The 112,842-nt window shown below is 33.7% G+C and overlaps 5 protein-coding genes and 1 long non-coding RNA gene across 11 annotated transcripts; 2 read left to right on the forward strand and 4 right to left on the reverse strand.

Moving 5' to 3' along the window:
- LOC109720988 (protein ODORANT1-like) lies at nt 2,490-11,855 on the reverse strand. The gene is made up of 3 exons (XM_020248367.1): nt 11,590-11,855; nt 8,719-8,848; nt 2,490-3,111 (listed from the first exon to the last, which is right to left on the reverse strand). The coding sequence occupies exons 1-3, from the start codon at nt 11,720-11,722 to the stop codon at nt 2,535-2,537; spliced, it is 840 nt and encodes a 279-aa protein (XP_020103956.1). The 5' UTR covers nt 11,723-11,855; the 3' UTR covers nt 2,490-2,534.
- On the reverse strand, nt 46,596-57,439 carry LOC109721412. Its single transcript, XM_020249041.1, has 14 exons — nt 57,301-57,439; nt 55,048-55,225; nt 54,602-54,978; nt 53,123-53,213; nt 52,743-53,033; nt 52,340-52,655; nt 52,185-52,233; nt 50,248-51,251; nt 50,115-50,163; nt 49,926-50,051; nt 48,217-48,321; nt 48,012-48,103; nt 47,755-47,908; nt 46,596-47,098 (listed from the first exon to the last, which is right to left on the reverse strand). The coding sequence occupies exons 1-14, from the start codon at nt 57,328-57,330 to the stop codon at nt 46,823-46,825; spliced, it is 3,138 nt and encodes a 1,045-aa protein (XP_020104630.1). The 5' UTR covers nt 57,331-57,439; the 3' UTR covers nt 46,596-46,822.
- On the forward strand, nt 59,651-63,421 carry LOC109721002. 3 transcript variants are annotated; one of them, XM_020248389.1, is made up of 3 exons: nt 59,651-59,817; nt 61,212-61,332; nt 62,302-63,421. In XM_020248389.1, the coding sequence occupies exons 2-3, from the start codon at nt 61,230-61,232 to the stop codon at nt 63,339-63,341; spliced, it is 1,143 nt and encodes a 380-aa protein (XP_020103978.1). In that variant the 5' UTR covers nt 59,651-59,817; nt 61,212-61,229; the 3' UTR covers nt 63,342-63,421. The 3 variants fall into 3 exon arrangements, with proteins under 3 accessions (XP_020103978.1, XP_020103979.1, XP_020103980.1); XM_020248390.1 differs by lacking the exon at nt 61,212-61,332 and adding an exon at nt 61,565-61,632; XM_020248391.1 differs by lacking the exon at nt 61,212-61,332.
- Nucleotides 66,595-67,059, reverse strand: LOC109721076. The gene has a single exon (XM_020248495.1). The coding sequence runs from the start codon at nt 67,057-67,059 to the stop codon at nt 66,595-66,597; it is 465 nt and encodes a 154-aa protein (XP_020104084.1).
- LOC109721416 lies at nt 74,586-77,928 on the forward strand. Its single transcript, XR_002219217.1, has 2 exons — nt 74,586-74,789; nt 76,103-77,928. It is a non-coding gene; the product is annotated as an uncharacterized LOC109721416 (long non-coding RNA).
- LOC109721764 (rho GTPase-activating protein REN1-like) lies at nt 81,093-101,354 on the reverse strand. 4 transcript variants are annotated; one of them, XM_020249541.1, is made up of 25 exons: nt 101,206-101,354; nt 99,489-99,623; nt 97,968-98,004; nt 97,459-97,535; nt 96,861-96,931; nt 96,669-96,747; nt 96,415-96,574; nt 94,612-94,731; nt 91,700-91,777; nt 91,440-91,495; nt 91,282-91,351; nt 90,278-90,362; nt 89,274-89,517; nt 88,849-89,073; nt 86,780-87,154; nt 86,656-86,705; nt 86,363-86,423; nt 86,185-86,268; nt 85,104-85,220; nt 84,850-85,016; nt 84,009-84,078; nt 82,933-83,127; nt 82,646-82,837; nt 82,147-82,533; nt 81,093-81,725 (listed from the first exon to the last, which is right to left on the reverse strand). In XM_020249541.1, exons 1-25 carry the CDS (start codon nt 101,242-101,244, stop codon nt 81,567-81,569), a joined length of 3,333 nt encoding a protein of 1,110 aa, XP_020105130.1. In that variant the 5' UTR covers nt 101,245-101,354; the 3' UTR covers nt 81,093-81,566. The 4 variants fall into 4 exon arrangements, with proteins under 4 accessions (XP_020105130.1, XP_020105128.1, XP_020105127.1 ...); XM_020249539.1 differs by having other exon boundaries at nt 99,468-99,623; XM_020249538.1 differs by having other exon boundaries at nt 94,612-94,734; nt 99,468-99,623.

Below are 112,842 nucleotides of genomic sequence, written 5' to 3' on the forward strand. Positions count from 1 at the left end.
CTTGAATCATCCACGAAAGTCTTCTTACGCTGTAAATCCGCGGTAAATTAAGCTACGAACGAGCTAAATCTATAATCCACCGTTCAAGGCCCTCTAGAAACAATAGATTAATGATGGATGTGGTTTTTCTCACTCACAAGATGGTGCACAAATTTATTACAATTTTTTGAGTATTTTTTTATTTTTTCTTGTTCTTTTTTTATAAGAGAATCGCCTGTATATTTATAAGTAGGGGTGGAACTGGGCCCGGGCCTAAACAAGGCCTGGCCCGATGGGCCATGTTTGGGCCGGGCATTGGGTATTAAAAATACAACTTTGGGTTCGGGCCGGGTTTAAAAATTTAGGCCCGAAAAAATTTTGGGCCTATTTGGGCATGTCCAAGCCCGACCCGAGCCCGACCTAAAAGCCCGATATATTAATTATCAAAATAAAATATTTAATTATATATATTATTTATCTATAGTATATCATATATAGTATATATTGTTATTAATGATATGTACTTATATATATAAGGATATATTATATATTAACAAAATATTTAGTTCTATTTTATGATATATTTGATGTTAGATATTAATTTCTTTGATGTGATAAAACTAAAAACAGGTATTTTATTTTAATTTTATACAAATAAAAGTATTTATGTATTATATGATAAATGCATAAAATGGGCCTCCACAAAGCCCGATGGGTATTGGGCATTGGGCTTGGGCTTGGGCCGGGCCTTAATTTAAAAAAAATTGGATAACAGCCCGACCCGAAGCCCAACATTTTTTTTTTGGGCCGGGCTTGGGCATAGTAATACTCGACCCAAGCCCGGCCCAGTTCCACCCCTATTTATAAGGGATCCTAACAGCCTAATAGGTAAGTAGATGATTAGACTGAATCGGTTTATGATTGCTATCCTAATATAGCTAAAATATATCTCTAATTAGATTTTCAAATTACAAACGAGATTAAATCTAGTCTAATTAGACGACATAATAACTATCAGATCGAGCCCAATCATGGACGCATCTGACTCGGTTTGACCTAATGGGAACATGCTGCATGGAATGGTTTTTGTCTACAAGAAATATAAAGCGAGAACAAACTATACGTACGTTCCAAAATGGAAAAGGTATGTACCTGGTGAGAGGGAGAGAAAGAAAAAGGTAGTTAGCTACCTACTTCCTTCGTTAAGAGAAACAAAGCAACAGGAGAGAAACACTTCCAAAGGGGGAAAAGGTTGGAAAAGAGAACAAAAAGAAGAAAGAGAAAGGGTGTAAAAAGAAAAGAATGAAGGAAAAGAGGAGTCTCGATTGCAACAGTTAGCGAGAGTGTTCGGCCCACAAATTTAACAATCCATGAATACCTTAATTTTAGAACCTGTAATGGATTCTTCATGTTATAATCCAGTTGTTCTACACTTGTTATAGAGATAGAAATTGGTTTCATGCGTTATAACAGCCAAGTCCAGTTTCAACCTACATATACGATTTCATACCTGCAAGATTGATCATTTGCAAGTATTGATGTGATTGGTCGCATATTTGAAGAGTTGTTACATATTTCAAACACAATAGTAATAGATAAGAAAAGTGGGAAAAAAAACATTTCGGAATTTTTTAAAAAACAGTTGGAAGAACAAAGATGTTAAAAGCAAATGCTTTCAATTAGCTAGGAAAACAAATTATTTCTGCAATTCGACCTTTAATATTTTCTACAGAGTACTATATAATTCTTATATGTATACACTCACAAACAGTTTTAAGGAATCATAAATGGCAACCATCATTGAATCTCTTTTTTCTTTTCTATTCGTTTTCCATTGAATATACACTTATCATAGAGTTAGAGTAGTCCTACGATAGATGATTATCTGAAAAATGGGGCGTCACAATTGGTGGTGTTAAGCCTAATTACCAGCTGAAAGTATGAGATAAGTTTTGGCTAAGCCAAAGTTATGCAGCGGGCAGAATGAGACTCTCCGACTGATGATTGTTATGGGTGGAGCGCGGCTCTCCATAAGATCGGCTAAGACTAGCGAGACGAGTCTCACATTGTCTGATACTTGTGAGTGTGCCTGAGCTTGACGAGAACGTTAGAACATAAAAAGGAAGAAAATGTGACACCCTTGAATTTAGAATAATTCTATATATAAGGTATGATACGATTATATCTCCTAATCCGGTTATAGTATTTTGAGTGGCGGCTAGACCCAAGAGATTAAGAAAGTCAAGCATCCTAAGGCTAGAGTAGCACTAGGATGGATAACCTCATGAGAAGTGGGATATCACATTCAATTGAAATGAGGAAATTAAAACCCTAGTTATTGAACTAAAACCGTACAACATCTAAAATGAGAGAGAGAGAGAGAGAGAGAGAGAGAGAGAGAGAGAGCACTTAGATAGCTCTCCATGCAAACTGAGTGTCATTCAACGGCTCATATATATATATATATATATACACATATATGTACACCTGTAATTGTCCTATAAAATGCGTTTTACTTAGAACTTTGGCGCATTATATATAAAAAAAAGAAAACATCAATTCAAGATTAAAGTGTCTAGATCAAGTAATCCATCTCCATCATTAAACATCAAATTCCAATCAGTGAAGTCAGTGTCCATGTCCCAGAAGGACATGGATGATTCTGCCCACTCCATGCATTGAAGCTGCTGCTGCTGTTTCATCTCCTTAGCCTTATTATTTTCTAATATAGAATTTGAGGAAGCCACTGATGCTGAGCTAGAAGATGTTGAGTAACTGCAGGAAGAGGCAGCAGAAGCAGTACCGCAAGGGATGATGATCTCATGGGGTTCCATCATGGGCACTTCATCTGTGCAAAAATCATGAGCTGCTTTGCCGTCGACGAGTTCGCCGACATCCGCGGCGAGATCGAGCTGATCACCGCTTTCGTCCTTCCGGTCAGTTGCCGAAACCCTAACCGGTGGTTGCTGTTGGTGATCGTTGTGCACTCCTTCGCCACTCGAAGGAACTATAGGCTTGTGAGTGAGGGGGTCAATCCCCATTTTTCTCAGCTTTTTCTTGATGTGCGTGTTCCAGTGGTTCTTGATCTCGTTGTCGGTTCTACCCGGTAGGTAAGACGTTATTTTAGACCATCTGCAAGAGAAAGAGCAAGATTTGTAAGCATATAATCCTGCCTATTCAGCTCGAATTTTATAGGTCCCGTCAAGTCCCGTTTAGTCCGTATCAAAAGATTGGACCAGGACCACGAATATACACATATGTCAAATAATGCGAAATAATCATTTTTCTAAAAGCTTAAGCTAGTAGGCTGTGTTTGGTTCGGATATAAGTAAGAACCGCTTGTTCCAGTGATAGATACAAATTCAGGTATAAGGAGAAACTAGATCAATTTTACGTTTGGATGAAAATTGGGTTATTTCTAGGAATAAGGTAAATAGCGTTTGGATTGTTAGATTGGAACAAAAGGAATAAGAGTTATAATTTGATATTAAAATTATTTTATCTAATTAATTAACATCAAAATATTACTTAAAAATAAATAATAAATAAATTATTACTTGTGAGATCCCAGATAGTCCTATATATGAGATATAATATGGCTAAACTCTTAACCCGGCTTAAGCATTTTGGGTGGTGGCAAGACCCAAGAGGTTAAGAGAGTTAAGCGTGCTAGGACGGGAGTAGTCCTAGGATGGGTGACCCCCTGGAAAGTTGGAGCGTCACATTACTAATTAATTATAAATAATAAATTAATAATAATATCTATTATCTAATTATTAATTATTAATTATTAATAATATCGATTATCTAATTATTAATAATAATTATTAATAAATAATAATAATTATTAAAAATTACTAATAATTAATTATAAATAATAAATTAATATTATTAATAACATATTATAAATAATAAATTAATATTATTAATAAGATATTATAAATAATAAATTAATAATAATATTGATTATCTAATTATTAAAAATAATAATTATTAAAAATTATTAATAATTAAGTATAAATAATAAATTAATTTAACTAATTTATTATTTAAGTAATAAATAAATATTTAAATATGTTAATTAGATTAATTAAGGAAAAACTTCAAAAACCTCCCCTATGGTTTCACACTTTTTCATTTTAATACCATGTGGTTTAAAATGTATCAAGTTAGTACCCTGTGGTTTCTCACTTTATCATTTTAGTACCCTGTGGTTTAAAGTTTATCAAGTTAGTACCCTGTGGTTTTGCATTTTATCACTTTAGTACCCTGTGGTTTCACACGTTATCACTTTAGTATCCTGTGATTTAAAAAACCACAGGGTACTAAAGTGATAAAGTACAAAACCATAGGGTACTAACTTGATACACTTTAAACCACGGGGTACTAAAGTGATAAAGTGAGAAACCACAGGGTACTAACTTGATACATTTTAAACCACAGGGTACTAAAGTGAAAAAAATTGAAACCACAAGGGGGGTTTTTGAAGTTTTCCCATTAATTAACGATTCACTATTAGTAAAATTAAATTTAGATTTTAATTAACCTTGTTCTTATATATCCTGGAACAAGTTTGTTCTAGAAAAAGGGTGGAACAACAATTCTAGCCTTATGGCAGCTTATTCCATGAATCCGGAAATTACTATTTCCGGAAACCAAACACGACGTTTGGGAACAATGGGGGAAACAAGGGCTTATTCCCCCGCTTGTTTCTGAACCAAACGCTACCGTAAAGAATGATGTTTGCTAAATTAAATGAAACAATCGTTATACTTTAAAGTTTAAGCTGATAGTGAACGCTGTTATATAAAACACTTTCCGTCACGTCTGGACTTGAGACTTTGCAAGATTCATTATGCGGTCTTGATTTAAATGGAAGAAAATATTGTGTTTTGGAGACAATTTTTTTAGCACAAAGGTCATCGTTAAAAGCGAATAATAATTAGGGACTAAGCTTATTGTTTGTGGAACTTCGTTTTCAAGGGAACACTTTGTACCACGCCCTTAAAACCAAGTCGTTCAATCTTTTTCTCTAGTAAAGATCAAAACACTTCATTTTCAAGGGGTGCTCAATAGTCTAAAGTATTTCACTTTTGGTTCGCCGAAAATGAAGCATAAAAAATGGCACTTATAGAAAGCGACGTTTTATAGATTGTTTGGTTTGTGAAAATAAATATGTAAGTTATTTTACGAAAGTGGATTGATAAATAAGTTCTAACTAAATTTTACTTTTTTTACTTCGACTCAAAAAATTTGAAAGTCACCGAAAGTGGAGAGCTAAGTTAAGAAGTTATATTTCATCTTAAATTTAATATTTGAATTTATTTTTAAAGTTGAAATTCACTTTAAATTTGAATTAAAACGATGATCACATTCTGAATTTTATTTGTAATTAATTCAACATAAAATTTTAAATTCAAATTTATGACTTTATATTTAAATTTTATTTTTTATTTTTATTTAAATTTGAATTCTAGAATTTAAATTAATATTTAAATTTAAATTTTAAAATTTAAATTTTAATCAAATTATTTTTATCTAAGAACGTCAATTTGAACTTTGAATTCAAATTGTTCCAACTATAAATTCAAATTATTGGTTGAAATTTGAATTTAAAATTTAAACTTTTAGGTTCAAATTCAAATTCAAATTTAAATATACTATTTACACTACAACAGAATTAGGTTATAGGGACACATGTTTGGGACACTTTTGAGTAAGTGTCCCATTTATGCTAAAACTTAAAAAAATATCTACTTATGCCTAAATATAAAGCCCAATCCAACCAAAAATAAAAGATTACTCTACTCAACCCACCACACCCAGTCCATTTGACCCGATTACAAACATAAAAGAAAAAAAAAGAAAAATCAATTACAATCTTTTCTTCTCTCTTCACTCAATCCACTGAAATTCTAGACGAAGAGCCTTTCCTGTCGTCCTCTTCCGCCACCGCAGCCAACGAGATAGAGTTTCGGTGGTTGCTAAATGCTTAAATAAGTGTTGGTAAATTAGCAGCACTCTTTTAGGTTATAGCGACACTCTTTAACTGTCACTATATACCTAGCGACCCCATATATAGCAACACTTTTTAAAAGTGTCGGTAATTTTAGCTAGCAGCACTTTTTTGACATGTACCCACATTTAAAAGTGTCGCTATAGACCATTTTTGTTGTAGTGAATTACATTTAATTTCAATAACGAGTTTCAATTTGAATTTGAATTCGAATAATGAATTCAAATGTTCGATTCGAATTGTGATTTAAATTCAAATTTAAATTTAAATTTAAATATTAATTTAAATTGAGAATCCATATTTGAATTTAGAGTTTAAAATCAAATTGAAACTCGGATTTAAGTTTAAATTTAAATTTTAAAATATAATTTTGAATTCTAAATATAAATTTAAATTGAAAATTATATTTTAAACTGTGAGTATAAGTCCCTTGTTTATATTTTCATATCTTTATGTATAATTTAATAATTAAAATTACAAAATATTCTTTAATTTTTCACTTTATAATCAATCAAACAATCGAACTCGAAAGTCATTTTTATAAAAGTGACTTTTTTCACTTCATTTACTTTTGAGCAACCAAATATGCCCTTAGTGGGGGCTAGAATTATATGAGGAGTATTATTGTGTTATTAATTACTAATAAAAATTTGATGTTAGAGTACTAATTAATATGTACCTTAATTAGTATTTATAACATAATTTAGCAATTTAAAATATATAACGAGAAATCATTACGGTTTTAACGCTATAGAGGTAAAAAGAGTTGGACCATTGTTTGTGCGGCCTAAAAACTTATAGGGTCAATTGCATACAGGTCCCTACAAATATAGTGAAGGGACCTACAGTTTAAAGTTCAAAACTTCTGGTACAATTTATTATGTTCAACAGTGCTGATCGTCGATTCGAAGGTTTTATCATCGAAAATAAATCGATAGCAACAGAGCTCGTTTGCTACGTGTGCGTGGATATATCAAATGAGCTCCGTTGCTATCGATTTATTTTTTATGATAAAGCCTCTGAATCCAGGATCAACATTGTTGGATATGATTTAGAAGATTTAAAGTGTTTAGAAATCAAATTTTATATTTTTTTGACATTGTTCTCTTGTACATTAATTAGGTGAATGTAAATATGAAACAGCTAAAATGAATATCCTTCAAAAATTAATAATAGAATTTTTGTATTAAAGATCAAGGATATAAATATTGTTTTAAATAGTTTAAAAAAGTTTCTAACAAAAATTCAATTGATTTCAATTTTTTACACTGTAGCGATCATTAAAATTATAGAATTTTGTGATCCGTCCTGTGATCATTAGGACAATGGTGTCGAAAATACAAAAAATTTAATTTCTTGTTACTTTAAGTAGTCTAGATCATATTCAATAGTATCGATCATTGATTTGAAAGCTCTATCATAAAAAATAAATCAGTAGTAACGAAATTCGTTTGCTATCGGCAGCATTCCAGCTCAACTCTCTCTCTATACATTTATAACGTTAAAATTTCGAATTGAAAAGTTCAAGTCGTATTTGGCTTTTATTTATTAAACGAGCGATCTATTTTGAGCTCATTCCAGGCCAAACTCACAAACAGCAAGTTGGCAATTACTTTATAATGCATGCATTGTATATAGGAATGTCACTAGGTTGGATTCGGGGCGAATTCTTAATTAAAAACCCGAACCTCAATCCGACTACAAAATCTGAAACCCAAACCCAAAAATTCGAACCCCAAACAAGGCTGAAATACTATTAATAGCACCAATGACTTGGTGCTATTAAGTTTTCCGCCCTTGGATTTAAAAATGTGCGGTTAGGATGATGTGAACCCCCTAGGATTGAGTGGGTGGTTGGTTGAATAGTATAATCTAACGGGTAAAAATAATCAAAGGGATTAATCTAACGGCAGAAAACTTGATAGCACTAACTACTTGGTGCTATCGATAGCATAGCAGTCGGACTCTATAGAACTAGGCTGAAATACTATTAATAGCACCAATGACTTGGTGCTATTAAATTTTCCGCCCTTGGATTAAAAAATGTGCGGTTAGGATGATGTGGACCCTCTAGGGTTGAGTGGGTGGTTGGTTGAATAATATAATTTAACAGATAAAAATAATCAAAGGGGTTAATCTAACGGCAGAAAACTGCAGAAAACTTGATAGCACTAACTACTTGGTGCTATCGATAGCATAGCAATTGGACACTCTCTCTCTCTCTCTCTCTCTCTCTCTCTCTCTATATATATATATATATATAATTTTTGGTTTGGGTCGGGTTTGGGTTGGGTTTGGGTTGGGTTCAGATTCGTACCAGATACAATCAAAATTCATACCCAAAATCACATCTGTCTGATTTATGCTTTTGATATCTATATCCGAATATATATTTACTATCGGGTAAATCTTGTCGGATCGTTGGCACTAACGATTAATCTCAAAAGCTCGAACTGTTAAAAATACACAATCAATTCACTTAAAGCTTATAGATACAACGCCCACGGGTCTCGATTGCGACTCAGCCTAACCAACCTCACGCAATTTTGAACATGACTCGGTCCAACATGGTCCCCCGCCACAAAATAGAATACTGATCCATTTAAGCAAACAAATCCACTCCATTCGAATTCGAATTTTGATAAAATTTCAGGTATCCATGTCCCCTGCCATATTTCTGTACATAGGTACAACATGTGTGTAGAGATCTAGGAAGAGAGTACCTGTTCCCGAGACGAGAATGGAGATCAATAACCAACTTTTCTTCGGAGTCAGACAGCAAACCCCTCTTTATATCTGGCCTCAGATAATTCGTCCATCTTAGCCTGCAGCTCTTTCCGCACCTCAACAAACCTACACCATGCATGCAACATATATATCTCCGATAAACGAAAAAAGCACTACAAAAACATTAATATTTAAGGATATTTTTTTTATTTAATAATACTTAAAAGTGTTTTAAAATAGTCTAGCGTCGTATACGAAAGCGTCGGTTAAAGCGTGGCACATAATATATATATATTTAAGAGGCAATTTCATGACTACTATTGTAAAATTTAAAAATATCATAGATACCCTTCAAAATTTTGAAATATTATCCATACCCTGTCAAACTTCATAAACTATCATGAATACCCTTCCATCACCCTCTATTTGTTTTTGTAAATTTTTATAAGATAAAATGACTTTTCTACCCCTAATTGTTGGTGAGTAAAAGTGTGTGGAGACCCCTCACCTATTCTATTTTAAAATAGACCCTTTCAACTTTTTTTTTTATTAAGGCCTCTTAAGCTTTTAGTTTTTTTATTAGGTTTTTGCATGTAGTAAACTTTCTTAGCCGAGATATCTCATTCATTAATTTACTAATTTTTTTTAAAAAAAATTGGCTAATAAAAATCACTCAATTGTAAAAAGAAAATAAAATTGAGAAGGTGTAAATAAAAAAAATTAAAATTAAAGGGATTGTTCAAATGGCCTATAGGTGAAAGAAATTTTACGCACTTTTATTTTATTGTAGAAAATACATTTTATATGAATGTCAATTGATACTATCAAGAATTTTGGCTATCTAATTTTTTTTTTGTGTAATGTTTGTAAATTATTATATTTAAATAGAATTAATAAATAATTAACTCTTGAGGTAACATGAATATTAATATTGACAGTTATATATTATGATAAACTATATAATTTCATAGCGAAAAAATTAAAAAGGAGCATTTTATATTTAGTAAATTATAAATATTTTATTAAAAATTTTAAAAAGTAAAATTTAGTTAATATACAGTTCAAAATTTAGAACCAATCATTTAAATAACTTTAAATTTTTATACTTTGTTAAATTAATATTAAGGGCAAAAATGTCATTTAAAAAATAATGGATGATGTTTTTCATGGATTTTTTACCTAAAGGGCATTCATGAGTATTTTCAATATTTAGAGGGGTATTGATGATATTTTCAATTTTAGAGGGGCATCTATAATATAATGACCTCCAAGAAGGGTACTGGTGAAATTTTCCCTATATTTAAAGAGTCGCCACGCATATATAAGTGGCGGTAAAATATATTCTGATGGTTTAAAGCGTCAGGATTTTTCAAAACTTTTTAAAATTCTGACGCTTCAAAGCGTCAAAAATTAAAAATAATAATAAAATTTATCATTTAATAAATTGGTTTGAACAATAGATGACTTATATGATGACGTTTTTTAAAGCGTCGGTATTTGCGCCATTTGCTATAATATTATAGAGAAGCTTGGGAACGCTTTCGTCAAGCGTCGTTTAAAATACATTCTTATATTGATATTTTCTTATACTGTAGTATGAAAAAAAAAAAAAATCAGTTTTTTAGAATTTTTTTCAAATTTTATGAAAAACTAGTGTTTTTGTTTTTAAAAAAAAGAAAGTGAAACCAAAAACTCTCGTTTTTCGGGAAATCTGGGAAAAAAAAAACAGATTTTTCTAAAAAAAAAACTATTTTTTTTAAAAAACAAACGAGCAGAAATGAATAAATTATTAAATTATAAGTTAATTTATTAATTAAATGTACATTATAGAGAGTAAAAAAAAAAAGAAAAGAAAAGAAAAGAAAAAAGTCCTTAGTTTTTCCATCCATTCGTTGTGTTATTGTCACCATTTTCTCACCTTTTCTCCATTAGCAAAAACATTCACAATAAGATAAAAAAATTTTAAAAAAAAAAACTAAAAGTCTACGAACTTTTTGCCTAAGCACTGTAACAAAAACTAAAAAAGTTTATTAACTTAAAACTTCATTTCAACCTTATATATCTCGGGTAAACAGAAAAAAAAAAAAAAAAGAAAGACGAAATTACAAAGAAATGATAATTGATAACTTTTAAAGAAAAAAAAATTTTTGCCATGAAGAATAATATTTTTACTAACTAGTGTGCTTAAATGAAAGATTTATCAATCAAAGGCCATGCAGAACATATATAGAAATAGCACAGGAATTATATATATACAGAGTCCGACTGCTATACTGAGTATGATCGCCTTTGTACCATAAATCGTTTTCGATGATAGTACTTTCGAATCAACAATCAATATCATTAAATATGATTTAGAATATTTCAAACTCCTATAGAAAGAGAGAGAGAGAGAGAGAGTTCACTTGGAGAAGTTCTTTAGTGCTGCTAAATTTTTCACCGTTAAATTTACTCTTTTGACTATTTTTTAGCTTATCATCTACTTAATCTTAGAAAATCACTATCATCGTAACCTCACATTCTTTCATTCAAGAGCCAAAAACTTAATAGCATCACTGACTTTGTGCTGTTAGAAACATTCCGGCCTAATATCCATGTCTCTTACCCTTGATTATATGCAACTCCTACATCTCTCTCTCTCTCTCTCTCTCTCTCTCTCTCTCTCTCTCTCTCTTCTGCAATGAGAGGGAAAATCCTCTTAGCTTGAAGTGATGAACAACAAACTAATAATGGTGGTGGGGAATTGAAACAGGAAAAGTAATTAAGTTGAATCATATATATATATATATATATATATATATATATATCTGTGTGTGTGTGTGTGTGGGTATGTAATGATATATATATATATATATAAATATATATACCTGCTAGCTTGGGAACAGCTCTCCAAGAAGAGGGAGCATGTGTGAGCATGAAGTGGACCAACTTCTTGTCCTCTTCAAGTGTCCATGGCCCCTTCTTCAACCCCACCTTCTCACAACATGGTCTCCTTCCCATTAATTCTCTTTTATACTTTCCTCCTACATATATATATCTCTTTCTTTCTCTCTCCTCCACTCAAATTAACTCAAAATCTAGAGAGAGAGAGATCTAGAGAGAGAGAGAGAGAGAGAGAGAAAGAGAGAGAGGGGTGTGGGGGACTAGGTTGCAATAGGAACACAACCCACCAACCTTTATAACAAGCTTCAAGCCACAAATAGATGTGGTCATGGGGACAACTTACCAACCAACTTGCTCTAAAGAAGCCCCTTTAATTTGGTGGAGAGATTCCTTTTCTTTCTTTCTTTTTTCTTTTGTCTGAATTTTGTTAAATTATATAAAACAATCATTATTCTCTAATAATTTAAAGCGTTAAAAACTTATATTTATTTTATGTTTTTTTATATTTGTTACTTCCCCCTCCAATCTGAAGAGATAATATAGGATGCAAATGGATCCAGATTGGTGGAGCTTTTGCCTTGATCCGGCCGTTCCGAGTGAGCTAGTAAATAGGGGCCAAAAATAAAATAAAAAATAATATATCTTGATCTGCTTAAAAAAATAAAGTGAGAGATGATAGATTTCTTTCTTTCTTTGATTTACTCTGATACGCCAAAAAACACATACATCTCGATCCATCTCGAATAAAGTAACAAGTAGGAGCAAAAAATAGAATAAAAATAAATATGACTGGTTAAGAAAATAGGACGAATGATGAGATACGCATCTCACCTAGATTCACCGCGTTTACATCCCTATAAGGGAGTTGCGTTGTCTTTTCAATGTATGAATATATTTCAAAAAAGTCAAAAGAATGCAAATTTATAATATTTTTTCCTAAGTATGTGAAAATATATTTTTTAATAAAAAGTACTTTACATTTGAAAAACTCTGCTTTCTCAGTTTGAAAATCAATTTTCCAACCAATTTTGCTTACAACCAAGTATTTGTCACTTTGCATTACAATCCCTATTTTAATCATCAGTCACTTATTTTGTTGCAATCTTTTTCAAAATTTAAAATAATTTTATTTAAACGTAATGGAGAAATGATGGCATGACAAGTTTGTAATTTTTTTTTTACTTTTTATAGAGAAATAAATAATTTCAGGACTGATTTTCCGCACCGACAATAAAAAGTCTTCTTTGTAACAATTATTCCATATTAAGATAATAATATTTAATTAAACTTTACCTTCTATATATAGATGTTTAAAAATTTATGATCGATTAATGCCAATTCTATATAATATTTTAAAATCTGGGTCTACGAGCGATCCATAAAGGTTACTGGATCAAGGATCACTGGTGTAACAACTTAGTCGAGCACCTAGTGAGGTCGACATGACTTCATAAATATTTAATAATTATTTTTTAATTTTATTGTATAAAAAATATACCAATTTTATTATTCTAATTTTTTACTTAATTATAAAATGCTACTTTTTAAACCAAATTAAGTAGGAGTTTTCAAGTTTTATTTTATTTAAGACTAATTTGTGCTAATTGAAAATAAAATCAGCTAAATTGATTTTAAGAAAACGGATATTTTAATATGACTTTATAAAAAAAACCCGATTAGTTTAGTTAAAATAGGAAAGGTTCACTAGCTAATTCGATGGTTGAACCGCCGGTTTCACTACAACAGAATTAGATTATAGGGACACATGTTTGGGACACTTTTGTGTAAGTGTCTCATTTATGCGAAAACTTTTAAAAAAATCCACTAAAGTCTAAATATAAAGTCTAATACAACAAAAAATAAAAAGTTACTCTACTCAACCCACCCCACCCAGCCCATTCAGCCCAATTACAAATAGAAAGGAAAAAGAAAAGAAAAATCGATTACGATTTCCCCTTCTCCCCTCATTCAATCGATTGAAATTCTAGACGAAAATCCCTTTCTCTCGTCCTCCTCCGCCACCGCAGCCAACGAGATAGAGTTCCAGCGGTTGCTAAATGACTAAATAAATATTGGTAAATTAGCAGCACTTTTTTAGGTTATAGCGACACTCTTTAACTGTCACTATATACCTAGCGACCCCACATATAGCAACACTTTTTAAAAGTGTCGGTTATTTAGCCAGCAACATTTTTTTTGGCCTGTACCGACATTTAAAAGTATCGCTATAGACCGTTTTTGTTGTAGTGTTTGAATGGTTCAAACCGCTTTTTCTGACTTATCCGGCTCAAAAAAGTTAAACTCAATAGTACCAAGAATTTGATACAATCGATAATATAGTAGCCGGCCGGACTCTATATGAATTATACTATTATACTATTAACAATACCAAACGCTTCGTATAAATAAATAAATAAATAAATATATATATATATATATATAATAGTTTTTTATTAATCTTTTTTTTTTTGAATCAAACAAGTGTAGCCGAAAAAATATTTTTCTTTTTTTACAAACCAAACAAAAAAAAGAGCATAAAAAACTATTATATATATATATATATATATTTATTTATTATTAATCTTTTGTATATGAAATCAAACAAGTGTAGCCGAAAAAATATTTTTCTTTTTTTACAAACCAAACAAAAAAAAGAGCATAAAATCTTTTTCCCTCGAAAACTCCTTTCTAAACAATTAATCCCTTAGCTCTTTTGTAAACAGGCAAATAGACCTTCAATTTTTACAATTTGATTTCATATACTTTATTAAATAATTCAAAGTTATTAATTACACAGACGTTAGATTAAATGTCATGTACATAATAATTTTATAAGACTTCAAAATATAAGGAAAAAAAAACTTAATTTATTTTCCTTCTAGTTTTGATAGTTGAGTATGAGGATTGAAAAATAAAGTAAACTAACTTCGATTTTTCTTTAATTCTTTTTACCTGTTATTATTATAATTTTTTTTTTTCTGTATGTATCAATGTTTTAAAAATATGATCCAATAACAACCCGGAAATATTGCTGAGCCAAAGTTACTGGCTCAATCATTGGGTCAACAAATATGGTTAAACCAATGACATCAACATGATGTCATAAATAGATAATTATGTTTCCATTTTATTATATATAAAAAATGTATCCATATATTATTATTATTCTAATATTATACTTAATTATAGAATATTATTATTCTAGTATTATACTTAATTAAGTGATTTTAAATCGTTAGATTTTAATAGAATTGAACTCGATTAAAATCAATCCGGTTCACTGGTTTGGTAACTAAATTGTCGTTTGGAACGGTACAAAGTGACTTTTTGAGTTATCTAGCTCAAAAAATTGAACTGAATTATTTTATAGATTGGATTATGATCGGACCAATCGAATCAATCTGTTCAATCTGATTTTTAAATTATTGGTAATATATATATATATATATATAGAGTCCGACTATGATACTTGTAAAAATACCAAGCACTTGGTACTTGTAAATTTTTTACCGTTAGATCTACGCCTTTGATCATTTTAACCCATTAGATTATACTATTCAACCAACCACCCACTCAACCCTAAGGGGTCTATATCATCCTAACCGCATATTCCTTAATTCAGGAGCCGAAAACTTACAAGTATCAATGACTTAATACTTTTAAAAATATAAAAACTCAATCCTCACTACAACAAAAACGGTCTATAGCAACACTTTTAAATGTAGATATATGTCAAAAAAGTGCTGCTAGCTAAAATTACCGACACTTTTAAAAAGTGTTGCTATATGTGGGGTCGCTAGGTATATAGTGACAGTTAAAGAGTGTCGCTATAACCTAAAAGAGTGCTACTAATTTACCAACAATTTATTTAAGCATTTAGCAACCGCCGAAACTCTATCTCGTTGGTTGCGGTGGCCGAGGAGGACGACAGGAATGGCTCTTCGTCTAGAATTTCAGTGGATTGAGTGAAGAGAGAAGAAAATATGGTAATTAATTTTTCTTTTTTTTTTCCTTTCTGTTTGTAATCGGGCCAAATGGACTGGGTGTGGTGGGTTGAGTAGAGTAATCTTTTATTTTTGGTTGAATTGGGCTTTATATTTAGTCATTAGTAGATGTTTCTTTAAGTTTTAGCATAAATAGGACACTTACTAAAAAGTGTCCCAAACATGTGTCCCTATAACCTAATTCTATTGTAGTGCCTATATATAGAGTCCGACTATGATACTTATAAAAGTATCAAGCACGTGGTACTTCTAAATTTTTTACGTGGTTGACAAGTATATATATATTCTCCATTTAGAGCCAGTGTGCGGGGCCCTTTCTTTGTTCTTATCGTATCACAAACGTGACGACACGTGTAAAGTAGGGAATGGATTTGGTGGTACGTGGCAAGTGGGACCCACGATAGTGCCACCTCATCTTCTCCCTTGTACAGTTCGCTACACAATCAAAAGTTATGAAATATTTTTAAACATATTTTTAAATTTATTAAATATTATTTTTGCATTATAAATAAATAAATTATATTAAAAGTACCTTTCATCATATTTCTAATTATAAATAGTTGTATAGTATTATTTGGGATTTAATACTTTTATTTCTCACGACAAAAAAAAGAAAACTCGATTTTTGTTTATAATATTTTATGAATGTCTTTTCGTGTATTTAAGTTTATTATTTTTTTTAGTTCAATATTTAATGTTACAGTACCCTTTTTTGAATCTATAGCTGTTATCTTTTTTGTCTAAATTAGTATAACTTTTTTTTGTGTACTATTTGTATTGTCTATTTGTTTTAATTAATTAGTTTTAATTTGGTATATATTTATTTGTATTTTAATATTTTCAAGTAAAATATCTTTAAGTTTATTAAAATAAAAGTAAAGATAATAGATGCTGGGTAAAATAAAAATTTTATCTAATTCTTAAATGTATTGTTGTCAATATGAATATTTATAATAATTTTTCTGAATTGAAAGAATATATTTAATTTATATTGATATATTTATAGTCGTTTCTATTTAATTAAGGGTTATAGGAATGATACATATGAAATTAATCCTAAAAATTATTTAATCTCTAAAATGTAAGTGAGGATCGAATGGCAAATTAGGAAGGAGGGTGTAAGGATCGATCATCAATTTTTTTACAAAAAATTAAATGCATTAAATTCGTCCAAAATTTTTTTTTTTACAGATAATTATCTAATCTTTAAAAATTTCGTAACTATCATTTGTACAAGACTAGATTGCACTTTTGGTCCTCAACTATAAGGCACGTGGTACTTTGATCTTCAAACTTTAATTTGTTGTAATTCTTAGGTTAAAATTTTGGATATTGTTGCAGTAAAATTCTAAGTCTAATTTAGATGACTCAATTGTATTCCCAATACGGTAATGATGTAACATGTTACTTATTACTATGCCACCAATTATAACACCTACATCATTACCATCTTAGCAACACATCAGCATTTAATCAACTAAATTGGATACCATAGGACTTAATTATAATAATTTTAAAAGTTCGAGCTAAAAATTAGAGTAAATTAAAATTTGGGGACCAAAGTCATTTTCGTAGTTTGAGGACCAAAAGTGTAACATTTGATGGTTAACCACCTAGGTTTACATTTTATGATTAACTTAAATTGACTAATGTTAGGTAAATAGTCAAAAGGTAATAAAGGACACATGTCAGTGATATAAATGAGTTTTCTTAACATGGAAAATTAGCCAAAACAAACTATAATATGCAAGCTAGGCATATATATATTTATATATAGTTTGACTATGGTACTTCGGGAAATATAAAAGAGTTAGTGCTTCTAACTTTTTTAATCCTTTGATCATTAATTTCTAGTCTTCAAACTAATATTAATTCTCTCCGAAGACCACTAAACTCTACGGGGACCACTAAACTCTAGAAGGACCACTATTATTCCAATTTTACAATACTTTAATTTAAGGGCCAAAAAGTTGAAAATACGGATTCTTTTATATTTTTGAAAGCATAACTTGTGCTGTCGAAAGTAAAGAGCTGGTAAGTCCCAGCATCGAAAACGACAATAGGACTTCTGTGCTATTAAGAGCAAGGAGGCCTCCGTGCTCCTAAATCGTTTTTAATGATTAAACTTTCGAATCGATGATCTGTTCCGTTAGATTAGATCTAGCGTATTTGAAATACCTAAATCATAAATTTTGTGATTTGTCGATATCATTTACCCAATGATCGAAAGAGTTCAAAAATAATAATTTTTAATAGTTGATGTGTACCGTTTGCAAGTTTAATGGTGTAAAAGTATATATTGTACATTTCCTACGCTTTTGAAAATAGGGAGGCATCCGTACTTGTAAGTTGTTTTTGATGATAAAACATCCGATTCGACGATCGATTTCGTTAGGCATGATTTACGCTATTAGAACTATCTAGAAACCAAATTTCATAATATTTCAACATCATTTAAAGAGTAATCAAAGGGTCTCAAAAATAATTATTTTAACAGCAGATGTTGCAAGTTTTTTAAGTTCAATGGTGTAGAAGAATTCAAATTACATAAAATATTAATAGAAAATTCTAGTAAATATCAATAGCAAGATTAATACTTTCGATTTGAAATTTGAGTCTTTTATTATTATTTTTATGAGATTTTTTTTTATTTTCAACAGTTCATTTCGAAGCTATTCGTTCACTATGCAAACGAAGTCAAAAATTTTGAAATTTGGTTTCTAGATAATTTCAATAGTGTTGATCATGTCTAATGGAAGCAATTGCCGAATTGGATATTTTATCATCGAAAACAACTTACAAGCACGAAAACTTTCGTACTTTCGAAAGTATAGAAGTCTAGCTCTCTTTTTCTCTCCATATATATAGAGAGAGTAGGGCTACTATACTTAAGTACAAAGCCCTTCGTACTTATAAGTTATTTTCGAATATAGAGATTTCGAATCAACAATCCATATCATTAAATATGATATAGAACATATGAAACTTCTATAAAATAAAGTTCGTAATTAAGGTAAATAATGCTGAAAAATTATAAATTTTGGTTTTTAGAAGTTTCAAAATGCTATAAATCATGTTTAACGGTATGGTTATCGATTTGAAAACCCTATCTCAAAAATGACTTATGACTACAAAGGCGATTGTACTCGTAAGAGTATAGTAGCCAGACTCTCTCTTTCTCTCTCTCTATATATATATAGAGTTGAGCCGGAATGCTACTAATAGTATTTGAGCTCTCTTGCTATCGATTTTTTAGCCGTTAAATCTACACTTTAATTAATTATGCCCTCTAAATCATACTATTCAACCAGCCACCCACTCAACCCTAGGGAGACCACCAGTAAACTCTGGAGGACCACTATTATCCTAACCCTATAATTTTCCATCCAATGATTAAAAACTCGATAGGAAAAAAGCCTAAATACTATTAACCGCGTTTTGTAGCAGGTAGAAACTATATGAGTAATTAATAATAAGAGAACATCAAACATTCTCTTGTATATTTTACTTCCCACAGTCACTAAAGGTCCCTTACTATTAGTGACCGGAATGGGACCGACGACACTTTCTCTAGCGATGGTGATAGTGAAGATGACAACGATCCCTTCGGCCGCAGCAGAGAGGGGAGATGGGTGCACATTAGTGATAGAGGGAAGGAGGGAGACAACGGTGTATAGAGAAAGATGAGGAAGCCAGAGAAAATTGATGAATTAATTGGAGATGAAGAGGTGTGGATTGGAGAAGGCAACGGATAATTTAGATCCATTAATTAGAAGCCTGGTGGAGGAAAGGGGAAGGATCATAATGAATTAATTAGAGAGAGAGAGGTGAGAATTGTAGATGGTAGTAGAATTATTTAGTTGCATTAATTGGAAGTTTGATAGTGGAACCGTTTAGATGCATTAATAATTGAAAGTTTGACGAAAAGAATGGAGAGGGTCACACGCTAGCTAGTGATGGTGAAGGACAACTTGTCATAGGGAATAGAAAGGATCACACAATAGTAAGGGTAAAGAACAACTTGTCACGTGGTAAAAAATATTAGAAATTTATATAGGTTAATAGATAGTATTCCGGCCCAATTATATATATATGGCTAAATTACATAAAACATTCCTATTAATACCCACTTTTTTACTTTTCCCTCCGTCATTTAAAAACCTACATTTTGCCCCCTTGTAAAATAAAAAATGTTCACAGGAGAGTACAGTGTGAACTGTGATGACAAAATGATCAATTTGCCCCTTACCACTTTCATCTCCTCCCTCATCTTGCTCATCGCCACCTCGATCGGTCGTGGTTCTCTCCCATTTCTTCTCCACCTGCTCCCCTTCTCCGCCTGCACCCTCGGTGCCCCTCCATTTCGGCAACAATAGGAAGGAAATCGAGGTGGGCGTGGATGGAGAGGTGGGCAAGGGCAATGAGGGCGTAGGCGAGGCGGTGGAGGAGGGGAGAGGGTGTTTATAGGCGCAGACGGAGATATGGGCGAGGGCGAGGCAGCGGAGGAGGGCGAGGCGGCGAGGCGGAGAAGGGCGAGGCGACAGGAGAGGAGGCTAAGGATATTTTTCGTATTAAAAATATATAATAATATTTTATAAACGGAACCTTAATGGGACACTTACGGTAAGAGGTGAAGTGAATATTTTTTATTTTATAAAAAGGTAAAGTGTAGATTTTTAAATAACAAGGAATAACAATAAGCGGCTATTCAAAGGTGGATTTCTATAATTTAGCCTATATATGTGTGTGTGTTGAGGATGATTTTCTAATCTTTACCTTTAATTTATTATTACTTTTTTCTTTTTTCTTTTTTTTTTTTGGTTCAAACACTTTGTTCAAAGGAATCCAACCAGTTAGAAGATACCAAATTGGTATGTCCAGTACATCCCTGTTATTGCCGTGCATCGCACGGCTACAATTAATTTGATTGCTGTAAGTAGTGAAAATTGCCTTTTGACAAATTTCCATACAACAGTATTCCACTTTAGACATGCATCTTCCTGGATGGCGCTCACATTATTCCACATTCAATCGCTTTCTGGACTCGAGATATTTTGATCGAGTCTAAATTTTAATATAAATTAAATTGAGAAAAAATAAATGAGACTCGATCGAAATCTCCTATGCAGATGCCATATAAAAATAATTATTTGTTTCTAAAAACTTAAATATGACATTTAGTATTAAGAACACGAACATGATCAGCTTTAGGGTCTTGTGCAACCAAAATGACTTGTTCATTTTACTCTAATATTTTCATGTGATTTAACTCTAATTAATAGATAAAAAAAATAGGGTGTCTATTTATCATCAACATGTAACGCTTGAAGAAAAATGTTAAGCGATTGTTTGGTTTATCGCAAAAGTACAATTGTTTTTTCCAAAAAAAAAAAAAGTTCTCCATGAAAAATCTCTTTTGCAATTATTCGTCCATTTGGTTAATTTCAAAAAAAAAGAAATTCTTTTGAAAAAAAAAATCTAAATTTAATGAAAAACTAGTACGAGAGTATTAGATTTTTACAAATCTGAAAAATATTTTTCTAAAATAAATAGATTTTTCTTAAAACAAATGGACGAAAAACTGAAAAAGAAAGTTTTTTATAAAGGAATATTTTCCTAAAAGAATTATATTTTTCACATTTTTCTGTGCGTACACTTGAAAGTAGGTATAAATTAACCTGGAGCGTATAAATATAGAGCCCTTCATACTCATAAGTTGTTTTCGATAATGGAGATTCTGAATCAATAATCCACTCCGTTAAATTTGAAACTTTTAAAAACTAAATTTTATAGTTTTTTTGAAATCCTAATAAAGTTCATTAAGTGGGTATAAAATGAACGGTCAAAATTGAACGACGTCCTAAAAATGGATGATCGAATCATTCAATTTAAGATCAGAGTTATTGATCTTTATATAGGTAGTGAATAGAATTTTTTATCAAAACTTCAACCGATTCCGATTATTTTACACCGTTAAACTAGCAAGTATTCCATACCGACCGTTAAAAATTGTCAATTTTGAAACATTTTGATCGTAATACAAATGATGTAAAAAAATTATAAAATTTGATTTTTAAAAATTTTAAATGCTCTAAATAATATTTAACGTTATGGATGATCGATTCGAAAGCTTTATCATCGAAAATAATTTATGAGTACGACGACGATCGTACTCGTAAGAATATAATAACCGGACTCATAAATCTGAAAAATAATATATAAAATTTAGGGAAAACTTCAAAAACCCCCTTTGTGGTTTCATAGTTTCTCACTTTGCCCCCCTGTGGTTTAAAATGTATCAAAGTGCCCCCCCCTGTGGTTTCATTTTTATCTTTTCGGTAGCTTTTTCGTTAATATTTAATTAAATTATATACAAAAAACTTCTGATACCCATCTAGATTTATTAAATATTCACTTTAGTACTCTTTAATTTTAACTTTATCACTGATTTAAGAAAAAAAAAATAATGAAATTGATAAAAAAAAAAGAGAAAAAAGAAATCACAGGGAGACAAATTGATACATTTTAAACCACAGGGGGGCACAGTGAGAAACTACGAAACCACATGGGGTTGTTTTAAGTTTTCCCTAAAATTTATATCACTTTTGGACGTAGACGTAGCATTAGTGAAACTTAAATTCCACTACAAAATTGTCAAAAAAGCTACTACTTTATACGAGCAGTTTTCATGAGAGACATGAGTACTTGTCAAGAAGCTCATCTTCTTTTTTTTGGCTACAAATTGAAGTCAAAGTTGAGAGACTTTGAAGAGTAAAAAGTTGAAGAATATAAATATGGAGAGATCATTTTTGTTCCTTTCACTATTCGCTGACCTTTTTATTTCCTTGAAGGGTCTTTAATTTCCATCATTCATTGTCTTTCTCATTTACTTTCTTTTGTTCACACAGCATCAATCTGTCCATATCATGTATATATATTAGATTACCACAAGGTAAGTTGTGTCACAAATATCTAAACTTTTGTCTCTTTTTTAATAACAATCTAATTAACTTATAAAAATTTTGGACCTTCCTCAATCACCGGATGAATAATATCAAAAAATTACGAAATTTATTTTCTAAATACTCAAATACATACTCCGAATCAAATCTACTGTAGCTGATCGTCGATTCGAAACTCCTGGCGTTAAAAGCACTTGGTGTTAACAACTTTTTCACTATTAGATCTACTTTTGACTATTTCTACCTCTTGGATCATACTATTTCATCAACCACCACTAAACACTAAGAGGACCATTACCATCCTAATCCGATAATCCTTCATCCAAGAGCCTAAAACCCACAAGTACTAATGACTTAGTGTTATTAAAAACATTTTAGTCTAGTTCTATATATAAATAAAGTTAAGCTAGAATACTATCTGTAGTAAACGAGCATATTGCTACCAATTTATTTTCTATAGTAGAGTTTTCAAATCATTAACGATCGGTGCTATTTGTTTTATATATATATATATATATATCTTATTTCTTTCCAATGTTGGAAGAGGAATATTCGTAAGCACGACTCATATTAAGTATCTCTTTTTCTTTTTAACTCATGGGACTAATACGTCCTTTCTTTAATTTAATTAACAGCTTAAGTATTTAGAGACAAACTAAAGATTTTTTTTTTTTCTAATGACAAATCATTTAACAGTAGTTATATATGGTTTTGTTTAAGTAAGCTTGAAGTTCTAACTAGAGAAACCTCTAGAAAAAAATTAACATTTAAGAACGTTTTTTTTTTTTTTTTGGTATTTAACGATACTTAAAAGCATTCCAAAATAATTTATCATCGCACTTGAAAGCGTAGGCAAATATGATGGCGCTTATTCCAAGTGTCGATAAAACATATTTTAACACTTTAAAGCGTCAGAATTTTTTGAAATCTTAATATTTTCAAGCATTGAAAAATTAAAAATAATAGTGAAGTTTATCATTTAATAAATTAGTTTGATAAAACAGATGGTTTATATAACAATGCTAGCTTTTTGAAGTGTCGGTATTTATTTGCTATATTGTGAGGATGCTAATTGGGGATGCTTTTTCAAAGCATTATTCAAAAAGCGTCCTTATAATGAGTATTTTTTGTAGTGTTATAATTAACATATATACATGGAGCTTTTCTTAAACCTTAATAAGTGAAATAATTAATGAGAATTAACTTTTTGTGAACATGAAATTAATGACCTGTAGGATAGGTGGCATAACCCCATTCTAATTAGTTAAAATAATAAAAAAATAATATATAAAAAAATAATAATTTACACAAACTATATATACTAAGCTAAATTATATATAGAAGATTAATTGGTCATTTACATCATGAAGCAATCAAGTACATATACAAAGAAATCAAAAAGAAGGGTTTGAGATTAAACTAAAACAAAATAAAAAAAAGGAAAAAAGGAAAAAAAAAAAATTTTTATAAAATGTGCATATATGGTAGGTAGAGATTGAGAAAGCAACTAGACATTCATTTTCCTTTTAATTTACTTCTTAACTTTAATCTAATTGCTAACTACCGTAACTATTCGATTGCGATCGATATGTATGTATAATAAACAAAATAAAAGTCAAATATTCATACACATTCATCATATGCTCTCACCATTACTAGTTTTTTTTTAATTATTTAATGTGGACATTAATAGAGAATATATATATATATATATATATAATAGGGTTGACATTTTAAGATCATTTTTCTAATGGATAATAATGGATGTTTCAACTTGCTTATCCCAAAAATTCAGCATAAATCATGTAAAACACAAACACACACAAACACAAAAAAAAAAAAAAAAAAAAAAAAAAAAANAAAAAAAAAAAAAAAGAGAAAATCTCTGACACTATTGTAATGTCTAATCCGTACATAAAATAGTACTGTGGGATTTTTTATTTTTTTATTTTCTATTATTATTATTATTATTATTATTATTATTTCTAATTGACCCCTTGAGCTGTAGGTTTAGCAGTCACTTCATATAGTTAGGTAAGAATGAAAATTAGGTAGGATATTATTTGAAAAAAGGGAAAACTTCAAAATCCCCCCCTGTGGTTTCGTGCATTCTCACTTTAGTACCCTGTGGTGTAAAACGTATCAATTTGCCCCCGTGTGGTTTCATTTTTATCTTTTCGGAAGCTTTTTCGTTAATATTTCGTTAAATTATATACAAAAAACTTCAGATAACCATCTATGTTTATCAAATATTCACTTTAGTATCCTTTAATTTTAATTTTGTCACTGATTTAAGAAAAAAAATTAATAAAATTGATAACAAAAAGAGAAAAACGAAATCACTGGGGGGCAAATTGATACATTTTAAACCACAGGGTACTAAAGTGAGAAAGTGCGAAACCACAAGGGGGGTTTTTGAAGTTTTCCCTTGAAAATATTTTGCATCCATATCTGATATTATTCGGATTTAGTTGAGTATGAATAATTTAGAGAGTGGAAATTATCCGAATAATGGAAAAAAAATGAACATATATGGATATGGATATCTAATTTTTTAATAGCATTATGTTTTATATTAATATTAATTAAATTAAATTATTATATTAATTCTCAATATCTCATTTTCATGGTCCATGAACCCAATATCCCAATTTTTTATTTTTCCTGTTTCAATTTTATTATTTCAAGTTTTCAAATATCTATGTTAAAAAAGAATTAGTTTAAATTATTTAATTATTAATATGTGTGGGAAACCAAAGAGGGATCAACTTAATTGCTATTTATGGAGAGATAAGGAGTTTAATTACTTTTTGTCGAAAGATAATCTATGTTTATGGGGAAATAAGATGATTCTTTTTGTGCTTTTCATTTATTTTATTATGAATTGCATATAAAATTTGCATTCATATCTATTAAATCTTAAAATTTATTCCATTAGATATAGATATATAAAAATTTTGAACATGAATGTAAAACTTTTGTTGCACTGTTCCTAATACTAGTTTATATTTAAATATGCATATTAGTGTATATTATTGCCCCTCCGTTCACTAGGCAAATGATATCGAAAAACCACATAATTTATTTTATAGGTACTTCAAATACTCTAGATTAAGTTTAAAGGAGCCGATCGACGATTCGAAAGTCGCAACATGGAAAATGACCTGGAAGCACGGAAGGCTCCGTGCTTCTAGAAGCATAGTAGCCTCACTCTATATATATAGCGTAGAGCTACTATGCTATCGGAAGTGTAAGGGAAGTGAATTCTCGAAATCCGAGGATTAGACTTCGTCTGGAACCGACTGATTGTCGAGGATATAAGCTCCGGAAAGTCCGAAGATGATTAAATGCACGAATTGCATTAAGGAAGAGTCCGCAAGAGCATCAGTGCAAAACCTGCACTGGAGCAGATTTGCTCTCGGGGACCGGTCCCTGGCAGGGAAGGACCGGTCCCATCAGGCTGGGTTAGCAAGGATCCCTGAGGCAACCGGTCTCTGGCAAGGAGGGACCGGTTCCTGAACGTTAACCCAGCGAGATAAACCAAAATTTGGCTAAGTTCCGAAAATACTACTCTCCGGAACCGGTCTCTCAAGCAAGGACCGGTCTCCCGGGGACCGGTCTCTCAGGCAGGGACCGGTTCCCGAACGCGAAATCCCCTCTGCCCGAATGGGAGGCTTTCAGGGACCGGTCTCCCTGAGCCGGGACCGGTCCCTTACTGCGAAAATGCCCAGTGAGGGCTGGTTCAGAGGATAAGAAGTTGAGGGGGCTAATTGCAAAATGGCCTTTAATAGAGGTGGGGGACCCCTCTTTCCCTCTTAGTTGCTCTCTCCCTCTCTCTCCCTCTTTCCCACTCTCTCTCTAGAAAGAAAAAGAAGGAGAAGAAAAAGGAGAGGAAGAAGAGGAAGGAAAAGAAGAGAAGAAAGAAGAAGAAAGAGAAAGAGAAGACTAAGAAGAAGAAGAAGGCATCTTCTTCTCTCTCTCCCTCAAGCTTGGAGCTTGTGTAGAGGTAAGCTCTAAACCCTCTAATAGTATATTTAGGGTTTGGGGTTTTTATGGTTTAGGGATGGTTCGAATGAAACCTATTGAAGCTAAAGAAATGGTTTGAGCTCGAATTTGAAGCTCGCACCACGGATTTCCTCACCGTTGCCAACCTAGGGCACGAATTTGGGATTTTTGGAAATTTAGGGTTTTGATTTAATTTGATGGGTCGCAAATCTAATTGTTAGGTCCCTAAACGCGCCGGCGAAGACGGTTTGTCGATCCGTCGAGTGGGTGCGAAGTTATCGTCAAGGGAGACCCTCGGAGCTTCGTTCCCGCCTAGAAGGCCAACGAGGCGTCGCAAAGTCGGCGAATCGCATTCGTAGAGTCGCGACATCGCCACAAGGTGGGGGAGTGCCATCTCGAAGCAGTCGAGCTACTTTCTATGTCTGGGTTATTATGTCGATCAATTTCATATCGTAATATAGCATTATAGGGTGTTAAATGTAATTGTGCATATCCTTGCATGCTAGTGATAGTTTGGGTTGTGGATACAATGGATGGGAACCTAGTATGCATGAGTTGAACACTATGAGATAGCTAACCCTATATGTGATGAATATGTCTAGTGTAATGAAAACGAGTGGCATCTAGTTAACAATGAACCAAGAACGAGTGGCATCTAGTTGACATTGAACTCGAGAACTTTAGTGTAGTTGAGGCACTATGAGATTGAGCAGATGAACACCTGATTCTACAGTGACACCAATCCTAGTTCGTTAGAGTGTTCCCAGTTCATGAGATTGGATCGAGCTCACTTAGCCTGTCTGCACCTGTGGTGGTAGCGCCTCACAGGTAGTGCACTCCGGAGTTTGGCACGTGAGAGGGCCAGTGTAGTGCCCTTGGACCAGTGTAGTGTCCGCAGGCGGTCTCAAGGTAGGTGATTGCTAGCCTCCTCCCCTATGAGATTTATACACGTGAGACTATGAGCGAGCCTTGTGTTCGCCGAGAGATTGGGTAATCAGATGAATGACTCAGTTGTTGAACATAGTAGTTGATAGCTGGACATCTTACTATGAGTTCCATGCATACATTACCTTGGATTGAGGCATTGATAGATTCTAGTTCATAGAGGTTATTATTGATAATGCTTTCAATTCTATATATCTATCTATCTGCATATCTATCTGTACCTGCTTAGACCTAGTGGAGAGATCGGCGGAGTCGGCGGCCGAACCCACTGGGAACTATTCGTAGTTCTCACTCCACCATGTTACAGGTCCGAGCACGAGCGCCCCCGGTGAGGATCGCGGCAAGGGCGTAGCGCCCTAGTGATATTAGCAGAGGTTTACTTCCTTTTATGCATTAGTTACACCCTTTACCTATTTTGAGAGTAGATTGATGTACAGGATGAGGTTTTGAGAGGATTGTATACATTGTACATGTATCTTGGAAGAATGTAAAAGATGAATAGTTGTACAAAGTGAATGAGTTAATAATCAAGTACATCTCTCTTTTACCACTTGTATGCTTTACTTGTGTAGCTTGCTCTTGTTTGTTTGGAACTGTTTGTGCCCTCGCTATCATTGTTTGATCATGTATGTAAACGAGTGCATTTCTGACTCGACAATCGATTCCATTAGACTTGATCTACCATATTTGAATGATATAGAAAATAAATTTTATAATTTTTTGATATTATTTATCTAGAGAATGAAAGAGTTCAAAATCAACAATTTTTGTCACGCCCAAGATTACTCGTTTCCCCGGGCACGCTAACAGACCTGCCATATACATAGGAATTTTTCTTATATACGAAGCGAAGCTGTACCTGTATCTGTAATCAAACAACACTACAACCAGTAGTATAGAACTGCTAAAATAAAAGCATATAGACTAACAAAGGTTCACTACACATACATAATATCCTGGTAAACAAAAACACTCGCTCCAGCAAGATACAACCATCAGTATGTATAAGAACCAAAAACTACAACTACCTGTAGCTGGTGCTCCTTTAGCCCTGCAACTCGTCGGGAAGGGCTCTAACTCGCAACACCGTTTCCACAATCAGTAGCAGCAGTAGCAGCAGCCTCAACCGAAGCTCTGCAAATTATCCACAACTGGGCGTGAGAACTACTGCAAAAAGAAGTAGTCCTCAGTGGGTACCGCTACCGACCTCAACGGCTCACCCACTAAGTCTACAGATATATGCTTAATGATAGTAAATGAACTGAAAACAATCTACAGCTACATGCCACTATACTAACATGATCCAATACTAACTATCTGTAGAATGAAGCAGTCTCTGATCTAATCTCACTAGGGACTGTGAATACACCCGTCCCGCCTGTCGAAGCTACACAGCTACCTCCACGCTAGGCCAACCGTGGAGAGCAAGTCCAATCAGAACACAACGACACCAACGCAAATGCACAAAGCCCTACTCCGGAGTGGCACTCGTGGGCGCTACCCAACCAAGTATGCAAGCGTATCTCTGTCGAGCTCAATCAGGCTCTCACAAGTTATAGCCAAGTTAACAGGGTCTAACAACCAAACTAACGTGCCCTCGGCACAATCCGATGCAAAAACAGCAATCTAGGTCCACCGTCAACCTCAACGGCACCCGACAGTCCAGAACAGCCTAAACACTGCTGTAAAAATAAGCTCGGCATCGTAGTACGTACGTAAATATATTCTACATTATCCTAGGTATCCATCGTCAACAAACTGGGCGATACAAACAAACTACAGCTCCTAAGCTATACGCGTATGAAATGCGCACTAACAGCGTGGATACGAACCGCAACATCTTCAGAAGCTATCCGAGTATCAAATGCGCACTAACAACGTGGATACGAACGCAACAGCTTCAGAAGCTATCTGAGTATCAAATGCGCGCTAACAGCGTGGATACGAAGTGCAACAGCTTAAGGAGCTATCTGATAGTTTTTAGAAACGACAGTGTAGAACTTACAGTTGAAGATTACTCGAGCACGGCATTCCAACACGAGCTTAAATGCATTCGACACTAATCTGAGTATCCACCGCCCATAACTGCGGTGATACAAATAAACTACGGCTCCTAGAGCTAAATCTGATAGTTTAACATATGACAGTGTAGAATCGCCAGTTTTCTCCTAAGTCAATTCTAAATCCAACATATATATTTAACTAACATTTTAAACTCCAAATTCAGATTTCAATAAGCATGCAAATCCACTAATTTGAGCTAATTAACACGATAAACAATGATCAACATACATGCCGACAACAACTAAACTTAGGAGGAAATCCGAAAATTTTGGTAGCTTAATCATCAACCCACCTCTAGCGCGAGTCCGACAGGCTAGAAGTCGCGAAGTCACTGGGAGCCTCAGCCGAAATCACCCACCACCAGCAACAATACTACTCCAAGGCTCTAAATACCAAAAACATCAAAATCCATTACTCTACTAAAATTCAGCACTTAAGCTTAATTTTCTCTCAATTTCAATATCAATTTTACCTTCCAACCTCCAATTCAGGTGAGGAAAGTTCTCAAAACCAGTGAAGTGTGATGGTGTAATCTCCTCAGGTCCAAAATCCAGCTTTCTCTCAAGTTTGACCTAAGAAAACACAATAAATCCCAAATTCAGCTCAAAACCACCAACAGCTCAGAAAAATACTAAATTGATCATGCTAACCTCAATCAAATGCTGTCAAAATAGGCTCCACGAAATCTTCAGGAAGTCTTCTAACCAACAAACCAAATTTCGTTGCAATCGGAGCTCCCTACGTCGCACATGAGCCAAAACGCCTGAAGGCCGCTGCTGGAATCTGCTGAAACTGCAGCTCTCAAGTGAACTTGTGAAAATTTGGAGGATTTGACGGGCTAAAATGCAAAAATTGGGTTTCTCTGTGAAGAAGGGTGAAAAAGCTTCTCAGGGAATCGCACCCAAGCTTTTATAGAGAGGTGAAATGGTCTGATAAGCCCAAGGAACAAGAAGCACTAACCTGCTGTCCCTGCAGAACTCTGCACTTTCGGGCGCCCGAAACACTCTTCTGGGCGTCCGAAACCTCCAGGCCATACAACCACTCCTCTTCGGTTCCTCCGCCTACGGTTTGCTATGCCCCTAATGTGGTCCGACGGAACTCACCTACCACATACATGTGTCAACACAGGCGATATTCACAAAGTGAATTGTCGGACCCGCTTCCGGGCGCCCGAAACCAGAATCCGAATTGACTTCCAATTCTGCTCAGTTCAGCACTCAAGTTCTGAGTGACCCAAATCCAGTTCTGGGAGCCCGAAACTAGCAAACTCAAGTTTTGCCTATTTGAGTGCGCCAAGTCCATTTTTGCATCCATTTCGTGCAGAAACGACTCCGACTCAGTCCAACACTCTCCAGATGTGTCGACCAGTCACTAGTACTGCAGTCAAACCTATCCAAAACTCCGGAACACTACAATTTTATTGACAGTGGTAAGCCGTTTATAATTTTAACGGTGTAGAAATATCCAAATCATATAAAATTTTGACTGAAAATTTTTTATCCATACTATATATAAAAACAAATAGAAATTCTTAAAATAACAGACGAAATCAAAAAAGAAATGAAAAAAATATTTCCTACGAATGATGATAATCAATTTATTAAAATATATCTTAAATAAAAATAAACGGTTATAATCAATATGTTAAAAAATAACATTTTTATCCATCTATAAATCTAATCCTATGAACGGTTATGATCAATTTATTAAAAAATATTTCAAATAAAAATGAATGATTTTGATCAATCTGTTAAAAAAAAATAGCATTCCTATTCATTTATTTTACATTAAAATTAAAACTTGAGTTTAAATCGTGAATCAAATTTAATTTTTGAAATCAAATTTGAATTAATAAATAAAAAAATTAATTACAGTGGAAAAAAATTAAATTTTAAATTTTAAAGTAAATGTTAATTAAATTTTGATACTTTTAATGTAAAACACATTTAAATTTTAGATTCATCAGAAATTAAAAAATATATAAAAATATTCAATATATATAAAAAAAGAATAATATAGTATATTATAGATATTTTCTAATAAAATATAACATATAAATTTGTATGATATTATTTTATTTTAAATTTTTGAATAAATATGATGTACAAATTTTTATTGATTTGAAATAAATTAAACTAATTATTATATGCATTTGCACATACACTCAATTAGTACTATATAAAACAATATATATCACTATTTTATATATCTAAAATTTTAATGTCATATTTTTTACTCTTTGTGATATTTTTATTTCCATCCATTGATTTGCAGCCCTTCGATCACTAGATTAACGATATCAAAAAAATCGCTAAATTTATTTTCTGGTAACTTTAAATACTCTAGATTAAATCTAACGAAGCGAATCGTCAATTCGGAAATCCCAGCGTTAAAAACAACTGATAGCACAGAAGCCTCTGCGCTTCTTAAAGTACATAAGCCAAACTTATACATACACGTTATTGTGGTGAGACTAAGTCAAGATTGTTTGAGTCATCTTTCCTACCAACCATAGACACCAAGTCGACACCAAAATAAAGAGGTTAGACTTTAAACTCCTATGCTTGTCCTCTTTTTATTAGTTCAAGTCTTTGAACTAAGTCAATGAGTTTTACAGGTGACCTGAAAATAACTTACCGACCATTTCTAGAGCAAGTGGCAAAGCGCTTGGTTCAGCCACGTGCGTATGTCCACGAGCAAAAATGACGTGAAGTGTTAGGACTGCTCCCGTTCTAACACGCTTAACTCTCTTAACCTTTTGAATCTACCCACCCCCCCAAAATGGTTAAGCTAAGAGTTTTAACTATATTATATCTTATATATAAAACTATCTGAGGTCTGACATGAAGATTTTTATTATAATCAAATTGGAGTACAAAATATATTTTTCTCACAAATTCATAGCCCCAAAATATATCTCATACTACCTCTTATCTATCACATCAAATTTATGGAATAAATGGTATATTTATAATATTGACTAAACCCTAATTATATTAGGTATATACGAATATACAAAGTTTAAGAATAATCTCAATAAAATTAAGAAATCTTACGGTTTTCAATATTCGAGACATACGTAACAACAACTTTACCTACATTACTAAGCCAAAAGTACTAAACCTAGCTAAGACATCGAAGGGCTAAAAAATAGATCGAAAACATTGTGCAAGTTACATAAATTTTTAGAGAAGTGTAAATTTAAATCTAAGCAACCCAAAATTAAGATATAAGTCACTAAATGTGATCAAGAATATTAAAATACATACTTATAAAATTTACGTTCCAAAAATTGATTTTCCATGCATCAAGTGATGTTAAATTAATAATACGAATTTTTCAAGAAAGAAAAATATTGAAAACTCAAAATATAGACCACCAAAACTATGAATTTTTTTATGTATCCTTTTTATAAGGATACATGAAAAAAAAATATTTCTATATATTTTCGTTAGCTCTAACTCTTTTTTAATTAACGCAAAAACATATAGAACTTATATGAACTATAGACCATTTTGAATTAACTATTCGACCTTTTGAAATTTTAGTTTTACTACTCGACCTTTCAATTTGTTTGATTTGAATCAATCAACAGGATTTTGACTTCAAAATTTAAATACATCGTTTATCTTTATAAATTTAATTAGTATACATCATAAAATTTTCGCAACTATAAATGCAATAAAAGTAAATAATTAACTTAAATTTTCAAACCAATGGGTCGCAAACTGACTTAAATCAAACAAATTGAAAGATTAGATAGTTGATTCAAAATAATTCATAGTTTAGATAAGTTTTATATATTTTTACCTTTAATTATTAGCGTCAGGTTGCTATCAATATCTAAATTCACCTACCTAGCTAATTAATTACAAGTAACAAAGTGATGCCAAATGGCTTACGCATAAGCATCACAANTGAAATTTGACGGGTACACTTATAATTATATTACACACAAGAACATCATCAAACAAAAGGGTTTAATCAATAAATCAAAAATCTCAGTTATTACAGAAGCGCTGTGGTGGGTGACCAGATTAGGTCGAGTCATGTTTGAAATGACGACTGGTCGACAAGTTGGATCGAATCATGTTCAAAGTAGTGCGAGGCCTGTTTGGCCTGATCACATTCATGACTCGTGCGCACCATGTATATACGCCAATCAGTGAATTGATTGCGTATTTCTAATAGCTTCAACTTTTGGGATTAATGGTTAGCCCCAATGATCCAAATAAAAATTACATCAAAGAGTTAGAAAACAACTATTTTTTTCCTTGTCACTTTACAACTGTATGCAACATAGTTAAGTAAAAAGTGTTATTTCATTTATAAGAGGTGAAAACTAGATAATCATGCATCATTTGACTCTAATAAATCGGCCCAGTATAATAATTATCAACTTTGACCAAAGGTGTGTGTGTGTGATCTGAGTTATTCAACATTAGAATCTCTAAACTTAATTATAGCATTTTTAACATTCCATCATGCTATCTAACTAACTCACAATGACCATAAGATTCTACTTAGAGAAAGATTAATTTAATTAATGAGGGAAAGAAATAGGACTTTTTGTTTTTCCTTTTCTACAAAACAAAATAATTAATTACTGGGATTAATAATGATAGTCCCTACAATTTTAAATCTTACAAAGAATAATCTACATGGTTTAAAATAAACTACATATTTTAAAATAGACCCGGCCCTCAATTATATTTTTTAGGTAAAAATATAGAAAACTTACCTAAATTATGAACCATTTTGAATCAGCTATCTAATTTTTCAAAATTTTGATTTTACTATCCAATATTTCAATTTGTTTAATTTTAATCAATCAACGGTATTTTGACCTAAAAATTTAAGTTAATTATTTAGTTTAATTAATTGATATATAGTTGCGAGAATTATATGAAGTATACTGACTAAATATGTAAAGATAAATAATACATTTAAATTTTGAAATCAAAGTGCCTACTGATTCAAATCAAACAAATTGCAAGATAAGATAATAAATCAAAATTTTGAAAGGCTGAATAACTAAATTAAAAACGATTCAGAGTTCATATAAGTTCTTTAGGTTTTACCTATTTTTAAACACGGACACATTTCTAAATTTATTGTGTTATTCCCCTCCTAAATCTAATTGAGGATTTGTTAAAACTAACATGTTCATTAACTAGATCATAGATGAGATGCACAATTATTTTTGCTTTTGGTTCATACGATTGTACATGACGCATAATTTTTTTTTTTCCTTTTTTCCCCTCCTTTTTTTTCTCCTTTGTTTAATTACTACTAATTGTTTCCTCATAAATATATATGTATATAAGTGATTTATTAGTATGTCTTAAGTCTTATAGTACAAAAAGAATATTGGTATTGGTATTTAAAATAGTAAAAAGCTATAGTAAACGGATCACTAGCTTACCCGAGTTTTAGTTGTTTAAAGTTACTGGCATCACTCGGCAAACGTTCAAAATATATCATATTTCTTAAAAGATAGTTTTAAAGTGCACTAAACGTATAAAGATGTAGCAATTTGAACGTTTGCAGAGTGATGCCGGTAACTTTAAATAACTAAAACTCGGGTAAGCTAGTGATCCGTTTACTATAGCTTTTTATTATTTTAAATAAAAGATCCATAAGGTTTATGAGATCTAGTTCAAATTGCCTCGGCTAGCTGCTAAGCTTTCAGCGTTGTAGTTTTTGCTCGACTTTCGTGCCTTCCGAGGCATGAAGGCTATCGTATCATCGGAGTGAGAGAGGGATATATATATATATATATATATATAATAACACGATGTATAAATATATGAAAGCTAGAGCTTATTTATTAATTCAATATTTATCTCTCTTACTTATGCGCATGCATCACGTAAAAGGTTATGGTTGNAACTTGTGGATGCATGATCTTCTTGATCTGTTATCCAACTGGCATTTGTATAGCCTTCCAATACTGCTGGATATCCACTACAGAAAATTTCATAGTCCATTGTCTTTTTCAAATGTTTCAAAATTCTGTAAATAGCATGCCAATGTACATTACCCGGATTGCTAGTAAATCTACTTAATTTACCAACAGCAAATGCAATATCAGGCCTAGTACAAGACATAGCATACATCAAACTTCCAATAATCTTAGAATATTCTAACTGATTAATTGATCTACCAGTATTGCGAACTAATTTTAAATTAGGATCAAAGGGAGTGGATACTAGAGTACAGTCAAAATAACCAAATTTTCTAAGAATCTTTTCGATATAATGAGACTGCTTTAAAAATAGGGAAAACTTCAAAAACCCCCTGTAGTTTCACACTTTTTCATTATAGTACTCTGTGGTTTAAAGTGTATCAAGTTAGTACCATGTGGTTTCTCACGTTATCACTTTAGTACCCTGTGATTTAAAGTGTATCAAGTTAGTACCCTGTGGTTTTGCACTTTATCACTTTAGTACCCTGTGGTTTCACACTTTATCACTTTAGTACCCTGTGATTTAAAAAACCACAGGGTACTAACTTGATACAAATTAAAACCACAGGGTACTAAAGTGATAAAGTACAAAACCACAGGGTACTAACTTGATACACTTTAAACCACAGGGTACTAAAGTGATAAAGTGAGAAACCACAGGGTACTAACTTGATACATTTTAAACCACAGGGTACTAAAGTGAAAAAAATTGAAACCACAAGGGGGGATTTTGAAGTTTTCCCTTTAAATTATTACGTAACGCATCTTTTCGGTGGTTGAGGGGTCTTGGCAAGTTAATGTACGGGCCAGTACGAAAAGAGAGCTCAAGAGAAAAAGTATTATATATTGGCATGTAGGCGAAAGGGAAACATATAAATAAAAAGATTATAAAGAAAAATATCAACTTGGATGATATATAAATTTTGAGAGAGAGAAAGTAGAGTTATTATAATTTCGAAAATATTTTTGTTGATTGATATTATGGGCCTGTTTAAATGCATAGTATCTGACTCAGTATACTTCATATATTTACTCAAGTTTTAATAGAAGTAAATTGATTTTAAAAAGACATGGTATATTCATTCAAGTTGAGTTCTCAGAATATAATATAGGGCTTTTTTTGCAAATAGCCTCCTTACAAAAAATTTTTTTAAATTTGGCCCTGTCAAAAATTTATTTGCAAAAATGGCCCTGGCCCCGCCACGCAAGCGCCACGTCAGCGCCACGCGGGCGGGGCTGGGACAGATGGTTAAGTTGAACACGGTGAACCATTCACCGTGTTCAATACAAAATAGCTATTTGTATTGGACACGGTGAACCATTTACCGTGTCCAATACAAATAATTAGACACGGTGAATGGTTCACCGTGCCTAATACAAATACCTCCAACTTAGCTATTATTGGGGTATTTGTATTGGACACGGTGAACCATTCGCCGTGTCCAATACAAAAATCTCGTATTGAACACGGTGAATGGTTCACCGTGTTCAACTTAAACATTTGGACCCGCCCTGCCCGCGTGGCGCTAACGTGGCGCTGGCGTGGCAGGGGTAGGGCCATTTTTGCAAATAATTTTTGGACGGGGCTATTTTTGTAAATAAAATTTGTCAGGGGGCTATTTGCAAAAAAAAGCCCTATAATATATTACTTTTTAATTGAACTACATTATCCTATCTATATCTATATAAAATCGCACAAAAGATAGGGGACAAAAAAAAAAAAAACTTCAGAGTAAATACATGAAGTATTACCGAGTAACATACTAGGACATCTAAACAGGCCCATAATATCAATCAACAAAAATATTTTCGAAATTCATAATAACTCTACGGTAGCAATAGCAAAAGTTAGAATATATCATCCAAGTTGCATATATTTTGAATTTCTTAATTAGGAACTTAGGTTGGGACATAGCTAGATTATTTCCCTTTCGCATACATACAAATATATATATACTATATATATAGAGATATATATACATACTGGCCCATACATATAACTTGCCAAGACCCCTCAACCACCGAAAAGATGCGTTACGTAATAATTTAAAAGGACAAACTTCAAAATCCCCCCTGGTGCTTGTAAATTTTTTTCACTTTAGTACCATGTGGATTAAAAGATGTGCGGTTAGGATGATGTGAGCCCCCTAGGATTGAATGGGTGGTTGGTTGAATAGTATAATCTAACGTAATCTAACGGTTGAAAATGATCCGAGGAGTAGATCTAACGGTAAAAAACTTACAAGCACCAAGTGCTTGGTACTTTTACAAGCACCATAGCTAGACTATATATATATATATATATATGATATATATATTAATATTATATATATATATATATATATTGAAAAAAAAGGACCGATTTTATGGCTTCAAAAAAGTTATATATATATTAAATACTTTTAAAACTAAGTAATTTAGTTCCAAGGCCCTTAATGCTCTTTATTAGCTTTGTTTAAGGTCTAATTACATTCATTTGCTAGATCAATTGGTAAGAATGGAAGAAACACGGTAAAAACTTGTGTTTTTGTTCTTTTCAAGTAATTGATCGAATCGGGTTGGGCCGATAATGGGCTTGATTTGGCCCATCTAGAACTTCGGGCCGAGTCCAACTTGGCGCAGGCAGCGAAATATGTTAGAGTAATTTTTGGGTTATGAAATGTATGGAGACTAGGGATGTCAACGAATACGGATTATCCAAAATTTTATCTGAACTCGAATCTAAACCGAACGGAAATATCTGATGTTAAATGGATATAGTTTCGAATAAGAACATAAAAGACGAAAGCCGAATGGATTTAGATTCGAGTATGAATTTTGTCCGTACCCGGTCCTAATCCGAACTAGATCCGAACTCAAATTGATTTTACATTACATAATTCTCTCTCTCTCTCTCTCTCTCTCTCTCTCTCTCTCTCTCTCTCTATATATATATATATATATATATATATATATATATATATATGTGTGTGTTTGTGAAGAAGAAATGCATCTAATGTTCTTTNCTTTTAAATAATTTATTATTTTTAATATTCTTGAAGCAGCCTATATATGAGCATCTATGCTATTATAGAAAGTGTTTGGAGGAAAAAAAAAAAAAAAAAAAAAAAAAAAGAAAACCACTGAATCCAACAAAATTCTTCATGGATTTTCATAGCTAAACGTTTTAGGGAGTGTTTGGTTCCTTAAAAAATATTCCAGAAAATAATTTTTTCGTTAGAAAAGTACTTTTAGTTCTTTTATTTGTTTCTAGAAAGAGTAGTTTTTTTAAAAAAGTAATTTTTCACACTCTATAAAAAAGAACTTTTCATTTTTAAATTTTTATCTGGAAAATAAAAGCTATGGAAAAGATGTTTTTCATGAAAAACTGTTTTGGTTCTGAAAGCTAGTTTTCTATGATTTTCCAAAGAAAAAACCAAATAGCCCCTTATTTTTTGAAAAAAAAAATTCTTTAAGAAAATGCTATCAAATATTTATATATGGTAATAAAAAAAGGTTAAAATATATAGTATGTGATTGTTATCATTTGGATTCTATTATGGCAGTTAAGTTGTCCAAGATATTACAAGGTCTACAATATTGTCATTTTTCATTAAATGACCAAAGTTTTTTTTTGGCTAAAATACAGATAGCCCCTCTCAATATATGCATGTTTCACTTCCCTCCCAAAATATAAAAAATATGTACTTAACCACCCTAGAAGTCAGCGAGAAATGTGAAGTACTAACAACATAAGTTAATTTTTAGAGAGAGAGTAAGTGCAAGCTTTGTTATTCAATGGATTAAATGTAATATGTAACATATTGAAGCGATACATTTTAGCTTTTTTTCGTTTGATGGAAATAAAGTCAGCGAGAAATGTGAAGCAAATAGGCTACAAACTTAGAAACTCGGATACGAACCATCAAGCTTTTAGGAGTTGATTGATTTTTCAGAACAATGTGAAACAAAGTTTTTCAAGTTCTAATTGTTCCCGTGTTTGATTTTAAGGAAAACAAGTAATTTTAAAAATCTTTTTTCCCATATTTCATAAAAAAAAACTAATACTCATTTTTCGAATTTTATTTTAGGAAAAGAAAAACAACTAATTTTTCATAAAATATGAAAAAAAAAAAAAGGTTTTTCATAAAAGTTCATTTTTTTAGAATTAAATGGATGAAAAACTGAAAAAAAAAAATTAAAAATATATTTTTTTAATTTTTCGATGAATCAAACATCACAGTATCAGTATCAACGTGAATACCGGTTTCAAGTTTCAACACACTACACATAAATGCAGAGGTACACTTTTTTGCCTTTTTTTTTTTTTTTTTTCCAACNTTTTTCATTTCAATGGATTAAGTGTAATATGTAACATATTGAAGCGATACGTTTTAGCCATTCACCAAAAGAAACAACTATTAGAAACATCTTATCTAATCTTGCCAATTTAGGATAGAACATGTTAGACCTTAACTAAATTATAATGCATTTTTAAATTGATGAATGAAGTTTAAAGGTTTTTATTTCATGACATATTCTCATGTTTCTTTAGTCAGAATTTAATGATTTATGCCAAAACAAGTATAGAACATTAATTGAATCAAATAATAGAATATTTAGATTGCAAAAATACACCACAAAATAGCTAAAAATACTGTTGAAATCATCTGATAGGAATATAATTAAATCAAATTTAGTATAGGGTTAAGCAATAAAATTCAAAAATTTAGAAGTTCAAATTTTTGTCTCAAAATGTACTATAGTTCGATCTAGTAGATTTAATCCATAATTTTTTACATATCTTATCAATTTTCCGAATTTCAATCAATTATTCGCTGCATGATTCCCTTTCTTCGGTGTTTATATGAATTTAATTACAACATTAATTGTACACTGTGTGTTCAAAAAGTTGTGAGAAGTGACAAAATAGATTACAAAACTACATGCGAGGCTTCAATATTTGGAATAGTCCTATATACAAAGTATTACAAGACTAAAATCTCTTAAAGCCAGGCTATAACATTTTGGACGGTAGCTAGACCGAAAAGGTTAAAAGAGTTAAGCATACTTGGGCTAAAGCACTCCTAAAATGAGTGACCCCCTGCGATGTGGGGCGTCACAGTTGGCATCGACGCTAATTACCAATCGCAAGTGTAAGATGAGTCTCAATTAATGCAGAATTATTCAGCAGATATAACGAGACTCTCTATGACTGTTGTGGGTGGAACGTGGCTGGCTACCCACAAGATTGGGTAAAGCTAGTGAGACTAATCTTAAATCGCTCGATACTTGCGAGTGTGTCTAAGTCTGAAAAAAAAAACGTCCGGCTTAAAGAGAGAGAATGTGAAACCCTAGTATTTGGAACAAATCTATATATATATATAAAATATAATATGACTAAAACCTCTTAAAATCAAACTATAGCATTTTGGGTAGTGCCTAGATCCAAGAGGTTAAAAGAGTTAAAGCTGCTAGGACTAGAGTAATCCTAGTATGGGTGATCCCTTGCAAAATGGGGCGTCGTGATATATTATAATATTTTTGTACTGAAAAATATTTATTAGTATTTCTATCGCCAATATACCTGAGAAAAGTTTAAAATACTATTGACGTAGTATAATAATACAAATAGATCAAATATATTATAATGTTTGGTACTAAAATAAAAAATTAAAAGTTTAAATGAACGTATCAAAAGATACTATAGTATGATCCATGCTTTTTTACATTTGTAAGCAACTTTCTGAACTTATTTTGGTGGTTGGTTGTGTGGTTATTTTTTTTCAGTGCTTACGTGTCTTTACCGTTTTATTCTTCTACATATTTAAGTAGTTGAGAATAACGACAAAATTAATTTATGAAATTACATAATAATCCTCCACCAATTTCTATTTCTAAATTTCTCATTTTTGTCAACTTTTACATTTTTTTCCTTTCCTTATTATTTTGTATTTTTCAAATGATAGCAAAAAGCTAAAAAAAGAAAATTAAGTAACATTATTTTGTTAAAGGAGAAACAACTCATTAGCGGCATAATATTTTGTTGTTAAATCTAGTACTTAAATAGATTTAGAATAATTCTCTTCTAAATATGATAATTTTTAATGGAAGGATATTTTGGTCATTTCACTCATTAAAGGGCTTCTGCGGTCTAACATGGGACTAGAAGCATCCAAATACATCGATGATATCGCCCATCTACACGCTTGACGCTTGTCTACCATGTATAGGCTCTCAACTTCTACAAAAACCTTGTAGGTGCATCAAACATCACCAACCACACCACTCTTTAGAAGAAATGTTATACCCATTTTCGAGAGCAAATGGGAGTAAAAATCAAAAGATTTGTAAAAAATGACGGAGTAATGTGTCTTCCACACTGTCCAAAGAAAATAATTTTTTCCGTCGAGATTCTACTTCCATCTATTTTTAGGGGCGGATAAGGGGAAAAGCCTTCCATGGGAAGCTCGGCAACGATGACTCGTTAAGAAGCACTGATCCATCACTATATATCATTTTTATATCTATCCGAAGGTTATAATTCTTCTCTTTAGGGATTAATTTTTTTTTTTAGATTTTAGCATTAAAAAACACCTGATAAATTATTTGATGGAAACAAAACTAACATGTAACAGCAGACCAGAGATTTAGCATTGAGGTGTCGTTGGAAAGATCTCCACTAAAGTTTTATCCAGGGTAAAGTAGTGTTACTACTACTCTGTCTTTCTCTTTCTCTCTCTCTCTGCATTGCGGCATTGGCACGGTTCAATCCCACCATCTTGCTGGAAAACGATCAGTCTGATGGTCCGATTGAGCCGCGCCAATATCGTATGTCAGAATTCATCTTCATCATGTATGTTTAAATATCTTTTAAATAATTTATTATTTTTAATATTCTTGAAGCAGCCTATATATGAGCATCTATGCTATTATAGAAAGTGTTTGGAGGAAAAAAAAAAAAACAAAAGGGGGAAGAATCTGATCATCTATTTTTAGAATGTCGTTAGATTTTAACCGTTCATTTTATAACTGTTTGATAAACTTTATTACGATTTTGGATAATTATGAAATATAATTTTTAAAAGTTTCAAATACTTTAGATCACATATTAATGGAGTGGATCGTCGAATCGGAAGCTCCATCATCGAAAGTGAATTAATTCAGCCGATTTTGAATTGTATCGAAGGAGAGCCTCTCAATTATTGCTCATTCTGAAATAGCCCTAAAATTGCTTGTTTTTTTATTGTTATTTCTAACAAATTAACCAAAAGTTAAGAGGGAGTTAATAAGAAATAAAGTTGAGGGTGCTATTTGAGAATGGAATGTACTTAAGAGGGTCTTCATCCATTTTCACCACAAAAGAATCAAATTATTTTTATATGTATTTTCCCAAATTTCAAGCTCCATTGTCAATTAATCTACTTACCTTTTCTAATAGGAAATTGCTTTTAATTGGTCCTCCAATACTTCTTTATGAGCCATTATTGTGTTTGGCTACCTCATGCCTTATTTTTTTTGTTTTTTCTTTTATTTTTTTATTTTTTTATCTTTTTTTCTGTATACCCATTAATCTAAAATTTGCTTTCTGAATAATTATTTATTAACTTTAAGTTGTAATAACAAAGCCCTAAATTCAAGTAAATATAAAATCTTAAAAGGAGCTAGGCTGGTATACTATCGGTAGCACGGAGGCCTCCGTGCTACCAAGTTATTTTCAATGATGTCACTTCTAAATCGCTGATCGGTTCCGTTAGACTTGATCTACACTATTAAAAGTATTTGAAAACTAAATTTCATAATTTTTTGGTATCATTTACCTATCAAAGGAGTAGTCTAAAAATGAACGGCTGAAAATAAAAATCTCATAAAAAATGATGATAAAAGACTTAAATTTAAGATCAGAGGTACTGATCTTACTCTAAATAGTAAAAAAAAATATCTATAAAAATTTTATCTGATTTGGATTGTTTTACACCGTTAAATTAACAAATGCATCACATCTACTATTAAAATTGTCATTTTTGAGATATTTTGATCACTAGCCAAATGATGTCGAAAAATTCTGAAATTTAGTTTTCAAATATTTTTAACAGTGTAGATCAAGTCTAATAGAACCAATCGTCGATTTGGAAACGGCATCATTGAAAATAACTTAGTAGCACGGAGGCCTCCGTGCTACCGACAGTATACCAGCATAGCTCAAATCTTAAGTATGCATATTGACATTATGGTCAGAATTGAGTACCTCAACATTAAACTATTATTAGTGGTTTATTTTGTTGACTACTTTATGCACCGCCGCTATAAATTGCATGTATGATTCAGTTAAAACTCTTATATTATATTTACAGAGTCCGGCTATGATACTCTTATGAGTACGATCGTTTTCGTATTCATAAGTTATTTTCGATGATCGAGCTTTCGAGTTGACGATCCATACCATTAACGTTATTTAAAATATTTAAAATTTTTAAAAATTAAATTTTATAATTTTTTGACATTATTTATCTTATGATCAAAAGATCTCAAAATTGATAATTTTTAATAGCCGGTATGGGATAGTTGCTAGTTTAACAATGTAAAAGAATCAGAATTGATTGAATTTTTGATAAAAAATTTTATTTATTATCTAAATAAAGATCAATAACTCTGATCTTAAATTGAAGGATCCGACCATCTATTTTTAGAACATCGTTAGATTTTGACTGTTCATTTTATGCCCGTTTGATGGACTTTATTATGATTTCGGAAAATTATGAAATTTATTTTTTAGAAGTTTCAAATACTTTAGATCGCATTTAATCGAGTGGATCGTCGATTCGAAAGCTCCATCATCAAAAGCGAATTAATTCAGTTTAGTTCAGTTTGGCAATCAATTTTTAAATTTTCTATTTTTCTTAGGAATTAATTTATAATTTAAGATTCAAAATTGAGTCATTATGAAATCTCATACAAAAAGTTTAATTTTGAAAAAATAGAGTTTTGAAATGTGTTTATATATATAATCAAGATTTGGTCATCAATATAAAATGTTAATAAATAGTTTAGAATAAAAGTGTCAAAAGTATTATTATTCGATTTAAGGTTCAGTTCGGCTCGATTAAGAAATGCGTAAAAAGTTAATTTTTGAATAATTTTAATTTTAAATTCAAATTTATTTAAATTTAAATTTAAATTATGAATTTCTATTTTATTTTGAGTTTAGATTTGGCATTATCGAGTGAAATAAGTGGTTTCAAATTTGCATTTAAAATTCAAATTCAAATTTTAATTTTGATTTTAAACTTAAATATTTTAATTAAATCTGAAATAAAGAACTGCGTTAGAATAATATCAATAGTAAACAGGCTCCGTTGCTACCAACTTATTTTCAATGTTGGAGCTTCTGAATAGACAATCGACGCCGTTAAAAAAGTGAATGAAGTTGACACAAAAATGGACGCTAAAAGTAAATATTGTTCAAAAAGTGATTGTAGGATTCTTATAATCGAGATCAAGACTATACATCTTGTTTTAAATAGTTAAAAAAATTAACCAAATTCAATTGATTTAGATTTCTTTACACCGTTAAACGAGCAAACTCCTCGTCACGATTATTAAAATACAAATTTTGCAATCCTTTGATCATTATGTCGATGATGTCGAAAACAATTGAAATTTAATTTCTACATATTTCAAGTAGTATAGATCATATCCAACGATGTCGATCGTCGATTCAAAAGCTCCAATATTGAAAATAAATTAGTAGTAACGGAGCTCGTTTGCTATCGATAGAATTCTAAGCCAACTCGAGAAATAAATATTAAATTTAATATCTATTTAAATTTAAGGCAACTAGGATATGGAGGGTTAATTTTATAATTTCGCATAAGTTGCAACATAACTCGCAATTAATTGCAGCATTACCAATCAGATTACTTGTGGGATGAATCAAATACAGTAATATAAAAAGATATATAACTACAAGATATTCTTCGTTAGATAACACTAACCGATTATTAGCTGCGGATGAACCAACTAGATTACCTGCGGGATGAACCAAATACAGTAATATGAAAAAATAACTACAAGATATTCTTCGTTAGATAACACTAACCAAACACGGCCAAGATCTTTGGAATTCATTTTTACCTCTCAAGGGTTAGCTTGCTTTGACTTTGGCGCATTTCATTTTACAGATTTGTATGATCCTAGAATATGAATATCCGACCCTCGTGGACTAACCGAAAAAGTACAATATGTAAATCCAGTGTGGGATTTTGATCCTCATCCTATAGCAGAGGTTGCGGTGATCCTTTAATTCAACTATTTCTATTAATAGACAGGTAAAATTTTCATGCATCCAAGCAGAGCCCAACACGCCAAAAGGATTATGTTGTCGCCGTACAAAACAATTTATTAGGACTTTTTTTGAAACTGACCCTATAGAATTTTATATTTGGGAAAATAACCCTCTGAAAATTTTATTTGCAAAACTAACCCTCCTTTCTCCACGTCAGCGCCACGTCGGTATTTGCTCGTAAAGACGGTGAACCGTTCACCGTCTATAGTATAAACTCAAGAAGACGGTAAATGGTTTACCGTCTTCATGAGACGGTGAACTATTCACCGTCTCTTGACTGACCAGGCACATTATCCGCCCACACCCCCCAACTCACCCCCCAACTTTGGCCAAGTCCTGGAGATATAAAACACATAGGTCAAGAAGACGGTAGATAGTTTACCGTCTTCATGAGACGGTGAACTATTCACCGTCTCTTTTCCTGGAGATATAAAACATAGATAAGACGGTGAATAGTTCACCGCCTCTTGACTGACCAGGCACATTATCCGCCCACACCCCCCAACTCACCCCCCAACTTTGGCCAAGTCCTGGAGATATAAAACACATAGCTCAAGAAGACGGTAGATAGTTTACCGTCTNCTCTGTGCATTTTTCTGTAAGACTTTTACTATTCATATAGTAAAAAGTTAAAAAAAAAAAAAAAAAAAAAAAAAAAAAAAAAAGAAAACCTTTTTGATAAACCTAAAAGCATTTCTTTTCATGAATTATGTATAACACATACAACACTTTCACTACTCTAGCCAACAATATCTGCTTAAATTTGTACATAGCTGAATGACATAATATCCAATATGCCCTTCAAAACCTCAAAAATATCTTATTTACCCCCCGGATGACCAAAATACCCTTATTGATTTCAAAAAATCCCTTCAAATATCCCTTTTTTCTTCTAGGGTTTACTAATGGGATTGGGGGCGGTCTTCTAAGCAAAAGCCCTAATATCTACAACTGATCCTCCAACTTAATCTCGGGACTTTGATCTACCGTGAACTTATTAACGACTTTACTCGGTAGTTCGGTTAGTACGATCCGGCCGCCTTCGTAGCCGTTCATTAGCAGCCGCCCAATCTTGGCCCTCCAATCCGAGCTGTACCGTTCGTTTCTCTTATCGTGCACCACCCGGTCGCAGTAGTTGAGCATCGTCCCCAGCCCGCTGTTGCGAACCCAGCCGTATTCTTCCAGTACGCGAGCCTCCCCCTCCGTCAAATCTTCTCCGACCTTAATGAAAGAAAATTGAAGTTATAGCTTCTCATCACGCATTTATCAGATCGAGCAAACCGATGCTTAGAACCAAGTAATGGTGGGTAACAAGTAGCTATGTTGCCAAATGGAGGACCAACAGAAGGTGGTAAAGTGAAAACATCTAGAAAATCGGAGAGGCAATATATAGGTTTTAAAAGTTCAGGGAAGTAAAGTAAAAGCTAAAAATACAGAAAATCTTCTTGTAAATACTCTTATTTTACTTTCCTTCCCTGACTTGCAAAAGCCTATACTTTTACCCCCTCAAAATTTCAAATTGATGCACTTAACCCCCCGTCACTATTTCATCTTATTTCTTACACAATTTATAATTAGATATACCGAAAAAACCCTTAAAAAAGATAAGTAAAAATTAAAAAATTAATTTTTCCTCTAGAACAAGGGCAGTTTGGTCATTTTGCCCTCTCCATTAACGTCATAATCCTCTGAAAATATTTTTGAAATTTTAAGCAAAATGTAGTCTCTGAAAGTCATGGAGAAAAAGTAAACACAAGTATTTACAAGAGGTTTTCCGTATTTTATCCAAAGGAAAAATAATAATAATAATAATAAGTTCTACGTCGGATGTTTTCGTATTTCAATGAAGAAAGAAAACATGATCAGACATGACTTACCAGCAGCGGTTTGTTCTCAATAAGGGTTGTCCTACTGCAGCTAGTTAGCTTCATTGCAATCACTAGTCTCTTAATCTGCCAATCTATTGGCAAAGATTCCACAATCTCAAAGAAATATGTGGCATAACCGTATTCAGGGCGCTCTAAAACAATCCTGCATTAACAAAAAATCAAAACGAAGGAAACATATGTAATCCAATCTAATTAACAAGTAAAATAAATGTTTAGCCTCAGAGCGACCAAGAATACTTAGTTACCTGTTATGACTTTTAAAAACGAAAATAAAAGACTGGAGATCCCTGCACCATCCCCATTCAACTGGACTGTTACGGAATCGCAGATAACGAGTCTACAAGACAACACAATAATAGCATTATCAAATTATGATTCATAAGCAAATAGGAATCCCCGCTGTAGCAACTTGATATTTAGTTCAAGGTTTAGATAAATATGAAGTTTGACCTGTTCAATTAGAGAAATTAAACAAGCTAAACAGTAAACAGCTTTTGATCCCTTCGTGTGCCTTGCTGTAGAGAACTTTAATAGAGATTCTCTGGCCGAAAATAACTGCAAAGGAAAAGTACAAATAAATGAGAAAGAATACTTTAAATGACATGCGAAGGAACAGTAATTAGTTTCACTAGAGGTCTATCTAAAGAATCTGGATGGATTCAAGAAATTTTTACGCCGAAACTGTAACAGCATAAAGTAACACCTAGATTGTCGTCCAAATAAGAATTTTAGAAATAGTAAATAGCCTAAATACTAATGACAACATCAGAAAAAAATTGGAGGCAAAAAAGTAGCATAAGCCATATCTTCAAAGATGTACATCATAAAAGAAGAAAAATTAATGACAACTAATGTAAGTAATTAACATAAATCCTGTAGCAGACCAAGGTAATACCAAGATTTAGAATCTGATTCATCATTCAATCAAAGTACCGGAGAATACCAATGGGCAACAGGTATGAGGGGGACCTACTTCCCTTAAAGATCTAATGCTCTACAAAGAGCAAACTATATCACTTCTACTTTCTCCTCCTCTCAGTAAATATAGGCTCCAGAAGTAGCTTCATAAAGCCAATCCAAATTGTTAGGCATCAAGAAGGCTTGATTTTGACAATTATATCTTGTATAACTAACAAGGCAAAGTCAAAACATGCATTTAATTTGCTACACAAGATTCTTCCTACCTAGTAAATAGCAACTAACAGTTGTCATAATACGTAAATCATCATAAACATCTAATATTTTAGCCAAGAAGATGGGTCATCCTGAAAATATTCATGGATTGTTGTTGTCGGCTCAATGCGAGTATTCAGTATAAAATAGGATTACTCATACTAACGCTACATCTGACGGATTGACCGACTCTAATGCCATTTAAAAAGTTAAAAGTCCTTGTTAAAATTCTAAAAGTACTACAGAAAAGAAATATATATATATATATATACAAGATTAAGGCCTCAGTATTCATTGCAGATATGCTAGTGATCCTAGATTTCAGATCTCAAAATAACATAGCAGAACTGCGAAAATTCTTTCTGCCTTCCAAAGAGAATGGAACGATAAGAAAATCCATGTTCAATGCAATTACTCATTGCATCATTAGAGAACATTATCCACAAGTTCCATGGATGTTAGACTATACAATCTTCAATACTTTTTTGAATGTTTGCTCTCATAACACGTCAATCATCTGCTTTTAATTGTACTCTCCCATAAAATCCCAAGAGGGTCAATGGCAACCGTAAATCAGATCTAAATTCCAGTCAACCAACAACTTACTATGTCGGATTCCATTTTCTAGGCGTAGCAACACAAGCGACAGGCAACTAAACTGTAATCAACCACCATCATTGAAATCAAGCAACACAGTGATTATCATTCTTAATTCAAACATATATAGTCCTCAAATTCATTTGATAAAATAAAATTTCTAGCAGCCGTGCAACATACAGGATAATCATGTCACTTCCTAATGTGGTCAGAGCTGCTTTGTCATTGTGTGGTAAGAAAAGCTTGAAATATGCTCAGGTAACACAACAAGCCTACCATCAAGCAAAAAGATAATAGAGAAACCATCACTAGTATTCTCTCCACGTTACCCAAAATAGAAAAATCATCAATAGACATCAGATCAAGTAACACTAGATAAATGTACCCACCTTAGTAATAACAGTTTCAAGCTCTTCAAAGTCACTTTCAGAGGAAGAGATCTCCAGAAGATCATCATCTTCCGCATCACCATAAAGTTTAATTTCCTCAACTGTTATCCCTCTTTCAATTAAAACCTATAAAAATGATTACTTTAACGTGATTGTCCAATAAAATAAAACCATATTGCAAGACAGTACCTTCAGGAGCCCAGGAGCATCTTCCTCAAGTGCTGTTTCTAACGAATCCCTGCACAGAAGTCATTTATTAAAAGAGAGAATGATTGAAAAAGGCACATATATAGTTCAAAAATAAAAGTGGGTGGCAATTTACGTTGCAGTCCTCTTTCTTTTCCTCCTATAAGAATGGCTAGCATTCGTGTACACAGTGTCATTCAAATCAATTGCAGCTTTTGGCAATGATTGGTGATTCATATTCTTCCCATTCTCTGAGTCAAGAAAATCTACTGAGTGTATATGGCCAGTCAAATCCTCATCAGAGTTTTCACTCTTGACGACAGCTCCTGCTGAATCTGATTCTGAAATGTTTATTGGAATTTTCTTACTGATTTCAGATAATTCACTTTCCACAGGTTCGGACTTTACTTTCAGTTCTAATATTTTATCATTAGCATCAGTAGATACTATCTCAGGAACAAATGCTGTAGGAATTGCAAGGCTGTCATCCGAGGGAATTATGGATCTCTCTCCATTTGAAGCATTTATATTGAGGAATACATCTTCAGAACCAGCCAACGATTTTGATGAATGACCATTTAGTAAAGAGAGCCGACAATTCCCCTCATTTCTCATAGTATCGATGTTTTCACCTTCTGAAAGAGGTTCAGACTTTACATCAACAGGAAACATTGCTAATGCACTAACAGAAATTTGACCTTTTTCATTCTGGACAGACACTTTGTGGCTTAAGCTCGATGGCTTAGCATTGGGAGTATAAGCCTGATTTTGACATTCATCATTTCTCGCTTCTTCCTGGCTTTCGGTAATTTCAGACCCTTTGCTTGCATCATCAAATTTGAAATTCACAACCTCAGTAGATAAATGTTGAAAAGGACTGTTTTTTGATGAAGTATTGTTTTGGCAGTTTGCAGGATTAGGGGAAAATTGATCAACTATAGAATTATTCCCAGTGATCACACTGTTAGGAGAACTAAGGATCAAATTTTTCGCAGAGTTTGCAGCCTCGCTTTCATTAACGCAATCAGACAACCATTCTCTTGACGATAGTTCTCTCTCTGGCAGGTGATCTACATCCTGTATGTTTTCAAGGCAGCACTCACCAATGTTGTCAACAATAGGAGGACCAGACACAATATCCTGTACAGCATAAATAGCTTAAACAGGGATGTCAGAAATAGGATTCTTAACAAGGACAGATTTACTAAAAGTTAGAATACTTCTAGAAGTAAATAGGTTGTTTAAACCATTTCCGGCATTAGGGCATCCAAATCGACGGTCAACTCTGTTAAACATGATGTAAGTTATTTGAACTTCATAGAAACCAAATGTCACGATTTTATGACATCATTTGCCTAAGTGACCTCAAATTCGCCTTATATTAGGCATTAAAATTGTCAATTTCGGAACCACTTAAACACTATGCAAATGATATCGAAAAAAATATTAAATTTGGTTCCTAGAAAGATCAACTAGCCTAAATCATGTTTAATAATGCCGATTATCGACTTGCATGGCCCATCGCCGAAAATGACACAGAAGCAAACAGTCGTGTTTACTTTTCAAAGAATTATAGCTGTACTCATTTACTAATATCTAGCTTATTATAAAAGATTCAGTAAAGTTTGACTGAGTGACCTGGTTGAAACAACAAATTGATGCATCAATCACAATGAATTGAAGTTCAGCACATAATTAAAATTCTGCAATAAGTTCTTTGACTAGTGTTTTACCCTAAATGAAAGTGCAAAGCACAAGAAATGTTTAGAGGTGGATCTCTATAAAATATTCAACTCATGTAGTTCAACTTGACAGAAACAGGTTTAAAATTGAATTAAGTGATGATACAAAAATTCATAGTTAGTTGTCAATCTATTTGTTCATTTAATATTAGAGGCAATGATCCATGTTTTCTTTGCATACCAGTAAATTATAAGAGATCAATCATATGATCATATTTAAGAAAAATGCAAATAAGACAAAATGGGCACCTAGGATCTAGTTGCCAAAGCTTAGATGCAGCATGGTAATATCTGTTACATGCCATAGAATTTGCAAGATCATTATTTTCACCTGCATTAAATCAAAAATATCTTGTCCACTTTCTGCTTTCATATGGTTCCTGGAATCAATAAACAAACAAAAAGAATGAAAAAAAAACAAAGTTAGATAGAAATTAACAATATATGATTATATGCAAACATGACAACTTGAGAATCATTACATACATTCCATAACTCTCACTTCTAGGAATTGATCCACAAGCTTCACCATCCAATATTTCGAGAGGACTATCCTTCGGAGCACGAAGATCACAATCCTCAACACATCTCGAAGTGCCGAGATCATTAGAGCAAGAAGTTCTGCTAGATACCAGCATATTATACCGCTGTTGTAGGGATATGTGATCGAGATCATTAATTACAGGTTCACTCGCCAATTCTCTTGCATGATCTACAGGTATGCAATTTAAACCTTCTCCCTGAGGACTTATTTCTTCATAATCACAAGGATTGTTGATTGACTTGTGACATTCTTGAGCAACTGTACCATAAGATTATTGTCATAAAGGATTGACTCAAATTGAGAAAACAATAGAGCTGCTAAGACAGGAAGTAATTAAAATTATACCTTGAGATATGTTTTGTTCAGCAGTCACATCAGCATGACCAACTTCGGAGGGCCCTGTAGCCATTATATCACAACGACTCCAACCATCGAGGTTTTTAGAGCATAAATTTCTGCTTGATACCAGCATATTATACCGGTCTAGTAGATTTATAGAATCTAGATCATCAGTTGCAGGTTCACTTCTTAATGCTCCAGCATGATCTAACTGAATACTGTTTAAAACATGGTTATGAGAACTTTTTTGTTCATAATCACAATCATTGTCCTTTGACTTCCCGCCCTCTTGAGCAACTGTACCACAGAGAGATTATTGTAGAAAAGGATTGTGAAAAAGAGAACATAAGAATGACCCTAACCAGAAAAAACTTGAGTTTAAAAACCTTGAAGAATGTTTCCTTCAGAAACCACATTAGCATGATAGATTACCAAAGGCCCTGTAGCTGTTACATCACTATGACTCGTAGAGACCTCCTGCATGAAAAGAGAAACTAACATGAATCCAAACACGGATATGAAAAGAGATGATAACGACTACATCGATACTTATGTGAATTCTTTTAAGACTTGTTTCTAGAATGGTGTTTCACAAATAAACAACTTGCGTAATAACAGATGGCAAATGGCGAATGGCGAATGAAGCATTGGATGGTTCATCAATCAGGATCTAGTTTTCTTATTATCTTAGGTGACCTTCACTTATTATTTGTAAAATTGCAAGATCTCATCTACCTCTGTTAGCAAAAGCCACCACTAGGAGAGGGGGGGTGGGCGGGTGTGGCGGAAGGTGCGGGAATAAGCCAACTTCTTTGCTGGTTCAGAGGAAATTTCTTTGCAAATGTGAAACATGACAAGAAGCTTTTCTATGTCCAGTTTGCTGCTAGAATCCGTTCACATGCACTCTAGCCAGATGTTCATTTCCAAGAAAAGGGAAGGGGTTTTGACTACTCTCAAATTTCAACTCTAAACTAAAATATCTATTCCCCACAATTTCAATATGTATAGATCTAAGCATGCAAACAAGCAAAACAAGCGAAACGATAGAAAAATCTACAAAATTTTTGGTTGCTTTTACCTATTCATTTTAAGAAGATTGATTTAGATTAGTTTTCATGCAGTGGTTCTTCAGTATCATGCATATAATTACCTAACTGATTTATGACTTTATATATGATGATAGACTCTAGACCTTGCACTGTTCATTCATTCCATTTTAACATAACTCTTATCATTCTGATTCATCAATTAGAATTATTAGGTTTCAGTTAATTAAAAAAAAAAAAGGGAAGTATCATGGAAATATAATAATTCATGAAGTTAAACTAATAATAAAGTAGAATAAAGCTGATAACGCTATTTGTCATACTAATAGTAGTTCACATTCTAAATCATTGTTACAAACTGGAAATGAACATATGCTAAGATTACCGCAATATTTGATATTAATTTTCTATCATGCAAATTAACAATATTTAAGGATAGATGCTAAGATAAAAATATGTGTGAATTCGGACACTAGGGACATATTCGTTTGGGCAAATCAGTGGGCAATGGAATAATAAACTCCCATTGCAACTGTTTGGTCCAAAGGAATCCCATCCATTTCCATTCTAAGGTGGAAATGGACTTGTCTAATCCTCCTATTTTCAATATAGCCCTGAAGATGTTTCTTTTTTGTAATAAATAACTTATAAATCTGGATAAGACTGCAACTCATTAGGCAGTTAGGATTTAAAGCAGAGATAGCAAGGAGAGTAGATCAACCAAGGGTGTACAAATTACATGGTGGACAAAGTGAAGGCAATAATTTCTCTATACCAAACAGTTGAGCTTAAAAGAACATAAAATAGAGAAATAGACACCTGAGCTAACATCTCAATAGTCTTCTGCCGCAATCTATCCTTACGCTTACCGCCTTTTGTGGATCTTCTACAATAGAATAATTTAGAAACAACGAATTCCCCTTCATCCTCTTCTATAGTTCCAAGGTGATATTGATGCATCATCCAATTGGTCTTTTCAGGTTTCTCACCCTTTGCTGTGCTTATATACAGAACAAATACCTTCCTGAAGCCTTCGTGACTCCCATCCATAATCACTGGCTCAGTCCTGCCAATCTTACACCACATTACATCCATAGCATCCTCACAATGAATCCTCAAAAGCTTTTGACAATCAGTATTATGTGATTTCATTGTTCTATGAAAGTAGTAAGAAGCGCTTCCATCGTGCTTAATACCTGACAAACGACCACAGCTTGTAAAAAATATCAAAACAAGAACTGCGACTAAGGTTACCAAATAATTACCTGGCAACTTTTGAGGATGCATATAACCGAATCCTTCCTCTTTATCGAGGGACTTAATAAAGTCACCAATAAATGGATGAGGACAAGCCTTCCCATTACCAACTTTCGCAAGTAGATGCCACAGTAGGTCATCATCGGATGGATCAAATTTTACGCCTCTTGGTAAACCCGGCCACTCCTATGTTAAAAAATATATATATAAAAATATTAAGTTACAAACATATACAAGTAACTCAAATTTTCACAACTAGCATGCCATCTCTTATCAGAAGAGCTAAAAGCAAAATCAGAATAATTAGAGATTTAGCCTAGTTATACAGATGTTATTCTAACAATCAGTTCAGGATGGGAAAGATTCTCAGCCAAACAGAGTCCCAAAATGTCTTTTACTATTAATTGCTCAGCCTTAATTTTAATTTCCCCCTCCCTTCCATGCCTTCCTTGCTTGAATAACATAACTCCTAACTGGTGCACCAGGTACACGTCCTTGCACATCTCTTCACTACTATAATATAAGTTACAATCTTCCCCTTCCTGCCGTGCCACCTTTACTTGAATAAACTAATTCCTAACCAGTGCACCAGGTGGTTTTCATCTTCCGGTGCAATTCTCTGAAACATCTATATCAATTTCAAAACAATTTATCTTTTACTGTTGCTAGACCTAACTTGCACTTGATGATCTGAACCATCTCCCACTTACAAGACCTAAAGATTCTCAACCCGATCAACCAAATGTCACTCTTCGTTTGAATCTCTTGTTTGTTGGCTGACCAACAATATGATTCATCAAGCATATAGCTGGTCCTATACCAATTACACAAACTTGCCTCTTTTCTCAGAAAATATATGTCAATCAAATAGTACAGTAGAAATATTAGTACATTTTATCCATTTTAACCATCTTGCTATGACTCAAAACACCATTCCCAATCAAACTCGGTTTCTTATTGAACTATAAATCCAACATTACAAAAGCACTCTCTAGGAATTTCATATCCACCAAGAAATAGTTCTTGCTTCATCTTGATACCTCGATTAACTGAAATTCTCTCAATATACTCAGTTTTAGGCCTACATATTCAGAAGAATTCAGATTTTAATTTTTTTTCCCCCATATAGCACTCAACTCTACCACAAAGTTTAGATCCATGAGCTGAAACAATAAAATCAGCAAATGATAGGAAAACAAGACGGTAGCTAAGGGGTTGTTTGGTTCCTCAGAAAAGTATGGAAAAAAGTTTTCCAAGAAAGGAGTTTTCCACAGAAAAGCCCTCTTGTAATTTTCCGCCCATTTGGTTCCAAGAAAACTAGATATTTGGAAAAACATTTTTTCCATATTTTATGGAAAACTAGTGTTTCCATTTTCCACAAAAAAAATCCAGAAAACGAAAACACTAATTTTCCATGAAATCTGGGGGAAAAAAATCAAGAAAGCTAGTTTTCCTTGGAACCAAATGGGCGGAAAACTGGAAGAGCGGTTTTCCATGGAAAACTTTTTGCCCAGAAAACTTTTGCCCATCTTCAGACAGTTAACAAGTAAAGGCTAAATGCCAAACCTTAATGCAACCTTATCACTATCTGAAATTCATTCAGTTCTCCAGTGTTACATTGTTAATCTTAAAGCGTGTAGTTTTCGGCGGATTTGGGGCATAGAATGGAAATCGTAATGAGTGATCCCCATTCTTAATACTTTGGTGAGATATTCTTATTCATATTACCAAACCTAAGGAGTCAAATCTCCCCAACTGAATCCTATATCAGAATCAATGTTTTAAAACAGGGAATGGTAGCACTGTACAAAACACAGTTTCTCGCAGTTCATATAACACATCTCCTATTTACCTTTACCGACGTAAAGCTTCATATTAAAAAAAAAGTAAAAAAGGAAAACAATACACATTGTTAACAATTAGCATTTAGCAATCTAAAAAATATCACAAATAAATACAGAAAACGCTCAATTAACTAATAACAATTCAACAATCAACATAGATTATACGTAAACCTACACAAACTACTAATTACCAGTTCAGATAAAAGGAAAAAGAAAATCAACAGTAACACAATCACCAAACAACAATTAATACAGTCAAACTGTTAAACTACCAATTCAAATAACTACCAAGTGTCAACTTTTACAAATCCCTCTCTCTCTATCACTCTATCTCCTATCCCCTTCCTCTATTGGGTGTGTGGAGAGAGAGAGAGAGAGAGAGAGAGAGAGAGAGAGAGAGAGAGAGAGGCAACATACCCCGCCGCACGTGGGCCGCACATCGCCCATTGCCCTCGCCCGCCACCGTCGCTCGCCGTCCGATGATCGCCGGCGCAGCTCGTCGCCGGAGAGGTGGGGAGGGGAAGGAGCCCTAGTTTTTCTTTAAAACTTTTTTTTTTTTTTTGAACTAAGGAAGCTCTCTCTCTAGTTTCTTTTTTTGGGTTCGAGGAGAAAGGGTTAACGGAGCCGAACGAACGTTTTTGCGATACCCGAACCCGGAATCGAGTCCGAACCCTAATTGATCCGCTTGGTCCACATAGGGCCCAATAGGCGGTGCCCCGCATAATCCTGCCCCTTGTATGGTATATTGGTTTTTTGGTTTGTTGGGAGCAATCCAGCTCGCTGTTCACAGAATCAGTTCGTGTTCGGCCTCGAAAATGAGCTCGAGATCAAATCGCTCATTTAGTAAAACGAGCCGAACACGAGCTGGGGTCAGCTCGCTCGTACTCGGCTCAATAACAACTCGAATACAAATATATTTATATTTATATAATTTATTTATTTATATTTTATATATATAAATAATTATACATAATATATATTTTATATATTAATTTTAACAAAATAAAAATATAAATGCAGCTAATTATAAAAAGAATCATTTATATATAAAGTTTCAACTATTAATCAAAGTCTAATGAATAAGATTTTATAATTTATTTTATATATATATTCAATTTAATCTTTTTAACTTATTGTTCGTTGACCAGCTCATGAGCCAGCTCGTGTTTGGCTCGTTTATTAACGAGCCGAACACGAGCTAAATTTTTCGGCTCGATACTTTAAAGAGCCAGCTCATGTTCGGCTCGTTATTAAATGAGCCAGCTCATGTTCGGCTCGTTATTAAACGAGCCGAACACGATGTTGGCCCTAAGCTCGCTCGTGTTCGGCTCGTTTACATCCCTAGTGGTATATATTTTAGAATACACATAAATGTATCATTATATTTTTAATATTGGAAAAACTTCAAATACCACCCATGTGGTTTCGCACTTCTCATTTTAGTACTCTGCGCTTTAAAGTGTATCACTTTCGTACTTTGTGGTTTTATTTTTCTCTTTTTGTTATCCTCTCTACTAATTTTTTTCGTTAAATCAGCGGCAAAGTTAAAACTAAAAGGTACTAAAGTGAATATTTGATAAATTAAAGGTGGGGTATCTTAAGTTTTTTGTATATAATTTAACGAAAAGTTAATGGAGGGGCTGACGAAAAGGAAAAAAAATAAAATTACAGGATACTAAATTGATACACTTTAAATCATAGGGTACTAAAGTAAGAAAATGCCAAACCACAAAGGTGATATTTGAAGTTTATCCTTTTATATTTATTAGTTTAATACAGAAACTACCAAATTATATTAATAAAATAAAATTATCATAATATGTTTTTAGAGAAACTAATATTATAAAAATCTCACTTTACACTATAATTATTTTAAGTATTTATAAATTTAATGGATTTATAGTTGTATTCATCTCTTGTACTCAATTTAAATTTTTAGGATGATATCAAATTTGTACAAGAATATTTTAGTTCCTTTAAATTAAAATTTTTTTTTTAAAAAAAAGAATTACGAAGGAAGGAGATAGGTTTCTAAATCCCTCATTCTAAGGGATTATATGATTCCACAAAAAAAAATTTATTCATGCTTGCATCAAATTTCTATAATAAAATAAATATAGGATTTTATTATGCTGACATCTCATTTCTGAATATCTTAAAAATATTGTGAACCAAACCCTAAATGGCGATCACTCAACTTTTTATTTTAATATAAAAATAAATATAAATAAAAATAGTGTAAAATACTATTTTTATTGGACTTATAGAAGTAAAATATAAATTGGAAATGACTTATACTGAAATTGAAATGGAAACAGAAAATTTAGAATTTCTTGTAAGAAGCGGGGCTGATATTTTAGTAGAAAATTCACAGTGTCAGAAAATTATGAAAATTAGAGAATATGTCGGAATTATTTTTATGATGCGAGATTTAAAGTTTCATGTCATTCCGACACCCGAAAAGTGAAAAATAAAATCTGACTGCTATCTGCTAGAGATTCAGGTCGGTAGAGTTTTCGGGGACCAAAAATAGTCCAAACTGAAAAGTTAAGATATCGTTCTTCTTATTAATTTTAATCGAGCCCGATTGTCAAATTTGAGAGCAAACGGACATTTAGAAGAGCTCCGGCGAAAAGTATCAGATTATGAACTGTTAAACTGAAAACTAGAAAGGTAATTACAGCCATGTGGTGGGGTTTAGTTGCAATTTTTTCTGATCTTATCTACAGTAGCTTAGCCCCAGCTGCTACGTGTTGAGAATCCTCCCTTCTTTCTTCTCTTTTCATTTTCTTTCTTTCCCTCTCTCTCTCTCTCTAAACCGTCGGAATTGGTGGAGTTGTGAGGGAAAAGGTTGGTGGAGGGTTGTTCCTGATGCTTTGAGCTGGGAGGAAGCTATTGAGCAAGGAACCCGGTTGAGGAAGCTTCCAATTTGAGGTAAGGTTGCTGAAATTCCTGATTTGAGTTATGTTAGCTACTCTAAAAAGGGTCTAAGATGTAAACTATGGTTGCTAAAGTTCTAGATGCCATGGAAAATAGACCTAGAGCAAATTAGTTGTTGTGTGAAGTTATATGAAGCATGAAACCTGAAGTAGAGTGGCTGTTATGGTGTTAGGGTTTATGTTACTTATCCTAAGAAGGATTTAAATTGAGGTTCGTAGCTTCTAGAGCTTGAGGCTGCCATGAGAAACCTAGAGAACAAGCCNACTCTATATATATATATATATATATATATATATATATAGAGTTGAGCTATGATACTTTTACAAGTATCACCATCATGGTGCTATTAGGTTTTAAGTCATTGGATCTACTTTTTGATTATTAATAGCCCTTAGATTAAACACTATTCCATCTACCACCACCTACCACCATTATCTCAACCTCACATCTCTCCATCCAAGGGCTAAAAACACACAAGTATCACCCCCATGATACTTTTACAAGTATTCTAGCCCTACTCTATATATATATATATAGAGAGAGAGAGAGAGTAAACATAGGAATGGTTATTAGAAATGAAATCTGAGCGAAGTTAACCATAATTCCTGGTTATGGTTTATGGTATTTAACCTAGAGAAAAGGTTTAGCTTGAGGTTTTGAATTCTAAAACTTGTATGTGCTATAAAAACCTAGTGGAAAGTTGAATATATATAACATATGTACGTGAATTGCGGTTTGTATATGAAGTTGTAGAAAGATGGATAAAATTTGAGTTTAATCTCTTTTATTCCTCAATGAAGGAAAGTTCGACGTGTTCGGAAGCTTAAATTGATATTCCGACGAACTTACGGCGCGCTAATTAAGAAAAACCTCGTTTTGCTTTCGTTTGCGGTGGGTCAATAGGAATTGGTGCTTGTAAATTCCGAAGCTCTAGTTCTAGCATTTTGGCATCCCTACGAGGTTGGTGGTGCGCACCACCAACCTCGTAGGGATGCCAAAATGCTATCCGAAATCTTCAAATCCCTCTTTATGTCTATGTCGCCATATTGAGCATACATATATATGAATTGTATTGTATTCATGCATTATAGGAAAAATGTTATTATGTAAATATGAATTAAGCAATTGAGCAATTGAGCATGTTCGATGTAGAGAACTTGTGGACCATAGATTATGAACATAGAAACCCTATGAATGTGTGAATTTATTGTGGACTATGACAATAGTAAACTTGGTGACATTATGATTAGAAATGGTTAGCATCGAGATTTGGAACTGTTAAACCTAGAATAAAGAACTAGTTAAAGTTTAAAGTGTGGCATTGTCATTCATTAGATCCTCTAAGTGAGGATTAAATCATACTCACATTAGTCTAATGCTCGAGGAAGGTCGCTCCTCCTTGGACGATGAGCTCCGGAGTAGTCATCAACTGGGTTCATCGTAAAAGCCTTCCTAGTGGACGGTCCCGTCGGGAGGTAGCTGAGGGCCCGACAAAAAAGGATTTAGTTGGTGAGTTGTGGTTAACCAGATTAATTGGGTAAAGGTTATTAGTAGCTTGCATGCATATATTATTCTTTTCAGCTTTGTACAAGCATTGTAGTAGATACATGATATAGTTGGTTACTATATGTTCTCTTTTCTTGCCTACATATGCCTGAGTAGACCTAGTGGGTGAGTCGGCGGGGTCGGCAACCGTACCCATTGGGAACTTTTATTAGTACTCACACCACTAACCATGCAGATCCTAGCGCGAGCGGAGTGGTCGATGATCGCGGCAAGAGCCCTGCATCCTAGCTAGTGGACTCCCGAGTATAGCTGTGTACTTTTTTTGGTTTCATGATGTATATATTTGATCAAAGAAATTATGTAAAAATGATGTATAAATGAACATGTAAATGTTGCAAATAACTGGATGTAGTAAACTTTCCAGCTTTATATTTTGTTTAAAGTTTTTAAGATACAATGAATGCATGTTTAGCTAGTTTACATTCACTTGTGCTTATTGCTTGCCCTCGTACAAGCCATATATATTGAAATGTTATCATGGGTTTATTCCTTTCTTTATACATGTATTCGTTGTTGTTGAGCCTTGGACGGACAGGGGAGGTGCTGTCCGTTCGGCATCTGTGTACGGGCCCGAATCGACCAAATTGGCGATAGCGGAACATAACAGATTAAATGGTATCAGAGCAAGCGACAAGTGAAAGTTTAGGATGGACCTAGGGACTTTAGGATTGGAAACCTAAGGAACTAGGAATGCAAGTGACGTGAATCAAATGATAGCGAAAGCTAAATGAATTGGGTTAGTTGTCCGTATGTCTCTAATGTTCATTAGGGGCTGATCTAAGTAATTATTTGTACACAACTTGAGGAGTTATGTTGGTGGCCAACAACATAGAGCCTAGGGATGAGTACAAATACACTTGATTGCTTTCGCCTGATTAGTTTTGTTTAACTAACTTGAATGTTACGTTCCAGGAGTAATGGCACCACGGCGTTCCACGAGATCTACTCAAGCATCGCCTCCTAGGATGCCTGAGCAGTCTGGATTTGATGAGGTTCGAGAGCTGCGTGCTCAAGTGACCGCGTTAGCTCGGTCAATGCAGCGGCAGGAGGAGCGAATAGAGAGGCTGCAGGATTTGGTGTCGCGGCAGGCGACAGCGGCTGCACCTGTGAGTCAGGATATGCCTGCACCTGCGGCGTCGGCGACAGCATCTCCTGTTCCGGCGACTACTCCTCCAGTGGCTGCTGGCCCTTCATTTCCCGATAAAGCCGCGTTAGAGGCCGAGCAGGAGCGATCGCTTACAGTGTTGACAGCGTTCATGAAGTTTAATCCTCTTATGTTTGACGGAGACGTGAAAGACCCTTGGGCGATGGAGTCGTGGCTTACTTCTATGGAAGTGTTATTTGAGGATATTTATACTTTGGAGCAGGACAAAGTTTATTTAGCCGCGCATTGTTTTGAGAGATCAGCTCAGGTTTGGTGGAAAAGGGTCAAGAAAAATCGATCTCCAAATCTTCCACCGATTACTTGGAATGAATTTCGCGACCTACTGTTTATGGAGCACTTTCCAGATAGTGATAAAAGGAAGATGAAAGAAGATTTTTGCAAGTTGAGACAAGAAAATCGTTCAGTGCGAGAGTATGAATGGGAGTTTTCACACTTGGTGAACTGTGTTCTGAGTATGATTCATGGGGATCGAGATCGGGCAGAATGTTTTGAGAGGGGGTTGCGACCCGAGATATTCGAGGTGATACATGCCTTCAAGTTAAAGACTTTTGAGGAAGTTTTGGAGCGAGGTAATGCGATTGCGCGTGATGAACGCGATTCGTTTGAAAGGGAAAAGGAAAGGGAAAAAGGAAAGAAGCGGACCACAAGTGGTTCCGGGGGACAGTCAAGTTCTAAACGGCCTCCTCGGTATCCACAAGCACAGTCGAAGTATCAGGGACCTTCCATATGTGTTATTTGTGGCGGGAATTATCGACCATCGACCTGTTCACAGCGTAAGGGGAGGTGATATAGGTGCAACCAGCCTGGACACATGATTCGGGAGTGCCCGAGTGGAGCATCGCCTGCCCCGTCAGCCGCATCAGTTCAGTCGACCCCGAGACAGCGTGCGCGTCTTCCACCCGCTATGTCTGTTGGACGCTCATTTGTGCGGCGTCAGCCTGAGGGATCCCGACCTGCACCGAGTGGTTGTGTTTTTGCTGCTCAGGTAGAGGAGCCTGCCGTGGTAGACGATGTCGTGGCAGGTATTGTTTTAATTAAAGGCACTAGATCTCGAGCATTATTTGATACAGGTGCATCGAACTCATTCATTACTAGATCATTTGCTAAAACACATGATATCAGATTTCAGATAGTACGGATGCTTGGTGGGTTTATGCTCCTGAGCACACTTTTAGTGTCGACGAAGAATGTGCGGCTTGTCCGGTTCAGGTTGGTGATTGGATTATGCCGGCAGATTTGCTAGTGCTGAGCCGTATGAAGGGCTTCAACTTAATCCTTGGAATGGATTGGCTCTCGAAATACTACGCTACTATTGATTGTGAGAGTAAAGTGATAATTTTTTGTGAGCCGGGTCAGAAGGAGGTTGTGTATCGTGCGTGTAAGAGTTCGCTCTTTGCTTTGACAGTGTCGACGTCGAGGGCGAGAAAGTTAATCAATAGTGGTTGCATAGCTTATTTGGCAATGATTGTGGAGACTAAGAAGGAACTTCCGGCAATTGGGGATATTCCAATAGTTCGAGAGTTTCCGGATGTATTTCCTGCGGAGTTACCAGGATTGCCACCGAACTGGGAGATTGAGTTCGTCATTGACTTAGTTCCCAGGACGGCGCTAATTTCGAAGGCTTCGTACAGAATGGCACCGGCTGAATTAAGGGAGTTGAAAGCGCAATTGCAGGATTTGCTAGACAAGGGCTTTGTAAAGCCTAGTGTGTCACCTTGGAGAGCTCCAGTGTTATTTGTAAAGAAGAAGGACAGAACACTTTGGCTTTGCGTTAACTATCGCGAGCTGAACAAGGTTACAATTAAGAATAAGTATCCATTGCCCCAAATTGATGATTTGTTCGATCAGTTGCAAGGGTCGCGGGTATATTCAAATATTGATCTTCAGTCAGGTTATCACCAATTGAAGATCAAGCCAAAGGACGTGCACAAAACAGCGTTTCGCACTCGTTATGGTCACTACGAGTTCACGGTGATGCCATTTGGGCTTACTAATGCCCCTGCAGCATTCATGGATCTAATGAATCGGATCTTTAAGCCGTTGTTTGATCGATATGTCGTAGTGTTCATAGACGACAGTGTGCGGCTTAAAGATGACATCGATGTGTCGTAGTGTTCATAGACGACATATCGATCCAACAACGGCTTAAAGATCCGATTCATTAGATCCATGAATGCTGCAGGGGCATTAGTAAGCCCAAACGGCATTACCGTGAACTCATAATGACCATACCGCGTACGGTACGCCGTTTTGTGCACATCTTTCGATTTAATCTTTAGTTGATGATACCCCGACTGGAGATCAATATTTGAATATACCCGCGACCCTTGCAACTGATCGAACAAATCATCAATTCGAGGCAACGAATACTTATTCTTAATTGTAACCTTGTTCAGCTCACGATAGTCAACGCAAAGCCGAAGCGTTCCGTCCTTCTTCTTTACAAATAACACTGGAGCTCCCAAAGGTGACACACTAGGCTTTACAAAGCCCTTGTCCAGCAAATCCTGTAACTGCGCTTTCAACTCCCTTAATTAGCCGGTGCCATTCTGTACAGAGCCTTTGAAATTGGCGCCGTCCTGGGAAATAAGTCAATGACGAACTCAATCTCCCGATCCGGTGGCAATCCCGGTAACTCCACAAAAAATACATCAGGAAACTCTCGAACTGTTGGAATATCCCCAATTGCCGAAAGTTCCTTCTTAGTCTCCACAATCGTTGCCAAATAAACTATGCATCCACTATTGATTAACTTTCTCGCCCTCGACGTCGACACTGTCAAAGCAAAAAGCGAACTCTTACACGCACAATACACAACCTCCTTCTGACCCGGCACACGAAAAGTTATCACTTTACTCTCACAATCAATAGTAGCGTAGTATTTCGAGAGCCAATCCATTCCAAGGATTAAGTCGAAGCCCTTCATATGGCTCAGTACTAGCAAATCTGCCGGCATAATCCAATCACCAACCTGTACCGAACAAGCCGCACACTCCTCGTCGACACTAAAAGTGTGCTCAGGAGCATAAACTCACCAAGCATCCGTACTATCCGAAATCTCGATATCATGTGTTTTAGCAAACGATCTACTAATGAATGAGTTCGATGCACTTGTATCAAATAATGCTTGAGATCTAATGCTTTAATTAAAACAATACCTGCCACGACATCGTCTACCATGGCAGGCTCCTCTACCTGAGCAGCAAAAACACAACCACTCGGTGCAGGTCGGGATCCCTCAGGCTGACGCCGCACAAATGAGCGTCCAACAGACATAGCTGGTGGAAGACCCGCACGCTGTCTCGGAGTCGACTGAACTGATGCGGCTAACGGGGCAGGTGATGCTCCACTCCGGCACTCCCGAATCATGTGTCTAGGTTGGCCCTACCTATAACACCTCCCCTCACGCTGTGAACAGGTCGACAGTCAATGATTCCCGCCACAAATAACACATCTGGAAGCTCCCTGATACTTCGACTATGCTTGTGGATACCGAGGGGGCCATTTAGAACTTGACTGTCCCCCGGAACCACTTGTGGTCCGCTTCTTTCCTTTTTCCCTTTCCTTTTTCCTTTCAAACGATTCGCGTTCATCATTGTAAGGACTGAGATTTTTGCAGTGTAGCTAAACTCTCAGTTGACGATGTTTTTGTGTGTAATTTAATTACAAAAGCACTCGTCAAGTTTCGGGCGAAAATGAGTTAAAACGGAAATTCTATGCGATTTCCAAGTTTCACTTAAAGTGAATAGTAACTCGATTTTTCGNAGGTTGAAAAAAAAAAAAAAAAATGGCACGTTTTCCGCAACTCTGTTTTCAAAATGGCTTTTAAAATCGGCCCCGGGGCGTGACAATCATGCGCAATCGCATTACCTCACTCCACCCAAAGAGCACGATCCAAAACTTCCTCAAAAGTCTTCAACTTGAAGGCATGTATCACCTTGAATATCTCCGGTCGCAACCCCCTCTCAAAACATTCTGCCCGATCTCGATCCCCATGAATCATACACGGAACACAGTTCACCAAGTGTGAAAACTCCCATTCATACTCTTGCACTAAACGATTTTCTTGTCTCAACTTGCGAAAATCTTCTTTCATCATCCTTTTTATCACTATTAGGAAAGTACTCCATGAACAGTAGGTCGCGAAATTCATTCCAAGTACTCGGTGGAAGATTTGGAGATCGATTTTTCTTGACCCTTCTCCACCAAACTTGAGCTGATCTCTCAAAACAATGTGCGACTAAATGAACTTTGTCCTGCTCCAAAGTATAAATATCCTCAAATAACGCTTCCATAGAAGTAAGCCACGACTCCATCGCCCAAGGGTCTTTCACGTCTCCGTCAAACATAGGAGGATTAAATGTCATGAACGCTGTCAACACTATAAGCGATCGCTCCTGCTCGGCCTTTAACGCGGCTCTATCGGGAACTGAAGGGCCAGCAGCCACTGGAGGAGTAGTTGCCAGAACAGGAGATGCTGTTGCCGACGCCGCAGGTGTAGGCATATCCTGACTCACAGGTGCAGCCGCTGTCGCCTACCACGACACCAAATCCTACAGCCTCTCCATTCGCTCTAACTTTCTCTCTCTAACTCCCTCGCTTCTATCTCTCGCTCTACCTGGAGGCACATGGGCGAGCGCTGGCACGGGCGGGAGCTGAGGGGCGGAGGTGCGGGACTCAAGCGCCGACGCGGGCGTGCGGCGGGCACAGGTGCGGGCCGGCTAGGACGTGGGCACGAGGCGAGCTGGCGCGGACACGGGCGCGGGTCGCGGGCGGGCGGGGGCGCCAGCTAGCACGGGCTCTCGCGCGTAGGTTGGCCCAGTGTGGGTGGAGCCCAGCTGGGGGAGAGAGGAGGGTGTTTTTTCTTTTTTTTAAACTTCAATTTTTACTCTCTTTATATATGGAAAAAAAATTTATAATCTTTTTTTAAGTCCAATTTTATTTTTTATTTGTTATTATAAAAATTTTAAATATATAAATAATTTTTCAATAGTTTAAACTATTTGTATTAAATATAAATTTTTATTTTATAATATTTGGTATCTAGATTAGATTATAGATTAAAAAATAAAAAAATATTGATGGAGTTTAAACTAATTTTATATTTTACGAAATTTAATTTTGAGCATCTAAGTGATACATTCATATTTTTATATTTTTGTTAAAAAAGTTATTTATTGAACAGTTTTTAAAACTATTAAATTTGATTACTTTTTAAATAAAATTGTTAGAATACTATAATTATTCAAAATTAAGAAAATATTAATAAAATTTATTTTTTGTAATGTACTAAATAACTTTTTTTATTGTAAAATTTTAATAATTATATATTTTAATTGACTATTCGCTGCGAAGTGCGGCCCTGCACTAGTAAACTTCAAATGGCACTTTGCATTCCCTACGGTTTAACTTTTATTTCATCAAAAAATTTTATATCAAATAAGATGGCAAAGTAAAAAAAAAAAAAAAAAAAAAAAAATTGAAAAATCACATAGCGGCAAAGTGAAAAATATGCTACACTATAGGATAGCTAAATGTAATTTTTTAAACCATAAGATGACAAGGTAAAAATGAGCTAAACCATAGGAGACAAATTACAACCTTTTGAATCAAGGAGAGAGGGGCAAAGTGAAAATGCACCATACTATATGGGGTAATTTAAAGTTCGCCCTATAATTTTATTGGTAAAAATGTACAAAACATAAATTTAGTAAAATAGTCAAAGGGTAAAAATGTACGAAGCATAAATTTAGGAAAATAGTCATAGGGTTGAGTAAGTTTGTCACACCCCAATAATTTCACATCGGATAGGAATGGGAATGTGATTGGGTATATAAGAGACTTAGACAATAGTAATAATAACTGAGTTTAAGCATTTTAGACCGGTGGTTGGGCCCAACGAGTTATTATTGCTAGTAGGTTGGATCGTTACATTTGGTATCAGAGCCAATCACCAGCCGGAAATGTGTGACGAGTTTCGGCTGAACCAGGGTCTGAAAGACAAGATGATAGGCTATGTCGGAGTCTGTATGATAAGGTGACCGGCTATGTCAGGGTCTGGATGACAAGGCTAGTGAGACGAGTCTCACATCGCCTAGTGATCTTGGGCTGTGTGTGTAATTGGACTGAGGAAGACGTCAGGGCCTTAATGGGGGGAATCTGTCACACCCCAATAATCCCACATCGGATAGAAATGGGGATGTGATTGGGTTTATAAGAGATTTAGACACTAGCAATAATAATTTGGCTTAAGCATTTTAGGCCGGTAGTTGGGCCCAACGAGTTATTATTGCCAGTGGGTTGGGTCGTTACAACGTTGTTCATTGAATAGTATAATCTAATGCATGAAAATAGTCAAAGGGTTAAATATAACGGTGAAAAATTCGGTAGCACCAAGCGCTTGATGTTATCGATAGTATCTCAGCCGGACTCTATATAGAACTAGGCTAGAATACTACCAATAGCACCAAGTTATCGATGCTATCAGGTTTTCAGCCTTTGGACGAAAGAATGTACGGTTAGGATGATGTTGGCCCCCTAGGGTTGAGTAAGCTGTTGGTTGAATAATATAATCTAACGAGTGAAAACATCAAAGGGTTAAATCTAACGGTGGAAAACACGGTAGCACCAAGCGCTCGGTGCTATCGATAGTTATCCCAGCCGGACTATATATATATATATATATATATATATATATATATATATATATATATATATATAGAGTGAGGCTCTATCATGATCGAAGCACGAGCCTTCCGTGCTTCCAGCTCGTTTTTTATGTGCGACTTTCGAATCGTCGATCGTCCGTTAAACTTGATCTAGGTATTTGAATACCTAGAAAATAAATTTTAATTTTCGATATCATTTGCCTAGTGATCGAATGGGCTCAAAATCAACGAATTTCAATGCCGTAGTGAGCCGTTTGCCAAGTTTAACGGTTAAAATATTCAAATCACGTGAAATTTTGATAGAAAATTCTTTATACATATAAAACAAGATCAATATCTTTAATTTAAAATTTTAATGTCATATTTATATTTTGTAAGATTTTTATTTTCACGTTGATTTTGAGCCCCTTCGTTCACTAGGCAAATGATATCGAAAAATATAAAATTTATTTTCTAGGTACTCAAAATACTCTAAGACAAGTTAACGGAGTCGATCGACGATTCGAAAGTCGGCAATATCGAAAACGAGCTGGAAGCACGGAACTCTCCATGCTTCGATAGCATATAGGCCTCACTCTAATACATAATAATATATATATAATATATATATTAATATATATATAATATATAATATATAGTCCGCCTACTATGCTATCGGTAGGCACGGGCCTCCCGTGCTACAAGTTGTTTCCAATGATGCGGCTTCCAAATCGACGATTGGTTCCTTAAGCTTGATCTACACTATTAAAAGTATTTGGAAACTAAATTTTATAATTTTTCATATCATTTACCATCAAACAAAATAGTCTAAAATGAACCGGCTGAAATAAAAAATTCATAAAAAATGATGATAAAATATTAAATTCAAGATCAGATATAATGATTACTCTAAATATGAAAAGAATTTTCTATAAAATTTCATCGGATTTAGATTGTTTTACACCGTTAAACTCACAAACAGGCCACACGCCATTAAAAGGTCAATTTTGAGATTTTTTGAGCACTTAGTCAAATGATGTCGAAAATTATGAAATTTAGTTCAAATACTTTAATATGTAGATAAGTCTAACGGAACCGACTATCGAATTGAAGCCGCATCATCGAAACAACTTGGTAGCACGGGAGGTCGCGTGTATCCCGATAATATAGCAGCTGAGCCTAATAAATCATATATATAATATATATATATATATATATATATATATATAAGAGAGAGAGAGAGAGAGAGAGTTGGACCTGTCTACTATTAGTAGCCAAAAATCTGCATTATTCTACTCCAGTTTTTAGACTTTGGATAACTTCTTTCATTATTTCTAACTCATTGGATAAATACTATAACCCAGTGGGGACACTCAACCCAGAGGGAGCGCACTCAACTCTAACAACTAATATCGATCCTGACCTATAATTTTTATCCAAGGGTTAAAAACTATGATAGCAAAGACGAGCAATTTACTACTTAATACTATTCGCGCATAATCTATATATATATATATAAAATATATATATAATATATATATATATAATATAAATATATATAGAACTAGGCTACTATGCTATTAATAGCACCAAGTCATTGGTGCTACCAAGTTTTTGGCCATTGATTTAAGAGATGTGTGGTTAGGATGATGTGGACCCCCTAGGATTAAGTGGGTGGTTGGTTGGTTGAATAGTATAATCTAACGAGTGAAAATAATCAAAAGGGTAGATCTAACGGCGGAAAACTTGGTAGCACCAAGTGCTTCGTGCTATTAATAGCATAGTAGCAGATCTCTCTCTCTCTCTCTCTCTCTCTCTCTCTCTCTCTATATATATATATATATATATATATATATAGTCCGGTTACTATTATGAGTACGAACGCCCTCGTACTCATAAGTCGTTTTCAATGATAGAGCTTCCGAATCAACGATCTATACTGCTAAACATTATTTAGAACATTTAAAATTTTTAGAAATCAAATTTCACAATTTTTCGGCATCATTTACCTTACTATTAAAAGGTCACAAAATTGACAATTTTTAACTGCTGATATGAAATATTTGTTAATTTAACTGTGTAAAAGAATTGAAATATGTTAAATTTTTAATAGAAAATTCTATTCACTAACTAAATAAAGATCAATAACTCCGATAATAAATTGAAGGATCCGATCATCCGATGTCGTTCGATTTTGACCGTTCATTTTATGCCCACTTGATGGATTTTATTATGATTTCAAAAAATTATAAAATTTATTTTTTAGAAGTTTCAAATACTCTATATTATATTTAACGGAGTGGATTGTCGATTCGGAAGCTCCAATATTAAAAACAACTTATGAGTACGAAGGACTTTATACTCATAAGAGTATAATAACTCTACTCATCTATATATATATATAGAGAGAGAGAGAGAGAGAGAGAGAGATGAGCTAGAATACTATCGATAGCAAACGGGCTCCGTTGCCACCCATTTGTTTTCGATGATGGAGCCTCCAAATTGACGATCGGCACCATTGAACAGGATCTATACCACTTGAAGTGTTTAGAAATCAAATTTCATACAATTTCAACATTGTTCTCTTATCCATCGAGTGGACACAAAAATAAAAGGCTAAAAATGAATATTCTTTAAAAAATGATGATAGGAGTCTTGTAATCAAGATCAAGAGTATAGACCTTGTTTTAAATAGTTTAAAGAATTTTATAATAAAAATTTAATTGATTTGGATATCTTTACGCCGTTAAACGAGAAAACGCCTCATATCGACCATTAAAATTACAAAATTTGAAACCTTTTGATCATTAGGCAAATAATGTCGAAAAGATTTCAAATTTGATTTCTAAACATTTCAAGTGGTATAGATCATGTTCAACGGTGTCAATCGTCGATTTGAGGCACTCCATCACGAAAACAATGGTGCAGCGGAGCCCGTTTGGGCTATCGAATAGTATCTGCTCAACTTTATATAATATTATAATATATATATATTATGGCCTGGTACTATCCTATTATGAGTATATGGAGCCCTCGTACTCTAAGTTGTTTTCCGATTTGATGGAGCTTCGAATCGACGTGACCACTCCGTTAAATATGGATCTAAGTATTTTGAAACTTCTAGAAAATAAATTTCGTAATTTTCGAAATCATAATAAAGTCCATCAAGCGGGCATAAAATGAACAGTCAAAAATCGAACGACATCCTAAAAAAGATGATCGGATCCTTCATTCGAGATCGGAGTTATTGATCTTATCTAGGTGTGAATAGAATTTTCTATCAAAAATTCAACAAATTTCGATTCTTTTACACCGCTAAACTAGCAAGTATCCCATACCGGCCGTTAAAAATTGTCAATTTTGTGAGCTTTTGATCGTAAGGTAAATAATATCAAAAAATTATAAAATTTGATTTCTAGAAGTTTTAAATACTGTAAATAACATTTAACGATATGAATCGTCGATTCGAAAGCTATATCATCGAAAACAATTTATGAGTACAAGAGCGATCGTACTCATAATAGTATAGCAGCCGAACCCTCTCTCTCTCTCTCTCTCTCTCTCTCTATATATATATATATATATATATATATATATATATATATATATACACACACACTCCTTAAGGTGTGTTTGGTTCAGATTATCTTGTTAGGATTAGAGGTAATCCTATCAAAATTGCTATGTTCGGTTCATTCAGTCTTTAACTTTTTGGGTAGTGTAAAATTACTCCAAAAATAATATCATGTAAAGAATGGGTATCTCGTATTACTAATGGCTGAGTTATCTTGCATGTTATGTAAAATTATAAGTCTATCCATCCAATGTCCCCAAACACTTTCAACAACATCATTTATCTCTCTTTCTCCCTCTGTTTCTATCCTCCCACCAACAAAAAGAAATATTTAATTTTTTTTAAAATTAAAAATAGCAATTTGATCTATAGTTAGTTAATTCAGATTCGGTAAAAATTCGATAAAGATATAATACAAATAAAATTTATATCCTAATTTTTAAATTTGTTGAAAAATATAGCTTAAAAAACGGTCCGCGAATTATTTGGGTACACGATATATACAGAAATGATATGTTCATCAATTAAAAATTCGGGATAAAAAATTCGGCTACTAAATTAAACTTTTTCTTTCTAAATTTATGCTACTAGCATAAAAAGTTATAATTCTTAAAATTATAAGAATAGAGCTATGAAATAAAGTAAATTAAGTTAAAAAAAAAAGAAAAACCTTGGAATACCACCCTTGTGGACCTGTGGTTTCGAGCTTTCTTATTTTAGTATTCTATGAATTAAAATGTATCACTTTAGTACTCTGTGGTTTCGTTTTTTTTCTTTCTGTTATCCCCTCTGTTAATTTTTTCCGTTATATTAATGATAAAGTTAAAACCATGCACAAGGTACTAAAATAAAAATTCGGTAAATCACAGGGTGCTAGAGTGAATATTCAATAAATTATAAATGGGTATTTAAAATTTTTTGCATATGATTTAATAGAGAGTTAATGGAGGTGCTGACATAAAGAGAAAAATAGAACTACAAGGTACTAAATTGATACATTTTAAACTATATGCTACTAAAATAAAAAAATATGAAACCACAAGGGTAATATTTGAAGTTTATCCTATAAAATAATAGCATACTATATTATACACTACGGTATATAAATAATCAAGAAAAAAATAAATTAAAATAATCTATAATTAAACATAAAATATATAATTTTTTTAGGAGGTGCGAACAGAGAATTCATACTTAAACATAAAATATAAATTAAATCTATTCTTAAACATAAAAAATATAAAATATTTATTTAAATTTTTAATAATTTACGAATCATTCGCAAATAATTCGCGAATTAATTGATCTTCCAAAAATAAATAAAATATTTTTGATATTTTATTAAGGGTAAACTTCAAACACTACCCCCGTGGGTTCACACTTTCTTACTTTATTACCATGTGGTTTAAAGTGTATCAAGTTAGTGTCCTACGATTTCATTTTTATTTTTTATCAGTTTCTCCATTAATATTTCGTTAAATTATATACAAAAAAACTTTAGATACCCAATCTAGATTTATCGAATATTCATTTTAATATTTTTTAGTTTTAACTTTGTCACTAATTTAACGAAAAAAATTAGTGAAATTGATAATAAAAAGATAAAAATAAAATCACATGTAACTAAATTGATACCTTTTAAACTATAGAGTAAAGTGAGAAAGTGTGAAACTAAAGGGTGGTATTTGAAATTTTCCTTTTATTAAAGTACAAGGGGTAAACTAGTAATTTGGTAGATCAAAGGGAGCCCTAATTTCCCCCTCTATAAATACCCGCCGAACTATGCGCATAGCATCTTCGTCGTCGCCACTGCTACACTCCTACTTATCTTCCAGATTTTTTTTTATTTTTTTATTAGGGTTCTACGCACTCTCCTCTCCAAATCACATGCTCGGATCGCCTTTTCGATCGATCCGAAGCTACTACACGAGGGGTGCGAGATCGATCGATCTCAGTGGCGCCTCTGGACGTGCGGTTTCCCCGATCTCGATCTCGTGGATCCTCGCATTTTCTCGTAGGTTCTACATCTCCAATTTTTCCTTCTATTTTTTTGTTTTTTTTTTTTTGGGGTAAATCAGGGTTAGATGTTGATGATTTTTCCAATTCTCTTCTTGAAGTGGATGAACGTGTTTGCGCGATCCATTTTCTCTTAGGCTATGCATCTCCAATTTTCGTATTTTTCCTGGTTTTTTTGGTAAATTAGGGTTCGATGATGATGATTTTTTTGCTTTAACCACACCGAATTCGAAGACCTAAATGGGAGATTTCTCAATTTCATCTCTTTTTTTTTTTTCAAATGCTCTTTTTGCTTGGTTTCATCTTGTGATCTCGCTTCCTCTTCCCGAAGAAGATGAGGATATTTGCGTCTTCGTCTTCTTCGTGGAGAGGAGGGGAGTGAGGGCGAGATTAAGCTTGGAGAGCATGAGATGGGATGAGATGATCTCCTCTTTGTGGAGCTTTGCTATGAGGAAAACCATGGCCATGATACTGAGAACCCCTTTTTTTTTTGCGGGGGGGGCGGNTGAGAACCCCTTTTTTTTTGCGGGGGCGGGATAAAATTCACGCACACAAATCCAATTATATATGTGTGATTTGTAAAGGTACGCTTCTGAACTTTATTTATTTATTTATTTTATTATTTATTCGGATTTGTAATTGCACTGCTTGATTTGAAGGATTCTATATGCTTATTAAGTAATCTTATTTAATTTTATTTTAGAATGTTATGTAAATTCATAGAATGTTTCGTAATTGTTTATGGAAATCATTAATAAGGAGCTTCACAGTTTCGATATCGTCAAATGTTGGTACATTTATCTTTCCTACTTGAAGCTCTAGTTTTTTTATTTTTCATGTAAAAAATGAATGTAGACATTAACTCTAAGGGCTTGTTTGGTTGGTTCACCTATTTCAGATTATGTAATCGGAATGAGATTAATTGATTTCGATAGTTATTGTTTGTTTTACAAAGGTTGTATTCCGATTTTCTTTCCACTTTGGAATGGGAATCGCCCAATCCATTTATGACCCAGTCCGGCTTTGAATCCTAGATTGGAGCAAACCACTTAAAAGGCCTCTCTAAAAATTCTACATGTCTCAATTGTCCAGTCCGATTTTCATTTCAATAATGAATCAAATATTTTTAGATAATTTGTCATTCTATTTTCCACTCCAATGCAATCCAATTTCATTTCTCATTTCCATTCCAATCATGAACTAAGCATGCCCTAATAAGTGATTTTGAAATAGTTCCCTTAACTGTTTTCAATTGAAACCTTTTCGCCTTTTTTTCTTATTGCAATTAATTGTTGCTTTTTTACGAATTAGGGTTCAATGATGATGATTTGCTTTAACCACACCGAATTCGAAGGCCTAAAGGGGAGATTTCTCAATTTCATCTTTTTTTTTTTAGTGCTCTGCTTGCTTGGTTTCATCTTGTGACCTCGCTTCCTCTTCTTGAAGAAGATGAACATATTTACGTCTTCGTCTTCTTCATTTAGAGGAGGGGAGTGAGGGTGAGACTAAGCTTGGAGAGCATGAGATGGGATGGGATGATCTCTTCTTGTGGAGCTTTGTTGTGAGGAAAACTATGGCCCATAATACTGAGAACCCTAATTATGCTTTGGCGAAAATGTATCAAAATTATCTGAATTATAATCATTTTGATTCAAAACTATCTAGTTTTTAATTGTTTTGTTTGTTGCTTAACCTTTCAACTCTTTTTCATATGAACTATGTGATGGTTCCTTTCTTTCTAAGTTTGAGCTTTATTGTATTTTTTTTTTAATGAAACTATAGCTATTTGCATGGTTATAATCAAAGAAAGTGAAAAATTAGGTGTTTTAGTTTGGCATTTTTGTAAAAATTTTACTTCAATTTATTATTTTATTGAGATAATTTTTTTTTCCTTAGATTTTAATATCTTATTTAGTCAATAACCATTAGCTATATTAATTTTATTTGCTAAAATGATCGGAAGGTATTAATGAAATCTCTTATTTAACTAGTTAAAATAACTTAATTTTTTGATCAAATCCCCTTCTTGCAATTCTTCCTTTTTAATATTTATATATTAAAAAAAAACTAAGGGTATGCTAACAAAAAAAATATTGAGAGGCGATTTGAAATGGCATATAATAAAGGGTATTCGAATTTAGAAAGTATTGTAGTGTCAAATTTTACAGAGACTTAGAAGGAAAACAATTATACCTCCAATTATACGTTGTTTGGACACAACTGTTAAAAGAGTAACACTATTTATTTTTATTTTTTTTTACAAAAATTTTGAACCTAAAAAAATGTATTAAGGGGCTCTACTTCATTATGAACCACAAGATATGATGTTCTTGAGTGCCGTGTTTATTATGTGTGGTCAAAATGTTGCTGATGATAAGAGTTGTTTTTTGTTCTGTGAATTTAAATTCAGTTATCTTAATATATATAGATTTACTATGATAAGGAGCATTCATTACAAGAATCAAATATTTTTGTTACGAATATGCAAAAGTCAAAGAGCAAAGCCGGGCAGTGACCCAGAGAAAACCCTAGGCATGGGGTATCTCAATGTCTGATCTGGATTTAGTAGTTTACTGTCGTTCTTCGGGGTGGACATTCTGGAGCTGTATCAGATTAGTAGATAGCTGGTTTTAACTGGGAGGTAAGTTGAGGCAATGGTGAGTTTACTTGTTTGTTGCTGCATGCGGCGAAGTTTTTAGCCGTGCCGCAGGTAAAGCTACGCATTGAAGTTGCGGGCGGCTCATTTCTATTATCACTCAGCAGTGAAGCTGCGGTGTTTCCAACGTCGATAAGGGTGTGGCAGAGTAAGTTTATAGCTCGAGTTGCTGGGGTTTGTTGCATTGCAGATAGTACCGAGCCCCGCTACTCAGCAGTGTATTTTTGTTACAACAATCTAAGTTAGGGGTGTTTCTATTTTTAGCAAGGGCTGCAACTTTCTAGTGTCCAGTTGAATGAGGTGCTGCAGTGAATAGTTAGAATCAAAAGTGGTCTGAATCATCACCCACCTGCTTCTTGATTGCCTGCTTATCGCCTGCTAAAAGTGTGCATTGTAAAACAGCTGCTCTGTTTCAAGGAGGAGGAATTTATACTAAGATACTGTAGGATTCCAACTGCAGATATTTAAGTCGCTTTTTTAATGAACATGCCTTCGTAATGGGGAACTACTATCATTCTAACTGCACATTCGTGGCTAAAAATTTTATTAGTACAAAGGGGTCTAGTAGTCTTACTCTCCCTATGTCTAGTAGTCCTACTCTCTCTCTCTCTCTCTCTCTCTCTCTCTCTCTCTCTATATATATATATATATATACACTAGTCATATGNGCAATGCACGTGAGATTTATTTGAAAATATCAAATAATTTTTTTCTAAAATATATATTCATTTAAAGTTATTAATGAAATTGAAATATAGACTAAATATACTACTATTTTTCAATTATTACTGTTCAAATTAATTGGACTTAATTTGGACAAAGATTTTAATATTTTTTACGCTCTCAAAAGTATATATATATATACAAATTGATTTGAAAAAGATTATAAAAATATTGATACAATTTTAAAAGAATTTTGAATCCTATTGCTCATATTTTGAAAAGTTTTTGCATGTTTTATACATTATATATACTTTATATTTGATAAACGTATATGTAAAAATAAAAAAAATACCAAAAAAAATGCTAAAATAGTATAAATGTACATTAAAAAAATAAAAAATTATCAGGTGAGATCAAAATGCCTTTTTAACTATGACGAAGGTGGTGAAAGTGACAATGTGCAGTCGACATGTACTGGTGCTAGCGATGTGCTAGTGATGGGGACATATTACTAAAAAAACTATTTGAGAAAAATATAGGTGAAAATAAAAAATATATTACTAAAAAAATATCTTCAAAAAAATATATTCTGTGTGTGAATAAATATTATGATGAGATAAAGATTAGATAGTGTAGATATTATATGCAAAGATATGTAGATATTATTTGCGAGTGCATTAAGATATGTTTTATATTTGAAAAACGCATAAGATATTTTGGCGGGTATTACTTTTGAATATTTTACTAAAAAAAATTTAAAAATATAAAATTATATTTAATTAACAATTTAGTTTTGCTTAGGTAGGTATTAAATCTTTTTAGTAATATTTTACGTGATTGGCGCAAGTATTACGTGTGAAAAAGAAAATATTTGATAAGCACGTAAATAGAAAATAACGGATATTTTAATTTATGACGTGTTAATTTATGACACGTTTGAGAAAACGTGTGTGAGAAATAAAATATTTAAGGAACCCCGAAAATATGATATAACGGATATTTTAAGTTATGATGGGAATTACGTTTGAGAAAATACGTAGATATTTGTAAAATACGTAGATAGGAGATAACGAATATTGAGAGTATTTTTGTCAAGAAAAGTGACAGATACTTTTATTTTTAATCGTTGGATGAGATCCAATGGTAAAAATTTAAGATCTATATATATATATATATATATATATATATATATATATATATATATATATATATATATATATATATAATTAATTTTATTAAAATTTAATTTGATAAATGCGATCTAAACTTATTAAAAATGTGAGTCAATTAGCATTCAAACTTGTATTTTGGATACTAAAGTCCTTTGCTTTTGTGCTAGAGACTTTGGCTTTTGCGCTAGGGACGGTTGGTATTTTTCTTTTTCTTGTTGGTGATTTATTTACATTATTTTAATAGATTCGTCTCAACTTTTTTTTTCACATAATTTTTTTATAAAATAATTTAATAACCAATAAGTAGTTATATATATATTTATGTTGCACATATACCAATTTTAATTATTTTTATTTAATAAACTTAATTATTAAATTATTTTATATAACTTTATTTAATTAAATAATTAGACTAATAAAATAATAGAAAAATATAAAAATATAAAATAAATTTTATTATTATAATATTTTTATATTTGCAGTATTGTGTGGGTTTTTCACTAGTACAGTGTGAATCTTGTCTAGGGATGCAAATAAATCCAGTTTGGTGGAGCTCCCGTCACGATCCGTCTCGAATGGGACGATAAGTAGGAACAAAAATATAAAAAAAATATAAATCATTCCAAATTCATCCCGATTCGCCAAGTAAATGAAATGGGAGGCGGGGAGGCTCTTTTCTTTTTTCAGTCCTGGTCCGTCAAAAATTTGTCAAAAATTTATTCCTATCCCAATCTGCCCCAGATAGGACGGTAAGTGAGAGCCAAAAATAAAATGAAAACTAATGCGTCCTGAATCCGTCCCGTCCTAATAAAAAGCCCTTGATAAAAAATGGAGCAGGGGGTGGGAGAATCCTCCCATCCCCCTCCCTAATCCTGACTAACTCCGCCAATTCCTAGACATTTGCATTCTTCTCTCCGTATATTATTAGGGTTTGGAAAAGTGTTGGTGCAGTAGTAATGATCTGAGAATGAAAAAGTGGATATTAATCACTATTCTACTTGGTATCTCTCTCTCTCTCTCTCTCTCTCTCTCTCTCTCTCTATATATATATATATAGTATGTCTTGTGTGCTGTTAAGAGCACGAAGGTCTCTGTAATTCTAAGCCGTTTTTGATGATGAGATTTTTGAATCGACGATCGGTTTCGTTAGACTTGATCTAGCGCATTTGAACTATCTAGAAAATAAATTTTATGATTTTTTAATATCATTACCTAATGATCGAAAGGACTCAAAATCAATGGTTGAAAATAAAAATCTCATAAAAAGTTACGATGTAGCACTAAAATTTTAGATATTGGTCTTGTTATAGATAGTATAAAGAATTTTTTATCAAAATTTAATCTGATTTGAATACTTCTACACCGTTAAACTTGTAAACGACATATATCAATTATTAAAAATGGTTGATTTTGAATCCTTTCTATCACTAGGTAAATGATATCGAAAATTTGCAAAAATTATTTTCTAAATAGTTCAAATACGCTAGATCAAATTTAACGAAGCCGATCACCGATTCGAAAGTCCTATTATCGAAAACGACTTATCAACACGGACTCCTAATAGCACACAAGTCCCTCCATGCTCATTTGTTTCTTTCCTAAATGCCAGCTATGTTATCCACATCTAGATCTAATATGGATCAAAAAATAGGGTTGATACACAAATGTCTAGATCGAGCACACAGCAATCCAAACTAGAACTGGATTTACTGAAGTTATTGAGAGAGCTGAAGTTGATGCGACACAGAATCTATCTGTCTAGCATGAAAACAAAGCATAAGACGATATAATCTTTAAAAAGAGAAAAAGGAAAAAGTAAAGAACGGTGCCTGAATTCAAATATATTCATTGAACACAGAGTGTCAGAATCTCTAAGGGCAACAAGCGTACATTTTCTCAAAAGAAAAAAAAAGAAGAATAAAAGAAAAGGATGAAAAAAAAAAGGAAAAGAAAAATCAAAGCAACAAGCCAATCTTATGATACAAACAGCTCACACAACAATTTACATGAACAGATCAGGCGTTGCCTCCAAATAGTAGTCATTCACATAATAACCAAATCATTCCAAAACACGCTACAAATTCGGCTCTAAACACACATAAAACCAATTATCTCTATCCACCTTCCTACATTCAGCGGCAGGTAATCGTGTTAAAAAGACCATCAGAAAACCCCACACCTTGTAGAAGAGATTCCAGTGTCACTCAAAATCACGGTTTTGTTTTCAAATCCAATATCTTTGAAATGAGAGTAGTACGTTTTTCCTCTTTGAGCAAATGGTTGATCATCTGGAATTGGTTCTTGGAGGGGGACCGGTTGGACCGAGTGTGCGGTTCGAGTCTAGGTTCTGCAGCTCATTCACGAGCTGGGCCCGCCGTTCTTTCAAAAAGTTGAGCCGGTTCGTCAGCTTTGCCAGTGCAGATGATGACGATAAACCTACTTCCTGTAATAGGGCAAAATTATTCGGTTGATTTTAAACTTCGCTAATCAAGAAGTTCTAAATAGCCAGGGTTGTTAGATGAGATGCAAAAATTATTATAAAAGATTGTGCTGAAGCACCGATTTTTGGTGCATTTTTTTCTTGGCTTCTAGAAAAACTTTTTTCTTCCTTAGCTTCTAGAAAAACTACACAGCAGAAAGCAGTTATAATCTGGAGCTTTTGCTGTCGCAATAATCTTAAAGGAGCTTTTGAGCCCTAAAAAGCAGCTCTTTGGAACTTCTACTGCTGCTGTTGCGTCATGATGTAGACGAGATTTTAATGAAAAAGCTATGAATGGTTCTTCGAACACCTCTAACCAAACAACACTTTTGCAGTAAGTTTCGACCAAGCCAAATTAGCATTTTAGTATGAAATACAGGATTACCTCGGCCCTAGAAGAGATCTTCTTCGAAGCTAAAACTCGATCAACTGCGGCCAGCTCTTCGGGAGACGTAACACTACTAGATCCTTGAGGCTTCATAGTGGAGAATTGATGCTTCTCAGAAGGTTGCCTTTTTGGAAAAGAAGATGACAAATCATGGGCTTCCTTCTTCACATTTTCACCTCTTGGAAGGTGCTTCTTCGAAACGGAGTTCTGTCCGCCAGCCATCAGCTGCTCATTGGATGCAATGCTAGTGGGACTTGAAGATTTTGCGCTACTAAGATTAGTTGTGCTCGTCTGTTGCTTCTCTATATGCTTCTTATCTGACGAAGATACTGAATCTTTCTTATGAACTTTCACACTCTCACTATCTGCGGCATGCATGGCATTCTGTATACAAAAGAGATCAGGCATTTGCTCCTAGATCGAGAAGAATGACTTATGTGGACAGCAAAAGGTAAAGGAAAGGAAAAAAAGGGGGGTTTAGAATAGATTAGCCTACCTCACCACTCGACGTGCTCTGAGTATCATCCTGGGAAGCAATTGTTGGCTCCTCAGCGATTGGGTTAATGCTACAGCTTGAAATTGGCTTGTTGCTTTGATGCGGAGCATTTGGCTTCTGCTTCTGAAGAGGCTTCCCGCTTTTGAGAGAAAATGACTCCTGAGCTTCTGCCTTCAGCTCTTCACGGTTAGCCTGAAAGTTAAATGTAAATAGTAAAACACTAAAACTTAGGCAACAGAAAAGAGAACCCAAAACTCCATGTGGAAACAAACAATGAGCATTCTCACCTCATTGTTCTCTGCAGAAACCTTCTTGGATTGGGCGGTGGCTCCAGTTGAAGATGAGGAGCAACTAACATTTGATGGTAGTGTATCGTTTTGACTTGTCGATTCAGAATTATGATTTTGTGAATGATCGGAGCTTGTCGAAGGTAAACCTTGTGTTTGCAATTGGAGTTTCTCATGTGCTTCGTCCAAAATGTCCTGCTTGGAGGACAGTTAACACTAATTTTTAGAATGTGTTAACAATGTGAGAACATTACACATGTCATATCGGAATATCAACATGAAATAAGAACAAAATTGTAATGCCTCATAATAAATGTTATCATATTACAATGTTGTTCTAGTTTTTTTTTTTTTTTAATAAAAAATAATGAAATTTCATTTAGTTTGTCTGTTTCAATAATCTACTAGCTTTCATGTCCTCTAAACAATTATTTCTAGAGATGGTAAACCATTCGCTGCCCAAATGTTCATAAGGAACTGCAATGAGTGAGATCTTACACCGCAAATATTATCGGTAGTGGATCCAAGAGATTTAGACATTGGCATTAAAACAAGTTTCTGGAGTTTCTGGTTATTTGTCTGCATTGCAAATCACTACATGAGTAACTAAAGCTACAGTTGGCATAGATGTTCTATAGAAACATTGTCTGGCTGATGCAGAGATGTGCTCAGCGAAACAAAGTGATCATGCATGTCACTCGGCTAGTCATGCTTTCAGCTTGAATATGGAACTAATCTTTCATCATTACTACTGATACCTATGAATTCAAGGGCTTCTTCGAGTAAAATATTTGACACTTGCAAGGCCTTTTAACATCTGATAATGGCATATCATGTCGTTAGCTCTTCCTGCATTTAAACATCTGATAATGGCTTATCATGTTGCAAGGCCTTTTAACATAATTCAGTTCGGAAAACTAGAAACCTTGTTGGTATAAAGAGAAGTTTTCTAAGACACTCAGAAATGTATTGAGCTAACAGGTTACTCTATAGCACCTTGATGTCAATGCAAATTAAACGGATAAAGAGGACTAGGAATACACAAACATATACAAGAGGAGAGATGAAGATCTTACATCGCATTTTGAAAAGGTGCCATTTTGTTTTACTAAAATGGTACTGTCGACACCTTCCTGTTGACCTTTCCTGTATTTTGTGACATTCACGATTAAGAATGATCAAATGTGTCAGTGTTTGATGACTAAATAGCATCATCCATATACATACAAGTTACGGTTATTAGAAAAGAAAACATAAATGCTGTAAATAGTGTAGGTGTCATCCACTAATCTTATAGGATCATTGACAAATTGAACAAATTTTTGAATTTCTCTTCTATTATTCTTCACAATATAAGTTAACTTTTGAAGGATCCAACTGCTAAATCAATGTCTGATAAAACAGTGAGTACTCTATTTGAAGTTCAGAATAAACTTGAGACCAACCAAGAGACTGCAATATGACCTCTCATTGCTGTACAATGAAAAGGAGTATGAACCTAATTTAAGATTTTGAGCCCTTCGACATGTAGAAGACTGAAAGACACCACAATCCCATGTTGTATCAGTTGCTTCCAAACAATATTAGAAGTAGAATAAGAAAATGTTGCTAAGACCACAAATCAGTGGAAAGACTAAAGACTGAAGCGCAGTAAAACAGAAGATCAAAGAAACAGTAACAAACTACTCTGGAAATTTGCACGTTTCCAATATCAAGGCTGTTTCAGAGAGGAACCGGTGTCAGATAGGTGGATTCATGCTACTACAATATGAGGTAACATTTCTTCCGCATATATATTTATAATAAATCTGACAGCTATAAGGAAAAAAATAGAATTAGAAAATAGCAGTAAAATGCTAGTAGATATAGAAAAGATGAATCATAAAGTTCAGAAAAATAAAAAGTAGAGTATCTTACATGACTGGTGAATCCAAATTTGAGAGGCGTTTGTTGCATGATTCGCATAATGTAGTATAGCTTTCTTGTAGTTGATTATTGAGTTGCCCACGAAGATCACCAATTTTTTGCTTTAAACTGAAAATATCTGCTTCAGCGAGAGCAACTTCCTCGAGATCTGCCCTAGTCTTTATCACAAACATAAAAAGTATGACTCTTGATGTTATTTCTAATTATGTGTAATTTGGAAATGCTAATTCATAATGAACACAAACCTTGCTATCTATTGCGGATGCGTATGATACTTGCCCTCGTCGCATATTCATAAGTCCGGACTCCAACGAAGCCCTCAAATTTCTCTCCTTTTGTAGCTGTTCTCTCAATCTTTCCACCTGCAGTAACAAAAATATGACTTGATTAGTAAATACGGACGAGCATAAAATCTTCTTGTTGTCATAATTAATTAATAATTAATAACAATATTTTGGCCCAAAAATAAAAGAGAATTTCACTGATGGCACAACCCTATAGAGATGTCAAATAAGTGCTAGCAGTAGCTAAATGAAAAATTACCATTGGAAAGCAAGAAATGCTACTGAATTATGACATTTATGAAGAGACATAAGAGCACAACTAGTAGACTATGATTGTATACATCTACTTGTAACAATTTTGGACAAACAAAGTAGTCAAATTCCTGATTGGTCAATACGGCATTTTAATTTTGCAAGAATGGTATTGGCAAAAGTTGTTTGGGACGTCCAAATATGCATTTGGAGCATATCCTACTAGATCATGTAATAAGCTAAAAGAGGTTCAACCAGTTTCATTTAACTTAAGTGGAAACCAGATTAGACATGAATTATGGGTCCAAATTTCTATGCTATTTAAGACTCTTGTGGCTGATTGTTGAACCTTAACTACAACAGAAAAAATCTTCTTTGAACAGAAAGAATCAAAATTTTCTTTTCCCTTTCTTGTAACTGCAAGAAGGTACAGTATTTGTAGTATCAACGTCTCAAGTATTAGAATCAGGTTCCTTCTTTTATATCCGTCACTTGATAGAACATGAGCTTTCATTGAGAAAAGATTATTCTGCGCGTTTAGCTGCAATTACTAACCAAGGCTATGAAAATCTAGAAAGGAAATTGAGAAGGCATTACCAGTAAAACATCTTATGGATTTACAGTTCCAGTTTCCTGACATACATGATTTATCAGTAGAAGTTACAAGATTACTCCATACCTTTTATGGAAGTTGGGTTCAATAAGTTCTTTAATTAAACAAGAAATCAAAAAGAAAAATATGATATGGGAGAATATGGTGGGAGAATATGGCAGCATTGGTAGTTCTTACATCTTGTTCAAGCGCTAAACGACGTTCATGTAAAGCTTCCTTTCGTTTTTCTAGACTTGCTTGCAGAATTTGATTTCCTTTTACCTAGAAAACACAGGCCCACTGTTATTCACATATGCCAAAATGTCGTAGATTTGCAATGTGTTGATGATTAAAAGTCAAAGTGTAAAACTAATACCTCCTTTGCAATTTTGGCGTGGAGTTCAGTCTTAGTATTCTCGAGCCTCTGAATAGCAATCCTGGTTCAAGAGACAGATTAGTGTAGCCAGAAATTAGTAGTAATTTTAACCCCTTCGACTTCACCTTTGTTATCAAAGCAGAGAGTAACAAAGGGTATAACGCCTATGCATGTGCTTCCAAACTTAGAACTAAAAGTTGGATCTTCCAAGAAGGGGCGGTTCTTGTCATTTGGCCATCTAAAGCAAAAATTAATGTGAGAAACACGAAATGAACTCTAAATATGTCACTTACTCTTCTTCACTAGAATAATCGATTGACTCCATAGAAAGGTTCTTCCTGGCCTGCAAATAAGTAAATTTCTCAAGAAATATCTTTTATATGATCACACAAAGAGAGTGTAATCTAGTTCACTTACAGAGGTCCGACCCCATATAGTTGGACGTTTACAACTGAGTGCTTGGTCATTTGATTTATCAGAGAACTTTGCAGCTCTCGATGGTAAAGCATGGCTAATTGACTTGAGAAATTGGCCTGTAGAAGAAGCAGCTCCTTTCCCAGTTGGCTCACAAGACTGGTGGGCAGGAGCTAATTTTCTGCTATTTTCATACTGCATAATTTCTTCTTGTGGTACAACATCTTTAGGAGAAAGAGAATCAGTAGGGGATGAATTTTGACGAATATTCTTATTCTCTTGCGCTGGTATTTCTGCTGTACTTTCAAGTGCATTAGAAGGTTCGAACATTTCACTATCTTTATGATATGCAACATCTATATTATTGCTTTTGCTGGCCTGCATTTAAGAGGAGATCCAATAAATATCAAAACTAAAACTGTTACCTAAATAAGGAAGCAGCCCAAGGCTAGTCTGAAACATGCCACAAGCATTGACGGGAGAGATAACAAAAGAGAAAACATATAAGAATATGACCCAATATTGGCAGATGTGGGGATTGAATCCAGAACATTTGGATTGAAAGGGCTTAAGATTGGTTACAATACCCAGTTATCTAAAAGATCAATTTGATAGGACTTGATTAGGTGATTAGTCAACAAAAACAAAAAATGATAATATTATTACTGATTCCATTGAATAGTATAAATCAAACCGGTGGTCACTGAACTTGTCGCTAGGCTTCAACTAGGTCATTGAACTTCAACTTGTTGCAATTGAGTTATTGAATTTCAATTTTAAGTCTGTTAGCTCTTCTAGCAAACTTTGTTTAGATTTCATAAATGACTAGTAATGTGGTAGTTGATTCAGTTCCCACATCATCTCTTGAGAATGAAATGGTAGCTTCTTTAGCTGCCATGTTAATTATTGAAGATGGCATGTAGTTTTACAATCATGTGGCAACCAAATAAAGTGCCATGATATCACTACATCATCTCTTAGAGATAGGGTGGTAGCAATGGTCGATGATTTAGCTGCCACTTTTATCTTCAAGAGATGTTATAGTGACGATATGTCAGCTAAACTACTTGCCACTAGGGAAGTCGACAGGTCGGATTCGGGGTGGATTTTCAAAAACCCAAACTTGAACCCGACAACCAACCTAAAACTCGAACCTGACAGATTTTGAAAATCCATATCCAACACCGAAACAGACCAAAAACTCGAAAACCTGAACCCGAAGCAATTTTTTCTCTTTACAATATTTCAAAATATATTATGTTAAAATCTAAATTTTCAAAATACCAATTCAAATATAACATCAAACATTCATAGGTATTAGATAACATAAAATCAATTTGGTTTTGGGCGGGGTACAGACAAAATCCATGCTATAATCCAAATCCGTCGAGTTTTCGTTTTTTATACCCATATCCGAAGCCATATTAGTTTAGCATTGAGTAAAATGGCCCTGTTTGGATTCTGGTTAGGGTAAAATTTCGGGTATCCATATCCATCACATCTCTGTTTGCCGCATCACCTCAAGTTAGAATTTAGACAACACATCATCTTTAAGAAATGACAGGGCAGCTGAACTCAGCAGCTATATCATACCCAAGAGATGGTGTGGTAATGAAATCAACTCACACATCATCACTCCTACAAGAAAATTAAATGAAGTTTACCAGAGTGACCCGATTGAAACTAAAATTGAAGTGGTGCCTCAGTTGCAACAAATAGAAGTTTAATAACTTCAATGAATGCGGCAAGTTCAGTAATAAATAGTGTAACTAACACAAATAAGAGAAAAGTGATGAAGAAAAAGTCCCTTAGAGATACCAAGTTTCTAGCTTTAAAGGGCACAAGAGAGTTGTTTCCTAGTAAGAGGGAGGGGGGCTGTAAAACTAACTTAGAAACCAGCTGCAGTAAGATGGCCAGAGCGGTCACAACAGTATAGACTGCAAAACATCGCAGCCCAAAAATACGATGAGCTTTACATGAGCCATAATATCTATGTGTGATGCTAGATAAGCACGAAAAAGTAAGAACTCTTTATTACCTAAAACAAATTAATTAAAAGCATAATATACTACCTTGTCGCCAGACACGTCGCTCTCACCGTCACTGCAACTTTCCGTACCGCTATATGACTGTTCCGTATTGTCATCTATATCTGCGTCTAGGTCATGATGCGCATCATGATAGCCATCATCCTCTGGGATATCATGATCGGTTGAATAATTATCATCGACATCACCATCCTCCTCTGATTCCGTATACAGCTCTGAGGACATGGAACCCTCCTGCAAAAGATTCTCCTGTGTAGCATAATATATGTATCAGATCATGAAGCACAAATGTATAAAACTTTTAACATATTTAAAATATACTTTTGCCTTTGAGGGGCATATCTTGGAAATGCAGATAGTCAATAAAACATTTTTTAGGATTCAGGGACATATGTAAAGCACCAAAACTACTCTTTAAAGTTTTAATAATATATCAGAAGGGTGCTTACATCAAAAATCTTGTCGTATTCCTCTAGTAGAATCATAACAATGGCTTGAGCATGGTTAGCAGCAGCTGCTGCTTTGAGAAGCTGAATCGAACCATCACCACCCATATTGAAATCATCCTCGAACTCGCAGTCACCAGCAAGAAGAGGGCGGAGAAGTAGTGGTGCCATACAAGCAGCTAAAGCTGATAAAGTCATCCGGTTCACAGATTTATGCACTGCCACAGTTTGCATCATCTTAAGAATCCTGTAAGAAAAGCAGCATATTCTCCGTGGTAATTGTTATATGAATAACAGGCAATCTCTTGGCAATGCTACAGAACATTGTAAGGTTAAGTGTCGCAGGGACCAGACTAGGGGACGGTTGAACCCTTTATGAAGCTTATGCATAGTGCTATTGAAATAGATCTGTTTGAAAAGGCACTGACACCTTTTTCACTATGTCTCTTGACATGGCTTCTATAAAACTTCTCGTCCCAAAATTAGAAGCTTCCAGACACTGTGCATTTGATCAAGAAAAAAAAAGTTTGGGGATTTTGCTGTGGCAAAAAGATAAAATGAGCTTTGCACCTGAAAATCTAATGGTTCAATTTAAAGTTTCTGCTTCTGCTGCAAAGAAAAGCTAGTGAGGAGATTTTAATGGAAAGCTTCTGGTGTTTGTTAAGCATCCCTACTGAAATGGCCGCTCCACAGAAGCTCTAGCTAGAACAAACAAGCTGCCAAATCTCCTAAACTTCCTACTGCAGCAAAAACAAAAACTTCAAACTGAAGTTTCTACTTTTGTTACCCAAAAGCTCAATCAGCTTTCTGCCAGATTAAAAGTTCCATGTGTTTTGTTTGCTCGATTGCTAATCTCTGGCAGCTTCTAGTTTCTCAACAAAAGAAGCTTCTCCAGCAGCCAGCCAAACAGGCACTATTTACTTGCATTAAAAAGATTTTGTCTGGAGTCTCAAGTACCCAAGTCGAACTGCAAAAGGGACTAATGAATAATTGATTAGCTAAAGTACCTCTGTACTAAACGCCGACTAGGTTCAGGGAAAGTTTCATATATTGCAGTACGCATCGCATCAATTCTGCCGCCACGGTCAGTTCCTGTATAATAACTTATAGTGGTAAATAGTATTATAAGCTAGCTCTTACATGTACTATTTTAGCTCTTACATGTACTATTTTAGGGCCATATCTCCAATATAAAAGTAAGGGCACAGTTTCATTCCTACATACTATTTATTTTTTGAAGTTGCCAACATGACTCTTTCCACCAAATTGTTTTAGCTACAAATTTATTTGTTGCAACAACTTGATAATTCAAAATATTTGAGGTTAAACAAAGATTCAAAAGCTGAACCCTTATTTTCTAAGGGGGGGAAAACCGAAAAACCAATTTGCTGTGGAAGTTACATTAGATCTACCTACAGCAATGTATATATGCAAAATTTTAAGGCGCCTGAATGAAACTTTCGGGATTAGTATGGTCAAAGACTCCAAAAGAATTAAAAAGATGAAAGAATTCTAATGAAACCAATAGAATCAATGTAAATAACACCAACAATACAGACTATTTGGTTGCTTTGCAAATGAAACGCATCATCATACACATCAACTTGAAGAAACCCCATATAAATAATATACCAGGAGGAATAGTCTAAGAAACACCAAGGTGTAAAAGAAACAACGCTTCAAAACTTGTATGTAGAAGTATTAAGAATGCAGTGAAACGAGCTACAGTACAAAGCATTCTGAATGAACACGAAAAAATAGCTTTAATCAGGGAAATCATGTTCCTACATAGAACATCTCTCTCTCTTTTCTTGAGAGATAAAATTGCAAAGTATATAATCAGTGACACATGAAAAATAGGTGGCTGGTGCCTTTGAAGAAACTATTAAATATGTAATGTGAAATGGAATGAAATTTTTATCAAGGCAATTTGTGTATGAACAAAATACATGATTGTGCATAGATTTTCAGAGTGGAGGGTGTAGCTATAGTTTAAAGTCAAAAGACTTACTGTAAGCTTCCACCAAAGTAGTACAACATGATGCAGGAACTGGAGAAGATGGCATCTCTCGAAGAACATGCTGTAAATAGGAATGAATTAGAAATCAAACCAAATTAAAGAGATACTGGACAATAACCAATATGCCTATTTGTAGAGCAAATTGATACCTTGATACAATCACCAACAACATGTGCATCCTCCTCTGGCGAGAACTCGTCTTTTCCTGAAAACAATTTGAAAAATGAGGCAATTTACTAGTTTAGCATTAGTTCTAAGAAATAGTGAATTTTTTCACCACACTATGTGAATGCACATTAGTATGAAATACAACACTACACTAATAAGCGTAGTAGACTTTCTCCCACTTGGACTAAAGAATACAATTGCAACTAGTCATCAAAATGGTAAGACAGGAAAGGTAGCACACCCTGCTCATAATCACGAACTCTGCGTTCTACCTCTTCGACATCAGCTGACTGACGCAAGATACCTTCCACTTTGATTCCTATAGAAAAAGATTGTCAATCAATCACATATATTTGGCTGAAACGGCAAGAGTTTTCTTTTTTTTTTCAGTCATGATTATTTACATAGTGATATACCTTGTCTTTTATATAACAGCATCTTAATAAAGTTGAACAAGAACAAAGCTAGCAATATTACTTCCATCTTTTCATCATACAAGCTATGGTTGGCTTCTGTATCTGAACACGATTTCGAGTTTTGGCATCGGTGAGAACCGGAACAAAAACAAGTTAACCTAATCCAGAGCTTGGTCGAAAGTGGAACAAGTTATGTTTAAGTTGGGTAGAGCTAAAATGTTAGGCATATTTGTGTTCTGGGGTCCAAAATTGAGCTTGGTAAAAACAGGGCTGTAGGCAAGGCAATTGCTACTGAGATAAGGTATGTTTAGTGTTCAAAAAGGGCCATGGCCAAGACAATTATTATTGATATAAGGTATAGGGGATGTTTGGCCCAGCTTCCTAAAAGTGATTCTATGCCCAAAAGTGATTTTGGGCTCAGTAGAGCGTTTGGCAACAAGAGTTGGAAAATCTGATTTTGCTTTTCAAAATCAGAAAACTGATTTTTCAAGCCCTAGAATCAAAAGAAGAAAAAAACTATTTCTCTAAAACTGATTCCCACAAAATCAGTTTTCCCACTTAAAATTTTTATGAAAACACCCAAACAACCCCTAAGGGTGTGTTTGGTTCCACGTAAAACTGTGGAAAAAAAATTTTCGGTGGAAAAAAGGTTTTACGTTGTTTAGTGTTTGGTTTGTAGGAAAAGAAAAATAGTTTCCATGACTGTTGTTTGGTTTAAAGGAAAAAATAGATGAAAAACTATTTAATATATTTTTTATTATATATATTATTAATATATAATATTATTATATACTATATATTATTATTATAATTTCTATTTATAGATTAAATATATTTAAAATTATAATAAATATATTCAATATGATAATAAGAGTTATATATTTAGATATTAATAAATATATTATATATTTACGGTTGTTTGGTTGAAAGAATAAAAAAAAAGAAAAACAAATAGAAATTATTATATTTCTTTTGATATATATATATTAATAATTATTAATATACAAATAATTATTATATTATATATTATTATTATAGATTTTATAAATGAATAAATATAAAATATATTATACATAAGTATATAATATTAATACATAATAGTATATTTATTAGTACTATAAAAAAATCACTATATATTTATATAAAAATATAATATATATATATATAATATATATATACAAGGGTTCATTTTCTGAGAACCTGTAAAAAAAGTTTTCCCCAAAAATTTTTTACAGACAACCAAACAGCAGGAAAATAATTTTTCAACCGAAAATTTTTTTTCGGAGCTGTTTTACGAGGATCCAAACGCCCCCTAAACAAATAACATAATTCTACTATATTCTTTTATATTCATTTAATATTTTCAACTACCATCTTCTCTCTTCTATTCACTATTCCCAATCACTCTTCCCACAGATAACTCTCTTCCCAACTCCTCTCCAACAAAATTTTTTTTCACCTTCCTCTCTTCTCTAACTCCATCTCTCTCCCTCCTTCCTTTTTTTAACAAATTTCTCTCTCTCTCTATCTCTCTCTTCCCCCATGGCTCCGCGGGTTCGGCCGGATCTGCACTGGCTGCATCTATCCTTGCGGATCCGGCCGGATCCACGCCGGCGGGATCCGGCAATTATGAATCCTGCCGGGTTTGCGTCGGCAGGATCCGGTCGGCGGGATCCGACCGTGTCGTATCCATGCCGGAGGGATCCGTCCTTGTCGTATCCGGCCGAATCCGCGCCAGCAGCATCCGTCCTTGCCAGATCCGACCCGATCCTCGCCGGCGGGATTCGGCAAGACCGAGTCTAGTCGGATTGGGTGCTGCCGGCGCGATAAATGTGAATGTGATTATAAAAAATTAAAATACGATGGATTTGGGTCGATTAAAATTTTTATTTGTATTTCAACAGAACTTAAAATTAAATTTGTATTAAAAATATATTTTATATATAGGAAAAGTATAATTTTTAAACATTTTAATTATTAATATACATTAATAAATTAATATAATATTTTGTATGTAACCTTCTTGATGTTTAAACCTAGAAAATCACTTCTTTACAAAATAAATTAATAAAGTAATGTTAAACAGCATCACAAAATCACTTCAGCAAAAAAGTTTACCAAATAGCTTTCTAAAATCACTTCAGCAAAATCACTTTTCTATCATACACAGCCAAACGCTCTACAGCTTTTAACAAAAATCACTTTTTCAAACCAAAATCAATTCTACAGAAATCACTTTTTCAAAATCTAGGTCAAACGGGCCAATAGTCTAGTACTCTAGTGCTACTTGCCTGACTGGACCAGCCTTGGACCTATCAAAAACCTAGTTTTATACCACATGGCCCCAAGGTGGCACACAAATCATAAAACTGCATGCAACCAACTATACATATTGCAACACAAAATGCAAGTATATGTGTCCTTAGTATTTGTCGACTAATTATTTTTATAAATATAGCTAATACCAATGTTGGACCTAATAATCAAAAGTCCATTATAATAAATACGTGATATCAAGTGCTAGCTTTTAAAAGTGTAAACAGAAACAACATGGACAACTCTTTATGTTTTCTTTTTTTCTTTTTTCTTTTTTTGAGAATTAGAGCACTGTTTGTTGTAGAGATAGCTGTAGAACGTCATCCAACCAAATGAAAATGAGTCAGTAAGAAAAGAACAAGACAGAGGAAGCTTTGTTAGACTAATCTGTAAATTATCACCAGCAGGAACAGGATATTACCGTATTGTTCAATGAACCTGAGGGCCTTCTCCAAGAAAGATGGACTGCCATCAATATCTTCAAGCGCAAGTAAAATTGGTCTACCAACAACCATTGATTTCACAGGTGGCCGATCCTTCCCTGCTGTAAAAACAGTATAAACTACTCAATCCTAGATAGAATGGTAAAAGGATTTCAATTCACATTATAAAAAGCTCATATCATAGACAATCGACTACTGAACTAGGAATTACACTCAAGAAATCAAGATGATGTCAAGTAATGAATCTTCGGACTGTTGAATATCTATTCGGTGAAATTAAACATGGCAAGCAGCATTTTGGTGAGTTTAAACCCCAAAGGCGTGTCAAGATAGTTAACTTCCAATGCCTTCCAGATGTTTTCTAGATATTATGAAAACCTATTCAGAGAGGCAAAGTAGAGCCCAGGTGATGTAGTATATATTTTTTGGATTTAGAATTAACATAGCCATGATTGTTATGTCCCTCCAACTCTATACTCTCCACTAATTCTCTTTCCTTTCCTCTGAACTATATAAAATGTGATGTGAAGAAGTATTTTATTGTCTTTCCAACAGCAAATCAATCTCTCCCTGATCTTATCAACAGCCTACCGTTAAATTGATATACTAATTTATCCATAATTAAATCATTTTAATATCAGAGGCTTGTATAAGGAAAATTAAATTCTGGAACACAATTTGGTACTCAAACAACAAATCATAAAATCCTCAAAAAAATTTTACTGTTAAATTAGGACCACTTTATCGGTAAGATGAAAAGATTTAAGACAATGATATCCTGACCTGTTTACAATGTTTAATGGAGTGATCTTCAAAATAAAAACCTCACTATTGAGTCTGTCCCAAGAGGATTATAGCCTACTACACTCAAAACTCTGTTCTTAGTTCTTTCAATATACATATGTACACAAATAAATATTTACATCTACATATTAACATACAAATAAGTAGTGGCTTAATATCTATCCCTGCGTACAAGGCCATTCATGTGCAAACGTTCACATATTTTCACCAGAGCATATATTTGTGTCATGCATGTTAATGAACTAGTATCTGACCTGTAAGCAACAATTCAAGAAAAACTTTATATACCCCCGTGGTTTATCGCTTTTTCACTTTAGTATCATGTGTTTTAACTTGTATCACTTATATCCTGTGGTTTCTGCTTTTGTTCTTTTTGTTAGACTCCTCGTTGTCTTCTCCATTAAAGTGTCATATGCCGTGCATGTGGCCACCAAAAATGTCCGAGAAAGGTCAATAGAAACAACATGGGACCTCTTAGAGTTTAATACTGATCATTCTTGGAGTGCCCTATCCCGTTTTTATCGATTTTTGTGGCACATTTAACAGTCTAATGGAAAACAAAACCAAAAACCACAAGGTAGTTAAGTCATACAATTAAAAGCAGTGGGTACTAAAGTAAACAAGCGGCAAACCACAAGGGGGTTATCTGAAGTTTTCCCAACAATTTATTCTATTTCATCATTCCATTGTCATGATAGACACATTGAGTACTTTATTCTGGCTCTTTAAAAGCCACATCTTGTCAACACTTGTCTTCATTATCACATACAAGGATCAAAATTAAGTAAAATCTTTAAGCAGTTGTTGTTTCATATGGTAGATTTTCACTGCATAATTTCTAAATTCGATCAAGATTAACACCTGTTCTCCCAGTACCCACTGCAATCCACTATAAAGAGGAAAAGTTTAATGAATCTTATTATAACTGTTTGATCTTCCAAATAACTAGCCAAAAGATTACAGCCAAGGGAGCATACACTGTTCTGCTGGAGCTTCGACTGGATCAACTATATCATTGCGTAATATTCCATTCTGCACCATTGGAAGGGCCGCACTAGGTGCTTGTGCACTAGGTGCTTGTGCAATAGCATTCTCTAATGCAGTTTTCCACTCGTACAGATCTTCTGAAGTTTCCGCCTGATTAATAAAAGGGCAATTATCAAGGTAATACTATAGGAAGCTTTGGATAAAAAAAGGAGAAACTAAAGAACACGAGTATCCCAAAACCTGCCTTTAGAGTAAAAGTTCGCCCATCACGACCATCGGGAAAGAGCACTGTCAGAAGTTTCTTGTCTGCTTTGACAACAACACTGCAAGATTTAAAACATGTCAAGGCTCGTTTCAATATGCTCAAGAAAATGAGAAATCATTGTTCCAATGACTAGAGCTTTTCAAATTTAGCAGATTAGCAGTAGGCATCTACCTTCCTGAATTGTTCAGATCAATACCACCGAGTGTAACATTCGGTTCACTTCCCTTTACAGGAGGAGCGTTCTGGAAGGAAAAGTTGGCACACAGTGTAGTTAACAATAATATACATTTAAGAAGGCACTAAAGCAAATCGAGGAGGAAGAATTGAGCATGAAGCGATGTATCTGCGCAGTAACATGCACCACTATTCTGCAGGAAAAATGATGTTTGCTTCTTAAGCTAGAAATTAACACCTTTCCATCCCTTTGTATCCTCACGAAACTAGACGCGGAAAATTGGAGTTGAAGGGGTCATAATGACCCAGCATTTCCTTGAGTTAGATACTCATATAGTACTACAGTGGAGTATATAGCTTGTTTGAACTTCTTTTCGATTTCCTTAAAGTATTAGATTATAATTCTACAATAACTATTAGTCCACCCCAGACAAGTACAAGCACAATAACAAGTATGCATACCTAGAAAGTGCACTGTAAGCATTGGATAGGCACGGAAAAAGTGCTTATTAATGCAACAAAACATAATGCTACTTCAATGAAAATAAATATGAAAAACCAGAAAAATAATGATAGCACAAATTATTGGTCTTACTGGGTCTGTTCTGAAGAAGACTAAAGATGTATGTGTAAGTATAAACCAGCGTTTCTTCCATGAAGTCCAACCTATTCCTGCATTTGTCAATTAATAAAAGTGTTTTGAGTCTAGCACTGAGTGTACACATATATCCTAGTGAAGAATGAGAACAGTCATGGTGACCTTAAATGGTGCTAAAAAAATTTTAGCACGAGAGGAAAGGCAAGTATTTCCAGTCAAATCACGGAACAAGAAAAATATAAGTATGATAGCTCACACAAAGGCAAACAAAGAGAACTAATAGAATACATAGAGTTTGAGAAATAAAATTTGTAATATCAAATAAGGAACATGAGGCATGCCATTTGACTATCCAGTAATAGAAAGTTACACAAGCCTTAAACTTTTAATCTATATAGAAGATTTCTTAAAACAATGACAATAAAATAAAGAAATGTAAACTAAGAAACTAACAGTAGGTGCTAATCCCTACAACCACCCATAAATGAATGTACATGAAAGCATACCTTTGGAGGAAATGAATAGTGGCCCACTCTTGAAAATCTGCAGTCAAAAGAGTTTCAAAAATATTTTTAAATTTATACCAAAATCAGAGGATCTAGCTCAAAGCACAAGAACTACTATAACATCTTAGCAAACCTAAATAACAAGACTAGTGGTAATTATTAACCAGGAGAGTAAGTGTGCAACGAATTATGCCTATCACAGAACCAAGATCTAGGTGCCATTGCAGCAACTTAGTGTGACCACTGAAAATAACAGCATACTAAAAACCTCAAACCTGTAGCTAATATTAGTCAGTTTAAAATTACCAAGGTCTAAGTGTCTAACAGAAACACAAAATATAAAAGGAGCTTTTCCACATATATCTGTTTACATATATACCTATGAAAAAAGTGAATTTCATATTCGAAAGTTCAGCTACTGATAGAAATGCCGTTGTTTTAAATTGGCGAATGATCCAATTCATAAGGGAAGTTGGCTTTGCATTATAAGAAGTCGCTAACCATTTTATAAGTATAAAGGAATACGTGCTAGAAACAGAGATTTTAGGGATATATTAGTAAGTAGATAGTTATGCAGGGTGACAGTTGTAGCTATCTCAAAATAAAATCACACAAGATGAACATGTAGGAAATTAGAGTTGCATATCGACCTATCCTGTTACTTAGTCTCTTGCAGCAAACACCAGGTCATGATGCTGGCATTCTGGCAACATGACTAGCATTGCATGTCATAGAGTTTTTGAAAATATATCCATTTTAGATTTCTACTCATGCGATATACAGGCATGTTAATAATGATTTAATTATATATAGTGACATGCAGTTGGGAAGTAACAATTAGTTATTCTTTACCTATCAATAATGATTTAAAACAGTAAAATAGAGAAAATAAATATTTTATACAATATGTAGCTGCTGAAAAAAAAAAATGCTTGGTGAACAAAATAATCAAATAGGGAAAAAAAAAATGTAAAAAGAGAGTTGACAATTAGGAGAATAGTAAAGAGAAAGAGAAACAAACCTTCATCTTTCAAGAAAGCTGCCCTTTCTTCTATGTAAAACTATATTTGTTTATATTGATGATGATATTGATTGATATTGATGTACTTAATAATATTGCTTGTATAGTAAATAATACAATTGTGAAAATCTAGTTAGTCATACAACGACGACCTATCCTTCAAATATTTCAGTTTCCAAACTTAAGTTCAACTGGTTAGACTCTGCAAGTTCAGACAGCAACATGGAGAACTTGATAGGAAGTAAAGAATATAAAGGGAGGTCATAAATGCAAAAGAATGCTTGTCTACTGCATAAACCATGTACTTTATCATGCAAACATAATTAACTTCTGTGATTTAAACCAAAAGAAAGGCGAAATCATACAAATTAAAGTTTGATTTGAAGGCATTAATAAGCTCTAATAGTAAATAAAAAAAAAATCACACCTTAAAATTCTGAAATATGGAATGCTAACACGATAAAAGAAGGTTGTTTTGCCTCAGAGAGAATCTCACCAACCTGGCAACTGGGACAGCTACTAGATTGCTTATCGGAGCTGTCAGAGTTCCTTGCGGTCCAAATATTTGTGTCCCCCTCCCCACATCGACAAGTTTTAAATTGAGTTACATTCTCAGCAGTCTGAGAAGAGGCCATCTGTCACAGTTGCATAACAATAGAATATCAAAGAATGAAAGGTGTCTACAAGAAGTACTTATCCTTCCTCTAGCAAAGTATAGAGGGTAAAGAAGATTCAATTACAGAAAAAAAAAAAAATCTAAAAAGAAACTCTGTATATAGGAAAAGAAAAATTGTCTGCTACTAGGTCACATTGAACAATACGTGATTGTTGCATGCACCTATAACATCTCCATTTATCAGGTACATATTTTACCATTAGGAATTGTGCAAAAATATGAGCTTCATCAACTAATCTAGAAAGAAAAAAGTAGTGTTAATAATTGAGTATAATCAAGTTTCATCCAAGAGGTTTCATTAACATCAAGATTACTAGTTGAATTATCAAAATTACAGACAAGGAAAGATTGCAGTGATCAAAACGCAATGTGATGTGCTCTGTTTCTTAGGACAAGAAAATATTACAGCTAATGAAAAATTAGTGATGCTCCATACTATGAAATGTCATGATAACTCCCCCACCCCCAAATTCACTTACTACTCCTAATGATCAAAGTGAAAAAAAAAAAGAGCTGCAGCTAAAATTCAAAACTCAAATCAGTTACATGACTTAGCAACTGAACTGTATAACCTTCACAAATTAACTAGAACTGCAGGCATCAATGTTGCTATAACCTTCCACCTGCGACCACACAAGATTTGATATGATTTGAAAATTCTTGAACTTAGTGGTGACCCTGAATCGACATCAGAAAATCCCTCTGAGAGAAGATCTGCTAAAGCAAACAAAATTAAAGACGTGATAAATAACCTAAAACTTGAGGCCCCCTAAATTTCTCAACCCTCTTTACGCTCATCCATCCATGACATTTGGTAGCTTCTAACTCCGAATTTCGTTGTTGTCTCAATAGTTGTGATCTCCTTAGATCTCTCATTAGTTTCTCATCAACTTATCTAAATCATGGCACATACAGGAATGCCCAATGTGCAGTCAAACATTGCCAATAACTTTCTGAAAATCACATTTCCTTTTAATACCCAGAACCTAACATAACGAAAATCCTCGTACATTATTCGTCAAATTCTTCTGCACTGTTCATGATCGAAAGAACCTCTTCTGTTCTAAATCATCAATTTTGCACATCGCGGCCATTCGCAGACTCCAATACCTTCAAATTCAAGCTTAACTACTTAAACATTACTCTGCTAAGAATTTCGGATTAACACGATTTATGCAAACGTTTATTGGGATTCAAACATGGAAAGGAGCTCAAAACATCTTTAATTGCTAATTTGAGAAAAAAACAAGCAACATCAAAGCACCAAAAGACCACATTAACCTAATTCGATTTCTCATTTTACCCCCTCCTCGTCAAATCACTGCATCATTTCCAAATTTCACGCGGAGAACAACATTACAGAGCACAAAATCAACGCAAATTGCACTCGAAACAGCACCGCGCCAATCAGAATCAAAAAAAATCCAAACCTAAACAGAACCCGCATCCCACATTGATCCTTCACACCAAAAATCATCACAACTTCACCCCCCAAAAAAAAAAAAAAAAACGAAAAAGAAAAAGTGCGATCGGAACAGAACCTGCGACGATCCGACGAACTCCTTCGACGACGACGCCATCCGATCAAAAACTCACGCAAATCCGCGCATTGAACTCGCAATCCGAGGCGCTCGCTCCTCTCTCTCTCTCTCTCTCTCTCTCTCTCTCTCTCTCTCTCGCGTTTCTCTTCCTCCGCTTTTTTTTCTTTTTTTTTTTTTGCTCTTTTTTCACACCACTCTAAATTTACCCGTTTTTTCCGTATTATATTTAAAATTTTAGTTTCTTTTTTTCTCCCTTCAAAAAAAAAAAAAAAAAAAAAAAAACTCTCTCTTTTTGGCGCGCGTTGGCGCGGCTCCTTCGCCCGTCTTCTCGCGCATTCGCAGAGTGAGACGCGGGCCTGTGTCGCATGCGGACGCCGTGCCACGAGACTATTCCCTGAGCCGAGTGTATTCGTACACCCTCTGCACCGTACTTTATTTTTAGTTTGAGAAGTTCCACTTGAACACGGTCTCGAAATTAACTGAGCCAAGCTTGAACATAAAAAAAAAAAAAAAATTTCAAAATTTATTTTTAAGTCGAGCTTGAGCATTACTAGTCTCGCTCGAATTAGTCTATATATATATATATATATATAAATATACTATATAGAGTGGGCTACATACTAATCGAAGCACGGAGCCTTCCGTGCTTCCAGCTTGGTTACGATTGTTGCGACTTTCGAATCGTCGATCGGCTCCGTTAAACTTGATCTACAGTATTTCAAGTACCTAGAAAATAAATTTTATTATTTTTCGATATCATTTGCCTAGTGATTGAATGGGCTCAAAATCAACAAATTTCAATGGTCGTAGTGAGCCGTTTGCAAGTTTAACGGTGTAGAAATATCCAAATCACGTGAAATTTTGATAGAAAATTCTTTATACTATATAAAACAAGATCAATATCTTTGATTTAAAATTTTAATGTCATATTATCACATTATGTAAGATTTTTATTTTCAGCCGTTGATTTTAAGCCCCTTCATTCACTAGGCAAATGATATCGTAAAATCATAAAATTTATTTTCTAGGTACTTCAAATACTCTAGATCAAGTTTAATGGAGCCGATTGACGATTCGAAAGTCGCAACATTGAAATGAGCTGGAAGCACGGAAGGCTCCGTACTTCCGATAGCATAGTAGCCTCACTATATATATATATATATATAATTGGGCTGGAATACTATTAATAGTATTTAGACTTTTTTACTATCGAACTTTTAACCCTTAAATGAAAAATTATAAGGTTGGGATGATAGTGGTCCTCTAAGTTTAGTAGTAACCCCCTAGGGCTGAGTGAGTGGTTTGTTGAATAGTATGATTTAAAGGATGAAATTAATTAAAGTGTAAATCTAGAGGCTAAAAAATCGATAGTAAAAGTGCCCAAATACTACTAATAGTATTCCATGAACGAGGCTAGTATACTATCTATAGTACCAGAGCTTTGATACTATAATCTTGTTTTCGATATTAGAGTATTCAAATCACTGATTCATACAATTAAGTATGATTTAGGGTATATGAAGTTTTTAGTAATAAAATTTTATTTTTTTTTCGACATCGTTTACTTAGTAAATAAACCATGCCAAAATGAATGATAGAAATTAAACAATCTTTAAAATTTGAGAATAGAACTTCTGAATTCAATGTCAAAGATAACGATCTTGATCTAGATAGTTTAAAATATTTTCTATCAAAATTAGAATAAATTTAAGTTCTTCCTCACCGTTAAACTATGAAGTGGCAAAGGGCTTGGTGGTTAGTACCTAAGGTGCCAAGTTCGAATCCTAGTTGATTCACATTTCCAGCTAAGTTTATTTCTAAATGAAATAAACGAAACGGGTAGTGTGCTACCTATTTCTCAAAAAAATAAAAAATTATAATTTTGAAATAGTTTGATCATCAAGTAAACTATGTTGAAAAAATATAAAATTTCATTTGTAAAAACTTCAAATACCCTAGATCAGTTTTAACGATGTGGATTTTTTGCTTTAAACTTCCTAAAATAAAAAACGAGACTATAGTACCGGAGTCCTAGTACTATAGATATTATAGAAGTCTTATTCTATATTATATTTATAGGGTAAATTGCATTGCTACCCCCTGAACTTTTGGCGAAGTTTCACTTTACCCCTCGAACTTTTAAAATGGACATCTAACCACCTAAACTCTAATATTTCGTTCATGCTACCCCTTCCGTCAGTTTTTCGTTAAGCTTCGTTAACCGAAAATTGACGAAAGGGGTAAAACGAATGAAATATTAGAGTTTAGGGTGTTAGATGTCTATTTAAGGAGTCTGGGGGGTTAAGTGAAACTCACCAAAAGTTCAGGGGGTAACAATACAATTTACCTAAATTTTTACTATAAATTATTTTTATATTTTTATATTAAAAATTTCTAATTGGCTGAAATTGAGTGCAAAAATTTTATTTTAGTGTATTTTATAGAACAATACTTCTAAAGATAAAAGGGACAAACGTGTATTACAGAAAATTAACTAAGAATTAAAATTTCTATATCCGAATAAGGACACCTATTGTAAATCAACCATATTAGCGAGTACACAAGGATAGTAGAGTGTTCGAGCATCGTAGGTAATTAGTATCGCTCTTTTTTTATCTTTAAGCCACTCTAATTCATTTCTTTCTCCTTTATTTTATTACAATAAAATGTAGGATAAATTATGGTATAAATTTATTTTAGGATAAAAAATATATATAAATTCAAAATCAAACATGATCACTAACTTGAGGATTAGTAGTCAATCCATAAGTAACATATTATTATAAAATAATTTATAGTCAAGAGTCCCCTACGGAGTAAATTGCACTACTACCTCCTGAATTTTTGGCGAATTTCACTTAACCCCCCAAACTCCTAAAATAGACATCTAACACCCTAAACTCAAATATTTCATTCGTTTTACCCCTTTCGTCAGTTTCTGGTTAACAGAGCTTGACGGAAAACTAACGGAAGGGGTAACATAAACGAAATATTAGAGTTTATAAGGTTAGATGTCCATTTTAGGAGTTCAAAGGGTAAAGTGAAACTTCACCAAAAGTTCAGGGGTAACAGTGCAATTTACCCACAATATATGTGTGTGTGTGTATTTTAATTATATGCATACAGAGTTTTGATTATTGGGCGTATTTATTAGCCCACAAAATCAAACCAACAAAATCCTACACTAATTACTCTCTCTCTCTCGCCCTCTCATTCACTTGCTTGCATAGTCGCTTCTCCTAAATTATTATTTTTAAATATTATAATACTGTATTCATGTATTTATTTTGATTGTTGAACTATTCGGCATGTTTTTATATCAAATTTTAGATAATATCTTATAAAAATGAAAAACTTTAAATAACATTAATGTGGTTTCGCGCTTTCTCACTTTAGTACTCCGTGGTTTAAAATGTATCACTTTAGTACCGTGTGGTTTCATTTTCTCTTCCGTTATTCTCTACATTAATTTTTTCGTTAAATCAGTGATAAAGTTAAAATCACAGAATGCTAAAGTGAAAATTTGATAAACCACAGAGTACTAAAGTGCATATTTAATAAACCATAGGTGAGGTATTTGAAATTTTTTTGTATATAAAAAAATGAAACCAACCATGAAATACTAAAATAATATACTTTAAACCACATAGTATTAAAGTAAAAAAAGGCAAAATCATAGGAGTGGTATTTAAAGTTTACCTTATAAAAATTAAATTGTAAATTGCCCGATTTTAATAATTTCAAGTGGTTTGTTTTTGGCTCGAATTCGCTAGACTCGAAATTAAGCTCGCTCGAGCTCAGCTCGAAAGTTTGAGCCTAAATTTAGGCTCGAAATTAATTTCAAATTGAACTTGAGCTGAGATCAGCTTCGCATATACCGCATATTCTAAAGTTCACAAAAATCTAAATAAACTTATACACGGGGTGCGCGCGCCACAATGTCTCCAGCATCACCCACCCGTTGGATGCGTAAAATCAACACGTGGACGGTGGATCGTCGCGTACGCATAAGCAATTCCTACGCGGACGTACTGACGGAGGGATTCGGATTGTACGCGCCAGCTTTCGGTGTGTTTTTATGCGGTGCCCGTGATGCGGGAACTCATTATACGGGGTCCATGTTTTGTGCGGGACCCACCAAAATTTCTATGACTTTTCCATTTCTTAGCATAAAATGTATGGAAAACCCCTCAACTATAGGAGATTTCCAAATACCTCCCTAAACAATTTTTTGGGGGGCTTTTTTCTGCATTTAGCGCCTTCACAAATTTTTTTTTTTTCACAAGTAGCTCCGTAAAATTTATAATTACAAAAACAATCCTATCCCCGCCACATAAGCGCCACGTTAAAAGCTGGCGGGAGTAGTGGTATAAGTTGAATCATTCATCGTATTTACGCTAAATTGTACTGCGGGACTGTTTGAGTTTTGCTGCACTGCGGCACTTGGGTGTTATTCAACCGTCCAAACACGGTAACCATCCATAGCCGCTGACGTGGCGCTTGCGAGCGGGGGGGATAGGACCAGCTTTATAATTATAAATTTTATAGGACTATTTATAAAAAAAAAATTGAGAGGGGGATAAATGCAACAAAAGAAAGCCCTTTTTCTTTTTTTTGTTGTCCTATGGTTTAAAAAGTTACACTAGTTAATTAATAAAAAGTTTTATCTCTATTTATATCTAAAATATTTTCTTTTGTCATCGAATAGAATAGTAAGTGAAATTTTTCGGTAATCACGGAATAGTCAAGCGTGCCAGTTTGAATCGCAGAGTCACAAAGTAAAAATAAGATAAATTTAGGGAGACAAAGTGAGGTTTATTTATTATTGTTTTTTTTTTTTTGGATTGATGACCTATTAAATGAAGTAATTTTAGAAAACAAAAATCTAAGGATTTCATATTCTTTTTTTATAATTTCGTCAAAATTTAATAATTTATTATTTTGTAGCAAATAAAATAAAATTAGTTAGCTGGTAATAGTGAATTGAGGCTATTAAATTTGACAAAATTTTTAACCTGAATAACTTGAATAATTCAAATAAAAATGATTTTAAAGTTAAAGAGGTGCACATTAGAAAAGAGTAGGCTAGGACTTCAAAAAAAAAAAAAAAAAAAAAAAAAACCCTAAAAAAATTTATAATTGGTTAAATGACTTTTTCAAAATTTTATTTGGCCAATTAATATTCTTCTTATCAACTGAATGTTATGTTGAATACAAATGAGAAAAGCTTTAAATCGTTCACCATATTTAAAAAATAATGAATTATTTTTTAGTTTTGTGAGATTGTTAGGATTGTATGTGAATTATTGAGTTTGTGTTTGATTGTTAAGATTGTATCGATAGTTTTTTTCAGATTTTCTCAGGCTCTTAAAATTAAAATTATGTGTGTATTGTATGGATAAGCTATTAGAATTTTTTGAGTTGTTAAGATTATATGTAATTTATTAAAATTTTATATAATTGTTAGGATTCTATATAGAAAATAGAGAAAAATGTACAATTAAGGGTCTCATACATTTTTTATTTATCTTTATTTAAAAAAATTTTGTATTTTGGGATTTTAATTGATAGATGCTAATTGAGAATTTAGGAGGTTGATTATTAAGGATAATGATGGGGCCCATACATTGGTACAATTAATCCCTTAATTGGGACTTAACTAAGATTAATTAATGAGAGCTTGATTTTATTAGAATTCCAATTTTAAAATGCCATAGAAATTGAGAAATGCTAAGTCTTACAAGCAGGGATGTAAACAAGAGGGACCCACCGTACGGATTGGATTTTATTTATTTTTGGGAAAACTTCAAAAAACCCCGTGTGGTTTTGCACTTTCTCACTTTAGTACCTGTAGTTTAAAGTGTATTAATGGGGTTTTTTTGCAAATAGCCCCTGAGCAATTTTTATTTTAAGAATAGCCCTATCAAAATTAAAATTACAAAAATGGCCCTCCCTGCCACGCAGGCGCCACGTCAGCGCCACGCGGGCAGGACTGGGGCCAGGGTATTAAGTTGAACACGGTGATGATTCACCGTGTCTAAACACGGTGAATGGTTCACCGTGTTTAATACGTATTTTTTGTATATTGAAAAGTGGAATAAGGAGTAGGGATGTCAATAGGTATGGATATCCGAAATATTATCCGAATCCAAACCCGAATAAATTATATATATATATATATACATAATTTATTTTTGTTTATTTATACAATATATAAAATATTTAATAGTTTTTATTTCTTAGATCTTCATCCAACAGTATAGATTTTTAAAACCCGCTGGGTTGAATGAAGATCTAAGTAATAAAAATTATTAAATATTTTATATATTGTATAAATAAACAAAAATAAATTACGTATATATATATAATTTATTCGGGTTTGAATTCGGATAATATTTCGGATATCCATACCTATTGACATCCTTACTCCTTATTCCACTTTTCAATATACAAAAAATACGTAACAAAAAATATGTACTAAACACGGTGAATGGTTCACCGTGTTCAACTTAACACACGAGCCCAGCCCTGCCAGCGTGGCGCTGACATGGCGCATGCGTGGCAGGCCCAGGGCCATTTTTGCAAATTAAATTTTGACAGGACTACTTTTAAAATAAAAATTTACCAGGGGTCTAAATGCAAAAAAAGCCCTGTATTAATTTGTCCCTATGTGGTTTTGTTTTTATCTTTTCGGCAGCTTTTTTCTTAATATTTCGTTAAATTATATACAAAAAACTTCAGATACCCCACCTAGATTTATCGAACATTTACTTTAGTACCCTTTAAGTTTAACTTTGTCACTGATTTAAATAATAATAATAATAAAATTGATAATAAAAAGAGAAAAATAAAACAACAGGAGGGCAAATTGATACACTTTAAATCACAGGGTACTAAAGTGAGAAAGTGCGAAACCACGGGGTGTTTTTTTGAAGTTATCCCTTTATTTTTTGTCCCTACTTACCGCTCTATTTGGGACGGAGCTTAACAAAAATGAACTTTTAACAAATTTTAATAGATTTTGGTAAAAATGTTTGGAGACCTCTCTCCAGTAGGCCAGGAAATGATTCCCTCAAATTTTACCTTTTTTTCTGATGAAAAACCATCTTAAATTTTGATTTTTTTCCTGCTTAAATTATTATAGTTAATTAAATTAAAATTTTTATTAAATGTAATAGCTCTATTATTCTAATCTTATTTACTAAAAAGTAATTAAAACTTTTAAGTTTAATATAATTACTAACAAATTATATAAAATTTATTGTTTACTGATGAGTCCGGATATAAAGATAAGAAGATGTTAATCGAGAAAAAGTAAAGTTGGAAGACCATTTCAAAATAACCTATTTCTCGTATTAAGAATTGATATGTTCTAGATAAGAACTTAAATTTACTGAGAATAAAGAGAAACAGTAAAATTGAAAGTGTCATTTCGAAATAATCTATATTTCTTGAATTAAGGATGGGCGAGTATAAGACATAGACTTGAATTTAATGAAGAGAAGTAGATAGAGTAAAGTTGAAGGGACAGTGCTTGAATTTAATGGGGCCGAGGAGAAAAAGTGATGTTAAGTGGTCATTTCAAAATAGTCTAATTTGATTACTTTTTCTAAAAAATACTTAAGCTATCATAGAACTGTATTTTTATATTGGGGCAATTGCCTATATACCACTGAAAAGTTTCCGATTTTCTTATTTACCCCTCTTAGAAGGCTAATATTAAAAATACCCTTCTTATGTTCCAAATTTTTCTAAAATGTCCCTGGAGTTAAGTTCCGTTAGTGAGCTACCGTTATCTCTGAAAAATTATCATTTTGCCTATTCCAATATACCCTTGTACCGTAACAAACTTTTCTTATATACCCTTCATATAGCAAATACTTTTCTTATTTGCCCTTCAGCCGGATTCGGAGCAAAAGGCGTGCAGGGGTCCGATGGCGCTGCGGCCCTCTTGCTCCCGGCGCCAGCGAAGGCAGCGGAGGAGAAGAAGGACGACGAGATCAGCGAGAGATGGGATCGTCGCTGCGGCCCTCTTGCTCCCGGTGCCGGCCAAGGCTGCGGAGGAGGAGGAGGAGGACGACGACGACAGCAACGGCGGAAGAGGACGACGAGAACGACGAGAGGGGTGGTGTTGGAGGTGGAGGTGTGGGAGGTGGTGGTGGTCTGGGAGGAAATGAGGCGAGGTGGAGGCGGAGGAGCCGGCCGGTGGTGGCGACCAAGTTGGGAAAGAAAGATAGGATAATCTTAGGGATTAGTATAATAAGGTAGGGACTAAATAAGTATTTTGTTTAGATTTTAACTCTAGTATAGATTTAACCCATGTTTAACCCGAGTTAAGCTAACATGGGATAACTGCGGGAGTATTTTGGAATAACGGTGGAACATATGAAAGGCATTTTAGAAAGAAAAAAAAAAGTAAGGATAGATCGGATATTTTCGAACGCATGAAGGGTATATAGGCAATTATTCCTTTTATTATTTATATACTCCATAATACTTTCATGCTCAAATGTTAGTATTTCAATTTACATGTCGCATATGTTTTGGAGAGTAACTCATTTGTTTGATTTCTCCGTCATAATCTTAGAAACATTTTATCATATTCCATAGATAATTACCTCAATGAGAGCTCCCCAACTTCAATGAGAGCCCCCGAACGATATCTTATCAGAGAGCTCCTAATTTGTTGCCATGTATTAATTTTATCTCTATCCAATGATTCGTTTGGAGTTTTTTTAATACTAAATTCAAAAAATATTTTTAAATTATAGAGGGAAGAATTATAACTCTTGATTAGAGATAAAAATAACATGTGGCATCATATTAAGGCTTCTTAACGAGACGTTGTTGGAGAGCTCCCCACTAAAGGTTTTTTTTTTTTTTTTCAGTTGGGAGGGATTTTGGGAGCTAACTTTTTTCTCCTATACAACTTATCATGCAATAAATTTTTTTTTTTTTTTTATAGATGGATTGCTATCATTGTTTCTTGATCCCCACTAATGTGTTGACTATATTTTTCATACAAATTTTTTTTTTTCATTTTTTATCAATTTATTGTATTTTTTTGGTGGCAAAGATGTTTATTTATAATTGTCTAGCTTGGCAACATATTGCAAGAATCAAATTCATATATAATAATATAATACTATTATGAAGTCAATGCTTATCATCATCAGATTAGCTAAATTGTGTGGTAAAGTACTAAACTATATATATACAGCTCATACAACAGGTTTTTTTTTTTTTTTTTTTTCCTGTGCTTATTTAACANCTCACTTTGCTATCTTATGGTTTTATTGTTATCTGAACATTAAGATTTGCCGTTAAGTATGATACTAAATTGATATATATTACAAACCACATGTTTATTATATATATAATATAGTTTATTAAAATGCTACAATTTGCCACCTTGTGATTTGTAAATTATATTAATTTATTAAGTTCAGCCACTATCCTTTTAAGAGGACGAAGACCTTCATTTTTCTAAACTGTTTTAGATGACAGGGGTCTCGAATCGATGATCGGAACCGTTAAAGTTGATCTAGTGTATTTATAATGTCTGAAAACTAAATTCCGTGCATTTTATCAAATTCATTAAAGATTTAAAAAATGAACCGTCAAAAAAGAATAACCTTGTAAAAATAGATGCTAGATTTTTTCAATTCATGATCGAAAATATCAACGTTATCTAAATAGTACAAAAAAATTTCTATCAAAAATTCAAGTTGTTTGAATTGATTCTATATTGTTAAACAAGCAAACGGCTCATATAGGCAATAAAAAACTATCAGTTTTGTGATTCTTTGATCGCTATTTAAATAGTTTTTAAAGTTCGTGAAATTTAGTTTCTAAACACTCTAAATACTCTAGATCAACTTTAATGATTCCGATCATCGAATTGAAATCCCTATCATCTGAAACAACATAGGAGAACGAAGGCTTCCGTCCTCCTAAAAAGTTAGTAGCTGAATTCTAATTTATTATCCTAATGTTTATAAATTTTATTATTTTAGTCCTACTCAACGACAAATTTTAACGGCGAGATAAATATAAAATCACACGACACCAAAATGCAACGTTTCAAATCACAAAGGTATCAAACTAAAAATGCAACGTTTCAAATCACAAACGTATCAAACTAAAAATGCACTAAACCATTCTTAACATAAAGAAATTCTTTAGAGAAGTGCAAATTAATCGCGAACTATTTTAAATGTTCACAACCTTTAGAATCCCACAACTATTTTAAATGTACACAAGAATCATCTAAAGGAGGTTCAAAATGCTTCGAGCAAACCCTAAAAAACTCAACCATTTCAAGTTGACATAATATATAATAGGGTTATTATACTCTTATGAGTACGATCGTCGCCGTATTCATAAGTTGTTTTCGGCGATAGAGATTCTAACTTAATGATCAATACCGTTAAATATTATCTAGAGCATTTAAAGTTTCTAAAAATCAAATTTATAATTTTTCAATATTATTTACCTGAGTCCATCTAATAGGATTGAGGACGTTGTCCTATCAAGTCATTTTGAATGATCGAAACTTCAAATTGATAATCGGCACCGTTGAAATTGATCTACACAATTAAAAATGTTTAGAAACCAAATTTTATAATATTTAAAAATCATTATCAAGTTCATCGAAGAGTGGAAAAATGAACAGTCATAAATGAATAACTTTCTTAAAATAGAGGTTAGACTTTCTCAATTCATAATCAGAGTTATCAAACATTATCTAAATAGTATAAAAAATTTTCTATCAAAAATTCAAGCAATTTGGATTGCTCTACACCGTTAAACAAGCAAACGGCTCATATAGGCCGTCAAAAATTGTCGATTTTACGACACTTTGATCATCATGTAAATAATTTTCAAAATTTATGAAATTTATATTTCTAGATATTTTAAATACTCTAGATCAATTTCAACGGCTCCGATCATCAATTCGGAATCTCTATCATCAAGAACAATTTGATAGGATAAATACTACTATCCTATTAATAGGATAGTAGCCCTAGCCTTATTTACCTTACGATAAAAATATCTTAAAATTGATAATTTTTAACGGCGATATAAAATACTTGCAAATTTAACCGTATAAAAGAATCAAAATCGGTTGAATGTTTGATAGAAAATTCTATTCCCTGTCTAGATAAACATCAATAACTCCGATCATAAATGGAAGTATCCGATCATCCATTTTCAAGACGTCGCTCGATTTTGACCGTTCATTTTATACCTGCTTAATGAACTTTATTATGATTTCCAAAAATTACAAAATTCGTTCTCTAAAAGTTTTAAATACTCTATGTCATATTTGACGGTATAGATCGTCGATTCGAAAGCTCTATCATTAAAAACAACTTATGAATATGAAAGGCTCTACACTCGTAAATGTAGACTACTCTCTCTCTCTCTCTCTCTCTCTCTCTCTCTATATATATATATATATATATATATATATATATACACTCTTATGAGTATAGGCCTTTTTGTATCATAAGTTTTCGCCGTGTATGTAAAGAATGTTACGATTAGGAATGATAGCTGGGTCTCGGTTAGAATGAACAGTGGGCACCGATTGCTTGATTGAATAGTATGATTCATAACGGTATTCGTAATGAT

The sequence above is a fragment of the Ananas comosus genome, linkage group 15, assembly GCF_001540865.1.
Source record: "Ananas comosus cultivar F153 linkage group 15, ASM154086v1, whole genome shotgun sequence".
NCBI classification, from domain to species: Eukaryota; Viridiplantae; Streptophyta; class Magnoliopsida; order Poales; family Bromeliaceae; genus Ananas; species Ananas comosus.

Excerpts from the sequence above, each read along its gene's own strand:
- LOC109720988 (XM_020248367.1), bottom strand. The coding sequence starts at position 11,722 with ATGGGAAGGAGACCATGTTGTGAGAAGGTGGGGTTGAAGAAGGGGCCA. Across the intron at positions 8,849-11,589 it reads AGCTGTTCCCAAGCTAGCAG|GTTTGTTGAGGTGCGGAAAG; the intron begins GTATATATATTT and ends TGCATGGTGTAG. Across the intron at positions 3,112-8,718 it reads CATTCTCGTCTCGGGAACAG|ATGGTCTAAAATAACGTCTT; the intron begins GTACTCTCTTCC and ends TTTCTCTTGCAG.
- LOC109721412 (XM_020249041.1), bottom strand. The coding sequence starts at position 57,330 with ATGGGCGATGTGCGGCCCACGTGCGGCGGG. Across the intron at positions 53,034-53,122 it reads TGAAGGAAACATTCTTCAAG|TTGCTCAAGAGGGCGGGAAG; the intron begins GTTTTTAAACTC and ends TCTGTGGTACAG. Across the intron at positions 48,104-48,216 it reads TAATTTCTCTAATTGAACAG|ACTCGTTATCTGCGATTCCG; the intron begins GTCAAACTTCAT and ends GTTGTCTTGTAG.
- LOC109721002 (XM_020248389.1), top strand. The coding sequence starts at position 61,230 with ATGAGCTCCGGAGTAGTCATCAACTGGGTTCATCGTAAAAGCCTTCCT. Across the intron at positions 61,333-62,301 it reads GACAAAAAAGGATTTAGTTG|GAGTAATGGCACCACGGCGT; the intron begins GTGAGTTGTGGT and ends GTTACGTTCCAG.
- LOC109721076 (XM_020248495.1), bottom strand. The coding sequence starts at position 67,059 with ATGCCTACACCTGCGGCGTCGGCAACAGCATCTCCTGTTCTGGCAACT.
- LOC109721764 (XM_020249538.1), bottom strand. The coding sequence starts at position 101,244 with ATGGCGTCGTCGTCGAAGGAGTTCGTCGGATCGTCGCAG. Across the intron at positions 99,624-101,205 it reads AGTTCGTCGGATCGTCGCAG|ATGGCCTCTTCTCAGACTGC; the intron begins GTTCTGTTCCGA and ends CAACTGTGACAG. Across the intron at positions 86,269-86,362 it reads ACGCCAAAATTGCAAAGGAG|GTAAAAGGAAATCAAATTCT; the intron begins GTATTAGTTTTA and ends TGTGTTTTCTAG.